A 118,032-nucleotide genomic window follows, 5' to 3' on the forward strand; every position below is an offset into this window, starting at 1 on the left:
AATCAATTTATTTTACTTCACCCGTGTAAAATTGGGTCAGGTATATAGTATAGGACTCATTACATCATAGCGCATAGATATTATTAATATCAACGGAGATTAAGCCCGCATGTGGAGATCTCTTTGACCAAAACAGATGTTATCTCAATTTATTCGTTCATGTTATATTTCGGTACTCGTGTCTTAAAATAGATAAAGATAGAAAATCGGTTTCAAAATATAAATTGTGTTCGGACCCTGATGATTATTTAAGATTAATTTATACGTACAATAGAAATGGAGTGTGTCTGTAATATTGAAATTACTGCTTTTTAATAATTGCATGTATACACGGTACAATTCTTTACTATTTTTGTCTGCCTGCTTTTCCTGAAACCGATTTTGACAGGACTTTCACTGGCTTTATAGATGATAAAAAAGCTAGCTAAGATGTATTATAAAATGGAGTTAATAACTGTTAACTTCCAAACAGGATATATTTAAATAATTGTATTAACTAACATGAATTTGTATTTTTAAATGTGGAAAAAGTAACTACTGAGTTTCTTGCCGGTTCTTCTTGGTAGAATCTACTTTCCGAACCGGTGGTTGCTTCACTTTATTGTAAAATGACGATTCATTAGTACTTGTAAAAGCCTACTTGAATAAAGTTTATTTTGATTTTGAGAAAGCTAATATAATGACGAGTGACTTATGCTAAAACAATAATATTTTTGTTTCCTTTAAAGACGCACGAAGTTGCGGGCACAGCTAGTATTATTATAAATAATTTTATTATTTATTGTGCTTTATTTCCTTACAACATTAACTGTTGAATATTATTAAGGAAGAAGTAGATTTGACTCAATTCAGATATTAATCAAGAATTCCTCTTAATAATCTTTTTGAGTTGAATCGGTGAAATCGTCATAAAATTCCAGGAATTACCTCCGTGCGGTATAATTTGACAACAATGGATATTGTATTACTGCCAAACCATTTTAAGTTAAAATATAATATTATTATATTTAATTTATCATTGACAAACAAAATCCAACTAAGTATTTTCCGTCAGTTAGTTAATCAAATATGTAAAATCATTATCATTACATAGTATATAAAGTCGCTTACCGCTGTCTGTCCCTATGTATGCTTCGATCTTTAATATTACGCAACGGAATTTGATGCTGTTTTTTTAATATATAGAGTCCTTCGAGATGAAGATATAAGATTTTACTTTATTTTTAATTAACATGGTTATTTTTATTATTTAAATCATTAATTTCGGGATATTTACCGTGTTATTTTTGTTCGGTGGAGCTCGATATGTCTTATTCTCGTTGTTGTCGTGATAACAATAACTTTAAGAAGGTGCTTCTATTTATTACATGGACAATATAGTAAAGAGAAAGTGATTTCATAAATAAACAAATTCTGCAGTGTATTTTGTATCATTAATGCACCCGTGCGAGGCCCGGGGTCACTAGTTTATATCTAAAACAAAAATTGATATCTACAAAAAATAAGCAAGTGTAATATGGAACAAAAATTTGACATAATTAATCTAATATAATATTATCTGTGGTTTGTAAGACCGTCAATATGCTTATTTTTTTTTTATTTATTCCAGTACACAATGATAGCTATAGTCACGGGATCAGAAAGATGGAACAGTTGATTGCTTTCATCGATCATTGCTTCAAGGTATCTTAGATTGGTCCAATCTAGAAAAATCACATAGAAGGCGTGGCGTTGTTTATACCGTGCCTTAGGGTTAGTTCAGACTGTCACGGGAAATACAGATACAAAATTAATTTATAGAATGCAATTAAGTGTTTTTTTATTAATAACAAGTTGTAAAAAGGTTTTATATTTAAAATTAATTTTAGTAACTTTTTGCGTGTTATATTTTTTCATTTCAATATATTATTAACTACTCTTGTTATATAATAAAAATTAATGAAATAATTGAAAATCAATTTCCTAATTTTGTCTGTCGATTAACTGAATTTGATTGCTGATTTGACTGGTTTTTCTTTTTAATATTAACATATAAAATTCCAAAGATATAAGAAAATTAATTTTGATTTCCGTCATGTATATATAGCTCAATGAAGTGGAATAATTCCAAGATCAGAGTTGATCCAGTGGGAGCAACTTGTTGCGATGGGCGTGTCCAGGCCCCGCCCACCAGGCCAGCAGCCTCGTGCCTTTGAGGTGAAGCATCGTCGTCAGTTTGCATCCAGACACCGTGCGATACACACACCCAGCTATGACGCATCTCCTACGCTTCGACATGAGCTTTCTATCCCCTGAACGCTGACGACTACTTAAACATAAGGTAAGGCTCTAGCACTAGCTTAATCAATTAGTAAATTAATATGATACCTATAATCTAAATTGAATTATCTCATTTTCACATATATCTAAGAATATATTGAAAATATATAATTCTATTATAAAAGTAGTTTAGAACTTCTTTTATTAGCACTAGTATCACAAATCCATATTGTCCCATTTTGATAAAACTTTTACAGTATAATTTACAGATTATTTATTTGACGTAGAGTATAATTCGTAGCTTGAACCGTCTGTCTACAATGCGGGTTGGTGTATGCAGGCCTTATCTCGTCTGACACATGCAGTTACCTCGCGATGTTAAATATAATACAGCACCAGTTTAGCAATCGGGGCCTTCGTGCGTAAAATATATATGTTTGTAATATACTCATACCATATATTATTTCTTTAGCAAATAGCAAAATAAAAGTAAATTTAAATTTAATTCAATCCTTTAAAATTCTAAATACTTCCACCAAACTGCATTGAAACAGCGTGGTAGAATGTATTCCAAACCTTCTCCTTAAAGGGCGAGAAGGCCTTAACCCAGCAGTGGGAAATTTACAGGCTGTTGTTGTTTAAAATTACAATACAAAAATGCTCACAAGAGTCTACTTGAATGAAGTATCTTACTGATAGTTTCATCAATGTTCTATACCTAACACATTACAGCGATCATCATCTGTAAAAAATATCCAATAATGTTAATTTATATTTTTATTACTTATCTGGAAAGTCAGCTTGTATAAAATGTATCTAATGCAAGATATCCATCAAAATCTTCCATATACATTGAGTATATCACTTTTATAGGCTAACTCATGCAATAACAAAAAATGGGCTCCTGCACTATAGACAAAAAAATCTATTACTATACAAATAATACAAAAATAAAAATCTAAAGGTCTAAAATATATTTTCAATTGAAGTTTACTTTTGGTAACTAAACTATAACTATTTATCATTGTTAGTAATCCGTTCGTTAATTATTTTGTATTAAATTGAAATAAGTAACAAGTTGATAATCCCTTAATAGATAAGTGAGATTTTAGTTATTCCATAAAACTATTTAGCCACGCCTCAATAAATCACCAGGCTGTATAAGTGGCAAGTTTGCTCCTGACCGTCAAACGAGCATAGGCTTTGATTTTAAATCAATACTGATATTATAAATGAGGGAATCGCTCTTATCTGATACCTCGTCATGCTTGAACCAATTTAGATGAAACTTTATAAGGTGATAGTTGGAGTCTCAGGGAAATCTATGGGCTTTTTTTAATTCAGCCCTTGAAGGTAAAATTAGGTAAACTTTTACCTATAGCACACAAACCGTCTTTCATTCACCTTAATACATCGTGGTTACAATTACTTTTGGGAGCATTCAGTTTCATTGGTAATAATAATAATATATCTATAACAAATTGGTATATATTATAAACATTCTTAACACAGCAGTAGCCTTTCAATCAAACTACCTCACATAGACCTGTGCTGACTCATTATGTTATTCTATATTTGAACTTGGGTCACCTGTTGGTAAGCGGTCACCATCATCTGTAGACATTAGAGCTGTAAGAACGTTTGTACCATTCTTTATATCACAAAGCTTGGGTGCCAACTCGCTTTTCAAATCAAAACCTGAATACTGAATATTGCTGTTTTATGACAGAATATGGCCTGCACACCGCCCGAGTTCACTATAGATCTGTAAATTGAATTTTCTGGTCTACGAGTTTTTCAAACGCTCATTTTCCGAATAAAAATAATATATATATACACGTTTTAATAAGTTACTTCCTACAGAAGGGAAACAATCAGAATCATTGCTAGTATATTCTCAACTAAATTCCACTAACCCAAAAACCATGATTCCATCTATTAGTTGAAACTTAAAATCCACAATGCGCACATCTCCTGAAAACTAACCTTTCTATTAAAACAAACGCAAAGGATTCATATAAAAAAAAAGAAATAACCCGACGAAAAGTAAAAGTATTTTCCTTTTAAATACAAAGAAGATAAAAGCTGCTTTTTTTTTGTTACGAAATATTTGCTCGTCAACGAGACTGAAAACGTTCTGACCGCGCGAGAACCTTTGATGGCCTAATGTAAACAAACGGACAACGACAACAAAGTATAGTATACGAGTCATTTTAGAGTTACTTCAGCTTATGAAAAAGAAAAAAAAATAAAACAAGTCCATATGACTTGTAAAGAGTATTTTCTTAATAAAAGATAACCATTTCTTAACTCATTGTCTTATTCGCCAACCTTGTGTACCAACTCACTCACCTTTTAAACGAATACGTGGATACTGAGTATTTGTGGTAAGAGATTACTCAATGAATAAAAACTTTATGGACGCCAATAACTCGTATCTCACGGTTCTATAGTGTCTTTGGAAAGTAAAGTTCGAAACTCAAATAAAGTATTTTTTTTAACGATTGCCAGTTATAATGATTACATGATTTATCGTAAAATTGCAATACTTTTCATGTAAATGTGTTATATACAAATATGTCTCAATAAAAATATAAATTAAGCAACAGGCAATTTCCAATCAACGTTTTGAAACAAGTGAAGCTAACACAGGCTTGGTATCATCATCATTACATAGTGTAAAGTAAAGTCATATGTATGAGTAAGTATGCTTAGATCTTTAACATTACGCAACGGATTTTGATGTGTTTTTTTTTATTACATGTGTAAGTGTGATTTGAAAGGAAGGTTTAAGTATATAATGCGTGGACAATAATATAGACACTCTCTACTATACTTAGTATCAGCCTGCACCCGTGCGATACCGGGTCGGGTCGCGAATTCTAATAATAAAATTTAATATCTAATAAGCACGGATACCATCAAAAATTTTGTTTATTAAATCTAAATAAATAATTAGACGGAACCATCGTCATTGTTCATCTAATTTTTGCGATTTATTCCTCAGCCCTTTAAATTCCGATTTTCCGTACCTACTTTCCTTTTCAAACATTCATTGCCCGAAATGCTTTGTAGATTTTTTCATTAAAATTTTCATTTATTTTTTATAAACACTTCGCTCGTTCGCATGTTAGAAATTTTTAGCTACACGCTACACTACAGAAGTGAAACTTCTGGGAAAAAAAGTCACAAATACGTTTATTCGATCTTTTGTAAAGAGTCCAGCAGATTTACTATAAGGTAAATTGCTTACGTCTTTGGACATATTTTAACCTTTTATATATTACTTCCTCACTCAAAGTACTAGTACTCGTACTATTAGATTTCTTGCATTAGCTTATATGGGTGTTAGCCCCTAACAGTTTTATATTTTTCTCAAAAAATATGACAGATATTGAAATGAATCCAACGCAAAAATATATATCAATGAATTCTATATTTAGTGATTTTTTTTTTATTTTATGCTGTTTTTACTTGAGTTCAAAAAATATTATACAATTACCTCAGTCTACTACAACATATTTAATTTGATTTCCTGATGGTAAATTGGGTAATTTTAAATGTTGGTATTGAGATTGTTTTTGTCTGTACAGTAAGTGCAATAGCTTTTATACTAAATCTATTCGTGATCGTATTCTTTACAGTTAGTGTAAGTTTCAATGTATCTAAGTTATCAATGTGCTTTGTTGACGATGTGTCAAAACTTACGAATCTCGTTACGAACTGTATCAGACTTGAGATGACATTTCACCGCGTTCGTCTGCTGTGGTGTAACGACATATAATACGAAATATATAAATTAAAATAACACTAGATAATTTCTATTCTTAAAAATAAAATTCAAAAATAAATAAATATCATTACATATAAAACAAAGTCGCTTACCGCTGTATATATACCGCTTATATATAAAATAACAACGGATTTTGTTGTGGTTTTTTTAAAAGATAGAGTGATTTGAAAGGAAGGTTTTTGTATACAATATATTAACAATACAGGAAAGAAACAAGAAAAATTCTGGTGTATATGAAGTGGCTTCACACGTGTGCAATGCTAGTAGTAGGCGGGTCGCTAGTATTCTATAAATGTACAAATATAGCAAATAGTTAATACGTGGAAAAAGCAATTGTATGACGGTATAACTAGCAAGGTAATCATTTTGTAGCAATTTCGATCACAAGAATCTATTTATTAAAATGTAGTTACTAAAAGTATTGTAGGTACTAACTGTATCCTCAATTTCGGCACATAACACAGCTCGTATAGATATTATGACAAGTTTGGAAATAAAAATGAACGCAACGAAGTTACCGTTTAATTTACTGACTTCTAAAAATGGATGTTCGACGTTCTTTCGGAGGCATAGGAATATACAAACTTCAGATTTCCAGACTTCAGGTTATGACTGAGAATTTTGTAGAAGAAGACAAAATTTTTATCGGTTTTGAAACCTGGATATCGGGATTTGCGACCGAATACCTAGGCTCTAGACCAACTAGGCAGTCAGGCCAAACATACTGGTACACAAGTAACACTTAAATGTCAACTCACCTACACTTTTCAAACTGAAATATAATAATAATGAGTATTGCTGCTTGGCGGCAGGTGTGGGTGGTACCTTCTCGGGCCCTCTTGCACTGAGTTTAAAAGTTAAATATAAAAACTGTACTGGTAAAATATATTAAATTCATAATTTATCTACATAGGATGAAATACTAATGACGACTATAGCCTCCACTCAAAATTCAAAGAATTGAGGTAGGTATTGAAACTTGAAAGTTTACTAAATGAATTCGACTCAAGATAAACTATACATTTTTCGAAAAGATCAATAGTTTTGCAAAACGATCTAAACGAACCGATGTTATTAATATAGTTAGACTTATTCAAAATCAAAATAAACTTTATTCAAACGGGCTTTTACAAGCACTTTTGAATCGTCATTTAACAAATAAGTGAAGCTAGTTTATAATTTTCTATTTAAAAGTATGGAAACATCGGTTTTTATATTTGTACTAAACTGTTCATATTTTTGTTTTGAGCATTATTTCTAATTTTTTTGTGTTTAATGATTAAATTTCTGTATTTTTCTTTGTGGTGTACAATAAAGTATAATTAAAATAAACATCGGTCACTAGTTCATCTTAGACAGAGATTTAATGATTTAATTTTCGTATCAGATAAATGCTGAAAATCATGAAATATTTTGAACTTGTACCGTTTATGATTAAACGTACACACGTTCCTCGCGATCTAATTATGTGTTAGATCTTTGTGTACGTTCGTCACATGTTTACGCCGTGAATATGGGTCAAATGTTAGTTACTGCGATGTTATTCCACATGAGGTATGCTGCATGCCTTCGATGACCTTGTATACCGTCCGCGATGCTTTACATTACTGGGCTTGGCGTTGCGTATGTCCCAAGTTATAATTGTCATATAAAATATATATTTTTAACTTAATTATTCTTTTCATTTAAATTCATAATTTATTTACTATGATTATAGTAAGTCTTATAATCTTAAACAGTCCTATCCTAGTTGAAAAAAGGGACATGTTTACGTTGGTCTTGTGTGCGTACTGATCAAAGGATTTAAGTTTATACACCCTTTTTATGTTGTAATATATATGAATGTAATAAACTTTTTAATTTTCAAAAATAATATTCACACACTTTATCGAATAGCTGTAGTGTATTCTGTAAGAAGAAACTCAAAACTCACCGCAGACCATGAATATAATAAAGTGATAGGTACTTAATGAAATCCGCATTGATCTACCAAAACGGCATATCACCGTAAGTCGGCTGTAAACACTTTTTTTTTATGGTGTATAAATATAGTGTATAAAATATTACCTATATAAGATTGTTATATAAAATTATTAGAAGAATTGGAACGTAAAACCCACTGGAAATTGATAACTGATCTACCCACCCACGCGAAGAACTCGAAGTTTTACTAATATCTATTTTTCTTATGGGAGGGTAAACCGTTTTGTAACGTAACGCGTTACGGCGCTTGTCTATCTGGTTCCCTTATCAGTACTTGTGTTAATTATATATAAAATAAATTCATATTATCGACTTTGATGACATAAAAAACTCATAGGTACCTTGGGATACTCGTAATAATAATTTAGCCGTTTTGAAAAACACAGACAAACCTACAAACAAAAAAAAGTGGTAGTGTGTATCATCACATATCAACTTAAAATATACCAGCTATTTTCAACACAGATAGATATTGCAATTTTGTTTATTTATATAGATTACAGATGTTTTAAAAACGCTGTCATCTCATGACTGAAGCCAGAATTATATTTTATTTTGATGTCTTCCGTAACGAAATTAAAGCCGTTTACGTTATAATTATGAAACTTCATGTTATTTTACAATCGCATACGACTTAATTATTCTGTTCAAATACGGTAATGGGTTAGCACAACTTAGAAGTTTTGAGTAGCAAATATGATTCCTCACGATATATTCCCTCATGGCTAAGCGCGAGATGAATTATAGGCACAAATTAAGCAAATGATAATTCAATGGTACTTGTTTATAGTGTTATGGATGTCGCATCGGCAAAATTCGTAACACCGATCACATCCGAATTAAGTACGCTATCCCAAATTATCAATATTTATTAATTATGTGAATATGATCTTTACCAGTGGCGTAGCTATCGTAGGGCTAGGAGGTGCAGTGCACCAGGGCCCCGGAGGTCAAGGGGCCCTCTAAACTAAACCTTAAGCTTTTGTAGCTAGAAAAAAACACGACTCTGCGCACAAGATTTCTTATTTGGTATCTATAATTTTAAAGGGTAATAATTATTAGTTAAAGAGCGATGGGAAAGGGGGGACGAGGGCCCGATTCTCTTTCTATGCACCGGGGCCCTTCCTCACCTAGCTACGCCACTGATCTTTACTCGAACGTAATAACTTGTAATATCATATGGAGTATATATTCGTCAATTTGACACGTCGATTTACATGTATAGTACGACACAACTTAGATGTCGCATCGGCAAAATTAGTAAACCGATCACATCCGAATTAAGTACACTATCCCAAATTATCAATATTTATTTCTCATGCGAATATGATCTTTGCTCAAACGTAATAACTTGTAATATCATATGACCTAATATATTCGTCAATTTGACGCGTCGATTTAAATGCACTTGCTTTGGTAGCTTCATTTAATTGTTAAATGACGATTCAAAAGTGCTTGTAAAAGCCCCCTTGAATAAAGTATACTTTGATTTTTTGATTTTGTCTGACGCGAGAATCTATAGCGACGAATAGCATCGAACGGCGCGATAGGGAGCTATTTCTATTGGTTGTGTCAATCGGCAGTAATCGGTTTTATTTTCATTCCATTCCATTTTCCGATGCTACATCTAATTTGTGTCGTACTATACCTGCTCTCTCAGGTTGAAATGACGCGAGAATCGCGCCATTTGACGCTATTCGTCGCTATAGATAGGAGCCATTTCTATTGGTTGTATAAATCGTCCGTAATCGGTTTTATTTGATTTGCCGATTCTACATCTAAGTTGTATCGTACTATAAGTATTTTAAAGAGAAATGTCAAAATAAAACCGATTAAAAAGTTTAAGTAAACTTTGTTAGAGATTTGAAATTTAATATTCAGTTTGATTAGTCATATCTTTATCTTTCCCGATTATTTTTAATTTATGCATTGATTCCTTGATCTTCGAAATTGCTTGACTTTGATTTGACTCTAACAATTCATTCAAGTGTCATTAATAAACAATTTAAAAAATATATATATTTATAGACCAAGCTGATAACTATTAAGATACATAACATTTTATAATTAAAAAATAAATTATATCAACAAGAACTTACGTAAACAATACTTATGTGTAATATTTCATAATTATAAATTATTATGAATACTGGAAGGGATCGCTACATAGAGTTTTTGACATTGGTAGTCAAACTTGCACGCTACTTTTATTTAGGTGCATGGCCGTAGGCAGGCGGGGGTTTTGGGGGTTCAAACTACCCCCGAAATTTTTTCGCTAACCGCTATCGTATTATCAAAAAAATATTTTGCGCTAATTAAATAAACAAAATGTAAGTATTTATTGATTTCTTTAGAAAATTAAGGTGTTTTGTCTAGATACGACGATAAATCTAAACAAAATAAATCATTTTACCCAAAGACTAGAGGCAATAATAATCATACCCTTATTCACATTTTATTAAGTTACTAATTTTTGATGTCATAATGCCATGTTAGTAATTTTAGATACTAAAGAAGATAAACCTTTTACAGAGTGCCATTACATTTTGAAATGTGTAAGACAGATTGTAAAATTTCTGATACATTCTATGTACAGGGTTATTGGTAATTCGACGTATATCCGTTGGGAGGTGATAGGGGTGACTATTTGAAATAATTTTAACCCCCATATGCATAATTCAAAAGTGAACCATTTTTGAGTTATCACGTTTTTAAGCTTTTTTCAAATATTTAAAAAAAAGTATCAATTAAAAACTATTTTTTTTTCTTTTGTTTTATAATAACGATTAAACACTGGATATATTTCAATATTTAAACAATAATTATTGGTCCAAATTTAAAAATGCGAGGCGGAAAAGGAAGTTATTTTAAAAATTTTTTCCTCAAAAATGCCTTAAAACTAAAAAAAACATTATAATAAACCTTGGCCTGCAGATTATTTTAAAAAAATAACCGTTTTCTTAGCTTTCCAAAAATTTATGAAAAGAAGGAAATTATTTCAAATCAATCGAAATAAAGTCACCAGAAAGGACGCTGGTGGACATTCGTAGTCGAACATGAACGAATTCGTACTAAAGGTCGCTCTTTAAAATTCCCTCATAATTGGTTTCGGACAACAAAACTAAAAATAACAACTAATGAAAAAAGCACTTACTTAATACAAATTTAAAATAAAATTTAGGAACAGAAACAGTTCAATAGCTAAATTATAAATAAGACATTTTGTTATATAGCTTAAATAAAGTATTAATAATCGAATCCAAGAAACTCTCTATAGAAAAGCACAGCACACACAGCATGTTCTACAGTGTATAATGCAGAATTCTTACTATTCTAACGAAGAAGTCCCTGAAAGGAAATTTATTTTTTATAAATTTGAGCTTAACGCGTATTCAGGAGTCGCGTCTTATTTGGAAAATAACTCTGAATCATTAGATTATTAATGACATGTTCATTAAAAGCAGCCGAACTCCTAGAAGACTACTTTGGTGCATCCTATCCCTAAAAGAGCAACCGCCCAGACCCGTCCAATTATAGGCCAATAGCCATCACCTCCTTGATTCGTTTCTATCGGGGTCGTTCAGCCAGTGATCTTCTAGATTACCTTAGTCATAGATGGGCGGAATCAGTTGAGACAAAGTGGGAGGCATTGGCGGCCAGTCTAGACATAGCGAAGGCCTTCGATAGCGCTAGACACAAAGCGCTTCTTTCGAAGCTTCCTTCCTACGGGCTTACCGGGAAATTATGCAATTGGATCACCAGCTTTTTGGCAGATCGGATCATTAAAGTCGTTATATGGTGCATGCTCTGATTTAAAATTCGTTAATGCCTGTGTTGCACAAGGCTGCGTTCTATCACCCACTCTGTTTCTTCTGCATATCAATGACTTGTTGCAAATCTGTAACATTCATTGCTATGCAGATAACGTACTGTAGACACCTCATACACTGGCTGGGCTAATATTTCTTGGGAAAACGTCGGAGAAAACCGGAACAAACTTGTGTCTGAAATCGAGTCTTCATTAAACAAAGTCTCTAACTGGGGCCGGCTAAACTTAGGCCATATATGATTGCTATTTTGCTATTAAAATATCTGATGGCGGGGAGGTACTCTCCCTTAGCAGTCCCTTAGGCTCACTTAGCTGTTTCGGACCCCCTGGCTAAAATTAGTCGACTTCAACCCCAAAAAGAGGCAAGTTTGCGAGTTAGCTGCTAAAAAACTACCATTTCTCGTATCTCCACGATTTCAGAAGATTCCAATAGCCGCCACAGCTAGTATTGGAATACTTGACGTGGATATTTCGAGCCTCATTCAGTTCCGTGGTCAATTGGAACGCAAAGCCAAATTGGCATCAAAAAAGCTCGGTGTGCTCAGCAAGCCATGACAGTATTTCACGCCGGCCCATCGCCTAAAACTATACAAGGCGCAAATGGAACCCCACATGGAATATTACTCACAACTCTGGGCGGGTGCTCCCCAATAGCAGCTTCTTCCATTTGTCCGTATCCTATCGACCTGCTTGATTTTTTAGCTTTGCGTAGAGATGTTAGATCACTCTGCATCTTCAACTTTCGAACATTTCACGGAAAATGTCCGGACGCATTGTTTGGATTAATCCCGGCTGCGGAATTTCACCTTCGGACAACTCGTCAAAATTCAAAGTTTCGCACCACCTTAATGTTCAAAAAACCACAACAGCACGATTTTTAAGACATTTTCTACGTTGCACAACCACTCTGTTGCACCAGCATTCGCCGACGCTTTTTCCGAACCGATACGACTTCGGGACCTTAAAAAAAAGAGCGTACTCCTTCCTTAAAGTCCGGTAACGCACCTGCAAGCCCCACAGGTGTCCATGGGCGATGGTAATCACTTTCCATCAGGTGAGCCTCTTGCTAGTTTGCCTCCTATAACATAAAATTAGCCTTCGGTTGTCTTTTAAATAAATTTGTATAAATTATGACTAATTTTAATATACATACTTATGCTTATTTTAAAAAAAACCTGTTGCTTTTTTTTTCTGGAGCACGAACGCCCCCCCCCCCCCCCCCGAAATTAAATCCTGGCTACGGCCCTGTTTAGGTGTATCAATGTTTTGTATTTTTTTGTCTCTTTGTGATATAATAAAGTATAAACTAAGAATATATTTTAAATTAATTAAAATTTAATATCTTAACACAAAACTTGGTCATGGATTAAAAACAATAACACGCGAACACGCTCTATCATATTTTTTTAAACATGTCTATAGGCGCTGTAAATATTTGCATGCATTTATGTAAAAGTCGCAGTTTCGGTTTTACTGACAATAACGTTTGAAGTGGCCGTAAACGAGAGGAATGCCTTACTTCGATGTTTTGAGTTTTATCTCTTTATATTTTGTTACCAAATCTGTGCTCGTAAGATTATCTTAATATGTCTTAAAATGAAACCATTAAATGAGAATATGTTAACAAAAGCGAATAAAACAAATTCAATATTATTTATTTAAAAATAGAAGGATGTAGTGCTATCGTTAATATATTTTGAAACATTTTGCGTTATAAATGGAAGCAAGTAACGTTTCACCTATTTTTCTCCCCTCTTTTCACCCTCAATATGGAATTTAAACGAAACCTATGCAATAAAAGATCTGACTAAATTGTTTTATTAATATAAATCGTCTATTGCATAGTAAATTTAATGATACGCCAACCATAACAACAATCTCATAACGCTACATCATCGTAGCATTGCTACATGAATTGCTACGAAATGTAAAAAAAAATGTAATGGCTCCCACTCCAGGTTTGAAAGATATTCCACCAGGCTGTTCCAATGCGGGTTGGTGGAATGCAAATGTGGCAGAATTTAGATGAAATTAGACACATGCAGATTTCTTCAAGGTGTTTTCCTTAACCATCGAACACGAAATTAATTATCAAAACAAATTAAGCACATATATATATAGTGGTGCTTGCCTGGGTTTCAACCCGCAATCATCGGTTAAGATCGCGTTTAAACCACTGGGCCATTACAGTTCATTAAATTAAAGTAAAATATTTATTAGAATAAATTAAAAAATATATACACGTCTACTGATGTCTTATGATTGAAATTATATTGGTATAAACCAATAACAGAAACACCTTCTTTAGTCAAGCCTAACAAAAAAACGAAAAGTACTATACATATATATGTATATATAGTAAGTAGTATAGTGTACTGTTTCCTCGATACCATTTTATATAGAGTATTTAGCACTAATTACTCAAATCACCTCAAATGCTTCCAATGTACTCATTTGTAGGTAAAGCCCACATTTAAAGTGTTTGATTAACAGACTTCTTAACACGTCCGTTTTCATTACTCTACGCACGCCTCTCTTAATAAACCTTAGCTCGCCAAACGACTAAACGTATTTATTTTATGTACTTAATTAAGGAGCTAAAGCGTTTCTGATTGGTGTAATATATTTTCTTTTGTTTTATTCTCGTGCAAATGTGTTCATATAAAAGTTCTTCAGAATCATTTGATTTTTTATGACAATGATTAGAACCTCTTTTATTAAAACTTTGATTTAATGGATTGTATTGTTCAATTTTCTTGAAATCCGTTAATCGTTTCTCGTTCTATATTTAAAATTTCAATAAGATGTAAGTGCGATAGAATAAGGTAAATATTTTTAAATAAGGCAACAAGTCCTAGAGCAGTAAGGGTCACTCTTCATTATTTTTATTTGCAAAGCAATCAACGCGCAGCTGTTTGCCGGCGCAGTCTCGCTACACAAACAAGCAAACTGTGGCTTCGAGTCACTTTCATTTTCTATTTGTAAATAAGATTTTCTAAACTGCAAAGCTGTTCTGTAAGAAGGAATTCAACAATCAGTTAAGTTAAAATTGAAATTCAACAGTGACCAGAATTAAAAAATACAAACTACTTAAGTCCTTCTTCAAGCAACATATAAATAATAAATAAGTATTGGACAACATCACATACATTACTCGGATCCCAATGTAAGTAGCTAAAGCACTTGTTTTATGGAAAATCAGAAGTAACGACGGCACCACAAACACCCCCAAGACAACATAGAAAACGAACGAAATCTTTATCTACATCGACTCTACTGGGAATCGAACCTGGGACCTCGGAGTGGAGTACCAATGCACCGATGTACACACTCGACCACGGAGATCGTCAATGTCGTTTATGTTTTACAATAAACTCAATAATACAGTGACTTTGTGATGCGATCTTGCACTTGTAATGTGCTAATCCATCTTAACGCACGTCTCACGTTTATTTAATTATCTTGTAAACTATCTTGGAATAAAATTAAAAGTAACTGACAATTTGTAATAAATAGTAATATTAAAATTTATAGTAAATATATTTTTATGAAGATTGAATGGCGTTTCGCATAAATCGAACTAAATTTTTATTTTTTACCATTTTTAAAACTGTAACATCTATATATGTATGTGTGTGCAATAGAAATTAAATATGAATCAAAATGTTTATATTGCAATTTTTTACCAATACAATATAAATATGGTATGGTATATAGAAAATGTACTCAAAAAAATGTTCTTTAATAAATATTCCTTTTGTCAATAACGGTATATCAATAATATATGAAAATATCTAGATATGAAAGACTCATTAAAATGAAACTTTGTTTCATTATAATTAAGTATATTTCATTCATGATTTATCATTAAATCTGAACAAATCTATTCAGAATCAAAGATCAAAGATGGAATAGATACTCATTGAATATAAATTATAGAAATAATTATAATATGGTTATAAATTCAAACATCATTTTAATTGCTAATTTCATAGGTTATATTTATCTTAAATTCGTCATTAATTCACCGCCAAATATACCTGTGTGAATGGTGAGTAAGCTAAGTGGAATTACAAGAATACAGGACATATTAATTGCTATTTTTAATATCTCTTCAAATGAAATGAAAAGCAGATTTTTTTAAAATTAAAAATAGATTTCTAATGTTGGTTAATTATTATGAATGATGTAAATAACAAAATTATACATATAGTTATGTTAATAACTACTTTACTGTAAAAAAAAAAAAAATATGATTAATGTACAAAAATAATTGTACTGCAGGACAAATGTTAAAAAAATATAATGAGAACATTTTATGCTTAAAGTAATTGAGGTTTACAAATATATCGGGTAAAAAATTGGATTAATTTTGATGATTGTGTGCAGGGCGAGAGCCCAGGGCCGGAGCGGCGGAACGGCGATAGCGAGATGCCTTCCGCGCCGCCGGACTCGCCGTCCGCGCCCGACACCGCTCCTGCTCTACCACCGGCGCAGCCTCCACCCGCCAACAACGTCAGTATATCTTAGTAACCAACTTGGGAAGGGGTTAGCGCAAGCCCATCCGCTAAGGTTACACTTATCATACATGGTATATATGTGATCATACCTTTTTTTTGTGTTATTTTATAATAATATAACATTGTTAGTATTTTGTGTTCCAGTTTGAAGGGTAAGTGAACCAGTGTAACACAAGTATCTATAAAGGTGTTCTGATCATTAGATCATGTTCACATTTCTGTACGATCTTATACACTAAAACACGAAATGTTGTTACTGAAGAAATTTATTTTCGCTACTCACACACATGTACTGTGTCTTTAAAACTTGCAGAAATAGATGAATAATAGTTTCATCATTTCTATTTACCGATCTTCAAGGATTAGAATAAAGAACATGCTGTTTAGCCTGAATAACTATTATCAACTTTGTCCAGTCGTCAGGACAAGATATATTCTAATACAATAATTATATTATTATCATAACAGAGCCACAAGACGCGATCCATCGTGGTGTCCCTGACTCCGGAGAGGCAGCGCGAGACTTGGGCTAAGAAAGCGGAGTTCCTGCTCGCGGTGGTAGGGTTTGCTGTCGACCTTGGAAATGTCTGGCGATTCCCTTACATCTGCTATCAGAATGGCGGTGGTAAGAATGCATTTAAACAAAACTCTAATTCAAATTAAGAACTCTTGAGACTATTTTTTAAAAGATAATTGAATCTGGCAAAGGTTTATGGTTATAATTTGAGGCAAAAAAGTAAAATTCTATAATACCTTTGATAAGTTAATTATTTTTTGATAATATAAGTATCATTTTATCGTGCGATTTAAGTCCGAGTCGATTCTTTACAATTACTTAAATGGTTTTACAAACTGTAAAAATCGTTGAGAATTACTAGAAATAATTTACTACAATGGATAGATCAGTTTCAAATTATACCTATATCTATCTGCGTATGAAGATATGTTCTTAATTTAAATTATGTTCAATTATTTCTGAACCCAGGTGCTTTCCTTATCCCCTATTGCGTGATGCTGTTGTTTGGTGGTCTCCCATTATTCTTCATGGAGCTCGCGCTGGGGCAGTACCATCGCTGTGGATGTCTGACTCTGTGGAAAAGAATATGCCCAGCTTTGAAAGGTATGTGTGTACCTTTCATTTATTTATTTTTATTGTGAAATATCAATATTTCATAAATGCATTATTCGTTTTTTAAAAGTTTGTTTTTGAAACTGACTTCAAACCGACTAAGATAAATATAATAACTTGTTGACATTTAACGAAAATAAAGCACTCTCATTTAAGAAAATGTATACATTATATGGGTTCGTAAAGGAATATTCTATTCCATTTAATTGTGATATAAAGATATAAATGTTTATTATATTATGATAAAATATTTATTGAAAGAAGAACGATTCGGAATCACAAGTTTGCTATTTGAAAGCTACTTCCTTTAAAGCATTGAGGACGATTTTCTTATTAAGAATAGTGATGGGATGATCAAAGTATAAATATATCGATATCTGCCACAGCTAAGTAATTATTCGTTCCCGTCACCCCACGGGAATTAATATTTCGTCGGTTCTTATGGAATATGCGTCGAGTAAAAAAGCTGTATTGTGTAAACGATTATGCAAAGAAACTGTAATGCTTATGCTGTCTAATAAATATTTTATGTTAGTCTCAAACATTTCATTGACAGGAAAATAAATTTATTTTTAAGTTTCCGGAGTCATTATGAACTATTACAAGCTATATAATGCAGTCGTCACTTTTAAAGATAAATACTTCACAGATATGTAATACCAGACCAAAATCAGGCTTAGAAATCATGGGCTTTATAACAATATCGTTAAAAATGACAAGATTTTCAATTTCAACGAGGTTTTTATAATCCACGCGAATTTAAGTTCTTGTATTGCTTAAGTTTATTTTAAAAATAAAATAAGAAACAAGAATTTACTTAGTCGACAAAAAACACACGGATAGATCGGATTACTCAAAACGGCGTGTATAAAGCAGGCCTCTTTCAATGTAGACAACGTTATATTAATACAATCTTATTTGCATTTATCATCTCACACACACAAGGACAACTTGTAAGCACGAAAGTCACTCACACTAAAGCTTATCAAATGAACAGATATACATTTAAGTGACCAAAGGTCTTTAGAAGATAAATACCCAGTCGGCAGGACATGACTAGGCGTAAAATGCTAGAACATTTCACATCAATTGTTTTCCTCACTTCACTCAATGACACTGGCCTTTATAAATATACAGGAGCAATGCTTTTAACGCAAGACAAATGGTGGGGATGGACGCTGGAGGGATGAAATTAAAATGTATGAAATAGAGACCACTTGCCTCTCGGGTTCTTAAGGATAGTTCCAATATATATTACGTTAGTGTAAATGTAGCTTTAAGACTAAAATACCCTAATAATAATAACCATATAATATACTATAGTATATAAAGTAAGTAAGTACTCTTGAGTTATAATTACTACTGTAAAAAGCAGTGACAATTAATCAAAATGCAATGTTTATTAATATAAAACTAAAAAAAATTAACTTAATGACAGTTTCAGATCTGATCCATAAAAATCTTCATTCACCATATATGTACATGTTAGGACAATAGCCAGTAGCTAACATTTAATCATTTAATAATAATATACATGATGCAAACAAAACAATAATAAAACATTTTTTTTAAACAAGTTTCTTTTTAATTTCTGCGACTAAAATCGATAATCCATCATTATAATAATCGAATCGACAATCAAACATTAAGTTAACTTTCGTTATTTTGTTTCTCATTTCAAATTTAATGATATCAATCATGACAATCGAATCGATTCAAATAGTTTCTTAAATCACTTTTAAATAATTTGATTTTTTATACTCAATCAAACCAAATATTGAGGAATTTCAAATAACTTAGATAATCGAATACATTTTCTCTATAACTTTAATTGTAAATTTATAATGAGTCTAAATTACACTTGGGAAAATGAGTAACTACTGAACTCTTTGCCGTTTCATTTCGATACAATATACATAACGGACTGATAGTTGCTCTGCTTGGCTTTTAATTTTTTACTTATATTGTTGGGTAAGTACTATCCACTCCTCATATACTTTTACCGCCAAAACGCATTAATTTATATTTTTCTGTTCCGGTTTGAACTGTCAGTTAGCCAGAGTATCTATTGGCATTGGAAAAATTTTATCTGTATATGTAATCCTTACCATAAATTCACTTCTTTGACTATCAGCCTATTTGGAATTAAAAAAATTATATCTCGGATCAAGACGATTCAGAAGTGCTAACCAGAATCTTCTTAAATAAAAAATGTTTGGATTCTGATTATATAAATTTAGGTAACGTTCAAAAACAAGTTCGGTTTTTTCATAAACAGTGGTAGAATGAAATGCGTAGCTAGCAAGTTGTATATTGAGAAGTCGGGACGCGAAATCTCTTCAGCAAATGTTTGAGTTGCTCTCGTCGCGAGGGTCATTTGAAATAGTCCGACCGCGTCGTCTATTGAACTTTCACCGATTTAATGATAAAATTCTTAAACGTCCTATCGTTAAAAAACCTTGTCACTGTATTTAGTAATTACGGTACATAAATAGTTAAACATATATATCAATAAGTTGCAAGAAAATTTTAATTAGAAAAATTAACCAATTAAATAATATAAAAGTAACTTTTTTTACGTTTAGCTCTCAGTTTCTCAAACACCTAAACCAAAAAGAATATCAATTTACGAACTGAACTGAAAAAAAAATACAAAACTTTTTGAAACTTAAACTCTTTAAAGTCTATTCATATTCAAAACCCCCTTTACGTTTGAAGTTTCAACTGCAATCGACTTGGATTACTCAATGACATATGTATGTTTTATATAGTTGCCCGTGATTGGTCGATATTTATGGTTGGTGTGTTACCCCGTACCGTCGTAGCGTGAAATTCTATATCATATAACGTTTCTTAAAAAATAAGCTGTGTACCACATATATATATATATATATATATATATATATATATATATATATATTGTAAACAAATCATTGCACATCCGAAACAAAAGTATGGTTACACAGGTAATTTTTTCTATTCCCTCATTATATTATTAGGGGAGAGAAATCTAGTACGTCCGGCGATAGACAAGACCCAAGATCGTCGCCTGCACGTGTTTCGCGAGGCACAAGTCGTATTTCGTGTAACGAGAAAGAAACAATAACATTTTTTTTTGGTTAATCTCAGAATTGAACCTAAGAATCATGATTTCGACCCCCTGATCCAGTTAGACGCACATATATACAAAACATGCAAAGACGTCATTATTGTAACATAACATTGATAACTCTTTGAATCTTTCATCTTATTTCTCATGGCAATGTATTATGGTTAAGTATTTTCCAAGTCGGTGGTTGAATTTTGATATTCAATTAGTAAGTGAATTTGAGTCGTATTGTTATAATAAAAAAGGTCTATAATCCATCAAAACATTTTTATGGACACAATCACCCCATTCCATCCCTAAATAAAACGTTCGTGACAATCTAGCTATTGCAAAGAAATGACAACCATCTTTTGTATAATTTATCTAATCTTTGCTTTCGCAGTTTGTTGTTTTAATTTATTTTTAATCTTGACATTTACAATAACTTTCGTTTGGTAGATAATTATTCTAATGACCTTTCTGTTCTTTTCGTAAGTCTTCTTATTTTAAACGTATCTACACATAATGTTAAAACAAGTAGCACACAAATGTTTTATCAAAATTAAAAATAGAAAGGATTTTCAGGAAAGTTCTCTGGTTTTCCAATAAAAATAACGAAATATGTCATGTTTGCCCATGTCATAAAAATTTAATAAATCTTATATTTCTCAATATGAACCAAAAGAACTATTCTGTAATAATAAAATCAAAAAATGTCATATTTGATGTTAGCTATAGAAATTATTATTTATCATATTTAAAGGACATGTACACCAAAATAGCGTCTCACTTACACATAAGTCTGTTTTTAATATTTTTACAAAGTACTAAGTGTAAATGTTACGTAGAACATCAAATATAACGTACCCAATTTATATTGTATAATGTTAATAACAAATATACAACCCTTATCAACACTCCATGCATCATTTTCCCGTCATTCGCTTATCGGGAACCATCGCCGCCTTCCTCAACCGAGCCACGCATATAAATATTGTTAACACGGTTCACGAATGTGGCCGAAAATCATAATTTTTGGGAACATGACATATGTTTTCCCAAAAATTAGTGCGTTTTGATTTAAATAATTTTGGAATGCGAATAGGCTACATTTTGCTCTTCGACCCATGGACATTGGATACTATTAATGTGAGAAATTTAAACAACATAGTTTAAACATTGTAAGCTGATGTCTCTTATGCCTTTTATTGCACTGGCTCACCACTTTCAAACCATTCAGAACGGGCTGTACCGTAGTATTTTTTGTCCAAGCCTTAAAATAATTTATATAAACAGAAAGCTTACCTTAATGATTCGAGTCATACCAATTGTGTATTTATTGATTCCCAATTGTAAAGTTATTACGTATATGATGTCTTTTTAAAATATTTTGATTCCATTATGGGCTATAATGGATTCAAACAACATTAATAACAATACCGCAAAAAAATTGGTTCAAATATTTGAGCACCAAAAAATATTATTATTTATTCTGTCAAAGAAGCTGGAGCAAAATTTGAACCTCGTAACTAGGAAATTCGATTTCAAAGTAGCGGAGTAAGATTTGTTATCAATGCGTATAAATCGTGCCATCTCGCGACATTTAAACCAATTAGCGAGAGCGTTGATATTATTTGATTACCGACAGATGGCGTTGATTTGATCAAACATGGAACCAACTTCGCAAGTTTGCGAGCGAGACTTGCCGCCCGATAGAAACGACTAATTCGATTTTAAGTGTTTGAAGATTTATTGTTAAGAGATAAATGGTTTATACGCCTTACAGCGGATACGATCGAACAGATAATCTAATAATGTTTGTTGAACATTTAATTTTATTTCAAACACTAATGCAACTAATAAAACATTGGGGCCAATATAAGTGCATTGGACAAAGTTCTCATTTATAGTGTGCATCTTAAAAGCAATTCTTAAAAACTGATGAACAGAAGAGATTATCTTAGTAACATTACACGAAAATATTTACGCCCAAAACTTTTAACTATAATCCGGTTTTAATTGTATTATTGTAACTATAAATGTAATATTATTCTTTAAATACTAATTACACTTTATACCAATTATTTCTGTAATCCTTCAGTTTAAACCAAACTCTACTATAGCCTTCTCATACTGTCTAATATACATACTAATCAAGGACAATAAGATTTAGACAAAAACAATTTTACCACTTTTCACTAACTACTTACTAGTATGCCTCTTGTGAGACTCACTGGTGTCAATGACCTCTAATTATTCTTTCTTATCGCAGGTGTTGGGTACGCGATATGTATGATCGACATCTACATGGGTATGTATTACAACACGATTATCGGCTGGGCGGTGTATTATCTAATAGCGTCTCTGGCGTCAATCAACTCCGTGCTGCCGTGGACCAGCTGCGATAATGAATGGAATACGCCTCTTTGCATGCCCGTCACCTCGCCTCAGATCAACCCCAACTCTTCAACACCTGCTAAAGAATTCTTTGAGTGAGTGCCTTTTTCGTTTTGTATACTATAAACTAAAACATTTTTTCTTTCATATTTAATTTATTTAATAATCTATCATTGACGAATTAATTATAATTATAAATGTATTTATTTTAAGTTTGACGACTTCCGTGGTCGATTAATGTGTAGATACACCGGTTTTCCTGGGTATGCTACTCCGAGGGTCCGGGTTCGATTCCCGGCCGATTCGATGTGGAAAAAGTTATTTAGTTTTTTAAATTGTCTTGGGTCTGAATGTTTGTGGTGCCGTCGTTACTTCTGATTTTCCATAACACAAGTGCTTTAGTTACTTATATTTAGATCAGAGTAATGTACGTGATGTCCAATGTTATTTATATTCAAAATTGTTACACAGGCGAAACGTTCTGGAACAGCAACGATCAAACGGGCTAGATGACATGGGTCCCATCAAACCATCTCTAGCGCTCTGCGTCTTTGGGGTCTTCGTGCTGGTATACTTCTCGCTATGGAAGGGTGTCAGAAGTGCAGGAAAGGTAAGTCAGACTTAAACCATTTTATTTTCTTCATTTTACAAAATAAATATTTAAAAAAGTCTAAGAATATCAAACTTTATACATAAATATCTGTGAGATACCATCAAATCATATTAGAAACTTAAACTACTCTAAATATCAGCATAACTCACGAACAGTTGATACTGAACACTGAATCGTTTGTTGATGAGAAAAAAGGCGTTTCTTGCTATTTAACTATAAGACATCAGTCGTTTTGTATTATTGACTTACTTGGCGTAGGTGGTGTGGGTTACGGCGCTAGCGCCGTATGTAGTCCTACTGATTCTACTGGCAAGGGGAGTCACTCTACCAGGAGCAGCTGAGGGCATCCGCTATTATCTTACACCGGAATGGCACAAGCTGCAGAACTCAAAGGTGAAATAAATATTTTGTACTCATACATACCTAGTATACATGGCCCAGTACACATAATAAATATACTTATTATTTTCCTTAATTACTATTCTATATATCCAACTCGCCCCATAATTATAATAGAATTAAATAGATTAGGTATTACTTTGTTCTCAAAGTTCATTGAATGTTTGTCTCTGTCTAGGTATGGATTGATGCGGCATCCCAAATCTTCTTCTCCCTGGGCCCAGGCTTCGGCACGCTGCTGGCGTTGTCCAGCTACAACAAGTTTAACAACAATTGCTACCGCGACGCACTTATCACATCCTCCATCAACTGCCTCACTAGCTTCCTTGCTGGATTCGTCATCTTCTCTGTTCTAGGGTATGCTTTTCGAGGCACTTCTAAATTATAAATTTACTAACTCTTTGTGTAACATCTTTAGATAAATTTCTCATCTAATATTCTGTCTCGGTAGTTACATGGCTCACGTACAAAACAAGAGCATCGAAGAAGTAGGCCTAGAGGGCCCAGGTTTGGTATTCATCGTATACCCGGAAGCCATCGCCACCATGACCGGCTCTGTGTTCTGGGCCATAATCTTTTTCCTCATGCTGATCACCCTTGGACTTGATAGCACTTTTGGTGGTAAGATTCAAAATTTATTTAGCAAATATAAAATAGTTGAAAATTACTGTATCGAACTTAGTATCATTACAAAACAAATATCTCTGAATATCTTGGCACATAAGCTTACGATTTGCGGAGTCGGTATCTTGGTGTCAGAATCTCACCATTACCATTCTATACATAATCGATTTTTTACTTTTTATTATTATTTCATCATCATTTCATCCCACTATAATAGCCATCAAAGACTTAGTCCAATGGAACAGCACTGAGTTTGACTGTCAGTTTCCTCCAATCCCTGCCCACTGACTTGCGAATATCGTCGCAGTATAGGACTATATGATATATAGCGTAACATAAAATTATTATACATTTACACCAGTAATATATTATAGGTTTAGAAGCAGTAACGACAGCTCTGTGTGATGAGTATCCTCGGGTACTAGGCCGTCACCGGGAGATATTCGTAGCGTTTCTACTGCTCTTTATATATATATGTGCCCTTCCAACAACCACATACGTAAGTGTATTATATATTTATAGTTAAATTTTAATTTAGAACACGAATTAGATTTTTGAAAGGAAATGTAAGTATTAAAAATATACAATAAAGGTGAAAGTAACTGCCTGTCTGTCTGTCAGTTGAATCACTGAATCGAATTTGATGGATACGAAGCAAGATTTGCATTATTTTTTATGGTTAAAGTCTACGACCCCTCTTCGCTGGTGGAAACTTTCATGCTATATATTTTAATGTACAAAAATCGGGTTTCGTTTTGGAAACGTCTACAAAATGTGTAGTCGTGCAAATGTGTAGTCGTGCAATACATAAATGTAATATGTTACAGTACAGCAGTTTACTCATCTATACAAACAAATTCACACACATATTTACGAAAATATCACTATATATTAGAAAACAAAATCCTCCGGCCACGACTGGCTGTCTGTATATCCGCGCTAAACTCTAAAACTACTGAACGGATTTTAATGGGTTTTTTAATAACAGACAGAGGTATTCATAAGGAAAGTGTGTATGTGTATAATTTATTAAGGTTTTTGTGTAAATAAGTTGAAATAGAACGAAAATTTTTAAACATGTTGGAAATAAGCAACATATAAAATATAAATAAACCGTGCGAAGCCGGGACGGGCCGCTAGTGTAACTATATGATTTGCTTAAATAATGAAAAATAATGTAGTAACAAATTTTGTATCTACATGCTTTCCAACTTTCAATTCAAAAGGTTACAGGTACAGGTCATACAGGACAGAGATAACTAATCTTTTAACCGTTAATACTTTACAAAAGGGTTCATCGGTTTACGACTCACTCTGATATATAAAAAAAACCTGCCTTATCGATACTAATATTATAAATGTGAAAGGAACTCTGTTTGTTTGTCGCTCTTGACCAAGCCTATGAACTGAATTTGGTAAAATTTATTATGAAAAAACTTGAATTTCAAGGAAGGACATAGGGTAATTTTTGTCTAACACATGACCCCTAAAACGCGAGCGAATCCGGCAACAACTAGTTTCTTATAAGGCAGGTTTAATTTTCAACCGACTTCCAAAAAGGTGAAGGGTATCAATTCGTCTGTATTTTTATTTTAAACATCGAATTAAAAAATGTATTTTTTCGTTATTTACTTCCAGTGGCGATTTTACAAATCTGCCGCTAGTAGGCTATTCAATGTTGCCGCCCCTACTTTTTATTGCAATATTTATGATTTGTGTTCTATCGTCCTCATTACATCGGCTATTTCCCGTTATTAGTGTGATTATAAACTAAGTGATATTTCTGTCAGTTACTAGATTATTTTTCCAACCCGCTATGTAGTGACGAGTATAAGGATTACGTAATGTGTATACATATAATTACAAGTTTTTTTTTTTTTATTTCTGTAAGACAAATTTGGGCTAAATTTGCCGCCCCTCTAAATCTGCCACCTCAGGCTCCAGTCTACTTAGCCTATTGGCAAATCCGCCATTGTTTACTTCCATCACTAAAATAGGTAAGAATTAAATAAGAATAAACCTGACGACTGGTCGTTTTATCTCAAGAACAAATACCAAATGTATTCAATAAATTACTGGTCTGTTATCAGACACTGGGGTTGGAGGCGAGAATGTATTCCGTTGCATAATTCATCTCCCTCCTAGAGGGATGACCTGGCAATGTGTAGAAAACTAAGAGTATATTTAGTGGATACTTCGCTTTCGTTTTATTTAACAGAACTCAAATTTATCGTACTTTCAATGTTTACTTATTACAAACCACATAATTAATGAAATGTATAATTAACACTCTTTAGATCTTGGTCTTACTTAGTTCATATATACATAAAACTATATACATCATAGTCGGTTATATGTGTGGGACTCTATACTATAGACTATTATATATCGTAGACTTCTCACGTACTGTCAAATATTCTAAACAACCAGAGACTACTACTAGTTTAAACTAATACTAGCGACCCGTCCGGATTTGCACGGTTGCAATAGGTACTGATACTAAATATACTATAGAATTTTTTTTATTTACGACATCACATTAAGACCTTCTAAAATTATCAATGTTTTCTACTATATTGTCCATGTATTATTATATACAAAAAAACTTCTTCTCGAATCACTGTTAAAAAAAAACGCAACAAAATCTGTTGCGTAATTCTAAAGATCTAAACATACATAGGGACAGTCAGCGGTAAGCGACTTTGTTTTATACTGTGTAATGATGATGTATTATTCCTAATACAAATGTCAACAAAAAACCAAACGCCTTTAATCATTCTAGCATTTTCATGATTAAAAGCGTCACAGATTAAAAATTTATAATGAGAACAATGATGTTTTAGGGGGGCGTGTACTTAGTTGACCTTCTAAACGTGTACGGTCCCGGACTGGCGATCTTGTTCGTGGTGTTTGCGGAGGCGGCGGGCGTGTGCTGGGTATACGGCGTCGGACGCTTCTCTGAGGATGTGCAGAGCATGCTGGGACATAAGCCTGGGTGGTTTTGGCGGGCGTGCTGGTCTTACATCAGGTACAGATAGTATTATTCCATTTTAAATTAAAAAACCATTCGTTTATGATCAAATGTGATAAAATAATTGTTAATGATCGCCGACTTAAGACAATGGAACTTTAATAAACCATAGTCAATGCTTCTCAAACCATTGAAATCAAAGTGTACTTAATTGTGTTCATGCCTGGTTTAGTCGCCATTCAAAGCTCAGCAATAAGTTGAAAGTATTGGCGACTAGGTACCACCTTCTCTCATCACATATTCTACCACCAAAATAAAGAATATCTTTTGCTCTCGTTTGAAGGATGTGTGAGCTATTGTTCTATTAAAAAACAATATTAATGAAATATCTCTTTCAGTCCCGTATTCCTCCTGGTACTGTTCGTGTTTTCCGTGCTGGCCCACGAAGAGATGCTCGGCGGCGAGTACGTGTTTCCACGCTGGTCCATCCGCGTAGGCTGGCTCATGACTGGCACTACCGTCTCTTGCATACCGCTATACTTCATTTACAAGCTACTGATCACTCCTGGAAATTGTATCAATGTAAGTATGACCTAATATTTTAAATATAGAAGCGAAACTCGATCCCTGAAACTATCCTAGACCGATTGACCTGAAATATGTCATGGTGACTCCTCAGACGCTGACGATTTTACGGAAATATTTAACTAAGTCTATAATCGTAAATTTCAATAAAGACTGTTTTAACTATTTGAGTAAATAAGAAATCATCTTACATGGATCTTACTTATACAAAGTCTTACTTATTCTATAAGAGTTTAAGACCTAATTTAATATTGAGAACAGAGTACTCAAAACGCTGTTTTTGAATCGATTCAGATAACATTTCTTAAATTAATGATTGATATATCAAAATCAAAATATACTTTATTCAAATGGGCTTTTACAAGCAATTGAATCGTCATTTAACAATTAAGTGAAGCTACCACCGGTTTGGAAAGTAGATTCTACCGAGAAGAACCGGCAAGAAACTCAGTAGCTACTCTTTTTCAACATTTCAAAAAAATACAGTCATGTTAGTTAATACAATTATTTAAATTAATATATCCTGCCTGGAAGTCAACAGGTATTAATTAATACCTGTAATGTAAAGTTATTATTATTTTATTTGAACTGATTTGTTTTTAATTAATTCTTATAATGATTTTATTCTTCTGAATGTTTTTTTTTTTATGTTGACGTCAATAATATATTAAAGCTAATGTAATATATTCATTCGGTTATCATAATTAAAAATATATATTTTTACCGAATTTTTACCGAACCGAACCGAATGAAAGCTTAATATTTATAATGTTCTTGGATTTATTATATAATAGGATTCTTAATGATACTGTCTTTTAATGTTAAGTTTAAAATTTATTTGCTATTATAAAAAATTTTGTCAAGCAACGAGACTGTTAGTTACGTTATAAGTGTTGCTCATTTTTTTAAATAAGTTGCATATTAATGAATTAATGTTACCTAACTTCTGTAATGTAACTTAACTTCTATAAGTGAAACAACATTAATCCTATGAAAGAATCGCGAACTGTAAATGTGCCTTATATAAATAAAAACTATAAATATTTCTCAATTGTTATAGCGATTCAAGACTATCATACGCCCGGTGGAAACCTCCATACCACCGGCCGACCATGCGCTGTGCAGTCTGTGACCTGACCACCTCACCACACAAAGCTACCCGACGCTACAAACAAAACCGCCCACCATTGAATGGCTCGTTTAGATCGTCACATGACTCAAAAAACTGACATATAATCAGTGTTGCCAATCAAAAAAATAAAACATGAACATTTAGAGTACTGTCAAAACATTGACTCATTTTTGTAATCTATATAATTATTAAATTCCATGAATGTTACTTGCATTTCATTATCATTGCAGGCAACATTTAGGGAGGCATTTTATTTGCTATCTTCAGGCCCTGAACTTGTTATAAAGACGGATCTCATAATGACTTTAATATAGACTATAATCAGTAATGTAGTTTTCAAATTTTAACGTTAGTGAATATAATTTCTTGTCATATATAATCATGTATATTTACCGATTACTTAAGAAAACGCTTGGATATTTAGAGCTTTCAATATTTAAATAATTATATGATAGTTATACTAAGCTAATCTATTGTATAAAATATATCGTCGTCGTATAATACATTTCTAGAGAAAGTTTTAAACAATTGTCGTTGAATAGCACAATGTATATACATATATAAAATATTGTGAAAGTTTTATGAAGTGTTTAATATTTAATACATATATTATAGCTTTAATATATAATTAAATATAATATAAGAATCGCACGGGTCTTTGAGGGCAATACTTTATATAACGGACCTAATCTTGAAATTAGGAAAATGTACTTCGTATAAAGTTAGTAACATATATTATACATAATTAATCAGAATACAAGAGTGTATTTGGTAATATATGTTTTATTAATAATAAATATATTTCTTTGATAGTTATATGAAGTAGCCAATCATTTACTTATGTAATAAAATATATAATCATTAAATTATAAAGGCGAGTATGTAATAGGATTTTATGAAGCATAGGTTTAGAACTTTAAAAAATATATATCTAGATATTAACAACGAATGATTACTTGTATATAACGTGTGTATTACTTGTATATAAGTAACACGAAATGCTGGTCAGACTATAATTATACAATTCATTACTTTGACGCAAAGAATGATTTTAAGTGCTTTATGTAGGAAGCGATTTAATTTATTATCTTATTTATCACTTAATAATATTACTTATTATTTTGTAATAATAAGTGTAATTGAATAACACTTCTTCATTCCAGGGCAATGAATGAAGGAATGTCGTTCATATCTTTCATAACAGTTGTTATATAAATGATTTGATTATTATTACTACTTATAGTAGGTAAATTAAAATTATTTAGTCTATGACGATGTATGTGGCTGATTGAGTCGGGCACTAAAATGTAGCTTATTAGGTATTAAGATAGCGCTTGTTATTGATGTTATTATGTATTGATGTTAGTTTGTTTTATATAGATATACTTATAACGGAACGTAGAGAATAAGAAGATTTATTTTTTAAATAATTTCAATTTCATCAAACCATTAGAGAAACAGAATTTAATCTGTAGTAATTGATGTTACTGTCATTAATATTTTAAATTATTTAACGGTTTATTTTGAATCAATGTTTAAAACTATATGCCATTTTCGTATTTATATTAGATATAAAAATATATGTTAAATATCGTATATCAAATATGTGTGTTGTGCTGTGTTTTTATATAAAACTAAAAAACAAAAAGTTCATATACCCACAGTTAGTGTTTGTGCCAAAGTTTTAACGCTGTTAATACTCATTTTTGTATATTAAGAATTGATGTCTATGTCCTTATATTATCTGTAGATGATCGTTGTGTGGTTTACCAATTAGAAATAAAGTACAAATGAGTAGATAGGCCTGTGTCAGCCATTACAGGTCCGTCTGGACATTTGTTTATAAAATCGTTGTTTTATTTCTAGCACAAAATATTCTGCGTAATATACAAAGGTTTTTTTTTATTTAGGTATTGGTTTATAAGTGTCAAACTGTTCTAGAATGTTCTTTCAAGGTTTTGATTATTTTTGACCACGTTGATGTTGCTAGAAGATACATATATAGAGATCTTGTTTATGCATGCATTTATTCGGCTTTTTTAATGCCAAGGACATATATAAACACACATAAATTGCATATACACTCATACATGCGCTGGTTTCAGCAAGTAATCACACCATTAAACTGTGGTTAACTATTACTATGTTAGAATCAGTAACAAATTTCGGTAGGCTTCTAGCTAGTTCAGAACTGCCTCTAATTTCCTTCTAGATCAGATATACATTTTAGTTAACAAATTCAATGAAATTGTAAATATACATTTAATGATTTTCCTGGATAATACTTTTTTTTAAGTATTAATGACTTTAAAAATTCTTATAAAAAGGTTGTTTTACAAAACCATCTAGTTTTGACAAATCACTTGACACTGAAACTTCAAAAATAAAGACAAAAATGTTAAATTGTTAGCGAAAAATTATAAAATTAATAAAGTGTAAACTTGGCGAGATGTGTCTGTGACATTCATGTTAAAAATGATAAAGCAAAGAGAAACTGAAACTCGAAACCGGCCTATGTATGGCGGGAAAAACTGTAAGCTTCAATACACATTGCGTGAGTGCTCATTTATAAGTTCCGTTAAGATTATTATCATCTTTTTATAATTTTTTCGCACAACCACTTTGTGGAACTAGCTTTCGTTTTTTCCGAACCGATACGACATGGCAACCTTCAAGAAAAGAGTGTACTCCTTTCTTAAAGGCCGACAACGCACCTGCAAGCCCCCTGGTGCTGCAGATGTCCATGGGCGGTGGTAGTCACTTTCCATCAGATGAGCCTCCTGCTCGTTTGCCACCTATCACATAAAAAAAATTATATCGGTAGGCATACGAGTAAATAGGCCACCTGATAGTAAGTGGTCACCGCCGCCCATAGACAATGGCGCTGTAAGAAATATTAAATATTCCTTACACCAACAATCCGCCACCAATCTTGGGAACAAAGATGTTATGTCTCTTGTAAAAGCCCTACCACCGAGATAATTATAATCAGAATAATGGTAAAATGTAAGCAACGTTAGAGTATTTAAGGGACATCAATAGGTTATACATATGTAAAAAATTTGGGTTTCAATGTCGCCTAGAGTAAGCTACACTAGACGACATTGAAAACCAATTCATACAAGAATTCGTGAACATAGCAAAACCGTAAAACCATAGCATTTATCCAAGCACCCTAAACACGGTGCAAAAACAGCGTTGCAGTACTACGCCGAAAATTATATCTGCTTGCTCTAATATGTTTATAAAAGAAACCAAACACACATTCAAAACATGCTATAATTATTCAAAAAAAAATCCTCTGTTCGTTCGATTTAGCAGTTTCAGAATTCAGAAATATCATGGAATAATTTTGACGCCATTTCGCTCGCATTCGCTCTACGACCAATAAACTACGCTGACGTCATCTTCTGTCTCGCCGATTTTATCAATGTGTAGAATAAATATTTCTAAAAGCCTTACTAAGCCACGAACGAGTTTATTTTTAAAATGAATGTTGATTTCAGAATCTACACGAATGCCAGTTAGATTCAATAGCGAAATGGCTGAGCTGCAACGGGGAGGTGTGGGGGATGGGCCCGACAATAGTGTTCGCGAGCGCCGCAGCACTTTTCCTCTACAACGAGCTGCAGGCGACCGTCTTCATAGCTGGCGACCACGCGCACGTTTCGCTGCTCGAGAAGACCCTCGTTGTCAGTGTACAGGAATTATTCTGATTTACCTTTACTCCTCAGACTAATGCTACCATGGCAAATTATTGGCGAGGGCTGACTGTTAACAAGCTCATTGTAACACGACACAACCAAACAAACTACTCGTCCACTTGCAATCTTACACAATAATTTAAACGGCAAATTCACATTTCATATTCAGACATATCCATGCTACTTGAAACATACTAATATTAGAATGAATCCTGTATACTAACTGTGCGACTAAAGTGAATAACTCACCATTGCAAACTTTTGTTTTGAACTTGGCTTTATTGAGCGATATAATTTAAAAAATATATGTTAATCAAGATGCTAATCTTTTTTGCTGCTAGTCATCCATGATCGTCGGAATGTTGGCCCTGATGGTCCACCTCTGGGTGTGCTCGATGCGCTTCTTTCAATACTACCTGGACACCCTTATTAAGGACGTAAGTGGTTTTATGTAAGCTCTGGATCTAACCATTAAAGTATACAATTTGAACAAATATGACCTTGATAACATGTAAAAATATTACTGTTACGAGTCCTTACTCGTAGACAGATGAAGTATTGTATGAAGCACAATAAACATTACTTTTCTAACTGTTTATGCTATAAAAAGTTGTAAATAATTCATTAAAAGTCACATACAGGTATATTTTCCTATCTGTAAGTGTAATGCTTCTATAAATAATAAACGAATTTTTATTTCAGTCATATAAATTGTGCTTTAAATATTTTGTTCAAGATAAACTTGGTTTGTTTATTATAATTCAATTTAAAACGATTTTCAACACAGAGTCCCAGCATGCTGCTAGAGTTGACGACGGCTGGTTTACTGGGTCAAACGGAAATGGTTCCGTTAGGTCCACTCACCAGGTTCTTGAAACAGCAGCAACCTCAAATCCACATCACAGTCTGTTGGTTCCTCTCCCTCTGCTACGCGGATTATGTGAGGAAACATTACTGCCAGAGGTTCAATATGCCTTACCTGGAGCAGTGGTTGGTAATTTGGAAAACAATGTTTTTTTTTATTTTTCAACAGTAGTCAACCGAAATATCAAAGACCAATATTTAGACAATCATCAGATTATAATTTGACTGTTGGTATCAAAACAATTTCGTTTCTATCGCTACATAGAACATAAAATTCTTTAGAATTTATCTGGCAGTTACGTTCTTTTAGTTTTTATAAGCTATTTTATCAATGGTTTCTTATACTTGATAGTTTGGCTTTGTGCAACGATAATAATATGTACGTCTGGGTAGGTAAAAGTAGGTTGCTACTTTTCATATATTCTGGCCAAGCAGAGCTAGTAATCTTGTGTTCCGTTTTGAAGGGTAAAAGAAGCAGTTTACTGTGTGTTACTGTAAAATGTTAAAATAAAACAGGCAAGCCGAATTGCACGAGCGCGCAACTCGCGGCGTCAACAGCACCATCGAGAAGGTGAACAGTATGGTGTACGCAGCGCGCCTCCGTCTGCGCCGGTACACACACACCCCGACCAGTGACGCACACACGTATGATAGACCATATACATACAGCATACTGATAAAGAGATGTAGTACACTACTGTATTACATTCTACTCACTCACTCTTAAAATCCAATGGGACGGGAGGTTCAGAAGATTAAAGAGTATAAGTTTTTTGTTGTTGAGACTGTGAACTTCCTAATACTTGATTAAAATAAAATCAGCTTTGCACGTGGCCGCCACATCTATATCAACTAGTAGTCGCCCACGGTTTCGTTTCGCGTTTTAGGGTGTTGGCAAAAAAAACAGCCTATGTTACTTCTTGAAGTTCAAGTTTGCTTCATACGAAAATTCATAAAAATCGGTTTAGCGGTTTGGTCGTGAAAGAGCGACACATAGACAGACAGAGTTACTTTCACGTTTATAATATTAATATAGATTATAGACATAGAATTAGGTGAAGCTATAGTGATAAAGTTGTTAACTAGAGTGAGAGCGTATGCTCGAAGCGGCCGTCGGTGGAGGTCGGCGGAATCCAGAAACGAGAATCACTGTGCACGCCCCTCGTCTGTCAGCCCGGCCAAGCCACGGCCGAAGCTATTGAGAAGCTCAGAACGTACATTGCGGTCAGTAGAAATACAAATATACTCGTTCACTTCAAGCAAACCCGTGACAGCCTACTACGTACTCACTTCGTTATATTTTATCAACCTCAACCAACCCAACCAAACAATACTCAGTATTAATAGTTATACTTGGTGTATCTTTTATTATTGTGTTCTAATTGGAAGAGTGAGTGAGCCAGAGGAACTACAGGACACAAAGGACATAACATCAAAATAGCGTGCGTGCTTACCATTTAGAGAGTGGGGTACCATGCTGATAGGTATTAGGGCAACAATTGTCAGTTTGACTATCTACCTCTTAATAGTTTTAAAAATTGGTAATTTACCCTTTCCGCCTATGGAAAGTCTGATTGATATGGTGTTATGGATGCGAGAGCGTTACAGACCAGCAGTTTTCTACCTAGTGACCTTTCCTTTGGAGAATACGAACACGAAGCGTCGATGGTCTGTTATTCCTGTGATGACACCGATAGGATACATAAAGGAAATTGGTTTAAAAAAAAACTAGAAATTAATTACTTAATTTAATCTTTTTTTAACTAATAAAACATATCCTTAACTTAAGTCTCAACATAAATAAACCACCAAATCATACACATTTAAGAAACTACCTTCATTTCAAGTTGCAGTAAAGCTACCAAAAATATATAAAAAATTTCAACATTTTAATGTCGACATACAGCCCAAAAAAAAAACGTTTTTTATACGTGTCAATTAGATATATATCTAAATGAATCACCTAAACATTTCATTAAAACATTTTTAAAAACAAAAATATTTGTTGTAATTATGTCAATCTCGAAACGTAACAGACATTTTATCACGTAAATGTTATGAATATCTAGTGATTCTAAGATCAAAAGGAATCTTAGCACATAGAGATCGTTGTTAAAGCTCTCTTTTTCTTTAACCTAAATTTGTCACTTGACGCGCAACGCTGTATAAGCTACTCGTATAGCATTCTGAAAGATATTTTCCAACTTACCTGACCTACATACACTTAGCTTGTTTTATTTAGTCGTTTATACTTTGCATCTTTGAATCATACTTAGCCCAGAATTGTGCAACAATTATACTCCTGATTAGCTAATTTGTAAAAAAAAGGTACTGTTTATCAACTGTAGTGGTTGGTTTTGGTACTATGTCATTGTTCGGAGCTAGTTTTACTAATATACAAGATGCAAGCTATAACTGAAATCATGTTATAGTTCTTAAAAGTTGATTATAAAAAAAATGCACGGTTATAGTAATAAATTTTTAAAAAGTAAGGAAACAGCGCCAAATATATATAATTATCAAATAATATATCAATAAAGGTCCCATTAATCAAATATTCAAATCTTTGTCTATTTTTTCTATCATCAAGTAGACTTTATACTAAGTCCGCCACGCCACATCAGAGCAAGTCGGTGGATATAATTTATTGGGGGTAGATGTTGCTTTATACATTACTTACGATAGTTCCTTTCACAGTCTAAAACGAGATATATTATAAGCACGTATTCTCGTAGCAGCAATTGTAACACAGTCTTCGGTTAGGATGCACTCTTTCTATCCATTGAGCCGCTACAGGTCAATTAAATGCCACATTAAATCTACAGTTGTTGAATCAGTAAATAACGCTCATTAAAAACTTAAATATGGGAAATGTGTCGTTTTAATTTTGTAGCGTATTCATCATGCTACTAGTATTCAACGGTATTCATACATCTTAGTAGTTAATTTAAAGAAATGTACCTATATACAAGATAATTTAATGTCAAATATAATATTTAATATTTAATAAATATAAGTGATGTAGGTACAAATTTAAAAGAGATTTCTTATCTATATCTTTGTCGTGCATTTCTTAAGACTAAATTTACAATATAACAGTTTAAATAATTTAATTTAAGAAGAAGAAATATCTGCACATATAGATGAGCAGAAATTAAGCCATAGCTCTTTAAAATAACACCATAACAGATTTTCTATCATCCCATAATCGATAGGACCAAAATCGGCTTACATTATTAAAATAACATTAAAAGCTTAAATATATACAAATATGAACTAAAACTAATTACTGTATGAATCTTGACCGCGTGGAATGGTGGCAAGAATGCTAGCAGCATTGCCCCGTTGATTATTATATAGGTAAGATGCATCATTCCTAACAGTAACTTGTTTCAGGAGACACGATGTTGCTGCAGCGGTGCGCCGGACGCCCGCGAATGTATTTCTTGCACTTCCATCCGTGCAAAGAGTACAGTCTGAATTATATTTTGGATTTTATGAAAACAGCTAACGTTTTGTAAAAACTAATAAATGTCTATTAAATATTTTTCGTTTTTTTATTTGTTTATTTACTTAGCTACCTGTGCCCGCGACTTAGTGCGCATTTGAATTTTAATCCACCAATAAACCAAATCAATTTAATTCAAGTAAACTTCAAAATGAAGCGTTTTTGAAACGACGATAATTAAATAGTACCATCGTTTCGAAAATCAGCTTCCAGCTAGAAGTAACCACAAGAACAGTTGCTCTTTTTAACAAAAAAAATATTGTTCAGTTGAAATTTATTAATTCTGTATTAGGCGGCTTTTGTGATATTAAGGTACCCGAGGTGACAGATGGCCTGCGCGCGGTACCGAAGAGTATTTGGATATTAAACGTGACTTTATACTTATATAATTTTAAAATAAAATTAGCCCAAGTTACTCCTTATTATATCAGCTACCTGCCAGTGAAAGTCAAAATAGATCAGTCGTTTATCACACAAAAATTGAATTAAATATTATTTTGGTAGCGATATAGACACCAATTTTATTATATGTATAGATGGATAAAACTGCAACGTATTTCGTATACGAATGATCGTTTGTAAGTTAAAATTAATTAAAAAGTGCATATACATCGTTGACCGCGTTCGATCAGGCGTTACTGATAAACTGCACGGAAACCGCACCCCTGTGCTGTACTTCCGAGGAAAAGTTTCGCAGGTCCATTAAGCACAGCGTCTCGCCTCGAGGACCCGCGCTGATTTATTAAGCGACAGAGGGATTGCATTACGATTTGCTCATATCGGTTACTTAAATTAAGAATGTGTTCTAAAAAATTAACTAAGGATTCTTTGTACTTAAAGATTGAATATAATTTTTTTTTTTAATTTTAAAAACGTAAATTCTTTGCCTCATTTATATTACTGGTAGTAAGAGAGAGTAGAGTAACAGCCTGCAAATTTCCCACTGCTGGGCTAAAGGCCTCCTCTCCCTTTTTGAAGAGAGGGCTTGGAACATATTCCACCACGCTGTTCCAATGCGGGTTGGTGGAATACACATGTGGCAGAATTTCTATGAAATTTGTCACATGCAGGTTTCCTCACGATGTTTTCCTTCACCGCAGAGCACGAGATGAATTATAAAGGCAAATTAAGCACATGAAACAGCGGTGCTTGCCTGGGTTTGAACCCGCAATCATCGGTTAAGATGCACGTGTTCTAACCACTGGGCCATCTCGGCTCATACTGGTAGTAATATACTGCTAATTATTTTCAGAACACATCGTTTTGCTTTGCAAAGTGAATAAGCCAGAATAATTTCAGACACAGGGGATATTACAACTCAGTTCTAAACGTTGGTAGCGCATTGTGATCTTAAATATTTCTCACACCACCCATGTTCATTGGCGATGGGTACATACCTACAACTGGCAACAATGCCAACCAATTTCTCCACCGCCAGCACACTGCATGCTGTATTACCTACAGTTATTATGATTACAACATTTGAACGAATTTGAATTTAGAAAATTAATATTATAAACACAAAATATAGACTTTGATATTGAATCAGCGTTGTATACCTACATATTATCTCAAGCTCGATCCAGGATTCGAACCCGTAAGCTTGTGATCTGTCGAAAAACATTCTAGCATCTGCGTAGTATTAATAAAGATATTGATTTTCAGTCTAAAAAAGAAAAAAGTACTACTCAGAAAGTTTTATAATAGAGATTTTTCCTCAACGCCCTTGTAATGCGTTTCCCATCCATATGTTCTATTCAATCAGCAATCTCAGAGTAAAAAAGAAATAAAACACGAATAAAAAAAGTTCATACAATGGAGTTTTCATCAATACATCATGACATACTTCAATGAAGTGAGGCACAGGGCATTGTTTTTCAAACAACTGACAGCGTCAATCACACAGCAATGATGGTCACATAGTCTACTTATTTAATTTTTTCGATAAACATGATTATAAATTAATGTTCCTTATGATCAAGCACTATATGTCTCGTTTTAAACCAACTCTGTGATGTTGTATTCGAAAGTATTGAGTTATGTAAGATCTGGAAGTACAGAGGTATCATACATTAATTAGTATATTAAAATTTCTTAAATAATTTTGATGGATTTACTTGAATAGTCATGTTTTAAATTGTATTAATTCAGTAATGACGCGACTTATTTGATATATCTGTATCGGAATAAAATATAGCAAAAAAAATACCGTGGCTGCGGTATGCACGTATAATATTTGTGCAGATTATTACATAGTGAATTTTGTAATCCAATGGCACCAATGCAATTATTACGTAAATAAATTAGGCGCGACGTGTCACGTGCCACAAGAATGTAACTCTGCTATTTTTTTTAACTCTTAAATTTTTGTCTATACGAGGACATAAAAAATTTAGCAGTGCAGCATGATATGCTCATGTTTGTCAAAAATACGCGAAGATTTAAAAAAATAAATAATTTACCTATTTGTCCAGGGTCCTAAATTACATCTTAATAATAAATAAGTAACGAATTATGAATTTGTTTTATAACCTATCAAACTAAGGACTAATATGAGCTTCCCTCCCTGCCCTTTATATTCAGATTTTAAGTTCTAATTGGTCCTTTTATTTGTAACAATTTTATTTCAGCTTTTCGATTGGTCAAAATGTGGTGAAAGTTATCTGTCAACAGTTCCGACAATCTTATGGGCTTTAGGTTCAGCTGCACTGGCTCATCGTTTGATATCAGCGATGTTCAGAAGGTTCGTTTTCAGGCGTATACCATTATGGGAGATAATATTACAGGTATGTACCAGGTGGTACCAACAAAAAAGTATGGAGACAAAGGAGATTTATAGGTGATTCAATAATTAATATTTATCTTTTTCATCTGTTTCAGAATCTATTATTCATTTGGATGGTTATTTATAGTCTACATTTTTGGTTTGTGGTCATAAACGTCGCGAAATTTTTAGTACGATATTGTTATGAAACGGTAAATGTATAACAATTTTTTTTTTAATAAAATTGTACGCGTGAAACGAATAGCCCCAAAAAGGGCAGTTACATGCGCCTCCTTGCGTTGACAATATAGTCAACATAACATTTTATAATAATCTGCCTAACGTTCTATTTTTTTTTAATAGTGTCAAATTTAAGGCACTGAAGTTATGTAGGATTTTAAAATGTTGTGCTTTTATTATATCAACAAAAGACGCAATTAACTCAGGTGACCACACTGCCTTTTTAGCTGCCACACTTATATTCAAACTATCTGTGCTTGCAGCCTAGTACGCGTTTGAATTTAACAAAAAAAAAAATTATTATTGAATTCGGTAATATTGTATTAAATATATAGCATACGTTACTCCTTCTTTTATCATTTATCTGCCAGTGAAAGTCCAGTCAAAATCGGTTCAGCCGTTCGAGAGATTAGCCGGAACAAACAGACATTCCAATTTTATTATGTGTAGAGATAATATGTTTTGTTTTCAATCAGTCGCTTAATATATAATGCTAATTGTAACATCCTGCAAGACACATCCTGCATCGTAAAATACTTTGGGTCTCTCCCATCTGATTCAATATTGATTTTCAGAAGCAAGTTGAACTATAAAAGAAGTTAAAGAAAATAAGCTAATTTTCAAAAGATTAAAACATCGTCTGAAATGTAATAACTCAATTGTAGTGAGATTTATTTTTTAAATATTGCGGTTATTTCAGAACGACGGTTCAATACCGATTAATGAAGTGGAGAGCTGTCAGATCATGCAGCAATGGATGATTTGGATGTGTTCCACGGTGCCGCTTGTATTCTACGTGTACACTCGACCTAAGTCAGTGGCGCCGCCGCTTATGATATGGTGATTATGAAATATTATATGATAATAAATTTACTGAGTAATTGCCTGTACAATACAAAAAATGCGCTCCTTTCCTAGTTTAAAAATAACATTTACTTGTAAATAAGCTTGTACTTATTAGTTCTACAAAATACAGCGTCAAGCTGATTTACTCTGTTGATATAGAGTTATTTCGATCTTTTTCGTATATTACGATTATTGTTCCAGGATAACAACCAATCCGTGGCATCGTCGAGAGATGGGCGCATACGGCTACTATCTCAATCGCCCGTTTTCGTACCTAAGCCCGCCAAGCAACGAGTCACTTTGTCAACGAGCTCTCTCACTCAGAAGAGCCTTCAGCGACTCTAGAACTGTAATCAAAGAACCGCCAAGAAAGAGACGGAATTCGAAATCTGTTTAAATTTTTTGTTAACTAATAAAGTGTGCTTATATACGAGACTAATTTGTTTCTTTTTTTATAATAAATCTGCGTCTAATTAATATTTAAAAAAAAAACTTGATTTATTCATGAAAACCACTATTAAAAAGTATTCATTAAAAAATAAGTGCAGTTATAGAACGAAAAGGTCAGGCAACGCAATACTAAAATTAGATCGAACTTTTTTAAATAAATACTTTTTGGACATGCTTCTTTTGGAATTCTGAATTCAAATTTTTCAATAAGGCAATGCATTGGACGTCATCTAATTATTTCCAAAATCCGCTAACAGATGTCACTGATCCGATAATTAAATCGCGATGTCAAGATTCCCGGACGCGGGTATATAAGGCAGTGCGAGGTAAAATCGAGCATACTAACCTTGCGTAGGGTGTACCGTGATCAAGAAGGCGGATGCCCCGGGCCGGCGCCAGCCATTGCACTGCGGCTGGAATAAGCTGGTCTGTGACTATTCCACACTGGAATAAGTCGTACGTGTAATTTTTGGTAGTTGGACTTGCGTTCTGCGCAGTCCACCCATTATTAATACAACGTCATATTAACAGGAAGACATGGATCAATACACTTATTCAGAATCCAAAGACCTTTAAAAGTTCTAAGCGATAGATTAACTTCCTGTTTTCCCGCCTAATTACCTGCATCTTAGTAACTTAATTTACCCTCGTAAACAGTTATAAAAAAACTCAGGCATGCACATACTTATTTTAAGCTAGCAATTAACTAAGCAGACATGCAAATGCTAAATTTGAAGTTAGGTTGTTAGTCTTATAGTAAATAAAAGTAAATGATAATCCATCTTTATGCAAATGGCAGATTTCTTTTTTTTTTTAATGACTAGCCTAGTCTTATAGCCTACAATTCCATATCTACTTTTTTATTTTATTATTGGTTAAGTAAAATGAAATGACAAAAAAATAATTACATTTGATATACACTTCGAAAGCATTCTATTAGATTTTTAAAAATATTAATGAGAAATGCAGGCTTTTTATTGCATATATAAAAATTGAATATATTTCATTAAAAATGTATAATATATTTATTATTAGTTTGACCTACATTTTATGCATCACCACCATTTTTGCAACACCATGTATTATAACATAATTTTCAAATTTACTTTCATTAATAATAATTTACGAAGCTAGGTCTTATCCTAGCACTAGTAAATGAAATAACAAATTGTTACTGTTTTCTTTTTATAAGATATTATATATTCATACTTACCTAGTAACTTAACCAATGAAGATCACATATTGTACATGTATTTTGACCACCACTTAGCGTATACTTATTTAATTTATACACGACACCAGCAAATATTGCAGGATCGAACCTGCTACTTTCAGATCGCTATATCGTTAAACTAATTATGTATTCTTAAGTCATTTAATTTCTAATATAAAATAAAAAATCCAATAATAATTTAAACAGAACATTATATATATTTTATTATATAAGACATTTACACCCACGCATCATTAATATCGTACTAACCAAACTCCTCAACTAATAACGCGACCACGTGTTGCTCGCACTGTGTAAAGAAAAAAACAAAACATCAGACACACTTTATTTACATTTACAATCGTTTAGAAAGAACATTTGTCAGTGTAAAAAGTCTTTGTATTAGAGAATTCTCTTCTCGATACTAACAAAGTGCTATGTGTCGTCTGCTGCAGGCGTCTTCTTTAGGTTCTTCAACTGAAAACTTTTGAGGGGGTCGCTTTGACGAGCCTGTGAACAAGTAATTTATATAAGTATTTATATTCGAAGTGTAGTCAGATACAGAGCTAAACGAATACTAATTGATTTGACAAATATCTTAATGGTCACTTTAAATGTTATCCTAATTTCATGGTCCTTCGAGCCGGATTACATAATATGGAATCCAGTGCCTTAGATATATGCCAATTGATAATGTGATCTGTGTTAAAAAAATGGCTAGTCATAGCTTGACATTGATATTAAGAATTGGAGGTCAAATACACTGTTTTTATTAAAAAAATGAACGACGCCAAAAACTATTGCAATCTAAAATGGAGATTTTTAATTCCTCAGTGTAAGATATTTAGGTATCTGTTTATATAATGATAATAAATACTAAAATATGAAAATAACTAACCTGATATTTATGCCTCTTGGCGCTCCCAAAGTTACCGGGTTTCTTCTTCTTGGGCGCGGGCGCGGCGGCGTCCACGTCGGCCTCCGTGTCCTCGTTGCGGAGCGCGGCCGGCAGCAGGTACTCCGGCACGTGCGCCAGCTGCGGCTGCAGGCGCACCGTGTGGAGCGCCTTGTCGCGCTTCAGAGCCGCGTGGTCCGACGGGTTCTCTTCGAAGTAGCCCTGTAATCGGAAATAAGTATAACACTGACCCCGGAATACCAAAATATATTATATGAACTTATAGAGTCAGAGAGAAGATTAGTCGTTCATCAAAGTGATATGTATTTATATGTCATCATGTGAATGTTACGGCAGCTACGTGAAATAAGCACATCTTTTGCTATACCTGCAGCTGTCTGCAGGCTAGCAGTTCTCTGCGGAGCTCAGCGAGTCGGGCCTCCCGTACGGCGACGCGCGTGACGGCGCGCCACGCGTCGCGGGAGCGGTAACGGAACCCTTCCACTGACTCCAGAGCGAACTCATATTTTCTGCAGACATAAAAGAGCTTAAGTTTTCCAATTACTAAATATTATAAGTTATTAAGTATTTTTTTCTTTAAGAAACTACATATATTTTTTTAGCAAGGATTAACTATGTAATGTTAACTTACTGTAAAACTTGTTGCCCGTTAAACCCTTTTGATAAATGTTCCTCGACTGCATCCATAAGTGGCTTCTCTCTTATAGCTACGAAGGACAACACTGATCCCTAAAAAAATGTTTCATTATAAATACTAGAAACAGTGAATCATAAATTGTTATAAAATATCCTGAATAAACAAGCATGTAGGTTTAATAGCAGTAATTGATAACTGACCTAAAAATACCCCACCACTGAGTGTGCTGTTTAAGTACCCATGTCTAACTGTTAAACAACTGTTGAAAATGGACTCCTACTGTGCCAATATTACACATTATGATCAAAAACGTAATATACAATAATAGAATAAACATAATACTTTAGCATTTGCATACCTCCAATTATAATTAATATAATACCCTCTCTAAGAGATGTAAATGGAAGGCACTGAGTAAAAGGCTAGTCAAGGTATTGTCAAACAAACCTGGTTGTTTCCCCTAGCAGTACGCCCAGCTCGATGAACATATGACGTTACATCCAGAGGAAAGTCAAAGTTGATAACATTGGAAACATGCTGAAAGTCAATGCCACGTGACACACCGGATTCTTTGTCTTTTTTACGTTTTGATTTTTGCTGAAATATGTTATAAGTATATGTTAATTTATTTTTAATCATATAAAGGAGGATTGAAGGTGATGATTGCTGAGCCAGTGAGCTTAACTCAACTGTGGCCGGAAAGATTTTGATTTGATAAATAAAATTTAATCAAAATAAAAAATACATACCCTTCTCTTCTTTCCAAACTCTTCATCACCAAGCAAACCACCATCTGGTTTTTCTAAAGCTTTCTCATCTGACGCTACAATTATTTGATATCGTCCTCTATTGAATTGTTCTACCGACAGACATCTGATTGCAGCTGGTAACTCTGAATTTAAGACGCATGAACTGATTTTGAACTGTTCCAGGTAAAGTTTCAATCTAAAAATAAAAATACCTTTATTTAATCTGTCATTAACGGCAAAATATCCTCTTATCGTTTATTTTGTTATAAGACTTATATATTTATTAGATTACTTACTTATAGCATCTGTCTACTGTTCTGACAAAGATTATACTTTTTCCTCTAATTAAATTTAATTTTAGAAGTGCATACAGTATAGCTGCTTTGTCATCCTCTTCCGCAAACAGGTGGTAATGCTGCAATTGTGTTGATGGTGCTAACTCTGGCTCTTCCAGTTTCAGTGTCACTGGATTTCTAAGAACTATTTTTTTTAAACTAAGAACATCATCCGACAGAGTTGCTGAAGCAAGCACTGCTTGATAAATTTTTGGTAAATGTCTGTAATAAAAATTTGAATTATAAATTTTAAAAATTAAATATATCATATAATTGTAAAGAGAAATTTATTAGGTGGTAGGGTTTTTTGCGAGCCTGTCTGGTTTAGTACCAACCCATTATCAAATATTCTATTGCAAAACTGTAATTAATTAATTAGTGTTAAATGCACAAGGGACATAACATCTTAAGGTCGGGCTTGTGAGCCACCAGGTGATAAGTGGTCACCATCACCCATAGACAATGATATCTGTAGTTACACTGGCTCAATCACCCTTTGAACTGGAACACAATACTGAATACTGTTATTTTGCAGTAGAATATGATGATGAGTAGGTGGTACCTACTTACTTAGGTAGGACCCTTACAAATCAGGGCTTACAAAAAGCCGTACCACCAAAAATGTTGTAATGTTTTGTATAAAGCTATGTCAAAAAAGTAAAAATAATCACCCTAAAAGTTCTTTAATTTCAGCTTCATATCCAAATGAAAATACCAAGTCAGCCTCGTCAACAACAAGTACAGATAAGTCTTCCTTTAATCTCATACTATTTGCTTTCAAGTGTGCTAATGCCCTAGACGGTGTTGCTACAACAATATCTGGCTTATCTGCTAACAAAGACTTTTGTATTTGCATATCTCCGTTTTGTGATATATCTATGCAACGAACTTCTCTTGAGCATTTTAGTGTTAAGTCATTTATTACTGATGTAATCTGAAATTATTAAAATTCATTTTATATTTAACACTTTCGTAAAAAAGAAAACCTCTTAGATACTAAATTCAAGCTTGTTTTCTAAAGGCAGATGAACTTAGATCAAGTTTTTGTATAATAAATAAAAAAGTAATATAACAAAAAAAAAAATTTCAAATGCTTCTACTACTATACTTTTTAGTTTAAGTTAGAATAACAAGTTATCAACAAAAAACTATAATGATTTACGATTAACCTAAAACATATGCTTTTATATATAGTTGTAATTACCTGACCACATAATTCTTTACTCGGAGACAATATAAGGGCTTTGATACACTGATGTGTACTTGTATTTTTAAGATTCAATATCTTCTGTATGACGGGTATTGTGAATGCTGCTGTCTTTCCTGATCCTGTTCTCGCGCGCATGAGCACATCTTTGCCTTCCAATAGAAGAGGTATCGCTGTCTCTTGTATTAGTGTTGGATTTGGCCATCCAAGTTGGGATATTGCCTAAAATAAGCTATACAAAATGTACTCTACATTTATACATATTTTTTATAACTACGTCAATAAATGTGGAAAGTTAGCAAGCATCCAAATTTCAACATTTTTAAATCGAACTTCATTTATTAAGGTTATTTAATTTTTACATATGTTTCAATTAAGTGAGAAGAATAAAAAGACAAAACGTACCTTTAATATTCGATCATCCAATTCCATTTCGTGAAACATAACCTTTTTCTCTTCACCCATGATGTTTTCCTAGTAAGTTCTATACAGTATTATAATATTAACTAAAGTATGCCTTAATTATAATAACAACGTGAATATAACGTGAATTCTTTATAGAAATTTAAGAACCACGTTGGATTTTTAAATGTCAATAACATTTAACAAGTATTTAAAAATAAAAAGTACGCATGCGCTAAACGCACTACGTTATGCGCATCAAAATAAAATTACAGATTATAAAGTTATGTAGAAATTAGAATGCAGAAGTACAGTCGACTAAAGGATCACACTGACTTTTTCAATACCGCATTAAGCATTTATATAAATTAAATTTCGTGATCGTCAGAAAAATATCGACACAGAAATAGATAGATAAAGATAATAAGGCTAAAGTATTTTAATTTATTTAATTATTGTTAGTTATAATGATGCGAAGAATAATGATTAGTGTTATGGAATCGGACTATCAAAACGATTCAAATTAATTGAAAAAAAAAACACATATAAAATTCTCATACTCTATTATTGGTGTATCAGGTTTAATTTTATTCCGAGGTTTTCTTTAAGTAATAAAATATATATTTGTTCAAAATATTTATTTATTTATATTACAGTATAATATTTGAATTTTTTACCGGGCAACATGGGCAGTAACTTTTTTTTAAATATTTAACATTATTTCAATGGTAACCCATACCAATGGCCGAGTTGTTTCTGCATTGCTCTATTATTATTTTTAACTGCGAAGTATTTTAGTTATTTGTAATTCTTTTGTAAACTTCAACGTTATCATTTGATGCAGTGTTATAGTTTTAAATTCTTACAAAATGGTACTTTAGCAACACACCACCACGATGTTTAACCGCGGATGCGTTACGGACCGCAGTTCATTGCCTTATGTAAAACTGGTAATGGTGTTTCTTCCGTGAGTGACCGAAATATACAGTGACTTATGTGTATAGTTAGCTTGTTGATGTGACTAGTGAATAAAGTGTTAAAATGTCAAATTCAACGGCTCAAGTGTTAATGAAAAAGGGGAAACGAGGTGCAGCTGCGTATATCCATGCGGATTGCGCGAGCGGTTCACCGCAGCACCTCGGCCCACTTCTTGAAGTCTTGCTGAACCCCAGCAAGGCTATTGACGAGTGGGAGACGATCGACTGGTGTCGGTGGCTCCTAGCGGGCGGCAGAACACCAGACGAATTCGCCGCAGTTGGTTAGTAAATTCAATTATAACTGTACTCTTTTAATTGTATCTCGTTCTTTGTAGGTTATGAACAATAATTTGTGGTGATGAAGCAGTTTTATAAGCAAGTCTGTATTCACAACAGATAATTGCGCAACTGTCGCAATAAAAAAAAAACCCAAGTAACAAATTCAGATTCTAGTAAATTCTTGTTTTGAAATGTAATATATTCCCTGCATGAAGATGTGTTCAACCTATCAGAATTCAGAATTATTTACTATCTTCACTGAATGTTTCAGTGGATTTGAATAATTGACATTTAGGTAACAATTTATCTTATTTAAATTAACTTCAACCATATTCTATAAATGATACAAAATGAAACAGTTATAATGAAAAAAATATGTCAACAATGATTCATAGTATTGGTCTTGTAACGGATAATTTATATGATGTATCTGAGATCACTATTATGGCCTGTTTCTAAACAAGGTTATGTCCTTATTGTTTTAAAAGGCAATATACACATGAGCTCATTTTAAGAAAAACAAACCTATGACACATGACTATGACAAATACACAAAACCAATCATAGAAACAAATTTTAAACATGTTTAATACTATTGCAACATTATTTATTAAAAATATAATTCTCACAATGACAAACGATAAACAAAAAAAGATGCTATATAATACTTGATGAAATAATGTTGTTTTATTTAAAATAGGAATTTAAAGGAATTTAATATTCACTACAGTAGGGTTTTTTTGTGCTTAGCTTTGTGCTTAGGTTTTTTTATGCTAGGAGACCTTCATGTAATAAAATAAAAGTTGGTTTCTAGGTCACAAAGACATTATCTAAATAATATGTCAACAAAAATTTTAATAACTAACAAGAAAAAGTTCTTTGCAAAATAAAAAAAAACATAAGGGTTATTGTGAAGATAGTTTACTTGGTTATAGGGCTTTGAGTAACTTCTCTGGGTAGGTACCTCACATTCATCATGTATTCTATCCCCAAGAGGTACCTACCATCAAGGTGTAATATATAGTATTAATTATAGTGTTCTATTTCAAAGAGTATATGAGCCAGACGCAAAAGACATAATAACTTCATTCCCAAGTTTGGTGGTTCATTAGTAAAAATTAATTCTTATCATTGAAAATCAGGTTGCCTATTTTCACATTTATTTACTGATTTAAAAAAAAAAAGAATAAACTATGGATAAACATTTCTCTATTTACATTGTTTATGTCTATTGCAAAGCCCTTTTTGTTGTGACAATGTCACGGAACAGATGTGAAATGACCTCGAAGCAGATGAATCATGTTGTCTCACAGTGAGCTCAAGGCAAATGCTGTATAGATTGTGAGATGTAGATACTGCTGTCTGCCAGTATGTCTGTCATTCTGTATTTACCTTATATTGACTATTTGTGTATAATTAAACAAATTTTCAAATAGCTGGAAACTTGTTCAACTAGGCTATTGAGTTTTCTTTATAATTTCTTTTTTCCATACATAAGTAAATTGATAATGATACTATAGCACAGTATTGGCATAAGTGATAAGAGTTTCTCGTATTTATATCGATCCAAATAGTGATGTGTAATTGTTGGTGATAGCTACAAATTGTGAACAAAAATTTGTTTATAGAAAATGTTAAATTGTTTATGTGGCTGTCGTTAGTGCAAATTATAGTGATCACTGCAGAGTTTAAATGACAATAACTCGGTAAAATTGATCATTCTTACGAGAATGGTAGATAATTAGATAACTCATTGTATCTTTATAAATTTAATTAATGATACAAGGAATGCAAGTAACAAATAGTTGTTCCATTACATTAATAAACTATATTAAAGTCAGCATAAGTCAGATTGAATTAAGAGTTATGATGTATGTCAACTGACTATTATAGACCTATGTAGCTGGACTTTGACTATATAATCTATATTTATTTTTTATAAGTTTTCTAGAATATGTTATAAGTTAGCTACGGGTTGGTAAGCGGACAAGTACAATGGGTCTCTTACACATGACACTCAAGAAAAAAATTGTTTGAAATATGTACCTACATGTCTAAGAATTCTGCCACATATATTCTCACCTGGAGTATGATTGTGCTAGAATAGCTGGAAGTAGGTTGATGGAATAAGTTACTTAAATTATTTACAATGCAACCTGTATGACTGAGATCAAGGGGAATAAGATTTATTATTACTTTTCATGTATCCAGTTTACCGAATAGCCTAGTTTATAATGACAGTTGCCTTATTTATTGTTGTAGTTTTTGTATCTTAATATAAGGACATGCAAACAGACACAGCATTATCTTGATACTATGTCATTGTCTGTAATGACTATAATACTAAAGATATGTTTTAATTCAGTTTGTATTCGGTAGTGACTACCTTCTCGGTATAGTCCTGTCGAAATAAGTGTCCAAAAAAAAGCAAACAGGATTATCCATCGAAAAACATTCTGTATATAGTATTTCGAAGTCTGGAAGTTTGAAGAGTGTACTTCTTAGGTGTCCGAAAGCACGTAAAGCCGTTGCTCTTGAGCTCTCTCCGGACGTAACGTGTCTTCCTATTGTATTTTGATAGTGAGGGATTTTAGAATACCCCTGTGTTTGTTTACACTTGTGCACCATGATGGTCGTAATCAAACGTCGGCTAGTTGGCCTTGAGATTGGAAGACGTGTTCGAAATCGGCATGGACATCACCATCATCATGAATACTCTGTATAAATGTTCAATAACCTTCATATTAAAAGTAATATTTATACTCTATTCTAACCATAAGAGGAGAACAGCCCAATAAACATGCAATACGTAAACCTAAGGTTTGTTTACCTTTATTCCTACTTCCATTGGAATAGCCTATATATGCATAAATACTAGCAACCTGTTAGATGTTCTGTCTCTGTAGACAACAGACATGCTGATATAGTAACGAGAATAGAATAAGACGTTTAGTGCTTTGTTCATTAAATTGAATTTATTTGAATCAAACATAGCATTGTCCATTTAAAGTAAAAAAAAGTAAAGTAACAGCCTATCAATTTCCCACAGCTGAGATAAGGCATCCTCTTCCATTAAGGAGAGGGTTTGGAACGTATTTCGCCACGCTGCTTCAGTGCGGGTTGTTGGAATGCACATGTGGCAGAATTATATAGTGGTGCTTGCCTGGGTTTGAACCCGCAATCATCGGTTAAGATGCACGCGTTCTAACCACTGGGCCATCTCAGCTCGTCTATTTAAAACTGATTTATAATAAAAAGTACGAAATTTAAACGCAATCAATTATGATTTACTTGTATTTAAAGAATACATAAAAGATATTAACCTAGTTCATTGTAGTTGTAAGAGGGTCAAGTCAATCCGCAACAATATAAAAACTGTAAGGCTAGGCGCACATTCGCCGTGAAAACCTCGTCGGCGGTTGCGTTTAATAAATTATCGGTAATTGACTAATTGTTATGTAAGCTAAAGAAATCGTTATCTATATACCTGTACGGCTTTTTGTCCGAAAATTTAATGTTTAATTATGCATATATATAGCAATTTAAGAACACGATTTAACGACTAATAAAACTGTTGGATAACTGGTTAATTTGTGGCGCCAAATAAAAATAACATTTGAATACAAAATAGGACTACACTAATATCAGGAAAATAAGAAACAACTACACTTACCCAAGGTCAAGAACCTGTGGCCTTATTACTTTGGTAGGAGGTTATGCAAGCCTACTGGGTAAGAACCTTCCAAATATCATATATTCAACTGCCAAGCATCAGTGCTTAGGACTCATGTGTTTCGATTTGAAGGGTGAGTGAGTGTACTGTGTACAAGGGACGTAAGATCTAAATTCTCAAGGTTACGTACAACATACGCTGATGCGTATGGGCAGCGATGACCACTTAAGTGGTCCATTTGCTCGACGATTACCAATGCCATTATAAAAAACAAATTTGGCAATGATTGCCATCGTTAGTATAGACTAGGCGACTACGCTGAATATACGTCACGAGTATGTTCGCAAACACAGGTGCAGTCTCTATTTGAGGGAAGAATACTTTCATAATTCGGTGCGACGACAAATGAGACACGACCGCAGAGAGTTTCAGCGTAAGACTTAGTGGTTTCCAAATATAATTACTGCCAGCTAATATTGATACATCTTAACGGGCCTGCTTAGGTTTGAAAGCTGACGAACATATGGGCCACCTGATGGTAAGTGGTCACCATTGCCCATAGGCAATATACGCTGTAAGGAATATTAACTATTCCTTAAATCGTCAATGCGCCACTAACCTTGGGAACTAAGATATTATGTCCCTTGTGCCTGCAGTTACACTGGCTTAATCACCGTTCAAACCGGAACACAACAATATTGAGTACTGTTGTTTGGCGGTAGAATAACTGATGAGTGGGTGGTACTTACCCAGAGGGGCTTGCACAAAGCCCTACCACCAAGTGACGATTTCCGAATTTGCGGCCGTACTACCGACTAGACCCAGGGGGCAATGAAAAGATGTTTCAAGATATGTTATAGTCGGTAAATGAGTGCATTTTCATAGTCATATTGAAAGACAGTCAGGAACGTAGAGCAATTAGGTGTAGAGTATACGGTTTTATGTGCTTTCTGAGATTCGCGGTTGCAAATCATTAAGTCATCAATATCACTATAATCAGGAAAAAATTTACATGCTGATCCCTTTCTGAGCGCTCCCTTTCGCCCATTAGTTACAGACGAAACAGACCGAATATATGTACATTTATAATTTAAAATAATAATGATAATATTTAGGATAGTTGGGTTTTCACCGTCTATTTCTTATACTCAAAAAACATTTCTGTCTTTCTAAAATTTAGCATGGAAAACGTCTTTTTAAAATCATACATATATGAATTCAAATAAGTTATGAAGTTGCTATGTATAAATAAAAATATATTAAGGTATAAATACAAATGAGTAGATAAATTAAATAATCAAATTTGGACGTATGTTATTGTAAAACACTCGAGATAACTACTAAAGAATTGAGACAAAAAATGCGATCGGTCAGCATGGCTGTCATCTTGAAATAGTTTCAAACGCCCGTGTTTTAGGTTCCGGAAACCGCAAACAATACAACCGACTCGTTTTTGTGTGGAATCTGTATGACCCCAAGAATGTATTGACGTTTTCTTCGAAGTGGACATCTCACTAAACAGTAAACAAATTTAAGATGAAATATTTGGTGTAAATTAGTAAACACTGCTACCTATATAGCACGTGTATTTATGTTACTTATACTGGTTTCAATGCTCCCGATGTTACCTGTGCTTCGTCCTACATTAAATATTATATTTTTTAACTCTTTCGTGGGAAGAAATAAGGATCAAAAACCTTCAATTTATGTATTACATGCCTGTTATACATATAAATGTCTAAAGACATGTAGATAATACGAGCCGTTTTTAAGGAACACCACTTTTTACACAGATTTTACAAATTACTTAACTAAGGGCCTAAAAACTAATCTTTTAATTCTATACATATCAAGAGTGAACTTAAAATATAAATTATTATTACTTTATGAGATACTAGTTTTCGTTGTTTAGCCACTTGGCTCGCGTTTTACGCGTTAGTTGCCAATTATTATTCACATAATATGTTATTATTATTGGAAAGTTTCATTAAAATCCATAAAACAGAGTTTCTCGCTTGTGACAAAAATCTCAAACATCAGTAATAACGATATTTATTAATATAATATATTAATGATAGCGTTATTATGCGTCAACTGATTCAATCTGAACACGTGCCAAGTATAAACTATAAAGAGTTACAGTATACTTTTTTTATATAAAAAAGGTGATCTCGAAATTACTGCGATCTTTCTTTCTCGGTTTTACACGAGAGAACCAATTGTATGAGCGAAAAACAAGGGATATAATTAATTAAACAACAGCGTGGTTTTTATCAAGAGGGTGGTTTTTATGGACCAGCCTTGCCGGAGGTTTTTCCGAACCGATACGACTTGGAATCTTTAAGAAAAGAACATATATCTTAAAGGTTTTAGATGATTATTCCATTAACTTATAAATAATGACATATACAGGGTTATTGGTAACTCGACGTATATCCGTTACGAGGTAATAGGGGTGACTATTTGCAATAATTTTAACCCCCATATGCCTTTCAGAGACTTCTTCGTGAGGATAATAGTAAGGATAGAATCCTGCATTATTTATTGTAGAACATGCTGTGTGCTGTGCTCTGTTATAGAGAGTTTGACGGATTCGCTTATTAATACTTTATTTAGGCTATATTACAAAATGTCTTTTTTTATAACTTAGCTATTGAACTGTTTCTGTTTCTAAATTTTATTTTAAATTTTATATAGCTTAATATAAAAATCCCCTCAAGTCTCCGAATACCTAGAAATAACCACTTTTGTTCTAGAAGAAAAAAAATATATCTACGGAAAAATATAAATTCGATTGAGCCTTTCGACGGATTTCGATTCTAAAAACATTGTGTAATATTCAATAAATTTATGTTTAAAGTTTTGGAAGATGATCAAGTCTTATTTATTAATAGTATAAATATATTATAGAAACGGTAAAAGGAACGATCATTTTATTTGTATTATAATAAGGAAACATTTGTTATTTACTTAAGATTGACGAATTGGGATAAACACGATTTATATGAGTATTTCCTTATAATACACATAAATATACTTAATTGTAATTAAATGTATTTCGAGTTACGATGCACTACTTTTGCACAATATAGTTGTAAACCGATTGAATTTTGGTAGCCAATCTTAAGGACTAGTGAAAACAATTGCAATATAACTAAATGGTACCACACAGGGTACCACTGAAAATCAGCGTTGGGTTCTTGGACCCAACTTGGAAGCTGAATGGTACACCTTGTAGGACACGTTAATTATCTTTGTTTTGTTTTGTTGTTGTTATATTTTAGATTAAGTTGGTCAGTAGTTATAATTAGTTTATATGTTTTTTGTTTTTGTTGTATTTTTTTATACTTTTTATTGTGTCTAAAACACGTAAGGACACGTCCTATTAAACCTTTCTTTCTTTCTTTCAATATAACAATCCAGCGTAATATGGACCATAAGCGATGAAAGAGATACCGATGTGTTTCCGGGGCATTAGTTAATAAAACAAAGGCTAGTCTGGTTTACTTCCAACAACTAACAAATTCTTCATACTCTTAGTAACTTTCGGGTCCTCGTAATCGCCAACCCTTAAATCTAGTCATTGAACTTTACGGCAGTAATTGTAACATAATTGTCAAGCATATAAAGATACTAATGTCACAGCATGTAATCGCTCAACGTTAAATCTGAAATGCACCATCCAGTATATTATAATTAGTTCCCCTTGACAGTTACAAAGTTGTCTCATCTGTGTAATTTAAGGTGACTAAGCGGCCCGTGTTCCTAGGATATGTTCTTGTATCTAATTTCAACCGAATGAGTTAAAAAAATTAATACCTTGGTTTTTTTATAACCAGCATTTTCTCGGACAAGTTTCGAATGAACGACGAGTGTCGGACGTAGCTATCATTTTGCACGTAATTATTCTAGCAATAGTTGATGTATCATTTAGAATGTGTACAAATACATTAAATAATTACAATTTCAGTATCTGAAGCATATGCCATAAGACTTACACAATATACTTTAGACAAATATAGTCAAGTGGTAATATCAGTGGGTTGTTAACTTATGTAATCGCGTATTCTGCGGTGCTGAGTCTTCCTGTTAGAAGCGATACATGAGGAATCCCCAAGAGTCTAATATACACTTCAATTTAACTATACAATTTATTATCGTATAATAAATGAATAGTCATAAAGGTTTTAACTATTTTTTTATAAATAATAGCACATACAACCAGAATACTATCTTATTATAAACAAATATTTGTTTTACGTAAACCATGCTATTAGCTAATAATAACATTATGCACTAATCACAGTTGATATTTTTTATTATAATAAAACACAATTCCACTTTACTGCCAATCTACCGATAACATCTACCGGACTTTTTTTCCATTTATCTGTAATAAACATAGATTATTCAACCTCTTTACCAATGACATCTCATCAGTTTGTTGTCAAATTTTGTTTATTTAGCTTTGCTCACTTGTGGTTGGAATTGAATATAGTTTGATGGTACTGTACAAGAAACTTCTATGCATCATCAACATACAAGCTCCGGGCTGCAACTTTTTTCCATAGATTTTTTTATGGCACAGGTTGGCCTACGAGCATATAGGCTACCTGATGGTAAGTGGCCACCATCACCCATAGATAATTACGCAGTATGAAATATTAACTATTCCTTACATCGTCCATGTTCCACCAACCTTGGGAACAAAGATGTTAAAACCGGAACACAACAAAACTGAGTACTGTTATTTGGCGGTAGAATAACTGATGAGTGGGTGGTACCTATCCAGACGGGCTTGCACAAAGACCTACCTAGTAAAATAACATGATATACATGTTATATGTATTTGCATTGACCATATCATTTTCAGCGGTATGAACAAGATTTTTGAGATACATCTTATACAACATATTGTATTATATTTTGTTAATTATTGATCCTAGAGATGATGTTTTTCGCTGAACTATAGAAGAAACTTCCAAGCAAATGTAAACAAAAACACCTGATGTGAAGCTAAAATAATGTGTATTTGAAAACCTCCATGAAAAATACTTTTGTTTATATGTTATGCATAATTCGTCGTCATGGATAATCGGTCAATCGGTTACGAATTAACCTCAAACACAGATATATTCATCAACATACATTTATAATATACTACTTTTTGTCAAGACAAGACTCCTTGCTTGTTCGTAGGATTTACATTTAGAAGTAACCTATGTCCCTCTTTGATGTCAAGCTCATTCCATACCAAAATGTCATTACATTCAGTTCAATAGTTCGGCCGTGAAAAGGCAATATATAGTCGATCAGTTTGTTACTTTTGCATTCATAATATTAGTATAGATTATGTACGAGTGGATATAAACACTTCGCAGTCTGCCCGTTTTAATTTCACGTGACAAGCGTGAATTTCATGTTATTATTTCAAGTATAAGAACATAATTATATTATGTATCTTGTATTCGTTACTAAGACGTAACCGTGGCTACCCTAATGACTACCATAAATCAATTAGCAACATAGTCGCTATAATAGTCGTAAGTAAAACTATGTACGTAAATATTATTTTGTTTCATGTTCGTTTTGAGTTCTGTTATTACCTATTATTGTGGTAACACAATGGGTTTTTGTCACCTTACTCGTTATAGTGTCGTTGTCCTCACACCGCCTGACCTAAATATATATATTTTTAATTTGAATTTATTTATACAGCGTCTTCTGATGTAATTATATTGTTAAGGGGATAGTAAAGCAAAGATGGTAGTGATGTAAAGTTCATAACGTGAGAGGAAACTTGATAAGAAGACTTACATATGCCAGATGAAAATCTGCCACGTGTGCATCCAATGACCTGCGCTTGAGCAGCGTAGTGGAAGAATCCCTAAGCCTTCTCAAAAGGGAAATACGCCGTAGTCCGCAATGTGACATTGCCAGGTTGCGTTACATATTTTTATTTGTAATTAAAATAATTTTACTTAATTAAAGTGCGTTAAAAATAATTAAACAAATATCTCTTTCCATTCTCGTCGATTAGCGAAATAATGAGTCTTGTTTTAAAACGTCACATTAATTAGATCGATCGAAACTATATAAAGGATCCATTAAAAGAAAGAACAGGTGTTTTGTAAATTGCTCCCGGCAGACCTTTTGCGTATGCAAAAATTTATAAAATATTAACATTTTAGGAGGACGTTATACAGCTTTCGTAATCAGACCCGGAAATGTAACCTTAGGCAGGTGTGTGTTTAATTGCTAAATGAATATAAATAATATTACGTATACAAATATTGTTCTCCATAAGTTTATCGAATCTCTACATTTTATAATAGCATTTATGAAATATTTTGTTTGCTGACTGCTAACAGTGCACAGCTAAAATTACTGAGTCTAAAAAGGACCTTAACCTTCTCATAGGTTAAACCTTTAAATTACTTACGACTTTTTGGAAATGTTAATTTATTTATAAGCACAGCTTACAAAATATACACCATTAATTAACTTTAAAAGAAAATAATAGGTGCATTCATGTTCTCCAAAGTTATCTTTTATTTTTCAATTTTCTTTTTTCTAAGTAAGTACATAGGTAATATGCATCTATCTTATAGACGGAGGTCATTGCCATATACCATAACATCTTGCTTAATTCCATTTCTAATACCGTAGTCGTCGAAATATGATACGAAAAGCTAGTGCAAAATGCAATTATATGGAAATTTGTTGGATTTGTAAACGTCACGTCTGTTGAGCCCGTGGAAACATTTGTCGCTATTCGAAAATTTACTTTTTTATTTGCGTAGAAATATACATTTGTAAGTTCTGATAAATAATATTTTACAACTAAACTTTTTAATCCATGTGCTTGCTGGTATTTTCACTCGGAGTTTATATCTTCCTAGATTTTATTTTCTTATGATGACAAACGACTCAATCGTTTGTCTTGCTTTGCTTTGTCTAGTAAAGTCTGACATCGAATATAAAAATATTTCAGTAATTATACATAGAGCAACGACACGTTTTGACTCCTATTTCACTCTTAGCACTAATCTATTCATTTCATTCTATTCTATTCATCATTTTCTTAAACAAAATTGTATAGTCTTTAAAGTGTTATCAAATAATCTAATCTTATTAAATTAATAACATCGACGAAGATATCGAAGAATATGTACCAAAATCATATTTCTCTTATAACCACTGAAATGAAGATGCATCTCTAGATGACTAGTGCTGACTGAACTAGCCGTCTTCGTATTTGGACTCTACTATCACTTACCATTAGGGCGGAGTGGAGTTCTATGCCTAAGCGATAAATATTAGTCTGATTTGAAAAGTTTCCATTTTTTTCGAAGCCAAAATAATCACATTACCGAAAATAATGCAGCATTTCACACAAATATATGTAAAATGCATGAAAATTCTAAATCCACTATTAAACTCGATGGCACTAAACAAGTTTCACTGAGTGAGAAATAAAATTATTTTCAAATTGATTCAATTAATAAATATAATTTTATTGATATAAACGTTATGAAATATTGCAAAAAAATATCCTGTCTTGTCGCGCGGGGATCGGACCGGTCACGGCGTGGCAGACAGAAGAGATTCCTGAGGGTCCAAATGAACCGTCGCATAGATCATAGCCCGTGGCCAGTTTCTCATATATGTTTAACAACAATATGTTTTTAGTATCGCATTATATCTAATTCAATATATACAATTTGGTATATATTTATCGTTCTATTAATTTTTGAATGTAATGTTTGAGTTGTGAATTGTATGTGTAGATAAATATAGACATTATGCATTTAGATGATATGTTTGTAGTGGGTGGTACCAACCCCGACTGTGGTGACCGCCCACTAAAGATTCATTATAGTGAAACAAAAATAGTGCAAAGGATGATCTTTTATTATTGGAGTAGTAAGGAATAAATTTTGTTTTAATACCAGTTCGGTCTGCGTGTTGGGAAAAGGAGGTTTTTAGGAAAAAAGCATGCTAAGTCAGCCTATCTATCTCTTTGCAAAATTTGGATCAAATCCTTTCAAGAGTCCTGGTCTGCTTGAGTAATTAAAATCCATTCATAGGAAATTTTGCATTTTGAATATTAAGCACGAGTAGTTATACCAACTAATATTTGCTCTTTGTGTATTTCATTACCTTTTCTTAATTTTGAGTTGGTAGATAAACATTGGCCTATATATACTAATTATATGTTTTTTACCACCTATTTGAATATATAATTAAAATATACATATATATTTTGAATAAACGAACGATAGCCTAATTATTTACTATAGACTGTTTAATTTTTTTAATGTTACATATAATTTCACACTTGAGTATAATTGTTTTTAAAATTATTATTAGTTGAACTATTTACAGTTTATTTACATGATCTATGGTAATTAATAACAAGACTATATCTTGAAAGTAAATAATTAAATCCATACATTCAGATTAACGCTGTACGAGGGTTGCGGTTCAGTAGTCATACCGGAATGATCTTCGAATGGGAAGAGGTTGTCTACCTTTGTGGTATATCGCATATGCTCTGCTGGCAGTTTGCATTACTTAGAACGTACTCATCTAGAGATTATCGTATGTAAACCCTTCTGTACTTATCGACCATTTGTAACGTTTTGTCAAATGTTATAAGAAGAATGTTAGTAGTCAAAAAATGGTCGAAAACTTTTGACTCGCTCTTAATATGAGTCAGCGAGCATCCGACGACGGCTCTGTATCGTTTTGGTAACCCGCTCGCGAGACACGGTCTTCCTCGTCAGTGCATTGACTCGACCACTTCTTGCCCGTCCGTGCTTACCGGCCGAGCCGTGCGTTGACCCCGCTGAACAGCTGATCGCTATACACGTGCCGATCCTCCCCTGTACACTGAAAGCAACTAGTTCTAAGAATAAACAGACATCTTTTTGCTGCTATGAGTAATTGAGTGCATCTTTATCGTATATTGTTTTTAAGTATCGACTCCTTGGTGCGGTTCCGTTTTTAGGTTTCTATACACACGCTTCATGCATTTTGGATTATCTCGGACTTTGTGAGACAATCGTTAATAACAACACTAACAAATTTAATGTTTATTTTATATTATTATTATTTATTTTTAAATTATTTATAATATAAAGTAAAAAAGTAAAGTAACTGCCTGTAAATTTCCCACTGCTGAGATAAGGCCTCCTCTTCTATTAAGAAGAGGGTGTGGAACATATTCCACCACGCTGTTTCAATGCGGGTTGGTGGAATGCACATGTGACAGAATTTCTATGAAATTAGACACATGCACATGCAGGTTTTCTCACGATGTTTTCCTTCACCGACGAACACGAGATGAATTATTATAAACACAAATTAAGCACATATATATAGTGGTGCTTGCCTGGGTTTGAACCCGCAATCATCGGTTAAGATGCACGCGTTCTAACCACTGGGCCCTCTCAGCTCTTTAGGATATATTAGTTTGAAAATCATTTTCCATATATTTCCTAATCGCATTGCGTTAATGTGAGATTCTTAGACTGCAAAATATAAAATATTAAGGTCAACGTTTGATATTAATAAATAGCATCGCCGACCAGCTCCTTGTCACTTACTACAATAAATAGCGTAATAAAGACCTCGTTTTTTAGCGACCATTCCACCCTCTCTGCGACATTGGAACCCCGAAACGCGAAGAACATGATGCCAGCAGCTGAGCAAAATATAAAACAAACATTCCGCATACATTACCATGAAATCTTTGATCAAGTCCACAGCTTACCTATTGGTCTATACTACAAGATTTTTATAATTATTTATTTATAATACAAAACTGTATATACATAATTACAGGACATGGTTTTCCCATTCGATTTTACAGTACGTTTAATAATAATATTTAGAATAAGTCTCTACGTCATATAGGATATATTCCAGATGACAATCCTTGTGGGCTCACTCAGGCTGCAACAAAACAAATCCTTTTGGGAGTACGTAATGTGTGCGTCAGTGGCGCCACCTTAAGTAACTTGGTTTAAACGTTGGGCGCCAACTTAAAATGAAACAAATATTGGGGCCAATAACATAATTGCTTTCTCATGAAACTTCTCAAAACATATAGTCGTTGTTACAACATGATACAGATATTTATAATTATATATTTATATATGATGGTATAGAGATTGTCCTCTATAAACAGACCAAAAGCCATCGCATTAGTATGGCTTCCGTGAATTGCAAATATTATATAAAACTCGTTTTTTCGCCGGCCAACAAAGAACACCTTTCAAACAAACATTACTAAGTTTTCTTTTTATGGCTCGCCATATATATAAATAATAATTTAATGCAAGCGATGTATAAAGTAATAATTTATTTATACATTGTATGGCTCAGGATCAGCGACGCTCTGTTTTCATTTCGGTTCGATAGCATTTCTAAAGATATTTTTTAATTGATAAGTGGCGTTACGAGCACGTAAACTATTGAATTTTTTTTATTTATTTTAAGACCTTTGCTGACTGTGGGCTCGTTGAATTTAACGAAAAAGTTGTTAATGTGGCCTATGTTACTCCTTATTATATAAGCGAATCTTCCAGTGAAAGTCCCGTCAAAATAGCTCGAGCCATTCCAATGATGAGCCGGAACAAACAAACAGGCAGAAAACATGTTATTGTGTTAAAAGTACCATGTATTCATATGCATTTAGTAAAAAGGGATTTTCTATACGTACAGTATAGATTACAAATTCAGTCATTACAGTGTATAAATACTTAAATAATATACATAAACATAAAGTGGCAAGCACAGATTAAATCGAATATTCCGATAAATTGCAATGTAACGGAGGAAGCTCGTAACAAGATACCAACGACGTCAAGTTAAAAATTACTATATATCATTATCATATAACATCCCACTCGCGGGAGATAAGTGTTCTTATAAGGGCACGTCTTGTTCGATATCAAGTTAATTGTCACGTGTGAATCGCCAGTGTCTCACAAAAAAGGTTTTATATGTACTTTTTTTTATCAATTATCAATTAAGGTCCTATACCTTAGAACTGTATAAATATACCTATATTGTTTAAACGTATCGTCTTAACATGTTATGTTTCACTAGTTGTGCCCGCGACTTTGTGTGTGTTTGTATTTAACAAAAAAGTTATTGTTGTAGTATAGGTTATTGTACTCGTGTATACATTCCATATGCGTTTAATAAAAAGTGGTTATTTTAATTTTATAAACAGACTACAATTTTAGTATAATATATACTAAAATTGTAGATATATTGCCAACCAGTTGACACCCGCGTCTTTACCCGCGATTTTAGGTTTTCTTGGGTTTGAAGCTTGACACAAATTTCATTCAATTTGCTGTAAAGAGAGCGCTCCTAAATTAACTTTTGTTTCTAGCTATGCGATTTTTTTAGTAAACCATCTAAACGTCTTGTTAAGTGATAGGAATAGGAAATCAACAGGGGTTTGACCTCACTTTTAACAGCCTTTAAAATAATTACTGGAACGAACGCGTAAAACAGTGTAAAGCTTACAGTAAAGTGAACTGTCAGGAATTGTCACTTTGGGACAAATAGTTATGGTTACTCTTTCTATTTCTGATTTATTGAAACTTATTGTTTATTATATAATTATTCTCGAACGGTTTTAATTGATTACATCGGATCTATTATTTATACACAAAATATACGCCAGCGTTTTCTATTTATTTGTCCCCAATAAAAGACGATCGACGCATTTAAAAAACGAATTATATTGACATCTGACATTAAAATCAGTTATGATACGACACAACTTAGATACAGCATCGGCATTCAATAAAACCGATAACTGCCGATTTACACAACCAATAGAAATAGCTATTATAGATTCTCGCGTCAGTTCAACCCGAGAAAGCAAGTGCATGTAAATCGACGTGTCAAATTGACGAATATATTAACTCACATGATATTACAAGTTATTAAGTTTGTGTAAAGATCATTTTCACAAAAGAAATAAATATTGATAATTTGGGATAGTGTACTTAATTCGGATGTGATAAGAAATAAGTTGTGTCGTACTATACGATAATAATAATAATTGACATTAAAATCAGTTATGATACGACACAACTTAGATACAGCATCGGCATTCAATAAAACCGATAACTGCCGATTTACACAACCAATAGAAATAGCTATTATAGATTCTCGCGTCAGTTCAACCCGAGAAAGCAAGTGCATGTAAATCGACGTGTCAAATTGACGAATATATTAACTCACATGATATTACAAGTTATTAAGTTTGTGTAAAGATCATTTTCACAAAAGAAATAAATATTGATAATTTGGGATAGTGTACTTAATTCGGATGTGATAAGAAATAAGTTGTGTCGTACTATACGATAATAATAATAACCAAAGGATACGTGCATGACATGACGATAAAGGAGTCGCCTTATAATATCGCTTTCGAATTAATTAATCGGCGAGTTTCGAATTTGTTTTAACAGAGCTGCTTTCTTATTTGTTTTGTTAAACTGGTTTTAATTTGTTTATTTTTGTATTGAACACATGTATTTAATTTTTCTGTTAAAAATAAGTTGTAACACTTTTTTTTGAAGCAACGTGACCTTATTTAGACTACAATGTTCCTGTACATAGAATTTATAGATATAGGTAGACTGTGGAGATATAGATTATGTAAAATGGTAATTAAAAGTGTTTTTTATAAGTATGTAGGTAGGTCCACTGTTTATTGATAATAAGTGTCATTTACTTGTTCTTGTAAGTCATAAAACAAATATAAGTGCAACTCAAAGACTCATATTAATACAATTTAGGTATTCATCTAAAGGGAAGAACATTCGTAAACTTGTTACATCTTTCTTTATTATCGATTGTAGGGTTTTGTGTTGGAGCGTCTTAAAGGGCATGCCAAATAGTAATACAAAGCAAAGACTTGATGATTTGGCAAATTAGCAATTCACAGAGCACTTGAGACAATATCAAATCACATAATAAGATGTCTGTATGCAATTGTTTTGATTGTAACTGCTAGTTTGCTGTTTATTCTTATGTGGCTTGCAGATTATTTATAATTGGCACCGATGGGGTGTGGCGCTATACGGTTAATTGTGTCTGTTCATAATCTGTATTATCATGCTTTTTATATCAAACAATAAATGTTTTTTAAAGAATACCCAAAATGTTATCTTGAAAATAATAAGAGACAGCACGTTAATTCTGGATTGGAACTTTTCTCCGATTAAGGAAAAGAGATGGAAGTATGCCACGAAGTGGGTCCATTGCGGAATTTTAACCAACGTGAGCATGTTTTCTCACGATGTTTTCCTTAAACGCCCAACGATATGAATTATGGACACAAAAATAAGCTCTCAGAAACTGAATGATGTTAATGTGAAAACCCCTTTTACATCGTCGTCGTATCGGATCGTCAGAGTTGACAGGAATTGAAGGTTTTTTTGATATAAAACTTATAAGAAACTTTCGTCATTTAGCACTTACATTTACAATGTCTATGGGCGGTGATGGTCATCATTATATCTATACTTCTGTCTGACCGTCTCGTTCTTTTACTTCCAAACCAATAAACCGAATTTGATGAAATTATGTTTGAAGCAAATTTGAACTCCATGGAAGGACATATTTCAACTTTTTTGCGTATCACATGACAAACAACCCTTTAAATCGCGAGAGAAGCCGCGGGTGACATCTAGTGATTACATATACCAAATACACACGCACGCACGCACGTTTCCGTCGGCAGTTTTTCCGAACCGATACGACATTGGAACCTTCAAGAAAAGAGCGTACCCTTTCCTGGTGTTGCAGATGTCCATGGACGGTGGTAGTCACTTTCCATCAGGCGAGCCTCCTGCTCGTTTGCCACCTATCACATAAAAAAGCACGCATACGTGCACACAAACAAGTACACAAACAATGAGAGACCACTGATGAAAAGAACGCTCCCTTATGTAGGCATAAGAGAACGATATGCTGTATGCCGTTGCAACTTACAAGTGAATCTTGCCCACAGGTCCAAAACATAGTCAGGGAAAAATCTCGTCAAAAATAATAATTAAATCCACATGTAACTCGATAAGTTTTCTTTTTTACCATGAAGATGTTTTGCATTTGCCTTAATGGGTTACGCCTGATGGAGGCGTCGGCGCCTTATGATATACTGTCTATGTGCTTATGACTGATGACAACCGGCCATAGGATTAATTGTAATAACATGAACTTGTCAGAATTGTAAGTTGTGTGGGGTCTCGCCGTCTGGCTTAGATTGCACGTGATTCCCGTTGATCTATATATCATAACAGAAAATGTTAATTATTTTAAATTTATGTCTATCACAACGAGTAAATTAATTGCCTTTTGAAAGGTTATTTTTCTAACAAATAATAATTTTATTTTTAATTACCTGTTTAATATTAAAACAGTAAATAATTGAATTGTTATTGTTATCAAACTTCAAATCGGGTGTGCCTATCATAAATATTACGTAGATATCTATTTCAAGTGTAATAGAATATTAAGGAGGGGAAATCAGCGGGTCATAGCTAACCTATACAAATATTATTATGACGGAAGTAAGTCTGTGTGTTACGTTTTCACGGCCAAACGCCTGAACCAAATTTGATGAAATTTGGTGCGAAGCTTAAACCCCAAGGAAGGACGAAATTCGTTACTAAGTAAAAATGTCAGTAAGCAGTACAGACTGCGTATATACCTATTATATCGGTATATATATTTATATATATAAACCTATGTATATATTAATTACTCTGTACGTTATTCTACTAAACAAAAATGATTTATATGACGTTTTTTCCAATACATAGAATGAATAAACAATGTAATTAGAGACATAATAACATCAACAACTCAGGTCCCATGGTTGGCTGGGCATTGTTACTGTAGGAGTCTTGAGTTCTTAACGTTTAAAATAACAACAATATTGTATAAGATAGAATTAACCTCTAAAGTTCTCGACACAGAGGACCTTACCCATTTTTTTTATATCATAGTATTGCGTCCGGGCGATTGGTCCACTTATTGGTAAGTGATCCTCACTGTCCTTAGAAATTGGCGCCTTAAGTAATTTTAATCAATCTCTACATCGTAAATGCGTCAACCTTCACCCTTGTCTTCTTCAGTGATGCAGGTCAGAGGCTTCCGCTTTGCAATCTCCTACGACATGGCATTTTCGCGGGAAGGGACCATCCAGCATATGCGTATGCATGCTGTTTATCATTCTCGGTAGCGAGAGGCTTATGCCCGATAACAGCATTCAAAGCGTTGGACCCAAAGCGAAACCCTTTATCAGGTTGTGGCGCTTTGTGACTCATTCAAGCTGAATAATGTTCTTTACATTTTTGATCCTGTTCAGCTATCAATTTATTTGTCACTTGTTTCATTCTATTGTTTCGACCTGTCACTTTGAGCGAAAGAACAAGAAACCCAAAAAGAGCCTGATTGGCTTAATCTTTAAATGTATTGAATGGGGTGATAAGTAAATAATGAAGTGTCTTCTTCTTTCAGATGTCAAATCAATGATGACAAAAAGAGTAAAAACAATGATTAACAGAAATGTTTTCAAAAAATGTTTATAAGTAAGGTCGTTGAACTTCAATTCATATCAAGATGCATGCCGGAGGTATCATAAAATGTTCTAAGAACAAAGAGTCCAAGTTATGTCTTGTAAATTCAATTTAAATTTAACGATCGTTTTTCCGTTTTGTCTGAAACGTCTTTTCTCTTTCAATTAAATCCTCATAAATACAATTTCAATTTAACGATCGTTTTTTCTGTTTTGTCTGGAAGTTGCATCTTTTCTCTTTGAATTTAATCCTTTTTTAATGTACGTTTGCATCAACCTGACTTTTACTAGTTTATTAAAAACGAGTTCCGAGTGAAATGGAAGAGCAAATGTCAATTGGATATCACATGACCGTGACAGCAGGGGCAATAACCATTGAAAGCAACTATGAGTCAGATACCTGGTGGTGCTTAGTGCGTCGTAATAAGGATTAAATTGTAGTAACATCTGACGTCCATATATGGCTTGTACGACAGGGTTGTCACAAGGACGAGAATGCGAAAAAAATAGGTAGTATAGTAGTACTGTTTTAATAACATTCCTATAATGGAATGTGTGCAAATAAGTACCATAATCGTACGTAATGTTAACTTATAAACTGCCTTGAAATAAAAAATGAGGTGACAATATTTGGAGACATTTTTATAAACATTATTATTTAAAAATTAACATAGCAGGTGTGGGATTGGGCCGCCTAAGGTTACTAATCCTCCGCCCATAGACATTGGCGCTACAAGAAACATTGGGAACAAAGATATTATGTCAATTGTGCTTGTAGTGGCGTCTTCTCATCTGATCATCGCGAATTTTATTCATTCTCAAATTTAAACCACAACGAGGTTGTGCTCTATCGTCAAATCGGATCACAACAATACTATGTTTGTCTGTTTATTACTTTGTTTATAGATGATAAAAAAGCGTCGAGTTAATACCTGTTAACTTCTAAGCAGGATATATTAATTTAAATAATTGTATTTAACTAATTTGACTTTATTTGTTTTAAATGTTGAAAAAGAGTAACTACTGAGTTTCTTGCCGGTTCTCAGTAGAATCTTCTTTCCGAACCGGTGGTAGCTTCACTTAATTGTAAAATGACGATTCAAAAGTGCTTGTAAAAGCTTCATGAATAAAGTTTATTTTGATTTTGATTTTGTTGCCGGTAGAATATGTAATGAGTGGAGAACCTTCTTAATCTGACTTGGTAGGTTAGGTTGTTTATCCAATTGGGTTTGCATAGACCCCTACAATTGTGATATTTATATTTAAATAATAAAAAAAACCTTCTCCTCAAAGGAAGCCTTAACCCAGTAGTGGGAAATTTAGAGGCTGCTCATGTATAAAAAAGGTATGTAATGTAAGATAAATACTTTTTATTACTGAGTTTACCGATTGTAGGTATTGATGCAATACATCTTTATATCTGGATAAATTATTTAATTGATTCTGCATATATAGGTATGTGTAATTAGTGTCGTCGAATTTTAAGCACAATTTATATAGGTATGTATCATAATGAGGCGGCAAACACAAATTGGGGCATAATATATATTTGGTAATATTTTTATTCGATATGTCCAATGTCGATAAAAAAAGCATAATTCCGGGTTAGTGGGATTCCTGGCAGAGTAGCTAAAATATCCTTAGCCAACATAATATCATAAAACTTAGCTATCGAAATCACTTCCATAAATTTTATTCTAAAAAAAGCCATACCCGAAAAAGCAGACCATGAATCAGAAAATCATGATGATTGGCAACCCTATTGTACGAGAGCGTTGATGCGCCTGCGCACGCGACCTATAATTACCAATGCGCACTTTGTTGGATAACGCTAAGACATAAGATGCTGTTAATTGTTTTTGTCATTTGTGTAATTATAGCGCTGATATGATGATTAGATACAATGTATTAATGATCTTGATCGTTGCGACTTAGTATACAGCAGTATCATTTTTGTTTTTAATTACACTCCCGCGTCTCTAATTATTTATCGGGGTTCAGTTGCCAGAGTTTTAAGTTGTGTTCAAGAAGTTTATAATTTTTATATTCTTTAGATTATGAGTTTTACATGTGTTGTTAATTTTGACATATGTGTATATGTTTCAGGTACATGAAATTGACTTATGATTATCACGGGGTAATTAGTTTTTAAATATGATAATCAAATAGAAATAAATTTGTAATGAATATTTCTTGATTATCAGATAAGTAGTACGTGAACAACTACAAACTCACTTTCGCACCAATATTATCAGTTGGGATGATACAAAAACCAATAAATCGGAAAGATATGGTATATAATCTTATACATTAATAGCGTAAGCCGATTTTTGTCCCAGTGCTTGTGATTGCCACATAAAAAATCATTTACCTCATTTTTAAGTGAAAATTATAAAAATGAAGAGGATCCTTCATTGCAATTTACTAAATTGTTAACTCGGTTTAACGAAGGATGATTTTTGGAGACCGATAAAATGACAGGCCGGTTAGAGACCGGTACTACCGCTGTATAGAAAAAAAATTACAATCGTAAATAAGTAAATTGTTGTTGACAAACTCCAATTATATTGAAAATTTCATTTAAAAAAGTTTTCATAATTTTGGCGCCAAATGTGACTTTGATTTTTTTTTAATATGAGACAACAAATGTAATGCAAACAAACCCTGAAAATAATGACCTGATTTTATTAAAAAATATCTTTATTTAGCGCGAAGTTTCTCGTGAGACACACTAGTATTATTTTGAATGTCACAATAACAATAGACAAGTTTGATAGTCAAGTATGCACGAGTACGGAACACCTGCGCCGTTGGACACGAACTATTCCGAATGACTTTTGGTATTTAATAAAACATACGTGTTTTTAATTGATATTAAACACATTAGTGAGCACGAGTCTGCTCGCCGAAAGCGATTCGCATGTAAAGTAACAGTTCAGAAACTAAAATTACGTCCGTTGATACGTGATGATAATCATTATTATACACCTTTATTGTTATATATTATTTTTATAGAATTTGCGATAAATATACCATATAGTATAGTATAATATATAAGTAGTAAGTAGTAGTCGAGCCGAGATGATCAGCGGTAAGCGACTTTGTTTTATACTATGAAATGATTCCATTAATCTATTTATATCTGCTTTATATAATTTTACTTTCAAATTTTCGATAACAGTTCCGTCGACGTTCAAAGCGCAATTTTTTCGCAAATCCATAATCGTATCATAGATTATTCAATCTCTTGACCTTGTTGTTTATTTTTCTTTTATCCTCTTTTGGTTGGAATAGACCATAGACGTTTTATAAATGACATATCAGTTACATATAGGCATGATGTACAGCTATCATATGGAGTATAACGGCATCAAAACAAAACGAAACGTAACAAAATAAAATATTCAATTTATGAGTTTTATGTAAATAAATATTGTCTTTTTGTCTTTTTAATCGAAGCAGTAGATTTAGAAATATGAGATACGTGTAGTGTGTTGTACGATGTATTTGCTGTTCGGGAAAATATGTAGCTTAGCGATTGTTTATAACTCAGTAGCGTCCCTTCCCAGCTTCACACGGGTGGACATTAGTTTTTTTTTTAAATATTTTTACCTTTTATTTATATATTTTTTGGTTGCTTTTTACCGATATGTTTAAAAATTGTCGTTCTATTTAAAATAATTTACTCAAAAACCTTAATAAATGATTTACCTAAACCTTCCTTATGAATCTATCTCTCTGTCTATAAGTGAAAACCGCATGAAAATCCGTTCAGTAGTTTTTGAGTTCATCGCGAACATAGAGATAGACAGACATAACTGGGGGGACCTTATTATACCGACAGTTTTTATTAATTACTTCTATTAGGCGAACAAGTTAGTTTGAAGCCTACGACTGAACGAAGTCAATACATCCCAAGTACCTCATATACCCCTCTATATAATATGATAAGTCTTTCTCGTTTTTATTAAAAGGTTTTGCAGATACTTTTCTATGTCTATTAATAAATTCTTATGTCATCTTAGGAAAACATTAAAAGGTCTGTTAGGGCTTATAATACAACATATTTTATTACACTCGCTAATTGCCATCTAGGGTAGTGTCTTCATCAGATTTATAAATAAGTCAAGTAAATATAGCTTTTATTTATATTTAAAACCGGACATCCGGTTCTTTCAAGTTATCATGGACCAGTCGCTTGAACGAGTATACTAATCTTGTTTTAGTTGTGCTCTCCTCCCCGAAGGAGCTATCTAAAGTTGTTTCTGCGCTGAGTTCCTCTCCAATTTTGTACTCTTTTTCCCAATAGTATGTTCATTTTTGAAGTAAAAAATATGTTCGTATGTTGTTTTTTGAATATACATATAAAGAAGAAACAACCCTTTTTAACAAAGACTAAAAGACCGAACGAGTCAATAAGAGGTTTATAGATGCAGTCCGTTTCTTTTTATAAAATATTTTCAACTTATTTCGCTTGAGATGTCAATATTAAAAATCCTATACATATAACGATGTATCGCTTACATATAAAAGCACCTAACATATGGCGTAATAACGTTGTAGAATTAACATTAAACCTTACTCTTAGTCTATACTTATATTGTAAATACTAGAGTAACTCTATCCATTTTTTAATGGCTTTTGTTTGTGCCAAGAGGGCACAAATTATTTCGCCAATGCCACGTGCGATGGAGAAGACACGATGGAGATTGAACGGTGCAGTCGAGATTGCAGGCTTAAATTAATTTTAAGGGCACAACAGTAGTGGACTCTGTTAACCGATAACCTAAAACGATTCAATAATATATACATAATTAGAAAACATATAACATTATTATTAATACAACAAATAAGAACGATCACAAAAATTTTACAACTTAATTTTATTACGCTCAATATATTTACATAAAAAATTACAAAGTGTACTAAACACACATTAACAAACATTCAAAATAGGGCGAGGAACTTTGGGAGGGAGAAAGTCGTATACGGGATGGAGGAGTTTGGGGCACGAAAAGAGTATATGGGATAAGGTAACTCTATGTATTTGTCACACACGGTCAAACAATTGAACGAATTTTGACGTTTAAACCAAGGAAGGATACATATAACCTATACATCATACCTACAACTGACCACCAACCCTTAAAAAGACAAATAGTTTACTCCAAATAAATGAACTTTGGAGGGCATTTTTGAAATTGAATTAATGAAGTGTGTATCTCAATGCCGATCCTCACCTGCCTCTCAGTGATAATAATTTCCAAACGAAGTTAAAATTCCAATAAGATATACAACTAGTATAGTATAGTTTTAAATAAATTGAATAAAAAATAGACTGAATTCAAATCTGGTTCCTATAACATTAAATGTGATCATTGATAAGGCGCCACTTTATTAATGAATAAATTTATTTTATTTCAATATATGTAATATAATTTTTATCCGAATTAACGTATTTTGTATATGTATAAAAAAATGCACGAATTTGTCAATGACATTTATCAGCGATATACTTATGGGAATTGATAAAAATAAATTCTTAATTAAAATCCTGATGGCGATAGTACCAAGGTAATGATCATAATTTGAATACGTATAAACGCCTCAACCGACGACTCACAACCAAGACCATTTCCGAGAAATTATCGGCACATAGGCATTTTTGTCATATAATGCACTAGTTGCCGATCGCGGTTTCACTCGCATTAAAGGGGTTTGATTGTTGTGGTTCAGCGAAAAAGTAGCCTCTGTCCCTCCTTGGAGTTCAAATTTGCTTCATACCAAATTTCATCAAATTCGATTTATTGGTTTCGTCGTGAAACAGCGCAGACAGGCAGACAAACAGAGTAACTTTCATATAATATTTGTATAGTCTAGAAGTATATATAAAAAGACTTCGTTTCAAGGCTTGTATCTAATGAACGAAATGCGAGTGTAAATTACTATGATAATAATTATATTGTAAACTAGCGACCCGCCCCGACTTCGCACGGGCACAATGCTGATACTAAATATACTATAGCATAATGTAGCCTTTAAACGTCTATGTCTCTGTGTTTTTAATCTGTAATATCTTCGGAATCATTCATTTCAATTTCATACTGTAAAGGGCCATATTTATTTATATTCTCATACACAATTTCTTAAAGGTACTTAATCGAATAAGGATTAATGCTGCATTGCTTAAAATCGCTTCGAAAATAACCCTAAATATAATAATAGTAAAGGACATTAATCCTAATCTAACTCGTAGGGATCTGCCAGCGTTTGCAATGTAAGCTCATAAAAATGTGTTTATATTATATTCGACATGAATTGAAAAACCTTTAAATTTATCAGTGTTTCTCTACTATATTGTACATTTTTTTTACGTATGAATCTTCCTCTTGAATCAATGTACATATCTATTGAAGAAAATCTAACGATCTAATCATACATAGGGACAGACAGTGGTAAGCGACTTTGTTTTGTACTATGTAACGATGATAATGACTTATGTAGTTATTAATACGAGCCTGCTGCGTCGATATTAAACATGTTTATTAGATGCGTTATACTGTTACAGTTTTTTGTCTGTAACTAATACAGCCAGTATATAAATATATTTGATTTCCTTATGAGTTTATTGGCTAACTTATAAGACCTAACGTATTAGCAAACAAAACGAAACAAATTTGTAGTCAGTGGAACACTGAAACAGTTACTAGAAAACACAAGTTTGGGTTATTTTGGTTGACTTTTCACGAGTTATAAAGGACACTGACAAAATCATATTTATTATTATTACTGTTCGTATAAATATTAATAAAATTTTATACTACATTTTTAAATGAGTATAGGTTTTGCTTTTTATCTCGAAAATGTTCATTACTTTTCTATGTTGTCTTGGGTCTGGGTGTTTGTGGTACCGTTTTTATTTCTGATTTTCTATAACACAAGTGCTACTAGCTTCTTACAATGGGATCAAAGTAGGTAATGTATGTTATGTCGTCCAATATTTGTATTTGTTAGTATTTATTTTTGTTATTGTCTCCATTGATTTGTAGTACATATGATTACAAATAGATTTAGTATTCTGTAAGTATTTTATTTAAGTATATTTTTTCCAATTCCTGTAAATCAACGTGTTTGTGGTATTTGTGATTATAGAGCCAGTTTTATATAGTAATTGGTGTCTGGTGATTTGAATAAATTGTACAGATAAAAAAATATCTGTCATATATGTTGGAGACATGTTAATCGTATTATCGCCGGTCTCATATTAACACTTTTTTGGTCTTTTAGTGTTTTAATGTAATGTGTTTTTTTTATGATTAATAAAAATATCGTATGTCACTAAGTATATCGTATTATACAAAATAATGGATCTGAATCGATTATGAAGTTGCAAAGCTACCACCGATTACCGAAGTAGTTTCTTCCAAGAAGATTCTATCACAACCTCATTAGCTCTTCCCAAATGTAATGCTAAATTAAATTATCTATAATAACATGTATAGGTGTATTAAAAAAATAGAAGCAAATTTAGCATGGTGTGATGCGGAATAAAATTCGTTCGGTATAATTTCGCATTGCGGCCGTTTCGCTGTTTCTTAAGCCTTATCAATTAGAGTCTCTATCTTGGTACATACATTACTATAATCGTTCTACTGTCGTTGTTTAATGACGCGTTTGACAATATATAACGCATAATGTTAAACATTACAAATTGATAAAATATGTTAACTAATTTACGAGTAACGAGTACGTCTTCCGGTACACATTTCGATATACTCATAACATAATTAATAGCCTTTCTGTATATCAGTATTAACATCACTCTACACGGATAAAATTTCATAATATGTTTAGTTTTGATATCAAAATAACTCGTGAGAGGATCACAAAGCGATCTTCAAATTTTTTTTGAACGTTTGCCAATAAAACTGTACTAATCTTAGATATGCTATTATTAAGAAACTCGCAGTCACTTGAATTTTATCGCCATACTTGTATTTGAAATAAAAACACACTCTAAGACGCGATTACCTATAAAGCTGAATCGTTGGTGTATTTAGTAAACGGCCATAGATCCCGAGGTTACGAATTCGATCCCCCAGGTTGGGCTAGTAAAAATTAATGGGTTTACCGTCAATAACATATAGCATATGTATTAACACAGCATCTATAACATACAATATTAAGAATACGATGTTCACAAGACTTGTGCATTATAACATGTTCTACTTAGTTCAAGTCCCCAATGTAACCGGCTCAAGGGACCTAAAATCTTTGTTCCCAAGATTGTTAGCATATTGTAGCTTTTGGAATGTTTAATATATCTAATAGTGCCAATGTCTATGGGCAATGGTGACGATACATCGACAGATGGCTTGTGTATTTGCCTACGTAGATAAGAGATACATATATCATAAAAAAACATCAATTCTTAAAAATTAATCAACATGAGTATGAATTGGGATTTTCACAAACAAGTCTTTAGTGAAATGGGCATGTTATAAGGAGCGTATTAACCTTGCCAATTAATTAAATTAATATTAATTACTATGGCGTATTACTCAGTTTAATTACATAGTCGATGAAAAAGCGTGAAGTTAGTATTCGTTGATTTTTAAACATGATATATAAAATTAATTGTATTTAATTACCGTATTATAGAACTTTTTTTATATTTTTTAGGTACTTAATGATTTCTATCTATTATATTCTTTAGTTACATATATGAATAAAACTATATGTTTACCCTTTATGCCTTTGATAAAACTTTATACTAAGGTATTAATCCAAACACAATAATACAAAGTATTGCTGCTTAGAGGTAGAAAATATCATGAGTGGATAAATCCTACCTATAAATATATTAATATAGCCTATTACAGTCGAAGCAGGAATAAAGGTAAACAGGCCTTAGATGTATTCCATGCGATATTTTATTAATTCAGCTATAATGTGCTCCACTAAGCCAATTTTAGCAAATCCATAGTGAATATCATAGATTAACCAAGCTCTCGACCAATAATATCGCGTCAATTTGTGTTTATATTGCTTTTCTCTTATGGTTGGAATGGCATATAAACTCATTATTTAGATAGCGATATTGTGCTAGAAGCTAATAAATTTAATGGCGAAACAATTAGTAGATAATTACAATTAAAATAGGTAGATGGTTACACGCTATTTTATCCTCGGGCCATGAGTCATGCCAAATATTTGTTCGTTCAATATCTCTTACGATAAGAATGTTATTTGACTACCTTTATAAATTTGCATATTACGCATATTACAACGTTTATTTTATAATATATATGTTTTAATAAGTATTGGACATCATCACGTACATTACTCTGATCCCAATAAGTAGTAAGTAGCTAAAGCACTTGATTTATGGAAATTCAGAAGTAACGAAGGTACCACCAACTTCCAGACTCAAGACAACATAGAAAACTAATGAACATTCTACATCAACTCTAGAGTGGCGTACCCATGAGTAACTGGTGTACACAGTACTCGACCACGGAGGTCGTTATAATTATTATGGTGCATTTGAATGCTTTTTTATAATCTATAAAACATTACTAAATTGTTTAATCGCATTAAACGCTATTCATCTTGTTTTTTTTGGCAGCTTAATGTCTTTGTGATCTAGTGGCCTTTTATATTGTTCCGGATCATGAGTTCCTTTTTGTGAAGATCATGAGTTAGCGAGTGAGATCGTACGTCTATTTTTATTATTTTCTGTGAGACTAAGAGAAGTAGACAGCATTAAATAAATTTGTCAAACACTGCAACTTGCGTAGTTGAATAGTTAGCTTGTGCTCTCAGAATTGTTTGGTGAGATAGGATAATAACCAATCTTTATTATAATTGTAACATGTTTAATTTCAAACAAGTAATATATGTTTTGTTATCATTAATGTATTTTTTGACATTTTATTATCTATTTCATTTAATTTATTTTGTACCATCGGACGGAGAAACACCCGAAGCTTTATTCTGATAATTAAATTATAATGTATGTTTAATTATAAACATAGAAGATACCTTGTTTCTCCACTAAAATGTTTAGTAAAGTTATCTTTGTATGATCTAACCAAATATTAACAGAATTTAATATGTAAACTCTGTACAGCTTGCCCGGATTTGAACGATCTTGTGTTTTAAATCCGACTAGTCCAACGTTACGCTACTTGTATACAACTTATTATACAATTTTAATATTGAATAAACAACAATTACTGACAAACCCAGCCATCTAAATCAAATTTTATTACTAATTCATATCATATTATCTCAACGCAAAAAAAAAAATTAAAAGCAAAAAGATTGAAACAACTCATGTGAGAAATTACTCAACTACCGTGTATTTATAGAAGTGTTTTATACTTGGCTTTGTTTAGACCCCGCTGAGTGTGTACCGTCAATGTAATTATTATGCTGTAAAAATTCGTAAAAAGTTACCTAACCTTTATATCGAATTCTTGGCAGGTCATTGGTAGTTTGAGAATAAATACTATTTCTTACAGCGCCAAAATCTGATTCGCGATAGTATTGTAGATACAATACGATTTAAAATTAATAGCAATAAAACAACCATCTCGTTATTATCGCGTGTCTTAATGCGTCTTATTTTGAATTGAAGAAAAGAAAAGAATAATATTGCATCAAATTCCGTTGTGTAATTTGAAAGATCTAAGCAAACATAGGGACAGACAGCGTTAAGCAAATTCGTTCTATACTATTTAATGATTATTTTCAATTATTTGTTTCAAAACAAAGTAAATTCGTAATTATAATATGATGTGTAATAGATGTCTAAGTCAGTTCCATGTAACCTTTTGTGGTAATATTTGTGCAAATTTTTGAGCCCAATGTCATTTAACCAATGTAAACTATATTCATCTCTTATAAGCAGTTGAATCGACCTTTCTAGGTTGTCTGAGACAATTTTTTTTTAGCAGTAATCCCGCTCTCTTGTACGAAATATACATTACTATTACGTTATTTAACCTATCGTTGGTGTGGAATTTGATGTGTAATTTCATTTAAATATTAATAATTGTGTATGTTGTTTGCAGTGCGGAGTTACGACAAACACGACAAATGCGGTCTCGTATGGATACCACGCGTGGTCGCGTACAGGTGTCGAACCTGCGGCATATCGCCGTGCATGTCGATCTGTCGCGAGTGCTTCCACCGGGGGGACCACTCCACGCACGACTTCAACATGTTCCTCTCGCAGGCGGGCGGCGCCTGCGACTGTGGCGACAACTCAGTTATGAAGGAAGACGGGTGAGACTCTCATTAATAAATCTATACTAGTATTATATTTCTGCCTCGCACAACCGCTTTGTGGAACCAGCTTTCGCCGGCGGTTTTTCCGAACCGATACGGCATGTAAACCTTCAAGAAAAGAGCGTACTCCTTTCTTAAAGGCCGGCAACGCACCTGCAAGCCCCCTGGTGTTGCAGATGTACATAGGCGGTGGTAGTCACTTAACATCAGGTGAGCCTCGTGCTCGTTTGTCACCTATGTCAAAAAAAAAATGTAGACGAAAGTAACTCTGTCTGTCTGTCTGTCTCGCTTTGACGCCAAAACTACTGGACCGATTGGAATGAAATTTGGTGTTCAAATAGTTTAGAGCCTGTTTTGGAAACGATGAGGTGAGACCTCTTTGTACAACGATCATCAACGAATTTTTTTTTTATATTAATAGTGTACGCGCGCAAAACCGCGGGTAAAATCTTGGTGTTATAAGAAGCATAGATTGACCAGTAGTAACACAGCCACAGGCAACAATTCGAATGGTTATGTACATGGTTTGTGATTATAATTCATCTCGAATTTGAATCGGTATTTCCATCGACCCGCATTAGTGCTGCCTTGTGGAGTAAACTACTAACTGTCTGATTAGTAGAAGATGAAACCTCAGTCCAACAGTGTGATTGCAGACTTTTACTATTCTTCATTCAATTAGGGTCTTACGTGGAGTTTGAATATACACTATACGAGATTAAACAAATACAATTGAATTCTTAAATTATTTATTATGCTTGAAAATCAACGAATGTCATCTTAATATAAGACACCATCGAGTATCGTCTTAGTTAAATTTATTAATTTTTAATTTTGAAATAAAAAGTGTGTAGAGGATTTGGGGTTGAGTTTGAGAGACGGAGAAATTATTTAATTTAATTTATTTACAACTTTTATATCTCGTGCCTTCAGAAAAACTTAGTTATAAACTAGTCGATAAAAATAAGATTTTTAATTTAATTCTAATACTTTATATAATGAATTATCTTGTACGGTATCTATGTCGATTGCAGAAACGACTTAAACTTGGGATATTTTATAAACTATGCCGTGAACAGCGACCAGGGCATGCATGACGTCACTTCTGACGTAATCAGGCCGCAGCGGTCTGCCTACGCGTCACTAAATATAGATTCCTTACTTTATCTTCATTTGATACTCGAGGCGTACAATTACTTTGGTTTAAATCTTATCTCGTAGATTATTGAGCTAGGATGATTCAGTAAATAGAATACATGGATTTTAAGCAAGAACCTAAGGCTGGTGATTGCCCTTGGTTTAACTAAAATCAATTAAGATTGACGTCTTACAACCACTGGAACATTTTGGCTTTAACTCTGAAACTTATTTTAAATTCAACAAAAAAACATAATTACTTGTAAAGTTTTACAAAAATTTAATATTGATTGATATGTAAACTAAGTATGGAAAAGTAACTCGAAACCAATTCGTTCTCGTGTATTACAGAAAGCAGGTGGCAGTCACGTCGGTGACGAAAAAATTAAACTATACAAATTTATAAATGTCAACAGCGCCTATACGATAAAAACTATAATAATTCATTTTGTAAATTGAGTTAATTTACATAATGATATATCGTTTATCCTCAAATTCGCCTACCTGTACTCAGGACCGAGTAAAGAGGGAAAGATTGTTGACGTTTGTTTAAGATATTTCTTGTTAAACTAACTTTCCAATACACTACAAAATTATAATGTATAACACAACGCATTGCAATAAAATAAAAGTTATTTCAATTTAAAATCATCTTGTTTTTTTTTATAGATAGTGAAGTCAAAATAAAGTAACTGCCTGTAAATTTCCCACTGCTGGGCTAAGGCCTCCTCTTCCATTAAGGAGAGGGTTTGGAACTTATTCCACCACGCTGTTCCAATGCGGGTTGTTGGAATACACATATGGCAAAATTTCACTGAAATTAGACACATGCAGGTTTCCTCACGATGTTTTCCTTCACCGCCGAGCACAAGATGAATTGTAAACACAAATTAAGCACTTATAAATATTGTCTGGGTTTCAACCCGAAATCATCAATTAAGATGCACGCGTTCTAACCACTGGGCCATCTCAGCTCAAAGATTTTTATAGACATACCGATGATATTATCCAATTTAGAGAAACTAGCGAATGGTGTAATAATGCAGGTTTTGATTATTTATATGTCTGTCAAAGCTGAGACGCGTCAAGTACACGCACACAAGTATATTATTCTGACGTTTAGCGAGCGTCAATCGTAGCTGTCACACCGAGATAATAAAGTTTGCTCCTTTGTGTTAGTTCTCCTGTAGTGCGACTCTAGATAGGTGTCTAGATAGGTATATATATAATCTAATAATACAAATGTGTTTTTTTTAAAATGACGTATGTGTACACATAATTAAAATATCGATCCATGAGACAAGTTTATATGCCATCAAATTTGGGCCAAGTCTTTGAATGTCTTCCATCTTCTTTTTTGGCCATCCAGGCCCATTTAAAATATATATGTTTACAGATGATTAAAAAAATCGTGAAATTTCCATATTAATAAATAATTAAACTGCCAAAAAGATATATGTATAATGTAATATATTTAATTGCGATTAATTCCTTGCCAGTTCTCCCCTGGTATCTTTGCATTTTATGTGTTATAAACTAAATAATAATTTTTAAAAAAATCCGCGTCAAGCCACCATGGACAAAGTTTTTGTCGTTTTTTATTTGATTCGCTGTATTTTTAAAAGTTGTTCTTTTTGTAATTTTTGTTTTATTAAAAACTTGGCTTTGGAGTTACTTTGTTTGAGATATTAATATTGAGCGTGGGTGGTGCGATTGCAAGGATTTTCTTGCTAATTTTGGGTTCAATAATTCAAAGCTCGGCTTATTCAAACGTTAGCTTGGGATGTGTTTATTATGAGCCCTTAGATGGGACCCATAATTTGAATTGAGTCTATATACACATCCTCACACCCTATAACGCTTACAAAACGCATAGATCCAAGAAACAAGAGTACTATAATATTCTATATCTAATCATAGTCTGTTTATTTGAATAGGACAATCTTATGATCTACAAGTATAGTGTGACACAACTGAGATGTAGCATCGGCAAAATTCGTAAAACTGATCACATCCGAATTAAGTACGCCATCCCAAATTATCAATATTTATTTCTTATGTAAATATCATTTTTACACAAACGTGTAATGTCATATGACCTAATATATTCGTCAATTTGACACGTCGATTTGCTTTCTCGGGTTGAACTGACGCGAGAATCTATATCGACGAATAGCGTAGAATGGCGCGATAGGGGGCTATTTCTAGTGGTTGTGTAAATCGGCAGTAATCAGTTTTATTAATTTTGCCGATGCTACATCTAAGTTGTGTCGTATTATAAAATTTTAATAAATGTTTGGCATAACATAGCCTAAGTAAGAAATGCATTGGCTATGAAACATTCTCATCTACAACTCGTGTGGCGGTGTTGTTTTACGCGTGTATACCGCGCTGCGGCTAGTGTACAATAGATTTTTCGTATTTACATTGTAAATGGAAACAGCGCGCGCCCGCTTCAAATTCTTGCGTAACGCACGGCCATTGTTCTGAGAAAACCAAAACAGTCGACACAGTTACGCAAACGTACTTCGCCTCTGTTCCGACCTTGACCGAGAACCCAGCCTCGGCAATGTCATGTCACATGTGGCTTGAAATTAATCGTTGTCGGTCATGGTCGGTGTTGATTAGATGACGTGCGCTGTGCTGTAGCGCTTTAAAACGATTAAAGTACCTATGTTAGGGCGTGATGTTGAGAAACGCGATGGTAGCCGATACAGAAATATGTATTTAATAATTATGTTACATACCTAATATTTATTTAATAATTATTATTTTACTCAGCAATAATGTTTAGATTTAAAAAAAAAAGCACTCTCCTAAATGGGAGAGGTGGCCTTAACCCAGCAATGGGAAATTTACAGTCTGTTACTTTAAGCAATGTTTAGGGTAAAAACTATATTTATGCCATGCATATAAGCTGAGCTACCCCCGTTTCTATCTAAAGTCGAAAATAAATACCTAAAAACAGAATTTTTCTAGAAGATATTATCAAATGCAAATTATGCGTAACTTTAAATATTTATTACACTTTTTTCCTGTAAAAGAGTATTAGCGAGCCCCCAAATTAATAAACAAAATACAAATGTTTCTACCCCTATTTTTGAGCTTATGTTATGAGTGGGGACGATAATAGACCAAGGGGTCAGGATCGATTCGGCGACTTTTCTCATCGCTTGGCGACTCTAACACAAAACGAAACTTGTATGTTTGCCTTGATACAAAGATTATAAGATGTTGAAAACTTAACAAAGCTTTCGTCCAAATAAATTTTAAAACAGGATCGCTCTATGTCCTCAGCTCAAAATCTCCGTTTCATTTCCAGCTTCTGCAGTAATCATGGCAACAAATGTCCGAGGCCAGGAACCGCACCCGCCGAGCTGATGTGCGTCGCGGAAGCCATGATGCCGCGCCTCATATTAAGACTACTACAACATTTCAGAGAAAGCAGGTAACATATCTTATCATAGTTTTCTTCATTTAACCTTTTTAGTAAACATATTTACGTTCATTATGTATTTTTAAAATAGCTAAAGAAATTGACGACCTCCGTGGTCGAGTAGTGTGTACACCGGTTTTCATGGGTACGCCACTCCGAGGTCCTGGTTTCGATTCCTGAGTCGATGCAGAAAATTAATTCGTTTTTTATGTTGTCTTGGATCTGGGTATTTATGTTACCAATGTTACTTCTGATTTTCCTAACATAAGTGCTTCAGCTACTTACATTGGGATCAAAGTAATGTATGTATGTGATGTGGTCAAATATAAAGAAATTACCTTCTTACTTTTTTTTGTTCTATTCCTGCACCCCTGAGTTTCACAGATCATTAAAGGTTTCATTAGTTCACATTTTGACACAGTCGTATTTAATTTCACTATCATGGTTTCTTGGTTCTCATGTTCTCATGGTGAGACCTGCAGTTCTGTCCCTAGTGCGTGTAATGAAATGGCTTACTCATACACTCTCTAAGACTGGATGAGTTCAAGACTACAACCTGTTACTCTCAAAAGATTTGTTAATTTTTGATTTATTACAAATAGTCATTTGTGAAAATTAGAAATATTTTTATAAAAATTAGTTTAAGATGCAAAAACTTTGTTGTTAACTGTTATTTTATTTCTTGTATTAATGTTGTAAAGCCGAGATGATTGCTGGTTCAAAACAAGACAAGCACCACTGAATATTTGTGTGCTTAATTTATGTTAGACACACAAATATATATATAATATATATAATTATAATTCATCTCGTGCTCAGCGGTGAAGGAAAACATCGCGAGGAAACCTGCATGTGGCAAATTTCATAGAAATTCTGCCACAGGTGAATTCCACCAACCCGCAATGGAACAGCGTGGTGGAATATGTTCTAAAACCTTCTCCTCAAAGAGAGAGGAGGCCTTAGCTTTGCAGTGGGAAATTTACAGACTGTTGTTGTTTGTAGTTGTTATTAATTTTGAATCTGTTTATTATTTTCCAGTACGGGAGCAGCAAATTCTGATTACTACCGCTTGGCTGTACAAGAGTGCGAGGGCTACGTTCAGATGCTGATGGAGTTCAACAACATGGGTGACCTCATGCGTTCCGCCATGACGAAGGCTCTTATCAATCCACAGGTAAGACTCGGTCTATAAAATCATGTCCAAATTTAGCCGTATTTGTGAATATCTGCAGTAGATATTGTATGGGAAAAAACTGACTGTCCATAATCTCAATTACATATTCGGATACCACATTAGACAGGTAGGTAGGTTAGCCACAGGTTTAATTGCCTTATTGTCCGAATATATCACTATCATTATAAGGTTTTTCATAGAATGTATTGAAAAAAAGATTACACGGAATAAGCTACTACACTAAAGCTATCGAAAGAAAATAGATTTTTTATTATTATAAAATAAACATGCGGATAGGCAAATTGGGATTCTTAGAAAGTTGCACCATTGCTCATACACATTGGCGCTGTAAGAAATATAAACTATTCCTTACAAAACTAATGCGCTACCTTGGGAAGTAAGATGTTGTCTCTAGTGCCTGTAATAACACTATATACTCACCCTTTATCCCGAAACTCGGGAACGAAACATAGATAATAATAATATTTTGTTCATCGTATTGTGCACTGTATTAATTAAAAGACGAATCAAATTATAGTACGACACAACTTAGATGTAGCATCGGCAAATTCAATAAAACCGATTACTACCGAATTACATAACCCATAGAAATAGCTCCTTATCGCCCCATTCGACGCTATTCGTCGCTATAGATTCTGGTGCCAGTTCAGACCGAGAAAGCAAGTGCATGTAAATCGACGTGTTTATTTGACGAATTTATTAGGTCATATGATATAACAAGTTATTACGTTTGTGTAAAGATCATATTGACATAAAAAAATAAAATTGATAATTTGGGAAAGCGTACTTAATTCGGATGTGATCGGTTTTATGAATTTTGCCGATGCTGCATCTAATTTGTGTCGTACTATACATATGTATATTTAATCATATAAAAATACGATGATGCTGCATTTGTCAAATTACTGTTTATAAAGATTAGTTATTAGCAAAATAAATATATGTTAAATGATACGTTCCAGATGTACCGTGACCTCGTATCACCGCCACACCCCGACACAGAGTACGGCACCTACATGGCTGAATCCAACAAGATGTACGAGAAGGCTATAGATTCCTTTCCAGCCCCCGATCCACCTGACGAGTATGTATACCAAGCTAAATTATATTACATTATTAAATTCGCTGAAGACGCACTCATTGGTATAGGACTCGTGTCAATATCGACGTGTTGAACTATTCACTCACTCACGAAGGCGTCTTTTTGTTAAATCATTATTTGGTGACAACAGTATTAGTGAGTAGCGCTCGCGCTTACAAGATGTCTTAGTGTGGGAGAGTTCACTAAAGGTAACGACAGCAAAAAAAAATTATTAAAATGCCATACATTTTATGTCTCTACGATAAATTATTAAAACATTTAGGTTCTTCTTTTATGCATCCATAATATTTAGAATACAGAACTTCCATGTTTTTCGTTAATTAACGGTACTTCTCTTTTTTTTAAAATTAATCTTTTAGTATTTTAATATGAATGCTATCAATAATAATTGTTGTAAAGTTATAGTCAACGTTCTATTCCAGATGAATTATCTAAAGTAATAAAGTTCTTTGCTTTTCGAGTTTAACTGAAGCACAGGAATAATATTTGTCGCTTCTGCGTTTTGTGCCTGTTATTTTCATGAAGTCAGTTTTAGGTCTATGTATATTTTAATTAGTATGTGGTGGTGTTCTTATGAAACTAAATGTCTGCCCCGCAGGTACCGCCACCTGCCCGCGCTGGCGCCGCGCCTGCAGCACAACACGCTCCTCGACGAGTTCATTTTCTGGACGTTCAAATACGAGTTCCCGCAAAACGTCGTCTGCTTCCTGCTCAACATGCTGCCCGACCAGGACTATAAGGTATGCAACACACGGCGCGACGTGCATGCGACGTGCACGGTGTGTCGAGTAGTCTTCGAGGTCCCGGGTTCGATTCCCGGCCGAGTCGATGTGGAAAATGCTTGATCACGTTGATAAAATCAGTGATAATCATTGTATATGCACTAGCAGTAAGGATAAAGCTTATAATGCGAAGTTTCCGACTCCGAAAAGTCAATAAATCTTTCTTGGGACAAGGTATCCGTTTCTATAATAAAATTCCGCAGACATTTTTAACTTCGCTTCTTCGTAAATTCAAATTGTTTATAAAAAATATATACATCGGTAAAAAAGGCGTATTAATCAATACAAGATTTTGTAGATGATAAAAAGCATGGAATTAATATCTGTTGACTTCCACGCAGGATATATTAATTTAAATAATTGTATTAACTAATATGACTTTGTAGTTTTTAAATGTTGAAAAAGAGTTACTACTGAGTTTCTTGACGGTTCTTCTCGGTAGAATCTACTTTCCGAACCGATAGTAGCTTCACTTAATTGTTAATTGACGATTCAAAAGTGCTTGTAAAGGCCCACTTGAATAAAGTTTATTTTCATTTTATTCATTAATTTTCTATGTTGTCTTGGGTCTGGGTGCTTGTGGTACTGTCACTACTTCTGATTTTCCATAACAAAAGTGCTGTAGCTACCTACATATTTATTTACATTGCCGTCGACTAACGCAGGAGCACCTGACGCGCACGTTCGTGATGCACTACGCTCGCATCCCGCTCGTGCTGGAGAACTCAGCCGACCCGGAGACGCTGTCCAACCGCGTGGTGCACATGTCGGTGCAGCTGTTCTCCAACGAGGCGCTAGCGCTGCGCTGCGTGCAGCAGCTGCACCTGCTGCACGTGATGGTGCTGTCGCTGCGGCTCATGATGGGCAAGATCCTCGTCCAGAACACGCTGCACGACCCCGAGAGGAACTTCCACTACGTGATCGACTGCACGAAGCGCGTCATGAAGGAGCACTGCTACTGGCCGCTCGTGTCGGACTTCAACAACGTGCTGTCGCACCGCAGCGTGGCGCTGCTGTTCCTGCAGGACGACGCGCTCGTCGACATGTGGTTCGAGTTCCTGTCCATGCTGCAAGGTACGCGCGCACGACTCTTTCGAGACCCTACGTACTAGTTACAATTGGGTTTTCTCAAAGTGAAACAAACTGTTCATTACTTTCTTGTACATTATGATTCCATAATTAATGCCATTGTTTAACACTTCGATCGTTTAAGGTTAAAGATGCTTATTTATCATTTTCTTTTCTGCCTTTGGAATTGATTATACATGGTAGGATTATTATTTTACATGAGCATGTGAACATTACGAATATTTTTAATTCTTAATTTTGCTAGTGGTTAATACGTCCTTAATTGTTTATTATAATGCCATCGATGGTTATAATTTACATTTGACCTAATAGATTTTGAGAAAATTGTATGGCTTTGATACTATGAACGTCAATCTAACATTCTGGGCATCGAAGAGTAATTTTTGTATTCGAATGTTATGTTAGACTCCATGTATCAATAAACACATGCATTATTTTAATCGTGAACGAGTCTCTCGCGACTTTGCGTCGCAAACCCTCGGCCCTCCGCTAACGCCTCTCGTGCGGCAGGCATGAACGTGAACATCCGCGAGACGGGCGGGCACATCGAGTTCGAGCCGTCCAGCTACTACTCGGCCTTCTCGTGCGAGCTGGAGGCGGCCGCCTACCCCATGTGGAGCGTGCTGGCGCACCTCACCGAGCCCGCGCACGCGCCGCTCGCGCGCCGCATCGTGTCCGCCGCGCTCGGCTACTTGCAGGACTGGCTCGACGCCGTGCACTTCGCGGCGCGCCGGGTGAGTGCACGCACACGCACACACACACACGCCCCCCCCCCCACACACGCGCGCACATACACACACACGCACACACACACACACGTGCGCACACATACACACTCGTGCGCACACATACACACACACGTGCGCACACATACAAACACACGTGCGCACACATACAAACACACGTGCGCACACATACACACACACACGTGCACACACACTCACACACAGGTGAAGACACACACACACACACTCACACACGTGCACGCACGCACCCACACACACACACAAACACACACACCCACCCACACACACACACGCACACACACACACACACACACACACACACACGTGCATACACACACACACACACACACACACGTGCATACACACACTCACACACACACGTGCACACACACGCACGCACACACACGTGCACACGCACGCACTAACGCCCGCGCCGGCCCGCAGACGGAGATGATGCACGCGTCGTTCCACTTCCCGCTGCACCGCTACCTGGCGGCGTTCCTGTGCGCCGGCGTGCGCTGCATGGGGCTGCGCGCCGCCGACGTGCTGCCGCCGCCCGCGCTGCTGGCGCTGCTGGCCGCGCACCCGCTGCGCGTGCAGGTCGGTGCCCCTTGCCGTATTTACTCGCGAAACAATAAAACGCTGGCTCGACTTAGAGATAACTTTATTTATCAAATTACACTACATTCGATTGAGTATACAAAATATTAACCTATCCGTAGCTAGAAATTATTAAGAGGCAGATTTACGTCGGGCGACTCCTCCTCTTGTATATTTTCGGGGGGCGGCTGCGCCCTCACGTGGCGGGAGTAGTCGTACGTGAACAGCTTGGGCGCGACGAAACCCCCGTAGCCCCTCGCTCCGCGGTGTATGATGCCCGCCCCGCTCAGTAGCGCCGCACCTGGCGATAAATAATACTGGCTTTATAATTATATGTTTCTATATAATTGCTTAAATTTCATAATACGGTATATATTTCCTAAACAACAAAAACAACCACAAATATATGATCATAATTAGTAAATTGCTCTTTAAAGATTGAAAAAATATGGTGGTCATACATATATCAAATTTTGCAAACATGTACAAGAATTTAAACGGTTAAAATAGGTCGTTAGGCGAGTATGTGAACGGGTTCCAATATTTCTCTAAATTTAACTGACTGCATTCAACAAACTAATTACGTCGTATGCACTAGGTATCGAATATCGAGCTAGGTATACAAGCTACGTGAACGCGTCCTGTCGATAGACTAAAACGGCAAATAAATATGTCTAAATATGTCTGTGTGTATGTTAAACGATACTCTGTCGGTTTACTTCTAATGCGTAGAGTTGTGAACATTCAAAGTAATGGGGCTTTGATATTTGAAATTTTGTTTGAAAGAAACATGTGTGTCATATGTCGTGATATGGTCGTGCGAGGGTGGGTGTGGTACGAGGGAATGTGGGGCACCTCTCATGGGTTCGAGCGGCTGCACGTCCACGAAGGGCACGGTGCTCTGCGCGGCGTCGGCGTCGTAGTCGCTGTTGACGAACTCCACGTACTGGTCGTGCCGAGAGTCCACCGGCAGCGGCGCCGCGCTGCGCGTCGGGATGTCGGGCCGGAATAGCGCCAGACGGGTCCTGCGCGAAAGACTTTGTAGTGACCTTTATGACTTTAAAGGTCATCAATATTTTCGACCATAGCTCGTGACAACGTCGTGTTCCCGTAGGACACGTTTCATTGTAGCTCGTTTTGCACGCACCTTGGGTTCTCGGCGCCCTCCGTGTTGTCATTGCTAATCCACTGGCTTCGGTCGGGTGACAGCCTCCCAGTTGTGTAGTTGAAGGGTGTCGAACGAATTTCGAAGTGCAAATGCGCACCGATCATTCGGAATCTAGAAAGATGTCATTTTAATATTAACAATTATTAAGATTTAAATTGAATTCAAAGTTATATCGGATCAAAATGTATTGTTTAGATATACGAGAAGTAACAGTTAATTCCTGGTTTCTTTATATTTTTCCAAAATCTACACGTTATTAAAGTATGTCTTATTTCTTATATATGCACTTACCTGACTCCGGTTAGGACATATCCCGTTGGTGAGTCCAGTTCGTCTAAATCAATAGCTCTCCTCTCGTAAGTCAGTTTGTGGTAGTCTTCTCCTTCCCTTATTCCCGGCTCAGATATGTCGAACTTCTGAAGCGGCACCCAACTACCGGGTGTAATGGTTCCTCTCTCCCCCAAGAAACCCTCGCTTATCTGAAGATGGAATACTCTTCCGTGCTTCACGAGACGTAAGCCAGTAACGACCCTGTTAGTGAAAATATTAATGCATAAATATATATTAAAAGCTTGTTATAATGTAGAATGGCCACCCGCACACCCATGCTTTTAGCACAATAAGCTAATATCTACCATGAGGTTGAAATGTTTTAACAAGAGCCCAAAATAAAGGAGTCGGAAGTCTACGATTAGTTAGCTAATACATGTAAGGTTATGTGCTCCCGATATATAATGTGTCGCCGTCAGTTATTACTGACTTGTTCCTCTGAATCTCAGCCAACGCTTCTCGCAAGCTGAAGGTTCGTTCAGACGACCGGATATCGTCTTCGCAAAGGCAAAAGCAGTACGAGCAATGTAGAAGATTCCACTTCCACCAGGAGTCGACCTTTGGAGATAAATTGTGATTAGATAAACATTATCGTTGTCTCTTTAAACAGCAAGTGTATCCCTAATAGTGTGCGGGTGTCCCAAATTTTAGGGACTAACTTGTTGTTCTTAACGTCAGACGTGCTATCCCAAAGACTGAAATAACGGTGGGAGTCTTGGCTGGTTTCGTCGCAGAGGCACATGCAGTAGGAGCAATGCCAAAACAACCAACGCCACCAAGAATCGACCTGGACAGAAATCTCTTTAGAAAACATCCACTTCGCTTCACGATCTATTTTGACAACGTCTCATTGTTTCAGCGAAGTTTAAATAAGCTATTTCTTAAGGATGAAAGCGATTTGAATGATGCTTTAGTTAACAGTTAGAGTATACCTTTGTCGTCCCTCGCGTGCAAGTACCAGCATGTCCGAATGTCCTACCGTTTTCGTATTCGATCCATTCGTACCGACGTGGGCTGTTTCTACCCTGTAATACATGTATACATACATATTATTGATATTTGCAATACGCCGATGTTAAGACTAATATAGTGTTGCTACTCACGGCCGGGCAGACCCACATATCGGAGTCGATGTACTGGCAGTCGATGATTCTTCCCTTGCACGATTGTCTTTCACAATATTCGCCTTCGATGCAGCCGTGTCTCTCGGTGAGCGTGTAATACGCGCAGTTCTCCTTGCAGGTCTTTTCACTGTTCAAGTTCACTTCGTTTTCTATGTAGCCTTGGAGCAGTTTGGTGACTTCCTCGTATGTTTCTCCTGAAAATTGTGGAAATATTTGCTGATATATTGAACTTTTACCCATATGTTGTAATATGGTGAATCTTAAAGACAATCACTTCCTCAATTGTTTGCAGCTAACTTCCAATGTTCAGAGTTTTATGGGGGACAATTATCGAAAGTGACTTTTCCCTGTATTTTCTTGGCTATATTTTCTTTAAAATGCCTGTTTCATACAGCCCGTCGTATTAGTTGACGATCGCTTGTAATGAGTTCATTAATAAGCCCAAAAATAATCATTATAATCTTTTGTTCCTTTGTTAACGCGATCACATGTAATGACGTTTATTCTTGAACGCAATAATGTATGAAGTGTAAACGAGATACTGTTACCTAGTTTGTGTTCTTTCGGATCACATCTATACAGATCCCGCTTTGCCATCGCCAGTGTGGATTTGGCAGCGGTCGCAATACGCGATGTCCTTTCGGCGTATCTCACCCGCGTCAGATTCGCTTCCTGCGTAAAGTTTCCTGGAATGTTTGATTATTTATTACAATATTTTTCATTATATTTGTACATAAAATTATATAGACCTAATTCATTTTGGTTTAGAACGAAATATACTTTCTAATATATCTATCTTGTTTTCTTAAATATAGATACTATAAAATTGTGATTTGTTAACAATGTCGTCTTCTTCTATCGAATGCCAAATCAATGAAGACAGAAAGAGATAAATTCATTTTAACTTATCAATCTCTATCGAATGTTTTTAAATGAATGTTTAATAATAAGGAAGGTTGATCATAATAAATGTTTATTATCTATAATATTATTTAAACGACCGTTTTTAATTCGGGTCAAATCTTGCAAAACATGACCCAAACTCATTTCATATAAATTAAGTTAGTACGTGTTGTTTTTCTTAGGAATAATGTATACGCTATAAATTATTGATGGAATTCTTCACGGTCGTATCAAAGTTATAAACACAACGTAAAACACAAATTTAAATAATACTTCTAAAGATTTCGTAATATAACCTGTCTTAATTCGAAGTGCATTATCTTTGTTCAATACTAAAATGTTATTAAAGTTATTACTGTACGTTAGCGCTCCATGATGATCGTGAATGATGAGAACGTGGTTTTGTTATTACAAACGAGAACGTTAATAGTTATATTTTGATTAACACGATCTTGTTTTGTAATAACAGCGAATTTTATATCACTAAGATCCTGTCGACTGATACTTTGTAGCCACAGTGTCACATAGAAATGAAATTATTATTATCTCATTGGCTTAGTTTGGTCCCATTTAAATTTTGAAGAATAAATACGACACTTAAAGGTGAAATATATACCCGTTATGGGCGCGGAATGTTATTTACAAGTTATTATACTATTTATTTTAATAAGTCGTGTTTGAATGGTCGGGTTAGTTAAATTATATTCTCAACGTTTGTGTTTACGTATAATGCACTATACGAGGATACGACAAGAATATGAATGACAATTTAAAGTAATAGTTATGATATGTACTAAGAAATATTCGAGTCTTTGAACATGCATTGTTTATAGCCAGTTTTAATGACATACAGAGAGTTGTCTCTCTGTATTTCTGAAATTGGCTTTTTCTATTATACAAAAGAAGGTCTGTGGTTGATCGTTCATGAAGTATATGCTAGCATTAATCACAAGTAATATAAATATCAAGTATTTTTTTGTACTGTGTTGCTATACAAATATAGCTTTAGTGTTTCATTTGTATCGAGGTTTAAATTAGGAATGTTTAGAGTTTGATTGGTAATACCTTTGCCGTATATCCTTAGCAGCATCCACGAGAACTGCATCATTGCGTATCCCTTTATCTCGGTGAGTGATATGGTGTTGTACATGTCATATATCAGCTGGTGTGGGGACATCTGCATATCGCACAGTTGTTCTTCCTGGAATTTTTTACATTTGAATCTTTATACTCGTTGATGTGTTTGACATAATAATTAAATATATACATATGTAAGTACTGGATTTCTTATTGATACTTCGTTATATATAATTCGAGCCGGTAAGGGTGCCTTGTATCTTAATAAAATCAACTTGGTAATATTACGATTGACAAGTGCTTGTAAGAGCCTACTGGTATAAAATACGTATTTTCAAGATGAGATTTGTGATGAGTTATTTGTTACATATAAATGAAATATAAATAAATATTTACAAATGAAATTAATGAAACTTTTGCATTATAAATGTTAAGTGTTTATATTCACATAACTAATTAGTTATCTCAGACCAGAATTTTTTTAATATCTCCAATTTATATGTATTTAATAAGCAGTTAAATATTTTCCTAATGACTGTTTTATTTGTCGCTCTCTCTACTTGTTGCAATTTAATGTAATAAATATAAACACAATAAAAGAAAGCGGATATTTATGTTTATATATGTATTTCAAGAATGATATAACGTCATATATATTCTTATATTTATAAACAGACGAGAAGGTGAAATTGCTTTGTAGTAGTTTATTTGTTTAATCGCGATTAACAAAATTCATAAAAAAAATTATTTGTCACGGTTCTAAAGTTTTATACGATTACGTGTGGTTACCGAGAAATAATTATAAGTGGAGTAAGAACAAGTGTTTATAATTGTACTGTTGACTAAGCGAAAGCACTTATTCGGTTTCGTAGTAATGAAGGAATCTACCGCGTAACAAGATTGCACACTTATAAGGGTCCGCGACGCATTGTATGTTGTTTTTATATTGAAACGATGTTACCGACTTTGTTTATATTTATCCGCGTAGTAGTGTGCTCGCGTGCGTATGTGTGCGAGCATTATCGACATGACAATTCGTTAATTAAGGTGAATTTTATATACAACTCGATTTATTCGAGTTACAAGAATTCGCAAACGAAACTGGATAACTAGGTCGTTTGCATTATGTGACGTAACGTTCGCGATGTATTAAGTATATGAAGCCACTTAGGTATTTTAATTAACGTGATATTTGTATGCTACACATTTAATAACAGTTACTCAAGATCATAGAACCTAGAGAACAAAGTGATTGGGTCACTGACATCCGTCCAAACACGGTCACTCGGACGCCTTCGTTCCGCCTTTGTCGACGTTACTTTCTGATATCCTTGTTGAATATTGAACGGATATTTCATATTCATTCATTTCGGTGTTAGTGATGTGTACTTCGTTTTATATACCTGCAATATACCGCGGAACATGTCCCCGTATTCGAGCAAGTCGTGAATTTTCCTCACGGCTTGCGCGACGGACGACTTGGGGTCCATGAGAATGCCCTCCGCTAGATCCAGCCATTCCCTGACGGGCGCAGGCACCGCGCCGGGCTGCGACTGACGCCTTATGAACGACAAGAAGTTTTTGTAATATCCTTCTATGACGCGCATCTTCTCCGTAGCCTTCGCCCACAGCCATGTGTCGTGCGGCCCGCGAGGGGGTGGTGGGACAGTTTGTATTTTTTCATCGAAAGCCACAAAGGCCTTTGTCAGTTCGACGTCCCCGCTGACGCCCGCCGCACTCCACTCGGCACTTGTGACATTCTTCCAGAGTACCTTTTCGACCTCGTAAAACGTATTGCGTAAATTGTCCACAGCGGTAGGGTCGCCAGCGCTGGCGACCGCGAGCAGCGCAAAAAGCGCTGCGTATTTCATGTTGACAGCGGAGTGAAACGGTTCACGTCGCGGCCGGAGGCGCACTGACGAGCGGAGGGGACAGCCGGTTAGACGGACGCAGTCTCGCTAGTGATGACGAACGCTTATCGATATCGAGGGCGATTTAAAAAAATGTTCACAACGATCGAGTTTTATAACTCCAATGCATAATAATCGATGAGTCGAATACAAATTACCACGTCGCTGGCCTTGATGCGCTGCTACCTGACTTTCACTTTACATTTTCCGCTATTAGTTGGTAGCGTTGTATTATTGGCGAGTATAATGTTATATTGCATCGTAATGTTTTATAACTTTGAATGTGTGAATAAGCCATCCTTATTTAATTAGAATTTAATTTTAAACACTGTTTGTTCTTCATTAAACTATATTAACTTATATGATGTAAATGTTGGTTGATATTAATATTAAATACTTACAAGGAAAACTCTTGAACTACAGAACTTGTCGCTTACCAATGGCCTAATAAATTTTATTATTGCATACAATAATAAGAGTAAGTAACTTAAAATATTCATTATTTAGAAAATAAAATCGATATGTACAGGCCGAAAGATAATACAACACTGTCGACCCGCATGTTAATATTGTTAACTAAGCGTAATCTTTATTTGCACATACACTGATCCTTATCGCCCATATAATAAGGGTCATAATGGCGTGTCAGGTTACATCAGTGATTGCGACTCGGTTATTATTATTTGCTCGCTCGTATGCTCCGTCAGCTGACACCGACACTGAATCCCGAGTAATGGATCATACGCTTTAGTGTTTTTATATTACGACTGTAGAGGGTGGCTTATTGCAATCCCAATACAACGTACATACTATGCATGTATGTATGTGTATGTGTAGCTGAAGTCCTACGGTTGGATCGATTTCGATGATAATTGTTTTGTGTATTTGAGTGTTTCGATTGTTTACATTGGGTACGGTGCTGCTATCGGGAAGTTAATATAATTCTTCCTATACCCGAACGAAGTCAGTTCATATATAATAAAGTATTACGATGGATATATAATTAAGTGTAGACAAAATAGTGCAGTAGGAATCTTTGTCATTTTTGTTAGCCGACTTTATTTATTATTATATATTCCTAGCTATTTATTTATTTGATACTTATTATAAGTTCAGAGAAACTACTACTACAGTAAACGGTAAACATATCGTAGTAAACAAAACTTTCAAAAGTCAATTTTGCGCCTGTGATCATCCTTTATACAAATATCTTAGTCCGTTTCATGTTCGGGGCCATTTGTTTAATTACACTTGATTCAACGAGTAATACTGATTAGCCATTTGTTTGTTTCTCTGCAGCGTTTATTGTTACGAATTATTCATAACGTATTTATATTGTACTCAGATAAAGGTTGTAGTTAGCGTATCCTGTTGTATTAAGATTATATTTGGATCGATTTCGTTGGTTCTTTTAAAGAAAAGATTTACAACCAGTGGTGGATTTACCAATACTTACCAAGCTAAGTGGCAAATTAAGCCCAAATTTGTTAATATCTTACAGAAATTTAAAAAATATATAATTATGTATATGCATACACATTACGTCCGTAATCCGTATAATCGTCTCTACATAGCGGGTTGGGAAAATAATCTAGTAACTGACAGAAATATCACCTAGTTTATAGTCACACTAATAACGGGAAAGACCGATGTAATGAGGACGATAGAACACAAATCGTAAATTTTGCAAAAAAAAAAGTGGGGCGGCTAAAATTGAATAGCCTACTAGCGGCAAATTTGTAAATCCGCCACTGTTTACAACCTACTAAACATAAGAAGTTAATCGCTTAGTTTGATAAAATCATAATAAATTAATATGTATTCTGTTTAACAAGTACGTTCATAAGATTTGCGATCATATCTACTTAAACTAATTACAAAAAGTAACTCCGTCTAAATATCACTAAAGGGCATCACTCCTTGACGGTGACCCAACGGAACCGAATTAGTTGAAATTTGTTACGAAGGATACTTCTACTTTTTTACGCCTAATATTTGACGAAATACCCCTAAACCACGAGCGAACCCTCAACTAGTAGACTATATAGCTAAAAAAGCGCTGTGACACAAGACCCATAAAATTTAAGCAATCTATTTACGATGATGAGATTAGAAGCGCTTGATTTTACAAGGAATCCCAAACAGTAGCAGCTTTTTAAATTTCCCATTGCTATGCTAAGACCTCCTCTCACACTGAGGAGAGAGTTTGGAATATATTCCACCACGCTGTTCCCATGCCGGTTGGTGGAATGCACATGTGGCAGAATTTCGATGAAATTTGAGAGAGCATGAGATGAATTATAAGTACAAATTAAGCTCATATATAGTGGTGCTTGCCTGAGTTTCAACTCGAAATCATCGGTTAAGATGTACGCGTTCTAACCACTGGGCCATATCAGCTTAAACCAAAACTTGTTCGATATTATCGCTTATCAAGAGATATATTATTCACATATATATATATTTTACTCGCATTGCAGCGCGTTCGTTTATTGATATAAATTAAAGTTTCCTTTCCCACGCGGTTCGTCGCCTGTTGAGTTTATGTTATTCAATTCCGAATTTATATACGTCATTCCCATTGACGTTTTACTATTGGTTAATTACTTTGGCGGTAGGAAGCTTGATTAAACAGCAATACTTTGCATATCTGTGTCAAGTTCAGTCTCAGGACCAGTTAGGCTCAATTTGAGTTCAAATGTTGATGAAGACAATTCAACATTCCAGAAGATATATGTTTCATATGAGAACATAAATAGCTCTCTTCAACACGGTCAAATACTCGTAGTTCAATAGATAGCTTAGATAGAAGATTTATAGTGATTTTTATATTGTAACCAGCGGCTCCGTTTTTTTTTAAATATATTTCAGTTATATATTTTTTTGCGACACGTTTCAACTTTAAACAAAAACCTACCTAAATCATATATTTAAACCTTCCTTATGAATCCCTTTGTCTATTAGTGAAAACCGCATGAAATTCCGTTCAGTAGTTAGAGTTTGTTTTATAAAATGTAGTGATAGATGATTTTGCTTCTACCGTGTTATTCTAGATTAATTAATCAAATCAAATCAAAATAAACTTTATTCAAGTAGGCTTTTACAAGCACTTTTGAATCGTCATTTTACAATTAAGTGAAGCTACCACTGGTTCGGAAAGTAGATTCTACCGAGAAGAACCGGCAAGAAACTCAGTAGTTACTTTTTTTTAACATTTAAAAATACAAAGTTATGTTAGTTAAATACAATATGTATAAAGTATTTATAGTGTAGTAAAGTTTCATATAAGTATAATGTGATTTATAGGATAAACGATGCTGTAAACATACGTATCGAATCTTGACCTACGATCCGAGCTGATACGGGGCTGTCGGCTTAACAAACTTGGCCTATAAATACAATACGCCGTACTCTGTACTGTTAATCTGATACCTACTGTATTTGAACTGATCAGATCTATTCAATCACGACTTGAGCTAGCGCGCACTGGTGATTTTTGTCACGGTGACGTCACTCTTGTCAAGTTTGTGAATATGTATGGAGTTGTGACGTTACGACGTGACAATTGGGTGACATTTGTGTACGCCGACCGGCGAACAAGCCCGTGACGAAACTGTCAGCGTAGCTCTTAAACAACACGTTAAGCTTAAAAAACAGAGACAATGAAATGTCAATTGTATTTTTTTGCTGTCTCTACTCATAAGCGAATTGTGTCACGCACACTAGTACACTGTAAGCACGAGTTTCATTCAACGATAATTTGATGAGGAGGAGCGCGACTTCAAAAGTCAATACATACATCTATAGTCCATATAAAATAACTATTTTTTGTAATGTTTATGTGATTCAAACTGCATGTAAATCATGTAACTTATACTATAATAATAAAATTAATTTTATATACATTTAATTAAAATCTGCTGTCAATGTCGGTTTATCTCGTTTCGTTTTTATCTCAATTATTATAAAATTTAAAAGGTAATTATATGATGTTTAAAAAACAGACTTTAATTAGACCAAATATATACATAATATAACCATTAATTTAAACTTAAAAAAAGCTACTTAAGGCGCCCATTGATCTTGCTCTATGCATCCTGGAAGCATCAACGCTCGGTAAAGAAACAAAGCTTAAAGAATAATCTAATTAAAAATATAGACAATTTAAAACAGACGCACTAAATCGTCCTCCTTGTATTTTTATTATGAAGTATGATGTTATATTTCATTGCATGATCACATAGAAGACTGTTTCATATAGTTTGTGAGAATAGCTGATTATGCTTCCGCTCGTAATTCGTAGAACTGCTAACTGAATAGTGTATATTCGTTTTTAGGGATTGGTTTTCATGTGTTAGGCAATATCCTTTCTTGGACTTCAAGTTTGCTTCATACCAAATTTCATGGAATTCGGTTAAGCGGTTTGGCCGTGAAAGAGCGACAGACAAAATCAAAATCAAAATAATCTTTATTCAAGTGGGCTTTTACAAGAACTTTTGAATCGTCAATTAACAATTAAGTGAAGCTACCACGGGTAGACTTTCTTTACATTTATAATATTAGTTTAGAAGTATAGATATTAGTATTGATTCAATGTGCGGTAATCATATGAATCGGCATATCTTATGAAAATAATTTCACACGACACTTTCGTATATTACTTTTTTATTGGATTTATTTATATGTTCACACATTGCAGCTGATCCTCATGTGTTCAAGTGCAAACATGAAAATGAGACAAGTAATTATCTTTTATACGATTATACATTAAAAAGAAAACTCAGTAACATTAGGTACATACGTAAGAGAGAATTTTATTTAATTTAATGTTAAACGCAAATATTTCGTTGATAGCAAAACATTATCATCGGTACAGTTGATTGACCCTTCCGCTCGTGACTCACACGATGTCCCCTCGAATAATTTATTTATATTACCTCATGGTGGCGTCACTATGAAAATATAAAAACATCTCAAAAAGTAGTAGGGCAATGTACAAATAATAACGGTCCGCGAGTGTACCCTTCGTGGGTGGAACAGATGTTAGTTACCCTGTATAACGTTTTAGTAATTAAAAGTTATAACAAACTCGTTCGCATTTATAATTTTAATAAGGATACATTGTTTAATGGACCGTTATTTTCCATTGTTTGGTGTAGTGTTTTGCCTAGCCCGCCTGGGTAGGTACCACCCACTCATCAGATATTCTACCGCTAAACAACAGTACGCAGTATTGTTGTGTTCCGGTTTGAAGGGAGAGTGAGCCAGTGTAACTACAGGCACAAGGGACATAACATCTTAGTTCCCAAGGTTGGTGGCATATTGACGATGTAAGGAATAGTTAATATTTCTTACAGCTTCATTGTCGATCGATGGGTGATGGTGACCACTTACCATGAGGTGGCCTATATGCTCGTCCGCAAACCTATTTCATAAAAAAATATATATATTAACAGAGCGGAATAGTTATAATATAAATAGTTGTAAACTCAATTGCAAGTTATAATCCACACATATTAAGAAGTTATACGAAAAGTAACGAGAGTTTATAAATTGCGTACAAATGGCATTAATTATGCATAGGTTCTATCACATTATTACGGTTTGTGCAGCTTCCCGACTTTGTACTGGTTCATATTAATGCAAACTTAGCCCACTGATATCCTCAAGAAGTCCTGAAAATTCTTACTTAGTAGACGTGTATACTGAGAAAGAAGTAACTACTTGTAATTGAAATTTCAAAGCTATCGGATGTATAGTTTCAAGTGTCTTGTGATATATTATGTGTATGTTTGTATATAATTTGATAAATATTGCACGGCGCTGAGCGGAGATAAGAAGTTAAAACGCTATAAAGACTTGGTGGTATTTTAAACCGATCGAATTCCGTTTATTGGATGTTTAAATAGATGCATTTAGTAAATGTAATATATTTTTTATTCAAGCAATGTTCAGATAATAATATAGACAAAGTCTTATAATGGACCATGGTAAATACCACTGTAATATCCATCTTTGGCATGGATCGGAGAGGCTGTGGTACAATTCTGCATTTATAAAACGCACCCGCGGCCCCTCACGTCTTGTGGCCAAGTAGAGCTCTCATTAGGGGATGAAGATTATCTCACCCCCCGAACTCATCCCTTGCACGTGCGGTTGAATGACTTATATTGGCATTTATTAAACGGGAATACTCCTACTAATTAATGCATCTTGCGGTTTCTTTGCAATGTTGCAATTAGTCGAACACATTTAAACACGTGGGTTTTAACTGAAGATCGAATGTGTAAATACGTGCAAGTTCAGTGGATTTTTGATTTGCTTTGTGTTTGTTATTCATCTCGTGTTCATCGAGTCGTATATGATGCTATTCTACCAGATTTTAATTCACTATTGCAATGATTCTACAAAGGGTATTTAAAAAGTAAAGAGGAAGAGTTTTCCAAGAGGCTTTTATTATTTTATAAGAATTAGGAAGAATTGTTGTAGGGTTTTGAACAATCCCATCTGGGTTTGTACCACTCTTTCATCAGATATTCTAAATCACACAGCAGTACTTGGTATTTTTGTGTTACGGTTTAAGGGGTGATTGAGTATAACTACAGCTACAAGAGACATACCATATTAGTTCCCAAGGATAGTGCACTTATATATGGGTTGTGGTGACAACTTGCCATCAGGTGGCCCATTTGTCCGTCGCAATACTTGAATCATTAAAGTCTACATCTATCATCTATCTTTACATTAGTAGTTGCGATAATATTCCTACATGTGTATATATATATATTACGTACGTGATGATTTAGAAAAAAACGTTATTATATGTCATTATGAAACTAAATAAGAACAAAGGAAGGATAATAAACAAAGCGATTTCTATAAAACGCGTTAAATTAATGACGTCAGCATGACTTAAACAAAAATTATGATCCTTAATGCATAAAACATACAGGTCATTATTGTATGCGTATTTGTTAATTAGGTAATCATATTTATATAATTAAACAACTAATATAATTATGTAAATATATAATATCATCCTTTTTATATAGAAGTCACTATTTGTTTATTATTAGTTGTGTTTTTGTCTTTGTTTTGATTCGTACAGTTTTATAATCATTTACAATGATTGCCTTTGTCCTCACTATTTAATTTTATTTTTAAGGTTTATCTGTGCTAGTTCATGATTGAATAAAAATAATGAATAATATATGTACTCTTTTGTGATATAAACTGATCTATGAATGATCTCTGAACCCGTCGTAATTACATTTTGAGTGGTGAAGCCTGAGTATTGAAAAAAGATTGAGTCACAGAGAATATTTAAATTGTTTTGAAAATAAAGTTTTTTTTTGTAGAAGTAAAACTTAGCTGAAAGGAAAAATACAATTGTCAATTCTTGTTTTTTTTTTTTATTGAATTGAACCTCCTTAACTCCGAGATGAGTTGCGTGACTTGAAATTATGTACGAACTCAATGAGTCACTGTACCGTTCGTTCTCTTATGCCACGATCTGCATATTTTTATATGTACATATATATAACGTGAATACTCCGCGTTCGACATACTATGCTCGACGAATATGATAATTAATACTTATATGATTTTTTTCTATGGTTTGAACCGTCACTATGAGGTACTTTTTTGTTATTTATAATAGGTAGGCAGACTGGCTAATAGGTTGGTAATTTCTCACCTGATGGCAAGTCATATCCTTTAATATTTGGGCTAGGGCGGGCACAACCATCCCCATTGTTCTGGTACTTTTACCAGATCCCTCATCGTTGAAACCGGAAATAACAATACTATGTATTGCTATAGGGTGTAGAATTACGCGGGAAATTTACATGTTTGCTTAAATCTAAGTTGGCCAGCAAGCGAAACTGTTCTATATATAGCTATTCCAATAGAAGCAAGAAAATAGTTAAACAAATCGTAGGTTTACGTATTTCATGCGATTTGCTAATAACTCAGCTATATTATGTTCTACTAAGAGCTTACGACTAATATGTCTACACTGAACTAATTATTTCCACTTCAATTTTACTTCAGAAATTTCTATAATAGTTACCTCGTTATTCAAAACGTTATTTTTTCGCGAGTTCATAGTGAATATCATAGATCATAATCAAGCTCTCGACCAATTATATCGCGTCGATTTGCCGTCAAATGTTGTTGTTTGGATTTTTTCCTGTTATGGTTGGAATAGAGTATATGTGTATAAATCGATGTATTCAAGGTGAGTACTGTTGACAATGAACTCGCTTTTGTCATTATTTATTGAAAGCATCACATAGTAGCCTTTGGCTGTGTGCCTCGTGTCAGTGTTGTAACCAACCATCCCTTCCACGTTCCAAGCTGTTATCTTTGTTCAAAGAAACAATCCAACTGTCTCATTGTTTAATCATCAAATGTTGTCTTCGTTTCATATGCACTGGATGCAGTTTCATTTGTCGAATATGATATGTTTTACTTACGATTTACATCAAATGTGTTAGCAACGGAAAATAATGATATAATGTCGATTCCAACAGCAGCAGATGTAAAAAAAGAATTAAGAAATTTGACCTTGAACTTAACATGACAGCAATGTTGTGATCTAAAATAATCTACGCTGATCATTCATTAACAAAAAGCGTATTGAAAGTTGGTGAAATCGTACGTTAAAATTTTAGGTGAATATATGTAGTTGAAGTGCAATAGTGTTGTATTGATAAGGACTATAAATATATAGTAATAAATATTGGACAACAGCGCATACACTACTCTGATTATACTATTCGTCTGTTTGTAGTGCATAATATAGCAGAGTTATTAGAAAATCGCATGAAATATGTCAAATTTAAATTTGTCTATTATACCTCCCGTTGGAATAAACTTTACGCCAGACGGCAACGGTTACGATATAAGCTACAGCTACAGCGTTATGATCGATATCCGGGCCCCGGGCGCCCAGACACCCGTTACAATACAGCGATGCAAATGTGTATGTTTACGTAGCTTTCTCTGTTTACGATTCATACATTGTCAATCTTTATAATCCGTTAAACATTCGATTGTCTCCGAAATTGTTACGAATTACAAATGATGAAAGATTTGTAAATATTTCCTTAAAGTAGTTTAACACTTTTGTAGAATTGTCGTTGATATTTTATTCAAGTTATATTAATGACTCATTTTTACTGTTCGCTCCTGTTCAATTTTCCGTGAGAAATGGTAATTAATAATTACATCGATCTGTTGTCTAATAAATAGCCTACCAACTGACATACTTTCACATTTATAATTTCAAATTGGTATTACATTAAAGATCTGATTTCAGCCCATGTAAATAAATCAATTGTTGATAAAATACTAAGTTTATTGTTTACACCAACCTGCAGATCTTCTAAAATAATCTGTAAGATACTCTGCCCGAGCAGATGTTTGTGCGGGGGCACTATAATTGCGTACACGCGCTCCATGAGACCGGGCAACGCACTGCTATCGTGCGAGACGCACCACTCCGCGAAGTCCTCCAGCGTTCTCCTCTCCAACTCCCTTTGATTCCTAGTGTACTCACGCATCTTCTGATCAGCTGATGCCACTCGGCTCAACAGATCTGACATCTCGTGAAGCTTCAGCTCTAGGCTGTTACCGCGACCGATGTGTTTTGCCAGTAGCATCAATACAGCGCCATTCTTATCTATATTCAATTCGAGCCTATTTATCGCCCTCGTCACCTGGGCCAGTCTCGCGAGCACCTGTCTCTCTCGTCTCCTGATGACGGGTAACTCGACACCGCCGGACGCATTGAACGGTTTGCTGATAACGTCCCACGAGTTGAGAACCTCCTCGCCCACGTCTATACCGAGTCTGATCACGTCGACGGCCTCGTCGACGAGCGCGTGCGTTATAGCGAATGCTGCCAGTAATAGAATGGCACACACGCGAGCCGTCATGGCGGCGGACGGACTCCCACTGAGCCGGCTCGCGTGAGGTCACGGGGTGGACAGCCTCGATATTTACTTTCCTTTGTGTAATATCTTTGTAATTTATCGTTTCTCGTTAAAAATGATCAGCGACAGTGTAGCGGTAGATACCGAGTTTAAACTCTTGTTTTAATTCGAAAATGTTGTATTTCCAGTTCTACTGTTTAATTCATGACTCATAGAAGGCTTAAAATCATTAGCACGACCGCTTTTTCATGCCTCACGTCATGTATTTATTCACTGTAGACGAAGTATACTATAAAAATAACTAATAGTCATTTACTTTTTTTTTATATTTGAAGGTTAGTAGTTGTATTCTTTTGTAGTGTGGAACATTTATTAAACAGTCAAATTGTTTATATATAAAACTTTACCCATTTTTTTTGTTTTACTAGTCATCTGGCAACACTCGTCAGTAAACCCTCTCCAATATCAACAAAAGCTTTTTGTCCTCCGTTGAAGTTGTAACTCACACCCATTTGAAACTTGTTATCGTATTTTTATAGCCATAATAAAAGATAAACATATGAATATTCTCTTTTCGAAAAGCATTAATGTCTTATCAAGATTTTTTAAATTATATAATGTTTAACTACTTTTAACATTAGCTAAGCGACAACGTGAAGTTGAGTAGTTAAGATTGTTTTTTTTTTTTAATTATTATAGTTTAGTTTTAGGAAACACATCTTAAAGCCTCAAATATTAAATTACGAAAATATTTTGTGGTCGTTATAAAAGTCAAAATGTATATATCAAAAGTCAGTTTTCGATGTTACTCGATGTCTAAAATTAAGTAATAGTCAGTTAATATCCCATAATTGGGCCTTCTCTTCTTTTAGAAGCAAGTTTGTCGTTTGCATGTCTTGGTACAAGCCGGTAATCTTTTCGAATGATGATTTGAATTTCGCTTGGAAAATTTATAATATGTTCAAGCTAATACTTAAATTGTATAAATATATCATTACATAAGACATCTGACAATGCTGCTAGTATTCTTGCCACCATTCCACGCGGTCAAGATTTATATAGTAACTAGTTTTAGTTCATATTTGTACATATTTAAGCATTTAAATTTATTAATTAAAGAAAAAGATATACATAATATAGTAATCGATTTTTATAAAAAGATTATATAATTCGGTTAACTCATGTTAAAGTGACAACGATCTCGAAATGTGTGTTGCAAATAACATTGATCTATTAAAAATCTAAACAAATAATCAACAGAGCCTCTTCTACGAGATACTCGCAGGCGTGTGGGTTCGAAATGGCCTGCAGATCAAGGGTCAGGCGATGACGTACATCCAGGCGAACTTCTGCAACTCGATGGTCGACATGGACATATACTGGCTGCAGATCTGCGCGGCGCATCTGCCCGCTGACCAATTCGTCGATATGTGTATTGACGTGTGAGTAACTGTTCTGCTCTATCTGTTATACTTTATCGTCAATACTGACTAACGCCGTTACTAGGCGTGCCTTCATTGTATGTTGTGATTAAAAATGTATAGATTTTAAAATTCAATGTTCACTGTTTAATGTCAGAGTATAATCATATGATGGATGTGTTCTCTAGGAACTGTTCGGGAACCGATTTTATTTTCAAGAGCCCAGTGGTTAGGGTATCGATGAATGCGAGTTCAAATCCAAGCCAGCAACCACCTATTTTCCATGTGTTATAAACATTCATCTCGAGCTCGATGGTGAAAGAAAACATACTTTAGGAAACCTGCATGTATCTAATTTCAATGAAATTCAGTCACATGTGAATCCACCAATCCATATCAGAGCAGTGTGGTGTAATAAGCTCCTAACCATCTCGTCAAAGGGACAGGAGGCCTTAGACTTCGCCCAGCAGTGGGAAATTAACAGGCTGTTAGTATTATATGGCCCAGTGGTTAGAACGCGTGCATCTTAACCGATGATTGCAGGTTCGAACCCAGGCAAACACCACCATATATATGTGCTTACTTTGTGTTTATAATTAATTCGTGAGGAAACCTGCATGTGTCTAATTTCATTGAAATTCTGCCACATATGTATTCCACCAACCCGCATTGGAACAGCGTGGTGGAATGTTCCACACCCTCTCCTTATGGGAGAGGTGGCCTTATCCCAGCAGTGGGAAATTTACAGGCTGTTACTTAGTATTATATTATTTCCACCAGGTTCGGAGTCCGAGAATGGCTCAGCATGACACCGATGTCTCAGGTGCAGGCCGCGGAGCAGGACGCCATGGTGGAGGGACTGCTGACCTTCCTCGCAATCCTCGTCTCCTCCAGGACTAATCTCGGTATGATTCGAAGCGTACTTTTATTTTATTACAAAATTGCAAAGTTATACTATTTAATGATCATATTATAATAATAAATGTTTATTAACAGATAAATATCCATAGTGTTAGTTACAGGCTTAAAAAACTATGTTAGTAAATATTTTAACTATTATTTAGCATACATAAGGGGTCTAAAACAACGAGTAGATATGTGAAGTTCCCCCCAATGCTTAACAAATGGACTATCCATTTTCAGCATCAATGCATTCAGGATACCGTTAGGAACTCTGCGCATCCTAGCCATTATAGATGCTGCTTTCTTTGTAATGATAGCATAGAAATCATCCACACGGGCTTCAGCAAACATTAGTGAAGCACTGCAAAAGCGCGGCAACCCCAACAGTATCCTGAATGCATCGTTATTCTGTACGCGCAGCGCATTGAAGGCCCTCCGCGTATACTTTATCCACAGGCTACACGTGTATAAGTTTTGACAGTACGCTTTAACTTTATATTAGTGTGTTGAAATATTCTTATAAAAGTTTAAAAATTGGCCGGCTTACTAACCTCTGTACTCATTATTAAGTAGGTAAGTATAACGTTTATTTTATAATGTTACTTTAGTATCGTCACCTTAGTTGAATACAAATTAAAAATATCAAACAGCATAAGTAACTAAGTAAAGAAAAAATAGTTGAATAACGGCATGACATCTGCAGGTAACGACGAGTTGACTCAGTCCAGACTAGAGGTCGCCACGTTGCTGGCGGCCGGCGACAAGACGCACTCGCAGCTGCTGGAGCTCATGCCGGAGAGGTCGGGGAACGCGCACACGAGGAACTTCGAGACTGTGCTCAAAGAGGTCAGTCCGATGATACATTATATATAGATATTTGACGACCTCCGTGGTCGAGAGGTGTGTACACCGGTTTTCATGCGTACGCCGCTTCGAGGCCCCGAGGTCGATTCCCGGCCGAGTCAATGTAGATTATCATTAGTTTTCTATGTTGTCTCGGGTCTGGGTGTTTGTGGTACCGTCGTTACTTCTGATTTTCCATGACACAAGTGGGTTAGCTACTTACATTGGAACAGAGTAATGTATGTGGTGTTGTCTCATATTTATTTATTCATTATCTCTATTTGCAACAGGAATACGACGCAGAACCAATGTTTAAACTAGACAGCTATTCATCTCAAAATTTCTTGTAATTTGTAAAATTATTATTCTTGCACTTATGTGTTGAACCAAGACGGGTTGCTGACCAAATCCTATGCTAGTTATAATATACACTTGAATGGCAAAACTAACTAGAACAACAGAAGTAATTTTTTTTACAATATTTATATATAAGATATTAAGACTTGTGTTATTACGAATATTCATAATATTTTCTTAGTAGTAAACAGATGTGTGAAATATATTCCGCTAAAGTATAAATTGTTGTTCGGTATACTGAATCGTAAATGACACCGCTTACAAGTCGGTAACGTGTGCCGCAGCTGTCGGTGTACCGCGCGCCGCCCAAGGGCTCGGAGAGCCTGGAGCAGGGCCTGTTCGTGCCCACGCCCGCCGTGTGGGAGCGCCACTACGACCCGCTGCACGTGCTGCGCCGCGCCGTGCACCGACGCGACTTCCACGCCTCCATGGACCGCTTCGCCGCCTAGTGAGTCGCACGCTACTGTATACCTGTTGTAACGTGACAATACGTGTGACCGTGTGATCTCTAATGTGGCGCCCGCGTATGCGCAGCGTGCGCGACAAGCAGAAGGCGGAGGGCACGGGCGCCGGCGTGGGCCCGCTGTGGCCGCCGCTGCGCCCCGCCACCGCGCCGCCGCCGGCCGCCGGCGACCCGCGACAACTCTGCGCCTCCGGTGCGTATTTTTTTTATACTATAGCTTCATTTATCGTCTATTAAAATCTCCCCGAAAGTTTTTTGTGCCCCTACTCCACAAATAATTTATATGAGCTGTAACAAACCGTGGGCGCAGGCGTGCTGCACGGCGCGCTGCTGGCCGTGCTGCACCGCGGCGTCCGGCGGCGCTACGCGGAGGGCGCGGAGGCGGAGGCGGAGCCGGCGCCGCCCGACCACGTGCTGGCGCTGGCCGTGTACCTGCTGGCCGTGGCCGCCGACCTGGCCGCCGAGCGCGCGCTCACGCACAACGTGAGCAGCTCGCATAGCGTAGTGGGTAGGCGAGCTGCGCGGCGCGAGGCTAACGCAGGTGTGCCCGCAGCGCGACGTGTGCGTGGCGGAGGGCGCGGGCGGGTCGGGCGGCGCGCGCGTGGCGGGCGTGCCGCTGCTGCGCGCGTTCGCGGGCGGCGCCGTGTGCGACAACGCGCGCACGCTGCTGCTGTCGGTGCCGCCGCCGCCGCGCGCGCACGGCCCGCCGCAGCGCAGCGAGCGCCGCCCGCACTCGGACAGCGAGCCCGAGTGGGACGCGCCCGACGACGCCGGGAAGGCCTCGCTGCCCGCCGCCAGCACCGCGCTCGCCGTGCCCGCCGACCGCCAGCTGGTGCGCGGCAGCTCCGTGTCCGACGACCAGTCCGATACGGGCGGGGACACGCCGGAGATACGAGCTTTAGAGGTATGCACAATATATAAATAGTAGCTTAATTACATCTACTTGTTCAACTATTCAATTAAACTTCACACTACAACTACAACGCCATCTAGTGGTCGAAAGCGCAAAACAAAATTAATATGGCTTAGTTTGTCTATTCAGTAGTATACTAGCGCCAACTATTGCTCGTATTTTAAATTATAATATTCAGTACTAATAAACTACAAAATATAGGATTTTTTATCTTGCAAAATTATTGTTGAATTAAACAAGGAACATTCGCCATACGGATTGGTGAATAAACATATGAAATACTTTCATTTGACGTCAAACGATATTAACATAATCAATATTTTTTTTTATATTATAGGTTGGCGGACGAGCATATGGACCATCTGATGGTAAGTGGTCACCATCGCCCATAGACAATGACTGTAAGAAATATTAACTATCCCTTACATCGTCAATGTGCCACCAACCTTGGGAACTAACATGTTATGTCCCTTGTGCCTGTAGCTACACTAGCTCATTAGCAGATCAGATCAGATCAGATCAGATAAAGCAGATCTTATTTCGTTTCGGATTCATTTTCCGAATCGAGTACATGGTTTGTCATTGGTAACATTTTTGGAACTACTGAAGTTTGCTTTCCTATCAGATTATCTGTGTGCAAGATTACTTGGTAATGCACGCACTTGTGTTTTTTTGTGTATTACGTGTGCATGTGTGTGTATGTTTTGATCTTTCTAGTCCCCCTTGAGTCCCGAGAAAGCCACCACGTTATTCAAAAATAAACCGTAACGAGGGTAATATAAAGTATTATTTGCAGAGCGGCAGCAGCGACAGCCAGGCGCTGGTGCTGCAGGGGCTGCCGCGGATCCGCGCGGACGACGACGTGGAGATGGAGGCGCGGCACATGACGCTGGCGCTGCCCGACGCCGCCGCCGCGCTCGCCGCCGACTCGCCCGTGTCGCTGCACTACGGTCGGCCCCATGGGGACCATTCACAATACTATACATATATAATAAACGATGCTAACTCACCATTGTACTGTTTCCACCTTACATTATTTTTGGAGTTCCATTATGTATATTTCTTAATGATTCAATCCAAATTATCATTCATCGTTGGCCTGTAGTAATTAGTCCGTCCCGAAACGCATGCCTCATTTACATTTGTTATTACAGACATAAGAGACATGGAGGTGCCAGATTGGGGATTCGAAGGAAATCTGTTCGAAGAGTCCCCGGCGCCCGCACTCCCCGCGCCCCCCTCAGATGACCCGCAGCCCTCTTCCAATACGCAGGTGAGGCGCAATATATATCTTGGAGGCTCCTATCTCTATATAAAAAAAGTGCTGCCTTAATTTAAATATTATATATTTTCTGTGCTTCCTCAGATCCAGCTGCACACACAGACGGACGAACAGATCATAGTCAACGAATCGATAATCTCCCTCCTACTCAAATTGCACTCGCAACTATCGGGGCGACTGGACTCGTTCTCACTGGAGGAGCCGCCGCCCCCCTCGCAGGAACCCATCGGTGAGGATTCGTCGAGAGCTATGCTAGTCCGCCAAATACGAAAGTAAGCTAAAGCGAGCCGGCACGCCCGCAGGCGACGGGCCGTACTTCATCGGCGCGCTGCTGCACAAGCTGGCGGCGCTGGACGCGCGCTGCGCCGCCAGCGTGCAGCAGCTGCGGCGCAGCATGTGGCCGCTGCAGCGCGAGCGCCAGGCCGAGCAGCGCGCGCGCGAGCGCCGCGAGAAGGAGGAGCGCTCGCGCCGCGCGCGCGACCGCCAGCAGCAGCTCATGCGCGAGTTCGCGCGCCGCCAGCAGCAGTTCCTGTCCGCCATGGCGGGCCTGGGCGCCGCCGAGGACATGGAGTGGGAGGACGAGGTGCAGCGCGACTACGACTGCGTCATCTGCAACACCACCGCGCCCTCCACGCCGCAGGACCCCATCGGCCTCGTCGTGCTGCTGCAGGTGGCGACCGGGACGCGGGACGCGGGGGACGGGACGGTCCGCGACGAGACGCCTCGGTGCTCACGGACGCCTTTGTCTGCTTGCAGTCGACGTCGGTGCTCGGCCATCGGCGGCGCAAGGGCAGCGGCCAGGCGCGGCTGGCGCTGTCGGAGGTGGAGCGGGAGCGGCTGTCGATGCAGCACCGAGGCACGGCCGCCGCACACTTCTACCGCCTCCACGACGACCTCAGCCTGTACTTTGACCAGGTGCGGCACGTATTCCTGTAACTGTTTTCTCAACTGAATTTATCCTACCATATATCATATTATGGTATGTATCTGTACAATATAAACTTGCAACAATTGATAATATCACCATCGGCCGCTGCAATACAAATGTAACGTCAACGTGGCAGGAGTCGTGGGTGCTGTCGCTGTCGGTGGGCTGGGAGGGCGGCGTGGCGGCGCAGTCGTGCGGGCACCACCTGCACCTGCGCTGCCTGCGCGCCTACATGCGCTCGCTGGCCGCGTCGCAGCGCCCGCACAACCTGCACGTGGAGCGCGGCGAGTTCCTGTGCCCGCTGTGCCGCCAGCTCGCCAACAGCGTGCTGCCGCTGGCGCCGCCGCCGCCGCGCGCGCCGCCCGTGCCGCCCGCCGACCACCGCGTGCTGGCCGCGCACATCCTCGACATGCTCGAGCGGGAGAGACCCGCACCGGTCGGTAGCCTTTTTATTCACTTCTTAATAGGCTATTTGACTGGTTTTTAAAATCCATTTTATATTATTTAGTAGAGCTTAAGGAATCGAGTAAAAGTTGATTTTTTTATTACTATTACATATTTGCCGAAAACTATCATATTAAAAATTCCATATTTAAATAACGCGCGAAAACGCTACTTGGACAATATGGCGCTGCAATGGGGTCGGTGACGTCACTTTGCTGTATTTTAATCTGTGGTACATATAGTAGAAAAGCAAAGTATACAAGAAAGTGACTTCATCATAAGCCCGGCCAATCAGGAGCGTTTTGTATTACGTGACAAACGTTTGAAAAAATGCATTTTTATTTATTGATTTTTGAATAAATTAAGTATTATTTTCAAGTTTCGTTAGTGAATAACCATTCTTAAAGTCATAATATACACTGATTATAATAATTCACAATTTATTTTTCGCATTGTCAAATAGCCTATTACTTTCTAATATAAATAATAATTGAGCTGAGATGGCCCAGTGGTTAGAACGCGTGCATTTTAACCGATGATCGTGAGTTCAAATCCAGGCAAGCACCACTATATATATGTGCTTAATTTGTGTTTATAATTCATCTCGTGCTCGGCGGTGAAGGAAAACATCGTGAGGAAACCTGCATGTGTCTAATTTCATCGAAATTCTGCCACATGTGTATTCCACCAACCCGCATTGGAACAGCGTGGTGGAATATGTTCCAAACCCTCTCCTTAACGGAAGAGGAGGCCTTTCTCAGCAGTGGGAAATTTACGGGCTGTTACTTACTTTTACTTACTTACTTATAAATAATAATTTGCTGTCCGAATTGTAATAACGATAATACACGATAAATATATCACGCTACGTTACGTCCTCGACAGACGCCCAGCTGCCTGTCGGAGGCGATGGGCAAGGCGATGGAGGAGATGACGGCGACGGCGACTAACAAATTAAAAATGCGATACGGATCGTCTCCGGCCGCCATCTTCACGTTCGTGGCGTCGCTGGTGCGCACCAACGTCGAGTGCGAGCTGGTGCAGCGCGGCGGCTCGCTGGTGCAGCGGCCCACGCCGCGGTACAAGCCTCGCGGCGACTGCATAGGTAATGAGCGAGGAGAGCCGGTCCCCATACCTACCAGCCACGGGGAAATAGAGCTAACGACGCCTCCCTGTCCGCAGTCCCGCTGATCGCCGTGGCGGGCACGCACGCGCTGGCGCTGTCGGCGGCGGCGGGCCGGCTGGGCGTGGGCAGCACGTGGCGCGCGCTGGCGCCGCCCGAGTCGCCCGCCGGCGGCGCGTGCGGCGCGCCCGCCTGCTCGCCCGCGCCGCCCGCGCGCCCCGTGCCGCTGCTGCTGCGCGACCCCACGGCGCTGCTCATGCACTTCCTGCTGCTGGCCCCGCAGGCGCCGCCGCACATGGACATTCGTAAGTTGGGCGACCACGAACCTAAACTTATTGATTATTGCTTAATTCATTCACTATGTGTCATACTTCATATCATCGTTCATACAATTTTTCCACAGAATATTTCACGTGCATAGTTCGTGCTCTTTACGCGCTCACGTACTATCAAGTGGTGAACCAGCTGTGTGCGACGGGCGCCTTGCCTGCGGCGCTACGAGCACTCCGGGGGGCGGAGGCCGAGGGTGACGCGGGAGGCCTAGCGCAGGCCGCCAGGATGCTGCTTAACACTCTCGCTGGACACCATCTACTCGAGGACGACGCGGATAGCGCCACGCCTGACAGGGAGCCTGACCTTCATACCGTAGAGTTGGAGGTAGGTGTTCGTTTTTAAATTAACAATTAATTTCATGCTCCAATCTTAATAATTATTTTTATGTTCCCTGCTACTTTTCCTTTCACATATTTACACTAGTGCGTACCGTCGCCAGGTGCAGGAACTGCTCCTCCACTTCCTCCGCATCTCGGCGCTCCTCCGCAAGCACATCTACGGCGGCGAGCTGCCGCGCATCCAGACGGAGCGCGACGAGTTCGCGGCGCTGCTGCGCTACCTGGAGCTGGCGGGCGACGAGGCCGCGCCCACGGCCGACCGCGCGCTGCCGCCGGGCGCCGCCGCCACGGCGCAGGCGTGGGCGCGCCAGCTGGCCGCCGCCACCACCAGCGGCCAGCTGTCCGTGCAGCGCGCCGTGCGCACGCTGCACGTGTCGTGGGCGGCGCCCAGCCTGCTGGCGCTGCCGCGCGACTACGACCGCCTGTTCTCGTACTACCACGGGCGCGCGTGCCTGCAGTGCGGCGCCGTGCCCAAGGAGGCGTCCGTGTGCCTGCTGTGCGGCACGCTCGTGTGCCTGAAGCAGGCGTGCTGCCGGCGCCACCAGCAGGCCGAGGCCGTGAGCCACGCGGCGGACTGCGGCGGCGGCACGGGCGTGTTCCTGGTGGTGACGTCGACGTACATCATCGTGATCCGCGGCCGGCGCGCCTGCCTGTGGGGCAGCCTGTACCTCGACGACTACGACGAGGAGGACCGCGACCTGAAGCGCGGCAAGCCGCTGTACCTCAGCCGCGACCGCCTGGAGCTGCTGCAGGCGCAGTGGCTGGCGCACCGCTTCGACCACACCAAGCGCACGTGGGTGTGGCATCGGGACTCGCTCTGAGCCGAGCTCGCGGGATACGCTCACAAGTAAACTATTGTTTTGATTTGAAAGATTTATAACCCAGTGTATCCACAAGCACGACGGACACCGCATCGACAATATGAGAGATGTTTCATATTGTGTTATTACTCGATGGTAGGTCTTTCTGCAAGCCCGCCTGGGTAGGTACCACCCGCTACCGCTAAACAATAGAACTGAGTATTTTTGTATTCCGGTTTGATGGGGGAGTGTATTACTGTACCTGCAGGCACAAGGGACATAACATCTTAGTTCCCAAGGTTGGTGACGCATCAGCGATGTAGGGAATGGTTAATATTTCCTTATAGCGCCAATGTCTATGAGCGAATGAATGAATATGTATAATTATTAGTTGTTAAATATTAACACACTTAATTTCATTTGCAGTGTTTCCGGTAAAGAAAGGTAGCGGCAAGTCAAGTCACGGCGCCGTCGTCTCGCACGCGGAGAGTCGCCGGTTGTTTCTCACGTTGTAATATGTAGATAAATTATTAAAAGTGTATCATATTGTTATCTATATTATTTTCTCTTTGAGTTCTCGTGTCGATCAGCGGTGAATAAAGAAAAGGGATTCTATGCGTACTTGATGTATTAAATATAGCAATAATTAGACATAGTGTGAAGTAGAAATGTGACGATCGTCGTCCGCGCTATCCTAGATATCCTATACCGTTCTCTTCCTCTTCTGCCAACGTTTTATCGCCGATGCTATGGATTAACCAGACCGATATGGACACTATAACAGTAGCATTGAGATCAGAATAGCTTGCTCAAATTTGACAATTATGTAAAAATTCTTATGTATAAATTAGATAGTGTAAGCGTTGTAGAATCATGGTATTGTCGAAGCACTGTTTGATTTGCTGACAACGATTAATGGTATCGGCAGAGGTGACCCCTCTGCTACCTCTTATTTCTTTGAGAGGTCTTTAATATTGTAAATACGAGCGGGACCGCTAGGGACGTCCGGTGGGTGTTAGGGCTGTGAACATGTACGTATTTCTCTCTTATCGATATCGATTTAATACGTCTATAAATTATTATTCTCCTTACCCATTCATGTAGGTTAGTTTCGAACGCAAAATCGTTTGTTTTATTTAAAACGGATAATGCTACATTTGATTTGTAATCATTTTATGATGTATTTTATGTGATTATACGTAATGATTGCTTCAGAGCGAACGCACTACAATAGCTTAATCAAAGACAATACAAGTATCGTACCGTTGCAACAATAGTTCCGAGCTTCTTGTACATAGTTTGAAGGAATGATTGGTCGGTTCACGTGTAGCTTAGCGTTAGTGTAGGTATGTCGTGTGCAATGTCGTGGCCTTGAGATGTTGACGTTTATATATTGTTCGCCCGTTCATACAGCTCGCATGTTTACATGTCGACTTAGTCTATCACTAGTTATAGCTGTTGAGAGAAATATTGAGATAATATATCGATTGTATTTTAGTGAATACGTTATATATATCGCGGGAATTGTTACGCGAAGCGAATATAATGTGCTAAATTTTATATAGATATTCGATATATTACGTACAGTTTAAAATAAAATGATATATATTTTATTAATTGATGATAGAAAAAAAATCATTGAAATCTCATGAAAGTATTGGAATAAGAATGTCATTTTGTAAACTAAGATTTCCAAATCTGATAATTTTATTTTTTTGTATATTTTTCGTGTCTATAACATAAATGAGCTGCTTACTGAGTGCTCAGTTCAAGCTCAGTTCGGGCATGTGAAGATGTATTGAGCATATTTTACAATGAAACCTTCGTTTTACGTTACGTTAGGTTATTGTGATACGACTGATAAAATATAGCAGCTTTCTTGATAGTGATTTAGCTTTTATTTTTAACAAATAACGTCGTGAAGGTGTCTAGTAACAGCTCGGTTACATTTCGTTATTTATCCAATGTCAGCGTGTGCTCACATCTAAAGTAAATATTGTTAACTCTTGTATCTATGATTGTTCTTGTATATAATCAATAATAATTAAAGTTGTTGATATTTCAAAATATGTTTTTTTTCCCTATTTATTTTCCCTTCCTTCAAACAAATCCATTGGGTTGCTTGAGTGTAGGTTTTGGTCGGTATTTATAACTCCTTAATTATTGCTGTGTTCCGGTTCGAAAGCTGTTTAGACTGGATAATTTCATGCCAAAGAGTTATCGCGTTGAAGGCGTAAGAAGCGATTTGTTACATGCAAATAGCTCGACATATGAAAAATAATATTAATTTAAACATTTGGTCAAAGCGATAAAGAAAATATGATAGATAGACATAAATAATTGAAAA

At 35.4% G+C, this 118,032-nt stretch overlaps 6 protein-coding genes and 1 non-coding gene across 11 annotated transcripts; 5 read left to right on the top strand and 2 right to left on the bottom strand.

Moving 5' to 3' along the window:
- Positions 1–2,234: 2,234 nt before the first annotated feature.
- LOC124534270 (sodium-dependent serotonin transporter) lies at positions 2,235–29,458 on the top strand. Its single transcript, XM_047110018.1, has 13 exons — positions 2,235–2,320; positions 16,254–16,379; positions 16,853–17,009; positions 17,370–17,504; positions 22,874–23,093; positions 23,470–23,608; positions 23,870–24,004; positions 24,189–24,367; positions 24,462–24,631; positions 25,009–25,133; positions 27,478–27,662; positions 28,004–28,187; positions 29,251–29,458. The coding sequence occupies exons 2-13, from the start codon at positions 16,296–16,298 to the stop codon at positions 29,320–29,322; spliced, it is 1,785 nt and encodes a 594-aa protein (XP_046965974.1). The 5' UTR covers positions 2,235–2,320; positions 16,254–16,295; the 3' UTR covers positions 29,323–29,458.
- Positions 29,459–31,691: 2,233 nt separating this feature from the next.
- On the top strand, positions 31,692–37,431 carry LOC124534346. Its single transcript, XM_047110134.1, has 7 exons — positions 31,692–31,876; positions 32,829–33,014; positions 33,368–33,463; positions 33,814–34,016; positions 34,407–34,535; positions 34,979–35,114; positions 37,287–37,431. The coding sequence occupies exons 1-7, from the start codon at positions 31,841–31,843 to the stop codon at positions 37,368–37,370; spliced, it is 870 nt and encodes a 289-aa protein (XP_046966090.1). The 5' UTR covers positions 31,692–31,840; the 3' UTR covers positions 37,371–37,431.
- A 1,863-nt stretch (positions 37,432–39,294) lies between these two features.
- On the top strand, positions 39,295–41,662 carry LOC124534334. Its single transcript, XM_047110106.1, has 5 exons — positions 39,295–39,460; positions 40,029–40,184; positions 40,279–40,374; positions 41,103–41,242; positions 41,450–41,662. The coding sequence occupies exons 1-5, from the start codon at positions 39,413–39,415 to the stop codon at positions 41,643–41,645; spliced, it is 636 nt and encodes a 211-aa protein (XP_046966062.1). The 5' UTR covers positions 39,295–39,412; the 3' UTR covers positions 41,646–41,662.
- A 374-nt stretch (positions 41,663–42,036) lies between these two features.
- On the top strand, positions 42,037–42,200 carry LOC124534511. Its single transcript, XR_006966743.1, has one exon. It is a non-coding gene; the product is annotated as a U1 spliceosomal RNA (small nuclear RNA).
- A 905-nt stretch (positions 42,201–43,105) lies between these two features.
- LOC124534343 (probable ATP-dependent RNA helicase DDX56) lies at positions 43,106–47,426 on the bottom strand. 3 transcript variants are annotated; one of them, XM_047110119.1, is made up of 11 exons: positions 47,161–47,426; positions 46,753–46,977; positions 46,220–46,482; positions 45,510–45,770; positions 45,214–45,409; positions 44,912–45,061; positions 44,459–44,556; positions 44,195–44,336; positions 43,810–44,028; positions 43,341–43,421; positions 43,106–43,221 (listed from the first exon to the last, which is right to left on the bottom strand). In XM_047110119.1, the coding sequence occupies exons 1-10, from the start codon at positions 47,218–47,220 to the stop codon at positions 43,347–43,349; spliced, it is 1,689 nt and encodes a 562-aa protein (XP_046966075.1). In that variant the 5' UTR covers positions 47,221–47,426; the 3' UTR covers positions 43,106–43,221; positions 43,341–43,346. The 3 variants fall into 3 exon arrangements, with proteins under 3 accessions (XP_046966075.1, XP_046966074.1, XP_046966076.1); XM_047110118.1 differs by having other exon boundaries at positions 43,106–43,421; XM_047110120.1 differs by having other exon boundaries at positions 43,106–43,421; positions 46,753–46,987; positions 47,161–47,420.
- A 453-nt stretch (positions 47,427–47,879) lies between these two features.
- On the top strand, positions 47,880–117,752 carry LOC124534257 (E3 ubiquitin-protein ligase Ubr3). The gene is made up of 27 exons (XM_047110004.1): positions 47,880–48,415; positions 78,784–78,997; positions 83,460–83,585; positions 84,612–84,747; positions 85,731–85,852; positions 86,469–86,610; positions 87,318–87,726; positions 88,252–88,475; positions 88,932–89,087; positions 106,798–106,979; positions 107,739–107,863; positions 108,565–108,707; positions 109,346–109,509; positions 109,596–109,717; positions 109,835–110,007; positions 110,078–110,428; positions 111,234–111,387; positions 111,592–111,710; positions 111,804–111,948; positions 112,022–112,389; positions 112,476–112,634; positions 112,784–113,083; positions 113,977–114,196; positions 114,274–114,519; positions 114,618–114,871; positions 114,987–115,732; positions 116,112–117,752. Exons 1-26 carry the CDS (start codon positions 48,199–48,201, stop codon positions 115,704–115,706), a joined length of 5,691 nt encoding a protein of 1,896 aa, XP_046965960.1. The 5' UTR covers positions 47,880–48,198; the 3' UTR covers positions 115,707–115,732; positions 116,112–117,752.
- On the bottom strand, positions 89,135–105,560 carry LOC124534258. Of its 3 annotated transcripts, none has more exons than XM_047110006.1 (10): positions 104,977–105,560; positions 93,678–93,813; positions 92,258–92,395; positions 91,689–91,903; positions 91,518–91,610; positions 91,016–91,143; positions 90,547–90,786; positions 90,235–90,366; positions 89,943–90,112; positions 89,135–89,388 (listed from the first exon to the last, which is right to left on the bottom strand). In XM_047110006.1, the coding sequence occupies exons 1-10, from the start codon at positions 105,538–105,540 to the stop codon at positions 89,210–89,212; spliced, it is 1,995 nt and encodes a 664-aa protein (XP_046965962.1). In that variant the 5' UTR covers positions 105,541–105,560; the 3' UTR covers positions 89,135–89,209. The 3 variants fall into 3 exon arrangements, with proteins under 3 accessions (XP_046965962.1, XP_046965961.1, XP_046965963.1); XM_047110005.1 differs by lacking the exon at positions 91,016–91,143 and adding an exon at positions 91,245–91,372; XM_047110007.1 differs by lacking the exons at positions 91,016–91,143; positions 104,977–105,560 and adding exons at positions 91,245–91,372; positions 95,093–95,624.
- Positions 117,753–118,032: the final 280 nt, after the last annotated feature.

The sequence above is a fragment of the Vanessa cardui genome, chromosome 12 (assembly GCF_905220365.1).
Source record: "Vanessa cardui chromosome 12, ilVanCard2.1, whole genome shotgun sequence".
In the NCBI taxonomy this organism is placed as follows: Eukaryota; Metazoa; Arthropoda; class Insecta; order Lepidoptera; family Nymphalidae; genus Vanessa; species Vanessa cardui.

What these genes read in the sequence shown, in the direction of transcription:
- LOC124534270 (XM_047110018.1), top strand. Translation starts at nt 16,296, where the DNA reads ATGCCTTCCGCGCCGCCGGACTCGCCGTCCGCGCCCGACACCGCTCCT. An exon ending in ACAAGCTGCAGAACTCAAAG is followed by an intron (nt 24,005 to 24,188) that starts GTGAAATAAATA and finishes GTCTCTGTCTAG; the next exon opens with GTATGGATTGATGCGGCATC. An exon ending in GTCATCTTCTCTGTTCTAGG is followed by an intron (nt 24,368 to 24,461) that starts GTATGCTTTTCG and finishes CTGTCTCGGTAG; the next exon opens with TTACATGGCTCACGTACAAA.
- LOC124534346 (XM_047110134.1), top strand. Translation starts at nt 31,841, where the DNA reads ATGGCGGGAAAAACTGTAAGCTTCAATACACATTGC. An exon ending in TGCTCGAGAAGACCCTCGTT is followed by an intron (nt 33,015 to 33,367) that starts GTCAGTGTACAG and finishes TTTTGCTGCTAG; the next exon opens with TCATCCATGATCGTCGGAAT. An exon ending in ATGCCTTACCTGGAGCAGTG is followed by an intron (nt 34,017 to 34,406) that starts GTTGGTAATTTG and finishes AAAATAAAACAG; the next exon opens with GCAAGCCGAATTGCACGAGC.
- LOC124534334 (XM_047110106.1), top strand. Translation starts at nt 39,413, where the DNA reads ATGTTGTATTCGAAAGTATTGAGTTATGTAAGATCTGGAAGTACAGAG. An exon ending in TATGGGAGATAATATTACAG is followed by an intron (nt 40,185 to 40,278) that starts GTATGTACCAGG and finishes CATCTGTTTCAG; the next exon opens with AATCTATTATTCATTTGGAT. An exon ending in GCGCCGCCGCTTATGATATG is followed by an intron (nt 41,243 to 41,449) that starts GTGATTATGAAA and finishes TTATTGTTCCAG; the next exon opens with GATAACAACCAATCCGTGGC.
- LOC124534343 (XM_047110119.1), bottom strand. Translation starts at nt 47,220, where the DNA reads ATGGGTGAAGAGAAAAAGGTTATGTTTCACGAAATGGAATTGGATGAT. An exon ending in ACAGTAGACAGATGCTATAA is followed by an intron (nt 45,410 to 45,509) that starts GTAAGTAATCTA and finishes TTTTATTTTTAG; the next exon opens with ATTGAAACTTTACCTGGAAC. An exon ending in AACGGGCAACAAGTTTTACA is followed by an intron (nt 44,337 to 44,458) that starts GTAAGTTAACAT and finishes TTATGTCTGCAG; the next exon opens with AAAATATGAGTTCGCTCTGG.
- LOC124534257 (XM_047110004.1), top strand. Translation starts at nt 48,199, where the DNA reads ATGTCAAATTCAACGGCTCAAGTGTTAATGAAAAAGGGGAAACGAGGT. An exon ending in CAACATTTCAGAGAAAGCAG is followed by an intron (nt 83,586 to 84,611) that starts GTAACATATCTT and finishes ATTATTTTCCAG; the next exon opens with TACGGGAGCAGCAAATTCTG. An exon ending in TCAGCCTGTACTTTGACCAG is followed by an intron (nt 112,635 to 112,783) that starts GTGCGGCACGTA and finishes TCAACGTGGCAG; the next exon opens with GAGTCGTGGGTGCTGTCGCT.
- LOC124534258 (XM_047110006.1), bottom strand. Translation starts at nt 105,540, where the DNA reads ATGACGGCTCGCGTGTGTGCCATTCTATTACTGGCAGCATTCGCTATA. An exon ending in GCACGCGAGGGACGACAAAG is followed by an intron (nt 91,144 to 91,517) that starts GTATACTCTAAC and finishes TTATCTCCAAAG; the next exon opens with GTCGACTCCTGGTGGAAGTG. An exon ending in TATGTCCTAACCGGAGTCAG is followed by an intron (nt 90,367 to 90,546) that starts GTAAGTGCATAT and finishes ACATCTTTCTAG; the next exon opens with ATTCCGAATGATCGGTGCGC.